The sequence below is a fragment of the Sus scrofa genome, chromosome 14, assembly GCF_000003025.6.
Source record: "Sus scrofa isolate TJ Tabasco breed Duroc chromosome 14, Sscrofa11.1, whole genome shotgun sequence".
NCBI classification, from domain to species: domain Eukaryota; kingdom Metazoa; phylum Chordata; class Mammalia; order Artiodactyla; family Suidae; genus Sus; species Sus scrofa.
The window spans coordinates 7,206,428-7,321,057 of NC_010456.5; the positions used below are offsets into that span (position 1 = coordinate 7,206,428).

At 45.9% G+C, this 114,630-nt stretch overlaps 2 protein-coding genes and 1 long non-coding RNA gene across 13 annotated transcripts; 2 read left to right on the plus strand and 1 right to left on the minus strand.

The window, feature by feature from the left end:
• On the plus strand, positions 16,782-48,386 carry RHOBTB2 (Rho related BTB domain containing 2). Of its 6 annotated transcripts, none has more exons than XM_021073203.1 (11): positions 16,782-16,912; positions 24,031-24,118; positions 32,815-33,016; positions 33,678-33,781; positions 34,289-34,474; positions 35,123-36,138; positions 36,442-36,560; positions 39,037-39,187; positions 44,334-44,422; positions 45,663-45,768; positions 47,229-48,353. In XM_021073203.1, the coding sequence occupies exons 2-11, from the start codon at positions 24,063-24,065 to the stop codon at positions 47,444-47,446; spliced, it is 2,247 nt and encodes a 748-aa protein (XP_020928862.1). In that variant the 5' UTR covers positions 16,782-16,912; positions 24,031-24,062; the 3' UTR covers positions 47,447-48,353. The 6 variants fall into 6 exon arrangements, with proteins under 6 accessions (XP_020928862.1, XP_020928861.1, XP_020928859.1 ...); XM_021073202.1 differs by lacking the exons at positions 16,782-16,912; positions 47,229-48,353 and adding exons at positions 22,826-22,845; positions 46,127-47,210; XM_021073204.1 differs by lacking the exons at positions 16,782-16,912; positions 24,031-24,118 and adding exons at positions 26,880-27,613; positions 27,838-28,785.
• LOC100624226 (tumor necrosis factor receptor superfamily member 10A-like) lies at positions 50,161-85,571 on the minus strand. Of its 5 annotated transcripts, none has more exons than XM_021073206.1 (10): positions 84,985-85,389; positions 72,502-72,604; positions 69,171-72,405; positions 68,352-68,463; positions 67,337-67,410; positions 67,154-67,249; positions 66,618-66,649; positions 65,974-66,144; positions 54,959-55,034; positions 50,161-53,916 (listed from the first exon to the last, which is right to left on the minus strand). In XM_021073206.1, exons 3-10 carry the CDS (start codon positions 69,397-69,399, stop codon positions 53,603-53,605), a joined length of 1,104 nt encoding a protein of 367 aa, XP_020928865.1. In that variant the 5' UTR covers positions 69,400-72,405; positions 72,502-72,604; positions 84,985-85,389; the 3' UTR covers positions 50,161-53,602. The 5 variants fall into 5 exon arrangements, 4 of the variants coding, with proteins under 4 accessions (XP_020928865.1, XP_005670488.1, XP_005670487.1 ...); XM_005670431.3 differs by having other exon boundaries at positions 69,171-69,284; positions 84,985-85,331; XM_005670430.3 differs by having other exon boundaries at positions 67,154-67,410; positions 69,171-69,284; positions 84,985-85,571.
• LOC106505885 lies at positions 87,798-113,610 on the plus strand. Of its 2 annotated transcripts, none has more exons than XR_001300721.2 (2): positions 87,798-88,070; positions 111,408-113,610. It is a non-coding gene; the product is annotated as an uncharacterized LOC106505885 (long non-coding RNA). The 2 variants fall into 2 exon arrangements; XR_002338637.1 differs by lacking the exon at positions 87,798-88,070 and adding an exon at positions 91,954-92,014.

Consider the following 114,630-nt stretch of genomic DNA (forward strand, 5'->3'; position numbering starts at 1 on the left):
CAAGAAACAATGGCCTGCGGAAAACAACTGCCTGCATAGATTAACCTCCTGCAAGGATTCACTGCCCTCTGTCAAGGGACTTGACGCTCGACCCCTGACCCCTCCACACACACTTTCCCCTCCTTCTTCTTCGTCATTTCTGGTCCAAGTTCCTGCCATGAACTCCATCCAGCCACAGATTCCTGCCTCGGATCCTTTATAAAGCCTGGCACCTCCTCACAGTCAGGGCTGCTGCTATCTTGAGCTCAGCCTGTGCCCCTCAGGTGCCTTAATAAATCTCTTTTGCTTTACTAACTTGGCCTAGCATGTTCCTCCCTCAGCAAACCTAACAATTCTATCTCTGGAATTTGCTAGCGTTGGTGCAGGGGTGGGATGGGGGGGGGGGCATTTCTCCAGAACAGCAAAGCTCCAGATGTCAAAACATCAGAAAACACAAAAAATCAAATGGCATGGTTAACACATGGAGTAAAGGGCCAAGCCCCCTTAACTTGACTCTGGGACAGCTGTGAAGGGGGCCCCACAGCTCCCAGAGGGCTCTTCGAGGCCTGGATCACTGCCTCACAGTCCACCCTCCCCCTCTGCTCCCTCACGTGGCCCCACCCTGGGGAGCACACCCCAAGACACTTCCCAGGCCTGCAAACCTCCATCTCAGCCTCTGTCTCCCAGGGAACCGAGTGAAGGCACTCTCCAAGCACCGCTAAGCACCACCCACCCCTCCCCTTTCCATCGCAGCCAAATTTCCTGAAAGAGCCACCTCCCCCCATTGTCGCCACTTCCCAAAGGCAACTTCCACAACTTTGGCTCAGCTATTCTCAAACTTCAGCGTGACTCAGAGTCACACGAAGGGCTCGTTCAGCCACATGTCGTAGGCAGCCGGCTCCGAGTTCCTGATTCAGTAGCTCTGAGATGAGGCCCAACAATCTGCTTTCCTTCCCCCCCCACGTTGGAGGACCCCTGCTTTCAAAAAGCCCCTTCCTGGTGGGGCCTCTGTTTCCTGTCAGTCTCCCCTTGTGCCTTCCTGAATCTTGACATCCTGTGACTCCTGCAGTCACTGAGGGTTCTCCTGGAGACAGGCCCTCCCTCTTGCCTCCCAGACTTTGTATGGATTTTGTTTGCATCTCAACACACCCCTCATGGGTTTCCCCTGCCCCACGGGTCCCCTTCCAACTTCCTGTCTCTTCTCAAGTCACTTCTTCAGGAAGTTTCCCTCCTCGGTTCGCCTCCCTTCCCAGGCAGCCCTCTGCAAGGCATCCCTGAGAGAGTGGGGGCACTGGACACCAGGGAGACGGCTCTTTTTGATTATAGAAGCCCCTCTTCCCGGCTGAGGCAAAATGGCAAAGGAAGAGGCTGCGATGGGGGTGGGGTGTGCTGGGCCCCCTGGAGGCTCTGGTGAGGACAGAGAGGAAGAGGCTGCTGTGTCTGCAGGATTCGGGGTGCTTCCTCTGGCCCTGAATGAATGCCCTCTCCTCCCCAAGGCTGGCAGTCTTGTCCTGCTCTCCTCAGCCCCTGCAGGCCCCCTGCCCTCAACCTCTCTGTCCCTCCCACACCCCACTGCATGGGCCAGATGAGACCCACATCCTGCACCAGCTCTCCCAGGGGAGTGGCCTCCCCACTCTGGGGCGTCCAGCCAGCCCTGGTGGGAGTCATGTGATCACTTTGGTATGCGTGACAAGCTCCCCAGAGTGATGCTTTGAGGGGTGACCTTGCCAGGACAGAACCAGCTCCTTGAGAATTTGCTGATGTACAGCTGGACTGCTCCCTGCGCCTGGGGGCAGGGGGCAGGAGTGGGGGATGGGAGAGGCAGAGTCAGGGGCCCACTCGCTTTTTCTCTGCAGATATTTGGCCCCAATTTTTAAGCCCAGGTTACGTAACACCTGAGGAGAAGGACGCTCCCCTGTCACCCACACCTTTCCCTTTCTGTGGAGCATTTCACAAGCTCAGCTGCTTCTCAGAGAAGGTCTATTTTGGGAGCTGTTTCCATTTGACCTATATTAAGCACAGTCACAAGGCAGAGGCAAGTTGCGGGGTGCAGGGTGGCCTGCTTGCTCTTTGTGCTTTTTTGGTGTCACGGGTGAGGAAAACAGACAAGCTGGTGCCCACAGCTTGGGAGCCAAGACCCAAGTGGCCTGTGAGCCTCCCCAGGGCATCAGGCTACAGAAAGTTCTAGACTCAGATGGTCCATCTATACCTAGGGGAGGTACAGGCCCAGGCCATGGTCCCACTTCGCGATTCTGATTTGCCTCCGCTGAGGCCTTGCTGTCGGAGAACACCTGAGTCACTGCAGCACTGGTCAGGGAGGAATTTAGGTTCCCTGCAGGCCTAGAATCTACCAGGCTAGGCCAGGATGCGTCCCAGCCTGGGCCTGTGAAACGCAGTTAGTACAGTTTTAATTGGCCTTCATGTCCCTTGGCGGGGAGTTCTCCTTTCTGAGTTAATAATTAAAATCACATGACCAGCAGGGGGAGAGAAAGGGCTGTTGGGAGCCACTGGCCCAGGCACTGTGCACAAACACGTACCGCTCAAGAATTCCCACCACTTCTCAAGTGGCCCGTGGACAAAATGACAACAGAAGTGATTCACCAACTAAACACCCCCTTTACCCCTCTTCCCTGGGGGCATGTTTTCTCACTTGAGCCCCTTCTCATAGTCCCCCCTCGGAGTCAAGGGCATCATTCCTGGGTCTAAACCTTGGCCCCATGCTGCTGACCCCAAAACCTACAGTGCCAGTGCTTCATCTTTCCTGGGAGTCAAGCCCATACCGCCACAACGTCCTCCCACTGATAGAGCACATTCAAAACCTTCAAAGCAGAACTGCACGCCTCCTCCACTCCCAGGTCAGCCCCGCTCTTAGGATGCCCCGCTCTTCCACATAGAAGCACAGAACTGAGGCTGACCTGACGGGAACTTGTCCAGCCAGCCCGGAGATGCTGGTATTACATCCCTTCGGAACTGCTGGAGGGGAGTCTGGGCTTTGTACTGTGAAGCAGACAGCAGGCTTTCTGACCCCAGCCTTTGTCATGGAGTTAGGGAAGGGCTCCCCTCCAGATGCTGGGTTTGTCCTGCACACCAAAACCATCACCCGACTCCTACCAGAGCTGGCTGGAAGCACCTGGGAAAGTGGGAGGGGGCTCCTCTGGGGGGGTTGGCGCTCGCCCTTTGTGAGGAGTGGGAGGAATGGACAGAGCTGGGCAAGGAGTGTAAGCTGAGCAGAGTGAGAGGAGATTTAAAAACTTGAGGTCAGAGGATCCCACATTGCCTTGGGCTGTGCTGTATGTCACAGACGCGGCTCGGATCTGGCGTGGCTGTGGCTCTGGCGTAGGCTGGCAGCTATAGCTCCGATTAGACCCCTAGCCTGGGAACTTTCATATGCCGTGGGTGCGGCCCTAGAAAGACAAAAGACAAAAACAAAACAAAACAAACTTGAGGTTGGATTACATTTAGAGCAGATAAGCAATGAGGTCCTACTGTCTAACTCAGGGATAGACCAGTATCTTGGGATAATGATGGAAGGTAATGTAAGAAAAGGAATACACACACACACACACACACACACACACACACACACACACACACGCACGCACGCACGCACGCAGGGCTGGGTCACTTTACTGAACAGCAGAAACTGGCACGACATTGTAAATCATGTATAACTTTTTTGTTTTGTTTTGTTTTTTAAAGGAGAGAAGTTCTTGTTGTGGCTCAGCAGTAAGGAACCTGACTGGTAACCATGAGGACGTGGGTTCCATCCTTGGCCTTGCACAGTGAGTTAAGGATCCCACGTTGCCATGAGCTGTGGTGTAGGTCGGCAGCTACAGCTCCCATTTGATCCCTAGCCTGGGAACTTCCATGTGCCACAGGAAAAAAAGAAACACACACACACACACACACACACACACACACGAGAAAAAAATTAAAACTTGAGTTTGGGGAATTCCCTGGTGGCTCAGCTGGTTAAGGATCTGGCATCGTTACTGCTGCGACCCTGGTTACACCTATGGTGAAGTGTCCAACCCTGGCCCAGGATCTTCCATATGCCATGAGAGCAGCCAAAAAAAAAGGCGAAAAGACTCCTTGAGTTTGGCCTTGAAGGGTGGCTGGAGGAAAGGGTGAGTAGTGCATTCTAGGCAGGACGACAGCCCTGAAAAGGAGCAGAGTAGGTAAGGCAAAGTACATGCACTGTATGTGGGATGCTCTGAGACAAGGGCCAAGGAGGGTAAGGAGAAAAAGATGGAAACAGTTAAGGGAAGTCCTTCCAGCTCAGCAGCCCCTTTCCTTCTCTTGTCTCCTCCCTCCCTACTCCCTGCAGTATGACAGCCCTGCTACCTGTCACCCTCAGGGGACTCCTGGGGTGGGGGTGTGGAACACTTTCTGCGGGCTGAGACTGGGACAGTGCAGACCAGGCTTCAGATGACCCAGGGGGTCTTCCTGTCTCCCAGGACCCCTGGCAGTAAATACTTTTGAAAGGCCACTTCTGCCCTAGGGGCAGGAATGCTCTGGCAGTGGGGACGCTGAGACCAAAGGGCCAAAGGAAAGGATAGAGGAAGCAGAGTCAAACAGAGGCAACGGAGGGATTTGGGAAGAAGAAAAAAAAAATCCACTTTGATCACCAAGGAATAAAGAAAAGGCCATGTTTTCTGCTCAAGGATATGCCAAAAAGAAAAATAATTTTTTAAAAAGGGAGAAATTCCAGTGGAGGGGTTATGGTCCTTTTCAACTAGGGTAAACGTCAAGAGCATTGCCTCTCTCGATAACAGAATAATGGGTAGAACACACTTAGGGGGAGGGATGATAATATTCGAATCAAGATGTCCCAGGCTCCCAGATGTCCTCCTCGGCTCTTATGTGCCCTATGAGGACCCTCAGAGAGTGGAGGTCAAAGATTTCCCTCTCTTCACCTTGACCGCTTGGCAATCTAATGTGGATGCAGATCCCGGTGTGACACCCAGCTTGAGTCCTGGCTTCAAGGAAAAAGCAGATGCTGGGCACCAAAGTGACTGCTGTCACTACCCAACTCTGAAGTCTCATCCTTGGGAAGACAAGGCTCGTCCCTGGGATGGTCAAGCAGTGGTCTGCCCTCACTACCCCTTCCCCACATCTTCTAGACCCCAGTGTTGGACAGGGCGATGCCCAGGGGTGGGGAATGGGGAGGCAGGTGTGAGAAGGGCCTTCCAACCTTAAGATCCTTTGAGTCTCTGTGAGTGCTATGAACGACTTATCTCCCTAGAACACAGATTTTATCAGGGAATGTCTCCAGCTGTCTTTTAACTCCATCTTTTGTGTCTATGTGTGTGTCTAACAGCTGCATTCTGTATTGCGGTATAACTGACATCCAATAAACTACACATATTGAAAGCATTTAAAAAAAAAAAAAGAGGCAAGCTCCCACTCTTTGACCGTTTCCCACTTTCTGCTAGTTTAGAAATGTTCCATTGAAGAAAACGGTCTCCTTGTCTACTGGCCACATGCTACACAAAGGCAGGAAAATTGATTTTCACCCCATTATTCTAGCACCAAGCACTTCACTGGAACATGGTAGGTGCTCAATAAACACTCCTTGGGAGAACACATTTGCAAAGAAAGAAGCTCCGTGATAATTGCAGCTCTAGAAGAATTGGTGAATTCCATGCAGAGATGGTAATACTAGGCAACTGTTCAAAAGGTATGAGTAAGAAAATAGCTACAGGGAGTTCCCATCGTGGTGCAGTGGAAAAGAACCTGACTAGGAACCATGAGGATGTGGGTTCACTCCCTGGTATCGCTCAGTGGGTTAAGGATCCAGCATTGCCATGAGCTGTGGAGTAGGTCAAAGATGTGGCTTGGATCCGGTGTTGCTGTGGCTGTGGCAGAGACTGGCAGCTGCAGCTCCAATTTGACCCCTAGCCTGGGAACTTCCATATGCTGCAAGTGCAGCCCTAAAAAGAAAAAAAAAAGGGGGGGGGATAGCTATAAAATATATTTAGGGACAGTTTGGGAAATATGACTATCAACTGGGTAGTAGATGATATCAGGAATTTTTGTTAATTTACTTAAGTGTGATGATGGTTTTGTGGTTATGGAGAAAAATGTCCTTTTTGAGAAAACACATGTTAAATTTTTTAGAAATGTCGTGATGTCTACCAAGTTATTTTGAAACGCTTTGGCCAAGAAAAAAAAAAAAGCGTATAGGAAAAATGTTAACAGTTGTTAAATCTAAGTAATGAGAATGAGTATTCATTGCACTAATTTTTTTCAATTTTTTGATATGTTTACAAATATTTACAATAAGAAGTTTAAAAATATAACAGACACCATACAACATGAGGCTAGAAGAAAGATAAGGAAATGTAATATCTAATGATTGATAAATAAAAAGTAAAATATGTACAAAAATATGTTATCATGGAGATTGAAGAATTGGAAATAAGTGCCAGTCTGAAGCTGAAATCATGGAAGATATCTTTTACTTAACTTTCTATTATGTTTTCTTATCTTTGAAAAGCAAGTTTAAAAGGTATTTTCAAAAAGCAATTCGCTGCCTAACTTTTTATATCTTTTGTATATTGTCATGATGCATGCATATATTTACCTTACTGGTCTTTTATGCCAAGTTATTCAACATACCAAATTGCAACCTTATGTTTCAACTTGAGTTACATACATTACCTTTTATCACTGACCTATGAGATGCAATAAAACAATTAAAATACTGAGTGTGCCTTAAGAAAAAAAATCTGCTCAAATATGTTGCTTTTGAGAAAGCAATGGAAAGAAAAGACCTGGCAAAACATTTCCTTCCTTCTTTCTTTCCTTCCTTTCTTCTTTCCCAGTTAAATCATTTTATTATTTTAGTAACTTCCTTTTGTGCTTCTCCCCAGCCCCCATCAAAAGGTATTACTTGAAAAATCTGAAAGATATTGAATTATACAGAAAAAAAATGGTAAGACCTTTAATTTCAACATCTAGGGAAAAAAGCAGTTTACATTTTGTGATATTTCTCTCATTCTTTTTTCTCACATGTGAGTTTTTCTTAATTAATTGAGCTGGTAAGGACACACAGTCACATCCTCTGTGTGTGTGTGTGTGTGTGTGTGTGAGAGAGAGAGAGAGAGCATGTCATACACATTCCATCATTTACTTAAACTTTCCACTATGGTTGGCACTTAGTGCTACAGACTGAATGTTTGTCTTCCCCCAAATTCAGATGTTGAAAGCCAGTCCCCAGTGAGATGGTATGTGTAGGTGGGGCCTTTGGGTGGTAACTAGATCATGAGGGTGCAGCCCCCAAGAATGGCATTAGTGCCCTTATTAAAGAGACCACAGAGCTCTCCCTTTCCCCTTTCACCATGTCAGGACACAGAAGACAGGTGTCTGTAAACCAGGATACTGGCTCTCACCATATTCAGTATCTCACTAAATATGCCAGCACCTGGCTCTCCCAGCCTCCAGAACTGTGAGGAATACCTTTCTGTTGTTGACAAGCCATCCAGTTTATGGTGTTCTGTTACAGCCAGCTGGATGGACTAAGACTTAGTTTATTTTTTCCCCTTCATTTCCCCCCTCACTCTTTCTAGTTTTATGAACATCCTGTATGTAAATCTTTTCCTGACCTCTATTTCCTTAGGTGAGCCGGCAAGTCACCATGACCCCCTATGGAGCTGGGAAAGAACTCTGTTTTTTTAAGGAGAATTGCTAGCATCAGAAGAAAGAAAATAAATGGACCATTATGGTTGAGCAGGCCGTCTCATCTTTGAGAAGCTCTGGTTAATGTGTAATGCAGATGCGCAGCGCACATGAGGTGGGGAGGGAGGAGGCGCAAACAAACACACAGAGAGAGTATTATGTTTAATTTTTTCTTGTTATGCCTTAAAATATACATTTTATTCCATCAGGTGTATTTCTTTTTCCTTCAGGGCCATACAAATTCCCAAGAAAAGGGATTTGGGGTAAATTTTACTTGATCTATTTGGGGAATAGGTCTACCCTGAAAAAGTGATTTATGGCAGACTTATTTCCTAGAAATTGCTCCTTTTATCTATTTTTAAAAATTTTTATTTGTCTTTTTAGGGCCGTACCCATAGCATATGGAAGTTCCCAGACTAGGGGTTGAATTGGAGTTGCAGCTGCTGGCCTACACCACAGTCACAGCAATGCCAGATCCGTACCATGTCTGCGACCTACACCACAGCCTATGGTAATGGTGGATCCTTAACCCACTGATAGAAACCGGGGATTGAACCCAAATCCTCATGGATCCTAGTTGGGTTCTTTACTGCTGAACCTCAATGGGAACTCCAGAAATTGCTGCTTTTGGTCAAATAATGGAAGCTCTGAGAGCCTTCTTTCAGCATCTGTTGCATCTCAAACATCTTCAGCTTAAAATAACCTTTATACCAACTCCTGGTTTCTGAGTGGATCCTTCCATGTATCATTTGATTATTTTCCAGAACTGCTTTACTAATTATGCTTCCACCTAGAAGGAGTTGAGTGTGACAATTTTTAAAAATATCTTTACTGATTTGATAAATTAAATTGATAATTTGATAAATTATTGGAGTATAATTGACTTACAGTATATTAGTTTCAGGTTACAGCAAAGTGAATCGGTTATACATATACATATATCCATTCTTTTTCCCTTATAGGCTATGGTTTCCCTTATGGTTTTCTCTGGATAGATGCCCAGGAGTGGGATTGCTGGATTATGCAGTAGTTCTAGTTTTTTAAGGAACCTCCATACTGTTCTCCATAGTGGTTGCACCAATTTGTATTCCCACCAACAGTGTAGGAGGGTTCCCTTGAGAAATTAAAAAATTGATCTAATTTTCAATTTGTAAAAATAACTGAGGTTAAGGCTTTGAAAAGATGTTTGCTTCCATGTTTATTTCCTTTTCTAGTGGTTTATATTTGCATGCTCTTTACCTATTTTTATTTGCTAAAAAAAATTTACCAGTAAATTAAAATCCTTCAGATTGCAACTACTCAACTGTTACATTAAAATATTTATGAGGACAGACTGAGAAAAATTGTGTATTTATCTTACCAGTGTGACGAGAAATAAGAATTCATTTAATCGTCAAATTCCTTGCTAATTTTGAAAAACAGTTGATTTGGCCCGGACAATTTTGATTGTTATCCTAGCTATCTTCAAAGTGAAAGTTTGGACTAAAGTCCAACACCAAGTTTTTTTAAAAAACAAACTCTGTGGATATTCAAAATTAGTGCTCCAAATTCCGAGGAATCATCATCTAACACCGTGTGATAGCCAAACACTTTAACAATACCATTTACAAATTTGCCTTTCAATTTGATTCCATTAAGTGCCCTTCACCCCATAGCTATGACCCCAAAACAATATTTTAAAATTTGCTCAAACCTCCTATATTTAGCTTTCTCTTTTAGCCGCAGCCAATCCAAAGAAAACACTACATTGCTCTAAGCTGCTCCTTTCATGTGTGCTCTCTTATCTGTTTGCAGAGATGAAAGCAATGGAATTTGTTCACAACTTTTCCAGTTCTAAACCACCTACCAATTGTCCTCTGAGATTGAGAAATGTGTTTTCTGGAATTCTACTGCAGTCTATATAAAAGGCCTACTTGTCAGAATATATTTTTTCCTTACAATCTCATTTCCTATCCCCAAAGCAAACTGTCAGTGCCTGGCACCGTGCCTGTCATGACTAGTTCCATAAACGTTGGATGATGTGGACTGGAGTGGATTCAATCTCTGGTCAACCTGAAAGGTCTCTGCGACGCTGGCTGTGGTGACGATTATTCTCAAACCTATGCTGAACTGTTTCGTTGATAGAAAGAGAGGGAACTGGGGCAAGTCTGGAGGAACGGCCCCCAGCTCATTTCTGCGGTGGCCGCCGCCCAAGCTGAGGTGGCCTCCCTCTCCCCGACTCTCACTTGTGTTTGCTTCAAGGAAGCCATGAGATGCTCTCCTCACCAGGGCAGGCCCCTTGGGTTTGTTCCAAGTAGGCTAGTTTGGAGAGCTGAGGCTTTCACCCACCAGATTCCTGTGAATAAGCCGCCACAGCCCTGGCGGGAACTCACAGCTGCAGCTGGGGCCGGTGGATGGGTGTGGGGGTGGGGAAGGCAGCGAGGGTAAAGGGGGACAGATGGGAGCGAGGTACTGTCTCAGTCCCTTCCTCCTCCTACCTGCCCCTGAATAACTCCATCTGCTCTGCAGGGGTTGCAGAATGAATAGTAGGCCCATCCTAGCTGGAATGCTCCAGAAGTGCTGGCTTCTCCAGAGGCATGTGGGGCTTAAGCTTGGCTAGAAGCCCGGTCAGCTGAGCTCCAGCTGCCCAGTATCTGGACCACTTCATGCTCAGGGGTGCAGCTGGCCCCTCTACCCACTCCCCCAGCCCCAGGCCTTCCCATTAGGATTGCAAAGGCCCCAACCTATAAATGGTGCCATCTCTCACTGTAGAGGCTAAAAGCACCCCGGACCTGCCCAGGAGTTTCTGGAGCAGAGCTAGAAGAGAGAACCTTCTGCTGCCCCCACCTCTGTCTTCTCACCATTCCCCCAACCCACATGCAGGAAAACTCAGAGGCTTGGGGCCATCAACTCTGTTTCCCTCGTGGAAGCCAAGGGAGGCCCTGGGCAAGAAGGCAAGGTCAGTTTGGAGCTCTTCCCTTAGTCACCTGGCCTTTCCACCTGCCAGGGGAGGGCTCTGCTCACCCTCCCAGCCAGGCTGCTGCTTCCTCCCTTTGCTCTCTCATTCTCAAGACTTTCTAGTGAACCAAGGTGGAACTACCTTGCAAACCAGACTCTAGGTGTTCCACCAACTCCAATACATCATTTCAGCTGGTCTTTCTTGTGGATTGTGAGGCGTCTTCTGGTCTCAGTTTAGAAATAATGGGTACATGGTTGATTGGCTCTGCCTGCCACATGCCTGAGTGGAAATACAACACATTTGCAGCAACGTGGACACTGCTTTTATGCCAGTCCAGAAATAGAGTTCAAACGGTTTCAGTAAAAAGGGCTGAAAAAAATTTTTAAATAAATACATAAATACATACAGAAAAGGGGCGGAAAGTCTGAGGTCAAGAGTTCAGCCATAGTGAAACATGAGTGAAAGGTGGGGGGGATACAAGGTTTTGGTGATGGTGATGTTTGGCGATATTCTTATTTTCTACTTTCAGGAAAAATGTTTTTGGTAGAGGCACGATTTATATATCATTTAAATAACTGATTTCACATAATTTGGATGGTTTCATTAAATTTTCTTTTTCCTGCTTTTTGGGCCACACCCACAGCCTATGGAAGTTCCCAGGCTAGAGGCTGAATCGGAGCTGCAGCTGCCTGCCTCCCCCACAGCCAGAGCAATGCGGGATCCAAGCCACATCTGTGAACTACATACACCACAGCTCTTGGCAACCCAGATCCTTAACCCACTGAGAGAGGCCCGAACCCACATCCTCATGGATACTAGTCAGATCCACTACGGCTGAGCCACGACAGGAACTCCTCTTTTTTTTTTTTTTTTTTTGGTTTCATTAAATATTTAACAGAACAATTTGTCTTTGTGGCATTTGAGTGGGCCCATTTCAAGTTATGCTGGGTTCCTGAGGGTCCTCCGCAGTAATGCTTATTCCAGGGAAGCACATGAGTCTCTTCCTGACCAAGGATAAGACTAGAAAATCTTTGGACTGCCAGGGTTGATGACCACAACCTGGAATCTGCTCGCTGGTGGAGGACTGCTCCTGAATAACCAAATGTTGTAAAGTACATCTTTCAAAGTAGTGTAAACACAAACTATTTTTCCTTCATTTATTTTCTACTTTCTAACTGAACCTGTATAATCAGAAAAAATAAGCTGTAAAAAAGAATACTATGTACCTAGAGTTACACTGTCTATTTTTTATAGCTATGTCTACTTATGGTGAAAATTATAATGGTTTTTAATTTTTCATATTTTCCAAGTTTTCTGCATTGATTAATATTTATTAATGAGCATTTGTTTATAGAACCAGATAAATATTTTTAAAATGAAATACTTTTTTTTTTTTTTTTTAACAGAAGCAAGCAAAAAGCTGGAGTTCCCGTTGTGGCTCAGTAGTAATGATCCCGACTAGTATCCATAAGGATGCAGGTTTGATCCCTGGCCTCGCTCAGTGGGTTAAGGATCCAGGTTTGCCACAAGCTGTGGTATAGATTGCAGATGTGGCTCGGATCTGCAATTGCTGTGGCTGTGGCATAGGCTGGCAGCGGTAGCTCTGATTCGACTCCTAACTTGGGAGCAGCCCCAAAAAGAAAAAACAAAAAGCAAGAAGGCCAATTGATAAAAATGAATTATAGGAGTTCCCATCATGGCTCAGCGGCAACGGGTCCGACTAGGAACCATGAGGTTGCGGGTTCCATCCCTGGCCTTGCTTGCGGGTTCCATCCCTGGTTGCGGGTTGGGGATCCCGCATTGCTTTGAGCTGTGGGGCGGGTTGCAGACGCGGTTTGGATCCTGAGTTGCTGTGGCTGTGGCTGTGGCATAGGCTGGTGGCTATAGCTGATTCAACCCCTAGCCTGGGAACCTCCATATGCCGCAGGTGAGGCTCTAAAAAGCCAAAAAAAAAAAAAAAAAAAGGAATTATAGGTGATCTAAAAAGGAAAGAAAGCTAAATATGTTTGAAAAATATATAGAAAATTATATTACCTTTTATTACCTTATCCTAAGGAAAAGTTTCTTTCTTTTTTTTTCTTTCTTTTAAGGGCCACATCTGCGGCATATGGAGGTTTCCAGGCTGGGGTCAAATCAGAGCTACACTGCCAGTCTACACCACAGCCACAGCAATGCAGGATCCAAGCGGAGTCTGCAACCTACACCACAGCTCAGGGCAATGCCTGATCCTTAACCCACTGAGCGAGGCCAGGGATCGAACCTGAAACCTCATGGTTCCTAGTCAGATTCATTTCCACTGCACCACAATGGGAACTCCAGGAAGTTTCTTAAGATATAACATATTAACCATGAAAAAAACTTCATAACTTCGATTGCAGCGTAATTAAGAATGCATGTTCAGAGTTCCCACTGTGGTGCAGTGGGTCAAGAGTCAGACTGCAGCAGCTCAGGTCACTGCAGAGGTTCAGGTTAGATCCCTGGCCCAGTGCAGTGGGTTAAAGGATCGGGCATTGCCCCAGGTGCAGCTCAGATTCAATCCCTAGCCTGAGAACATCCATATGCCACGCCCGTGGCAATAAAAAAAAAAAAGAATACATGTTCATTAAAAGGTACTGTAAAGAGAGTCATAGAACAAGGTACACTCTTGAAAAAAATATTTGTCACACACAACTGAAAAAGAAAACTTTTTTCTCTGTTAAAATATGTAATATTTATGTTACTAATAATATTAGCTCCAGAATATATACCTCATGTAAAGCAAGGATGATAAGAAAATGATAGTGTCTAAAAAATGCGCAAAGGACATGCATAGGAACCTCAGAGAAGAAGAAACACAAATGTACCAAAACGTAGGAAGATAACCAGTCAACCTCGTCAGTAATTAGACAAACACAGAGATACCATCATGTACCCAGGCCCCAAGTTTAAGTCTGAAAGGGCAAGTAGAGATGAGAATGTGGAGCAACTGGAACTCTCCTGCTCTGCTGGCATTTCAGCCACTTGGGAAAAACACTTTGGTGTGATCTTGTCAAGTTCAGCACGTGCAGACACAATTATGCTGCAACTCCAATTCTACAGAATTACCCAGTGAAAAATGCTTGAATGTGGGCGCCTGAAGATAAGTGCAAGAAGATTCAAAGAAACTTCAAAGTTTTGGGTTTTTTTCTTTCTTTTTCTGGCTACGCCTGTGGCATCTGGAAGTTTCCCAGCTAGGGGTCGAATTAGAGCTGCTGCCAGGGCAACATGGCAACACCCGATCTGAGCCACATCTGGGACCTATGTCTCAATTGTGTCAACACCAGATCCTTAACCCACTGCACAAAGCCAGGGATGGAACTTTCACTCTCAGAGAGACAGCGTCTGGTTCAGAGAAGTGGTTTTCATACTAGCACAAAACTGGAAGCAGAGCAGTATGCTTTAGCCCTGGAAATGACACTGCCATGAAAAGGACGGACCCCATCTATATATATCATTGTGTCTGTATCTTAGTAACATAAGGCTGAAAAAAATCACCAGTCCAGAAAGATGATGTACAGTATAACGTCATTCTGTTTGTTTGTTTGTTTTTTGTCTTTTTTAGGGCTGTACCTGCGGCATATGGAGGTTCTCAGGCTAGGTGTTGAATCAGAGCTACAGCTGCTGTCCTATACCACAGCCACAGCAACGCCAGATCCTTAACCCACTGAGCGAGGCCAGGAATCGAATCTGCGTCATCATGGATGCTAATCAGATTCATTTCATTGAGCCACAATGGGAACTCCATCATAACACCAGTTCTTAAGGCTCTGAGACAAGCAAAGCTGAAGAGCATATTATTTAGGGATGCCCATGGATACGATATAAAACTTTTTAAATCATCAAGGAAATGACAAGTACAAAATGCAGATTTAGGGTCCCTCTGTTGGAGAGGTGGGAGGTGGGAATGGGAAGGTAGATTCAACCATGCAGTATATTGGTCATGTTATGGTTTTAAAATTGAGTAAGGGCTTCACAGTTGTTTGGGTCTTTATTATGTTTTATAAATTTGATACGCATAACATTTTAATATACCACATATTACATTATTTAAAAATATAATGACAACAGGAGTCCCTTTGTGGATCCAGCATTGTCACTGCAGCAACTTGAGTTGCTGCTGTGGTGTGGGTTTGATCCCTGGCCTGGGAACTTCCACATGCTTATGAACAAGGTACCCCCTGGGGGGGAAAAAAAATTGTAATGACAACAGAACAACAGAAGGCAGTATATCTGAAGGCTGTAAGTAGAACTCTTTTGATATGAACTCTGTCAGTGTTTTGCCTTTTTTTTTTTTTAGGGCCGCACCCACGGCATATGGAGGTTCCCAGGCTAGGGGTTGAGTCAGAGCTACAGCTGCTGGCCTACACCACAGCCACAGCAATACGGGAACGAAACTGTGTCTGTGACCTACACCACAGTTCATGGGAACACCGGATCCTTAATCCACTGATCAAGGCCAGGGATCGAATACGCATCCCATGGATACTAGTGAGATTCATTTCCGCTGTGCCACAATGAGAACTCCCAGCTCTATCAGTCTTGACTCGGGGTTCCAGGCTCTTAAGCCTATCTGGTCATGATATATTGTTGTCTTATTAACAAATGCTTTTACTTTGAAAAAGATTCCTGATTATAATCATTGGTATGGCTTATGGAGGCACAGATGCATTCTTTCACTTATCCCAACTCTCTGCTCCTCTGCCTCTTCCCAGATGATTGTGGTCCCTCAAGAATAGCTAAGAGGGAGAAGGTGGGATGAGGGTCAACAGGTGCTTCTCTAGGGTCCCCCACAGATGGGACCTACTGTACCAGAGAGCAGGGCATTTCCCGGACCTCTAGGCATCATCTTCATTGACAGGCCTTGACCTGAAGCCATTCTTTGGGGCTAGACAGCTCGGTGAGGTCTTTGCTTCCCAAATACACTGTCCTGACCCTGCTCTCCTCCCCAGGGTCAGGGGGTCAGACTGACACAGAGTCCTTGACTTCTCAACAGGACTTGCTAGAAGGGACATGACTTTGCATCCTGGAGTCCTGGGCAGCTAGGGGAGACAAGAGGTCAGGGGCAGTGCAGGAAGGGGATGGGAACAGCAATTGCCTGCTGGAACAGTGGAGGGAAGGGAGACACACAAAACCAGGGAACCACGGCAAGCTCCTCCCCCACACACTGGGGACCAGTAGGAGGGGATTGTCATCAGGACTGTGGGACCATTCTCCCTCCTGAGACCCCTAATGGGGAGACGTTGGGATGATGGCTGACCTGGGAATGAACCCAGGTCCTCAATTCCCAGCCCAGTGCACTGTCATGACAACCCTTCCTTTTCTTCTCCACAGTCCCACCCACGGGCAGCCCCTTACATAATGTGCAAAACGGGGAGCTAACAGAGTTCCAGCTGATGGGGGTGATATGGACGCTCTGTCAAAGAATGAACCGGGCTGTTGTTCTTGGAATTTGCATTAAAGAACTGTCAAGACTCAGCAAAAGTATAAACTGAGACCCAGAAATCCATTGCAAGAAGCGCAGAGGTCAGTCAGTCTAGGTTTTGAACTTCCTTGCTCCCTCGTGTTGAGTTTCCCAGCTGGCCAACCGGCTGCGGCTGCCCACTACAAGTCCAGAGCTTTCCTGCTATTTGTTTTCTACCTGTGTGCCGGTGAGCAGAAGCAGGAAGAAAGCCTTCCCGTCCAGCAGCAACGTCCCCTCCCCCCAGCCCCACCCCCCAGCCCCCAGCCTTGCTTCTCCAGCCTGGCTCCCCTCACCACAACTCTAGAGAGCCTTTAGCTCGGGGAGCCAAAATTAATCACTGGTGGTGTTGGAGCAACTACGGTGTTCCTTGGCTCCGGTCCAGGCCCCCAGGATGTGCGTCAGAAAAAGCAGATGAGTGAAATTCCAAAGCCATGTGAGTCACCAGGGAGGAGGCGAGACCAGGACAGAAGTCAGAATGGGCGCCGGAGGGCAGGCCAAAGCAGGGCCCTGGGGGGTCAGCGGCTGGGCAAGGCACCAGGAATGCTCACCTGCCCAAAAGATGGGATGAGGGACTCCTACACAGGCAGCTTATCTCTGAGCTCTGCACAGCGCCTGGGCGGGGCGGGAACTGACCAGGACTCCTGCCTGCCGGTTCCACCCCTGGATACTGTAACCATGCCTCTCACCTGGCTCCCCATAGGCTGGTCTTGGATCCCAGCCCTTAAAATCCTCGTGGTTGTTTCTTCACACATTCCCTCCTGCTGGGCTGGCCCAGGACACTGCTTCTGGACAGGGAGTGGTGACGGGCCAGCCAGGCCCCAGAGGAGAAGCAGCAGGTAAGTCTACCACTCATGTCCCGCCTGTCCTGAGACCACCCTGGGTGTTTCTCTGTGCCTGGGGGAAGAGAGGAGCTTCTTCTGAGCCCTGGCTGCCCCACCTGTCCCCACCTGTCCTCACCTGGTCGCTCGGCGTACTCAGTACAACGCGGGCTTCTCAGAATGTGAGAACCCTCACAAATCTCAGAAGGAGGGACACATGAAGGCAGGACCAGGGGCCGGTGGGTTAGGAATCATGTGTCTTACCCATCAAGGCCCAGCAATTGGAGGCAGCCAGCCTCGGGACAGGAAAAGGGGGGAGCCGGTGGGGATGGGGTGTCTACAGGAGCCATGCGCCAGCAGCTGACCCCAATTCAACTCCCTCCTTGTGAACCTGTAACTGAGCAGGGCCCTGGGGGGCTTCTAGGCATGACAGTCTTTCTGGGTCCCCCATTTCTTGTTTTTAGGAAATGGGCCTCATTCAGCTTCCATGCCCTTCCCTGGGTTCCAAGGAGCAGGTTCAGACAGTTGCTGAGCCAGGAAAGATGGGCATGCAAAGACAAGGAAGGACTCTAAACTGCCCAATTTTAAAGTATTCATTTCTAAAAGAAGCCTAAGGAGTGTAAGTCTTCTCTTAGGTCTAGAAGATGCCTACATCATTATGTGTATCCCTTGAGAGGGAATCAGGATCCTGTCCCACGGCTGCACCGTTGCCTCTTGATTCTTCTTCCCTTGTCTTTGCATCCTCTCCCTTCCCCGGTCAGCAGATGCCTGAACCTGTCCCCTTGGAACTCAGGGAGGGCCATGGAGGCTGAATGAGGTGGTTACAAGCCCGGCCAGGAGGGAAGGGGAGCCAGGGGAATCCAGCTGCACGAACAGCCTGTTCCATCCTTATCAATCAAAGCTGCCGCTGGCCGGCAGGGAGCACAGTTACAGCCCATGATTTGGGGGCTACCATGCTTACTCTATCTTCTGCTTCTCCCCAACCAGAAGGGTCACTGCCTCCATTCTGCCAGTTTCCTTCCCTCTCACCTCCGGGCTCTGCACAGCCCCTTAATGGCCCCTACCCACTCCAGGAGCTCCCGATTTTTTAGGCATGAAGATCTATTTCTTCAAAAAGAAACTGACCAGCATCCCTCACCCTATTTCTCACCCTCTTGTACTTCCCACCTACCCAGTTTGAGTCCCTTTTTTCTAGTGACACCTGGCCAAGAAATCTCAGACTTGCTCTAGGAATTCCTTCCAGGGCAGCAGAGACTGTCACTTCCTTGCACAGGAGCAGAGGGAGGGAGTCCTTTTGTTTTAGGAACCAGGCTGAGATTAAGGCTTCTTGGGACCTGAGGGTATATGTCCCAGCTGGGCTTTGGTGACTCAGGCAAGGGGCCAGGCCTCACAGGTGGCTGGCCTGGGGCCTCAGCACAGGGGGAGGTGAGCATAGCTTGGCTGAGAGGGGCTGGGTGAAGTCACCGCTTAAGGATCCAGCTGATCAGGTCTAGAGTTGACCTTTGCCCCAGCCTCTAAGTTACAGTAATTTTAGGTCATCTCTTTGTTACCAGACCTCTAGGCCTCTAGGGCATACTTCATCTCCAGCAATTAAGACCTATCGGTTCCTCTGTTAGAGATACATTTTACACACACTCTCTCTCTCTCTCCCCTCTCTCTCTCCTCTCTCTCTCTCTCTCTATATATATATATATACACAAACCATCCGCTGAGTTAAAAGCCCAGGCCTTCTTGAGGCATGAAAACATTTCCACATTCTTGACTCTCTATGGGGCAGGCTAGATGTTAAGTTTGGGCTAGAGGAGGACTTTGAGACAAGTTTCAGCTGGTCCATTCCTGCTGCTCTGCTTTCTGTTTCCATAAAAACACAGTATGATAACATCACAAGTCAGAATTTCAAAACTGGGGGACATCATGCCATGGACCCGTCCAGTCTCCTGTAGGAGGTAGCTGAAACCCAGAGAATAAAGCATGGTGCAGGAGCCATAGCCTGGCGTGGCAGTGAACTCCCTGGGTGAAATTGCACAGGCCATTTTCGGCTCCGGGCCTTAGTTTTCTCATCTATAAGAGGGAGAGGGTTATTTTTAAACAAATTAAGAAAATGCTAATGCTCTAAATCAGAGCGTGAGGTTGGAAGGGGCTGAGGGGCTGTGCTGTCTCCTCTGAGAGGCTCTGAGCCAGCTCGTTCCATGCTGCCTGATTTGCAGCCCTCAAAGTCGCATAGCTTCTTGAAGCTTCAATTTCTCATCTACCAAGTAGGGATAATAATAATATCTCCTTACAGAATTATTTTGAAGTTTAAATGAATAGTACATATAGCTTAATAGTGGGCATGTAAATAAACTCTCAATAAATAACAATGATGACAATGATAATTATAGTAATAATAAAGAAGCTCCTGGATGGTATCATTATGATTTTATAATCCTCACAATCTCTAGTAGGACCTGGGACCCGTGGGTGCTTCACAGCATGTAATGATTGAAAGAAAGGCTAAATGCACAAATGAGCAAACAAGGCTCCTTTTTTCCAGAGACCCAGGGTAGGTGATGTGACTTGGGCTGCATGGGCGGGGTCCTGTGCTTTCAGCCTGGCAAGGCTATTAGTGGCCCATGCCGGCTCTTTTTGCAATTCTGCCACTGCATGGGTCCCGGGGAGGCAGAGTGCTGTCAGGGCTCTGATGATGCCTCCTGGCACTGGAGCACCTGGTCCTCAGTTCTGCATGTGGGCACGGTTGTGGAGAGGATATAAACTGTGGTCCGAAAAAGCCATTCTGCTGTCCCAGGGGTTCCCCATCAGTGTGGAGATGGTGGTATGAGGGTTTCCCTTTGGGGGCTGCCTCCAGCTCTAGGATCCCACCCATAGCTCAGGATCCCAGAGAGCTTTCAGTGGGCCTCCCCTAGGAGGAAGAAGAGGATGGGTTGGCAGAAAGGTAGGGTGACAGGGGTGCAGGGGTGAGCATTCCAGAGCTAGTGGTAAGCCCTAGGCTACCAGACTAAGTTGAGGCACGCATTCAGTGGCCTTTGAAGTGCTCCAGACCGTGGAGAAGCAACCCACCATCCTGCCACTCTGCCCAGAGGCCTGTGCCAGAGGCTGCAATGGGCTGACCTGTTCTCCGGCCCCCAGCTCCTTTACCCTCTGTGTCCCCCTGTCAGCCCTGGCATGGCCTGGTCTGCCTCCCTTCTCCCCAGCTTGTTGCCTGTCTTGCCCTGGGGTCCAGTGAGCTGGGAACAACCACACCCTGCAGAGCAATGCTCTGCCTGGGACACATCGCACTGGACTCCCCACGCTGCCCTTCCCCCTTCTCAGCCATTGATCCACTTTTCAACTATGATCTTAGGAGGGGCTGCAAGTGCCTGGGCTAGCTGGCTGCTAACTCTGGCTCATTGGAGCCTAAGAGAGGGCTTTTGGGTCCAGAGAAGCCCGGAGACAATGCAGTTACTCTCTTGATCCCTCACCACTGTCACCACTTCAGGAAACTTCTGGCCAGTATTCCCTGGTCATTTGCCCCATAGGACCGTCCAAGGTTGACTAATGCCTATTAGGGTCCCTCCAGTCCACCAGGCTTTCAGCCTTCCTCGTCTTCTACCAAGCCAGAGCCCTATGTATTTATTCTTATGGCAATCCCTGCTAGGAGGTGGGGGAAGGGAGAGGGGAGGATGGGGAGAAAAAGCTGGTGGGGGGGGGGAAGGCGAAGGAGGGGGAAAGGAGCAGAAAAGAAGGGGTCTGTAAAGGTAGATGGAGTGGGAGGTCCTTGACAGATCCCAGACTTACTGGGAACAGAGCTCTGGGGAGCTGGGGAATTCTCTGCCTCTGGTTATATAAAGGCTCAAAGTTGATCTTCCAGGTCAACACTCAATTTTTTTTTTCATTTTTGGCTGCCCCGAAGTATGTGGAGTTCCCCAGGCCAGGGATCAGGTCCGAGCCGCAGTCCTTTGCAATCTAAGCTGCAGCTGAGAGGGTGATTCTTAACCCACTGTGCTAGCCAGGATAGAGCCTGAGTCCCAGTGCTCTGGATACTGCTCATCCTATTGCGCCACAGCAGGAGCTCAACACCTGATTTTACTGAAAACCCCCAAAAGCACAGGAATCAGTCTTCAGCCTCCACTCCAGTGCCTTTCACACCCTCCTTCTTCTTGTGTTGCTGGAGTCTGAGCACCAGAAGGTGCCAAGGCAGGGGGCAAAGGGTGCAGGGTGGCTCCACAGGGAACTCGGGGCCCAGGGAAGGACCAGAGCCCTCCCTGGATACCCCTCACAATCTGTCAACCGGGGCAAGTTCAGCTCCAAACTCAGGTCTGATTACAACATGTGGCAATGCCCAAGGAGGGTCCAAGTTCAGGCTAAGCTGACCTTGTCGAGAGCACTAAGCCCTTGAAGTGTTTACTAAACAAACCCTGTCCTTCGAGTAGGGCGGCCAAATTTAACCCAGCCTCGTTGCCATGCAGTTATGTTTTTAAGATGCTCTGTTCTGTGCCGTGCATTCCTTTATCTGGAGACAGTTAACAATAATACCCGTGCATCATGGACCACTTCTGAGGGCCAGCAGGACACCTTCCCACCCCAACACCAATTATCATCCCCATGAGCTCTCGCACAGCCAGCTGCCAGAGGACAAAACTGGGTCAGAAGAGAGGAGCCTGGGGGCTCCTGGACACACTCTTCCCCTGCCCTCTCTCCCAGACTCCTCCCTACTGCCTCTCCAACACTGCAGCCACGTGGAAACCTGTGCGGAACAGTTGGAACTTTTTATAATCTTTATTTGTTAACAGTTCGGGCTATTTTTTTTTTTCATGCTGCAAGAGATGCCAATGCCTTATGAAAAAGTTGCGAAGAAAAACAAGTCTATTTTGGGGTGATCAGCCTCCTCAGATCTTCTCACTGGCAGCTCCACGGGCACTGGGAACGGGCCTGCTCTGTCTCTGAAGTTCTCCAGCTTGCCTGAAGCACAGGATCTTGGACCCCAGATGTATTAGCTAGGGGGTGTTTTAGCTAAGGGGTGCATTTTTTGTCCCCCTCTTCTAACTTTGGTGCTGAAAGCAGGGCAGAAGTAAGACCATCCAGTTTCTTCCTGTTTCTGGCTGGCCTGGTGGTGGCTTCCGGTGCACTGTTCTGAGACTCCGGCTGGATCACGCCTTTCCCCTATGGCATTTGTGGTGGTGGTACTTGCAGCTCTTCAGTGATGTAACCCAACAAGTACTCAAGTTTCTCTACTGAATGAAGAGTTGTTTTGGGAGTTCCTGTCATGGCTCAGCAGAAATGAATCTGAATAGTATCTATGAGGATGCAGGTTCAATCCCTGGCCTCGCTCAGTGGGTTAAGGGTCCAGTGCTGCCATGAGCTGTGGGGTAGATCGTAGATGTGGCTCTGATCTGGCATTGCTATGACCTGTGCTGTTGGCCAGCGGCTACAGCTCTGATTTGGCCCCTAGCCTGGACCCTCCATATGCGGCCGGTGCCATCCTAAATAGACACACACACACACACACACACACACACACTACACAAAGCTGTTTCAAAGCTGCAATATCTGTTTCATGGAGATCTCAGCCAGCTGTGGCTGCCCAGGAGGCAGGGCCAGGGTAGAGGGTCTTGGGTGGGTGGGTAGAGACCACCAAGGGCTGGGTGTAGCCTGGCCAGACCAGCTGGGGAGTGGATTCTTCAGTTCCTGCTAGGAATAGCCCTGCCAGCCCCACAGTGTGGCTGTAGGAAGGCTGCAAGGGCCAGCTGGGCTTGGAGGATCCCAAGTAGAATTCACTGCCTCACCTGGTTTGTTCATTTTCTCAGGACCCCTCCAGGTACTGGATCAAGGTGGGCCTGGGATTTTTCCAATCCTAATAGGTTAGATGGTCAGAATTCCACCCCCTATCCTCACCCCATGCCCTCTGTGCTGTCTGCCCTCCAACAGGCAGCCTGGGGAGCACGGGCACACGTGGGACTGGTCCTCCTTCCCAGGTAGGTCTGTGATGGGGAGCAGGTGGAAATGAAGGGGGAGTTTGAGGGATCACACAATCTCTGATCTCCGCCCAGGAGGATGAGATCATCTAGCCACGCCCTGACTTTGGGCAAGGAATATTGTTATCCCCAGTGGGAGACCAGAGAGATTAATTTTTTTGCTCAAAGTCACACAGCCAATTCCTGGTGGAGGAGCTACCAGATCTGCACTAACTAGTGCAATGGTTCCTCCTTTGTTTTGGTTTCTTTCACTCTGGGCTCTGGGGGCAGCTGTGGTCCACTCCTCTGCCCTCACCTGGCTCGGGGGCCCTCTTCTTCCCTTGGCTTCCTTCCGCTTTGTCACCACCCTACCCTTGGGGGGTTGTCACAGAGATGCTCATCCATTACCCTTTATTGACACATGTCAACTGCTTCCAGAAGTATACAACTGGCCTCTCCACACACTTTCTTGATCATTCCCTGTTTCTCCCTGAAGTTCTAGAATTTTCTTTGGCTGAACTGGTCCCATATTGTGACTGACCATTTAAGGAATCTGGAAGTGGGAACAACAGCAGGATGAGATTTTCTCTCTGCCTCTTACCACGTGTCTAATCCTTCTGCCCTCCCTTCTAAAATGCTTCCTCCTGTGCTCAGCCTTGGAGGCCATCAACTGATATTTTACTGAATCCCAATTTGGGTCAAGAGCTGCTCCAATGAAAAGGACAGCTGAGAAAATACAAGGCTTCCATGCTAGGAACGCATATCAGACAACGGTGCTGGAACCAGATGCATGTCAAGGGCATCTGACCCAACCCTTGTACATGAGAAAGTTGAGACCCAGAGAGGTGTGAGAATGGTCCAACGTCACACAGCTGCATGAAGACAGAATCCAGGCCTCCTGAGGGACAACAGACCATTCTGTTCAAATTACCACTAGTTCATAATGTGTAGATGCCTACAGCCTGGGATGGCCCGTGAGCCCAGTTTTGCCTCTCAAGTAGCCTCTTGAGCCCCTAGGGTGGCATTGTAGGTGCCAGGCTGAGTGTCTCAGCCCATTGAGCCCAGATAGCAGAAGCCACATTCTTGCCCTGAGTAGGGCCTCCATTTGGGCTGACAAACCCGATGGTGCCTCTTTGGGTTACTCACAGTGTGCTCATTCCTCCTCCCTCTCCCTTCCCCTGCCCTGCCCCATTCTCTTCCATGCAGCCCAACCAGGAGCCTGGAAGGAGCACAGAGCAATGGCAGCCCGAAGAAAAGGCCAGTACAGCCTGTGGAAGTCCTCTCTGGACAGCATGTGAGTAGCCACTAGGTGCTGTCAACTCCTTCCCCATCAAGTTCTACACCCCAAACATTCATCCACTCAGCAAGGATTTATTGAGCGTCTCTTGAGTGTTGCCAGAGAGCAAGACCAGCACAAGGGTACTCTTTTGAATAAGTATAGTTCCTTCCCTAAAGAATCCTCAGTACTGTGTGAGGGACAGAGTGACCGAGTGATACAGTAGTGTGATCGGTATTCTTAGGGGTGTGTAGAGGAAGGCAGAGAACCTAGACTTTGTAGGGGGTACTCATGGAAGGCTTCCTGGAGGAAGTGACATCCAGGCTGAGACTTGAAGGATGAGTAAGCATTATCCTAGTGAAAGGGTGGGAGGAGGAAGAATGTTCAGGCTGAGGGAAGTGCATGAACAAAGGCTCAGAAGATTCCTGTCTCCTCGTGGAGACCTGAGGTGCCCTCTGAGCCCTGGGCAAAGAGGCTGAGAGATTCCAGGCTTCCAGATTTGCTCCTTCACCCTGTGGGAGCTCTGCTTGAGAGGCCTCTGCTTTAGCTCTTGTGCAGGGTGGCAATGCCACATGCCCCAGACTCAGCCCACTGCTGGGGAGCAGGTCACTTCATGTTATAAGGCCTGTGGAGTGGATTTCAGAGGCTTCACAGAATGCTCCACTTTAGGAGGGAAGGGGAAAAAGGTTAACAGCCTGCAAATAGTTGAAGGGCCGAAGTTGCCTGTGAGGCAGATGGAACATGCAGGCTGGAGGAGGGCGTATCGGGAGGGGTCTGCATAGCCTGGGCTGGCATGGGGGAGGGGCCTTCAGAGCCACTTGGAGGGGAGGGCTTGGTGGCACCAGCTGAATACCTGCTGCATGGGCGCCTTCCCAGGAACCAGACGGAGAGTTCTCTCCCCAGTCTAGCCTCCTGCTCATGGGCTTCAAGAAAACAGCAGTGCTTGATGTCCTGGAGGAGGGTGGTTGTAGGCATAGAGGAAGGGGGTGACTTTGGGGGACAAGTTCATGGGATTTGTGTCACTGGGAAGGAGGAGGCACAAGAGGGCTGGGGTGAAGGAAGAGATGTTGGAGGAGGTGGGAAACTGGAATGGGACCTGCCTCCAAGCCACCAGGAACCCCTCTTCCTGCAGCCAGACACTGTGCCCCCAGGGCCACCAGCAGAAAGGCAGTGCAGACACCCAGCCAGCCAGTGATGTGGGGAATCAATAGCTCATTCTGAAGTGCTCCAAAGAGACACTGTGGATCAAAGCGGCAGGAACTGGGCAGAGGGGGCTGGGGTGTGTGTGTGTGGTGTGTGTGTGTGTGTGACCAAAGAAAAGAAGGAGCAGAGAGAGAAAGAGGCCAGGAGACTATCTGGAAAGACTTTCCAGCCAGGCCTGACTTGAGAAGTACCATTGACCCTTGAATAATTAGGGTCTGAACTATGCAAGTGCACTTATAGGCAGATTTTTTTTCAATAAATATGTACACAGTTGTTCTATATTCGTGGCTTTCTGCATCCACATGGAAATCTGAGACTAGGAAGCACCAAATGTACTCATTGCACTTTGCCATTTTATATAAAGGACTTGAGCATCTGAGGATTTTGTTCTTCTCAGGGAGTCCCCAAACCAATCCCTGGCAGATACCCAGGAATGACTATAACCTGAAGTGAGGAAAATGGACTCGTCAAGGCTGGGGTGGGAGGGATGCAAGGTGAGGGAGAAGGGGAGGCTGGGAGTGGAGGCCTGGGACTCAGAGTGGGCTGCTGACAACTCCTTGGTTGCTGGCAAGGGAGCCAGCCTCAGGGAATGGTGCTGTTTCTGGGGATTCTGGCATTGGAGGGCGGGGCAAAGAGGAAGCAAGCCTGGGAGCCAGATCCCTGGCCTGGAAGCCAAAATCTTGAAGCTGTCTCGAGTAGCTGGGAGGGGTGAATTGAGGGCCAGGTGTGGGTGGGAAGAAGGCCTGGCTTTTGCCACAACTGGGGCAGAGGCTGAGGGGTGAAGCTTGGTAGTGATCTGCCTCTCAAGTTGGGAATCTTCAGTTGCCCTGATGAGAAGAAAAAGCTGGGATCTGATGCCCCTTTCTCTAAAGAGGGAAAGGGTATTGGCTCCATCGCTGCAGACCCTGTAGCCCCATGACTTTGGGAAGAGGTCAGTTCTGTTTCCTGCTCTGTGCTACACTGGGGCTATGCCTGCTGCCGGGATGTGTGGAACATGAAGCCAACAGGCTGGTGCGCTGGAGGGAGTGAAGGGACCAGGGTGTCAGACGCCCTCACCCCCCATGGCACCCATGCAGAGATCTCATGCTGTGTTCTTCTTTGATGCGGTGACCTCTGACACACAAAAGATGGGGTAAGGCTCTTCAATGCCAAACATGTGGGGAAATCACACCTGTACACTGTTGAATTTTTTTCCTAAGCATGTATTCAAAGTAATATTCTGTTTGTGAAGAGTGAGTCCTAAATAGAAATGTGAAGTAGGGAGTTCCTGTCGTGGCTCAGCAGCAACGAACCTGATGAGTACCCATGAGGATGCAGGTTTGATCCCCGGCCTCACTCAGTGGGTTAGGGATCCAGCGTTGCTGTGAGCTGTGGGTGTAGGTTGCAGACACAGCTTGGATCCCGTGTTGCTTTGTCTGTGGTGTAGGCCCGCAGCTACAGCTCTGATTCAACTCCTAGCCTAGCAACTTCCATATGCCACAGGTGGGGCCCTAAAAAGACAAAGAGGGAAAGAGAGAAAGAAAGAGAGAGAGAGAGAGAGGGAAAGAAAGAAAGAAAGAAAGAAAGAAAGAAAGAGAGAGAGAGAGAGAGAAAGGGAGAGAGAAAGAGAGAGAGAGAAAGAGAAAGAAAGAAAAGAAATGTGAAGTAGCACCCTCAATCATCCTTAATCTCTTCTCTGGCTCTAGGCAGATTCAGAAGGAAATGGGGGAGCATTCTCCATGCACTTACCGAACGTGGGCCAGGCCAGAAACGACAGACACCTTGGTGGGCAATTTCCAATTAATTATATGCATTCAGAGATGGGAAGCCTGCTTCAGACAATATAAAATTTATTTTTTTAAGTAGCTTTATTTTTTGGCACTTATATGTCATGTAAACTAGGATTAAAGTGGATTTGCATTCTTAGGACACAAATTGGAGGTGTGACAGAGGGGGTTAAGTGGGAGGTATGTCAGTCTGGGCTTTAAAAATTGTCCAGAGGTAATTGACAAGACAGATAAAATTAGATTGAGCTGACTACGTAATTACTAGCAGTCAAAGGCATCATAATCAGCCTTGAACATGGAAACTTCCTTTGAGTATCACTCATATACAGATGTCATCCCTTGTAAAACTGCTCTATTTTATAGAATTTTCAGAGAGAAAGCTCAAAGATGCCTTAGGAAATGTCTTTGGGGGTAGTGTCTTTGTGGCATTTCTTTCAGAGATCAGAAGACACTGGTGAACTCCAGGTGGCAATAGGATGGATGTGGGATGGAAGTGGAGACGGCTGGAGAAGAGGACTGGGGAGAAGGCCTAGTTGGGAAACAGGTGCAAGTGGTACTGGGATTCACCCTGAAACTCATTAAAGGGCCGTGGAAATTGGAGAGCAACGTGGCTGTAGCTACAGGGGTGGTGATGGAGGGAGGAAGGCCCTCAAATGCCAGGAAAACGCCCATGCAGGCAGAGGAAAGGCTGTCTTCCTTTCCCCTTGGGCGATCGGTGGCCAAGGAAAAAATGTTGAGTTGTCCTTTCCTAACGCGAATCGCTTCCAGGGCTGACTAGGATGCTCTGAGAGTCCTTTCTCAGCCTCCTGGAGAGAAGGAGGAAACTCCGTGGGAGTCCAGTGAGGTTTCGAGCCTCTCCAGGTAGAAGGACATAGCCCCAGCCCAGGCGGCATCGAGCACAGACTCGGCTGGCCGCGCCCCTCCCAGAGGAGGTGAAGAGGTTGAGGGGAGGGAGCGAGGGAGCGCGGGAGCTAGCGGCGCCGCGGGGCGGGGCTTCCGGGGCACCCAATCCCCTTCTTTCCTCGCCCCTTCTCCGCCCCCCGACCCCCTTTCCACCAACGGAGCGCCACGGTGGGCGGTGCCAGTCACGGCTGCCGTCCTGGTTGTGATTTTTTTTTTCTCCCTTTTTTTCTCTCTCTCTTTTTTTTTTTTTCACCTTTCCTTTTTTGTGAATGAAAAAAGGAGGTCGCAAGCAGTCCCGGAGACTGCAGCGCTAGGCGTCTTCGTGGCCGCGCCTTTGGAGCGGGCCCGGGAGCGTAGCACCGGCGGCCTCGCCCCTCTCGCCCACTCCTGCGTGCCACCTCCATCCTCCGCAGCCAGAGGACCCGCGGCGGCGGCGCGGCCCAGCCGCGGAGGTCGGAGCGGCAGCCCGCTGCTCAGCTCCGGCGCGCCTCCATGACATTGGGCGCCGGTGGCGCGAGGAGATGCTGATCCGGAAGAGGCAATGGCTGCAGTGCCGCGCGCGCGGCCGCTCCCGGCCCACGGTCCGGCCTGGGCTGCTCTGTCAGAGTTTCTGATCTAACGCGATCCGGGCCCGGAGCCTGAGCAGCAGCGGCGGCGGCGGCAGCAGCAGCAGCAGCAGCAGCACCGCGGTGGAGTCGGCTTCGTCCTAACTTGCACGCGCGGAGTGACCCCAGACATTTCACTAAAATGAGCGTGCTTAGCAGGAAGAGATGTGTTCCTTACACTAGAAATTACCCCGTCACATGTAGCGGTGTAAGTAAATGATTAATTTCTATTATGGCCGGGTTGCAAGCAGCCTCTGGAAATGCGCCGCTCCCGGCTCCTGCGTCCTCCCCGGCCCTCTCTGCGCCCCTCCTGACTTCCCTTGGGCTTCCGCTTTTCCCTGGGCTATAGCCTCGACTGTTGGGGTCTTAGGGGGCGGGAGAACTAACCTTTTCTGGGTTTTTCTAGGGAAAGGAAGATAACTTGATTGCCGCGGCGTGGCGTAGCCTTCCCCCTTTAATTTCTTTTTTTTTTTTTTTAATTTTCTTTTGTATTGTGTGCAGAAGAGTGTGTCAGGAAAAAAGGTCCAGAGTGGTGGAAATGTTTCCGTTAAAAACCAATGGAATGTGGGTGTTTTGCTTGCAGTTCTGGAGATGTTTCTTTCAGCCCACTCCACTGCAGTCTGTACATCTGAGTTCCAGCAAACTACTGGGAGAAATCCTTAGTGTTTGTTGCTGTTTCAGAAGGCTTAGTGTGTGTTTATGCTTGCATTTTTTTTGTTCATGTGACCATTCAGGATCCCCTTGGGCTTTGTCAGATGTGTGGGGGGATTCTCTCTCCACCTTCCCCATGTTACAATGTCGACTACTAGGGTGGGAGCCTTCTTTAAGTGGAAGGCCACCCTCTCTGTTCTTCTCTTCCTGATCTCCTTTCTTATCCATCCTCCTTAATTTTTACCTTTATTTTCAGAATATTCCTCCCTTTTGTATTTTGTAAGATGCAGGATGTGGGATATTGGTTGCTAGGAAACAAGGCAGGCTCCCAGGGAGATTCTGTTGTTTCCTTGACAACCAGACTAGGGCAGCTACAGATGAACAAGCCTCCTATCAGCTGTGGGAGGGAAAGAGGGGCTTTTCTGGGCTCTGCAAAGAGTGTGTGTAGGGGTGTGGGGGTGGGACTGGGAGCTGGTGAGGGTTGTAGCTAATCTAAGCACACCTTTCATTTTGGCCTGGCCTGAGTACAAAGAGCTGGGAGAACAGTGGGCAGGAAGCTGTTTTTGGAGAAGGGAACAGAGATTGTGGGATGGGCTAGGAAAGGAGCATCTAGTGACTGACTCTGGGATCATTAAGGGAGAGGAGTGGCGTGGGGGTGGTGATAGCCAGGGCAGGGTGGCAAGGAAGCCATAGTGTATGGAGGTTAGTCAGGAGGCTCAGCAGGAATGGGAGTGAGGCAACTGTGCAGAAAAGTCTAGAGTCATTGAAGGAGAGAGTGCCAGAAGGAAACGGAAAGTTGAGAAGCTCCTTGAGTGGGTTGTACCATCATATATCAGCAATGATACAATAAGGTAGCAATATTCTCGAGCAAAAATTACATTACCGTTGGCCATGGCACGCTATTTCCAGTACAAGGTCCTCATTTAAGACAGGCCTGATTAGACTAAGAGTTCTGCTGGCTTAATTGGGCCAGTCTGTATCTTAAAGCGAGATATAATTACACATATAGATATGTCATCTGGGATTATATAATACCACATTACATAAGAAGGCAAATACCTCCTTTCAGCCCCAGTTCTCTTGGCATAGATTCACCATGATTCAGGAGACTTTCTTCCAGAGCCCTCATACCCATTTTCCAGAAGGTCAGACTGCTGCCCAGAGAAGCGAAGTGCTTTGCCCTTTCCTAGATCTGACAATGAAGTTTGCCAGGCAGGCAGTTGGGACGGGTGGACTGATCAAAATCAGGAGGAAGTCAAAGGACAGCAGGGCAAGGCCGCAGGGGCAGCTGGGGAATGAATGGGGAGGGGCTGATCAGCCTGAGTAGCACCCAGCAAGTCTGCTGTCTAAACTCAGCGCAGTGTCACTCTCATGCTTGTTGGTTGGCTGTCCCCTACTTAACCCTAGCGGTGCATAAGGTGTGTGTGAGTGTTTGAATCATAAACTCGCTGACCTGGGACCAGTGCTGAACTGCTCTGCTGGCGTTCTGACATCCTCCTTGCCATCCACATGCTCCTGGATGAAAGAGCCGATGTCCCTCCTCTGTGCCTCCTCATCCTCCTTTCTGCCTACACACCTCCGTGCCGCTGGAATCTAAATTTGAGAAAAAAAGTTCTGTGGGCTAGTAGGTTTTTATCTTTCTCCTACAGCTGTATGTATTTGAGATTCTATCCATTTTGTTCTTCAATTGATAAAACAGAAACCACCACCCAGAAGATTCCTCCCAGCGCCATCACAGCCTCCCAGCTGCCTGACTTGAGACCAGGAACTGTCAACGTGGGGTTCCTGGTCCTCAGCTCAGGAGAGAAGACAGGGAGGCAAGATGGTGGCTTGCTGGAGAGGGCGGGAGCAGGGAGGGAGGGAGAGGACTAAAGCAGCCTGTTTGCCCTGGAGACCAGGGAGGGGGCCTGTGCAGAGACCCCTTGTTGTTTGGAGTCCAGATCCTGTAAAATTCCAAGAAGGAGGAGGCGCTTGTCTCATTGAAAAGTCCTTGCTGTACTTTTTGCTTAGGTGGCTGAGATGCATCCATTCGCGCAAATCCCAGTTGCCATCGTTACTTGGATATTTCAGGTCTGCATTCCTGCATGCTGGCATCCAGTTACAGCCCGGCAGGAGCTGCTCTGTTGCCGCCCGGTGGCCTGGCTCTTGGGCTGGATGGCTCAGCAGCCAGGGCGCCTGGGCAGCCTCCAGGACTCCTCTGAGCTCAGCCTTCCTTGGCTTAGGAAGGATTCCTCCAAATTCCTCCAGCCCCCAGCTGACTTCCCATGCACAGGGAATGTGAGCAGGGGCAGGCCAATGACCCCAGGAGAAAGCAAGCTTCCTAAGATGCTGCCTTTACCCCTATCCTCTCTCCCAACCCTTCCAGAAGGGTGGATGCCAACTGGGAGGCTGCCAGCAAAAGCCCCTTCATGCTGAGGGCCCCCTCCTGGGGACAGCTTTTTAAATACTGACACAACATTTTGCCTGCAGAAGGGCCTTCTGTTGGTTAATTTGAGCCATCCCTCCCCCTGTGGGTGGACAAGCCACCTCCCCTCTTCCCAACACAGGAAGGAAGGAAACTGAGGCAAACATCTGACCAAAAATTCGGGCCCAAGTTTCTGACTCGCCGCTTCCCCATTTCCCATGCAGCCAATTTCCAGGGCCTCCTTCCAGGAGTACTGGTGCCTGGGGGCTTCCAGCCTAAGCATCCTCTCCCCAGGAAGGAGAAATGCAGAAAGGAGTGTGTATCTTATTTTCCCTGAGACTGGAAGCAGGATGCTTGGAGGGCAGGCCTGGGTAGGGAATGGGAAGGCCCCTTGGCCCCTTGGCAATGGGGTGTATTGTCCCAGGCCTGTGGTCACTGCCACCATCATCTCAAAACTGCCTTCAGCTGAGTGAGCCACAAAGGCTACAGGACAGACCAGGAGGAGGAGAGGGGAGGCCTGTGAGCTGCTCAGGTGCATCCAGGAGCCTCCTCAGCCCAGGGAGCCGGGGGCTGAAAAACTAGCATCTCCACTAAGTGGGGTGGGGTTGAGGGATAGGCACAGGCAGTCTGGGGCCTGGAAATCCACCATGGGAGAGGAAGAGCAGCAGAGGTGGAGGCCAGGAGAGCTGCTGCTCAGCTCCGACAAGTCCATTAAATTTTAAAGTGGCCCTGCCCTCGGGCGCGCTGGGAAGGGGTGGGGACCTGGCCCGGACTCTGCTTCTCTCAGCTGTTTGTGGTTCTGCTGCCACAGCCCTGCTGGCTGGAGGAGGCGATCGGATGATGAGTGAGCTTCCTAGGCAGCCTCTTCTCTTCCTGGGAGAGTGGGGCCCAGCCCTGGGCACACTCTGCCTCGGGATTGCATTCAGGCAGCCCCTAGCCAGAAGCCCCACTGGAGGACGGTGGCCACAGGAGGGAGTTCAGAGGTTCAGCGCTCGGAGCCGCGCCTCTCAGCCTGAAGGGACTCCTTGCAGAGCACTTGCCCAGAAAGCGGCTCACTCCTTTCTCTTCCTCTCTGCTAAGATGCTTGGAGAGGGGCAACCCTGGCAGAGGAGAGCTGCTGGCCTTGGTCCTCAAGGGGCTGGCATGCAAAGCCGTCTTGACCACTTCTCTCCCGTCCCTCAGGTCCCAATTAATGGATTCTGACATGGATTATGAAAGGCCAAACGTAGAGACCATCAAGTGCGTGGTGGTGGGGGACAACGCCGTGGGCAAGACCAGGCTCATTTGTGCCCGGGCCTGCAATGCCACCCTCACCCAGTACCAGCTGCTCGCCACCCACGTGCCCACGGTTTGGGCCATCGACCAGTATCGGGTGTGCCAGGAGGTAAGGCTGCAAGACCACTTGGCCGGGGGCCGGGCGGCGTCGGGAGTGGTCCACGCTGCACATCTGCGCTTTTCCCCCATAATCTCGCGATATCTCCAAACAGGGCCTGTGCTGAGCTCACGGAAGCCCCCTAGGGGTGGGGTGGGGGCTGCTGAAGAGCACGGATTCCCTGAAAGGAGGTCTGAGGGAGCCGAACTCACTGCAGGGGTCCCCAACCCTTTGAGTTTTGCATGGCTGAGTTGGTGCCTGGGGCTTAGCGTCCTCGTCCTGCGTAATCACAGCCCTGAAGCGGGCGAGGCGGGGTGGTGCTTTGGCGAGATGAGAGCTGGCGGGAGGAAAGAAGCTGCTGGCTAATGATACCAAAAGATCAGAAACTCGGCAGCTTCCGATTTGCAGGTGTAGCTGGGAGCAGCGGACAGGCTCTCCAAGAGATCCCTTTCACCCCCGTATCGATCTGCTCCCTAGAGTCCCCTCCTTCCTGGCCAGGTTGGAGGCCACTCTTATTAGTGAGTCTGCAGAGATGGCACCTGGATGTAGGTGGGAGGGAGGCACTAGCTGTCCCTCTCTCCAGTCCCCTGGAGCTGGCACCACCCTGAGCTGGCGCCCAGGGCCCCCAAGAACTGTTGCCCTCAATTCCAGCCCTGCTCCCTGCCCCCCACAGGTGCTGGAACGTTCCCGAGACGTAGTAGATGATGTCAGCGTGTCCCTCCGCCTCTGGGACACCTTCGGAGATCACCACAAAGACCGTCGCTTTGCTTATGGGAGGTAGGAAGGCCCCCGGCTGCCTTCAGGGAACCAAGTGGATGAGATTTTCCTGCTTTGCCTAGGAATGAAGCAACTGTGAGATTGAACCTAGAAGGGAGGAGTGGTGGGCCCTTGGGGGAGGCAGTTCTGGCTTCCGGGAGTCGGGGGAGGGAGCCGGGTTTGTAGTGAGGAGACCTGGTCTGAGTCCTACTCTGTTAACCAGTAGCTCTGGGACTTTAAGCAATTAAGGGAACTGTTTTGAGATGGGTTTTCTCAGATGAGATGGTAAAAGTGGTCATTTCTAACTCACGTGATAGCTGTGAGGTCAAAACAGGAGTCTTGGAAAGCTCTAAAATGCTAGACTAGAGGTACATAAATTAGTGGTACTGTTATATGTTTTGTGTCAGATCACGTGAGCAGATACTTATTGGGGGGGGTGCAGGTAGGTATGTGTGTTCTCCCTCGTTCCAGGGGCAGGTAACCTACCACTAGTTTTCTCTGCCCGTAACCTCACTCTCCCTCCCCCAGATCTGATGTGGTGGTTCTGTGCTTCTCCATTGCCAACCCCAACTCCCTCCACCATGTCAAGACCATGTGGTACCCAGAAATCAAGCACTTCTGCCCCCGAGCACCTGTCATCTTGGTGGGTTGCCAGCTGGACCTGCGTTATGCTGACCTGGAGGCTGTCAATAGGGCCAGGAGACCCTTGGCTAGGTAGGGGTGCTGGTGCTTAGGGAGGGGGAAGTGGCAGACAGAGGGAGGGGGTGCGACTGAACTCTCTGGCTCCTTGCTCAGCCCTGAGGGAATCCACTGAGCCTAGCATCTCATCCCCATTTGAATTGTGCTCACATAGGGAGCCAACTTCATTCATTTATCCATCCATCTATCCACCCATCCAACTATCCAGTTGTTACACACTGAGTGGGGGATACTGGGCATCATGCGGTAAGAAGAAGAGCAGATAGTCTTTGCATGAAAGCAGCTTATAATCTTGCTGGGAGATGAAATTAGTAGGTGAACATGCTAAAAACCAATGTGGAATGTTGCATGCTAATTGCCAGAGAGGTAGTTAGCGCTGTTGCTGCTTTGATCTGGGGAGATCACCAGGGCTTGGCACAGATATAGAAGGCTTCTTGGAAGAAGAGGGGATTGGAAGTGAGCCTTGAAGGGCTGGTGGGATTTGAACAGACAAAGAAGAAAGGGAGTGGAAATGAGCAAGGCTGGAATGAGGCCAGGGACACAGATTCTGAGCAGAGACCCTCCAGCCTGGTGAAAAACTGGCAGCCTCTGGAGAGCTGCCTCTCCCCAGCCTCCACCCTCCACCACCAACACCAGTTTGGTTTCCCTTTTTGAACCTTCCAGGCCCATCAAGCCCAATGAAATCCTTCCCCCAGAGAAGGGTCGGGAAGTGGCCAAGGAGCTGGGCATCCCCTACTATGAGACCAGTGTCGTGGCCCAGTTTGGCATCAAGGACGTCTTTGACAACGCCATCCGGGCAGCGCTCATTTCCCGCCGGCACCTGCAGTTCTGGAAGTCCCACCTCCGCAACGTGCAGCGGCCTCTGCTGCAGGCGCCCTTCCTGCCCCCCAAGCCACCTCCCCCCATCATCGTGGTGCCCGACCCCCCCTCCAGCAGCGAAGAGTGCCCCGCCCACCTCCTGGAGGACCCGCTGTGTGCGGATGTCATCCTGGTGCTGCAGGAACGGGTGCGCATCTTTGCCCACAAGATCTACCTCTCCACCTCCTCCTCCAAGTTCTATGACCTGTTCCTCATGGACCTGAGTGAGGGGGAGCTGGGGGGCCCCTCGGGGTCAGGGGGCCCCCACCCGGAGGACCACCGGGGTCACCCTGATCACCACCACCACCACCACCACCACCACGGCCGGGACTTCCTGCTCCGGGCAGCCAGCTTTGATGTGTGCGAGAGTGTGGAGGAGGGTGGGGGCTCTGGTCCCGCTGGGCTGCGGGCCTCAACCAGCGATGGGATCTTACGGGGCAACGGGACAGGGTACCTGCCCGGGAGGGGTCGAGTGCTATCTTCCTGGAGCCGAGCTTTTGTGAGCATCCAGGAAGAGATGGCAGAAGATCCACTGACTTACAAATCCCGGCTGATGGTGGTGGTGAAAATGGACAACTCCATCCAACCGGGGCCCTTCCGGGCTGTTCTCAAGTACCTGTACACAGGGGAGTTGGACGAGAATGAGCGGGACCTCATGCACATTGCCCACATTGCTGAGCTGCTCGAGGTCTTCGATCTGCGCATGATGGTGGCCAACATTCTCAACAACGAGGCCTTCATGAACCAGGAAATCACCAAGGCCTTCCATGTCCGCCGGACCAACCGGGTTAAGGAGTGCTTGGCAAAAGGCACCTTCTCAGGTATGGAACCTGCTTAGGAGCTGATGTCCAGAAGGCCGGGGAATTCCCTTCAGGAGCCTTCTAGAGTCTGGGTTGGTCCAGTTAGCATTCTGAGTCATCTCAGCTGTTCATGTCCTGGAGATGGTGGCTCTGCTCCTAAAGTCCAGTGCCCCCTGGCCTGAGGGCGTGATCACAAATGCTCCACAGCTTGGCTTGTGACTTCGGAAGGAAGTGGGTTGTCTGGGCACTGTGTCCACCCTCAGGGTTGGTTGTCCCACGTTCTTTCACACATCTTCACGTGATGCCTCTTCTCTACCTGGACAGATGTGACCTTCATCCTGGATGATGGCACCATCAGCGCCCACAAGCCCCTGTTGATTTCCAGCTGTGACTGGATGGCTGCCATGTTTGGGGGGCCATTTGTGGAGAGTTCCACCAGGGAGGTAAGGCTAGGATGGGGACATTTGGTAAGGGGAGAGACTTACCCTTTCTATCTGAGGCATCTGTCCCTTAATAGTACTTTCTTCAGCCTTGACTGTGTGCAAACCACCAAGTGATGGACCCAAGAGAAGTTTATGAGATGGTTCCCATAGCCAAGGACTTCACAATGTACCAGGATAGGGAGTTGTGGGAACATCTTACCTCTATAGTTTAAAAAGCACTTTTGATACATTATCTTATATTGTCTCACAGATGACTCTTAGACAAAGCATAGCCCTCCCACGTTACATACACAGAAAGTGAGGCCCTGAGAAATTAAGTGACTCACGCAAATCTGTGTAAGGAAAAAAGGAGAGGGTAGGGCTTGAACTCAAGTCTTCTGATTTCTGGAGTTCCCTCGTGGCTCAGCAGGTTAAGAATCCAGCATTGTCACTGCTCTGGCTCTGGTTACAGCTGTGGTGTGGGTTCAATCCCTGACCCAGGAACTCTTTGCCTGTCGAGGGTGTGGCCAAAAAAAAAAAAAAGATTTCTGATTCCTTGGCTCTATACATTATTCCTTGCTTTCTCCCTGACACATGTGAAGCAACTAGAAAAAATTCAGTATGTCCCAAACTGAATCCATCACTGTTTTAAAGTGTAGGTTTTATTATTATTGAGCTATGGTGAATCCAACGGATGAGGGAAAATATTGCCATTGGAAAGATAGACGGTTATACTCAAGGATGTTTTTTTCTTTTTCTTTTTTTTTCTTTTAGGGCCACACCCACGGCATAGGGAAGTTCCCAGGCTAGGGGACTAATTGGAGCTACAGCTGCCAGCCTATGCCACAGCCACTGCAATGCCAGATCCAAGCCACATCTGTAACCTATGCCAACTCACAGCAACGCAGGATCCTTAACCCACTGAGCGAGGCCGTGGATCGAACCCATAACCTTATGGTTACTAGTCGGATTCGTTTCCACTGCACCATAATGGGAAGTCCATTGTCACGGATCTTAATGTGAAGGGGCACACGGGGCATGTAGGGCCACTTGGGGAAGCACCAGGGTGGGTCAGGAAGCAGAGGGAATGAGGAGGACTGTGGGCAAGAGCCTTTTTATTGTCGTATCCATGGGCAGGAGCAGGTGAAGCAGGGTAAGCAGGCGTAGGTTTGAATATTTTCAGTAGGCTCAGAAGCAGAGGGGCTGTCCTGAGTCGTTGGTACCTGGTACCGGGAGTGGCCCGAAGTGTGAGAGCCTGCTAAAGGAGGTAGTTAGGGGTGTGGGCTCTGCATTGGTTGGTTTGCAGGTGAGTCCTAGCCTATCACCAGGAAATGGCCAGCCTTGGAGGGGCAAGGCTCCAAATCTCAAAGCCTTAATACAGAAACTAGAAAGAGATGCCTCATGTCCTCTTCCCTCTAATCAAGGGCACCCTAACTCCCTCTTCTCACTGATACCCCTGCTTTCTTAGACACCAAGACTGGAAACAGAGTTGGAAGTGGCACAGTCAATGTGTCCTTAGGAATATTCTCTTAGGTCTCTCCTCTCCTTTCTGTTCCTTCAGCCAGGCTGAGTAGCCCAGGTCAGGTCCTTGGTGTTCTCCTGTATCATTCATTGTCTATCACTCAGCCTTGCAGTAACTAGATCCTCCTTTGTGCAGCTGCTTAAATTCTGAGTCTCCACACCCAGTTTTCCCAGTTGGTCTGTGGTTTTTTGGACTGTAGGGACTATGTCTTTCACTTCTGCCAAGTGTCTCCCCCTCAGCGCTGGTCCGTTAGCAAGAGCTCAGCAAACACTTGAATGAAAAGCTGGACCGTGCAGTGCAACATCCTAAGATTCCTGGGAAGGAAGTCCTTCCAGGAGGCTAAGTGCAGGGGTTGAGGTTTGAGTCCTCTCCGCTCCTTGATGGGTGAGTGGGGTTGGGATGTGCGAGGTGTGAGGCTGGGAACTCTCCAAAGCCATGGGGCTTGCCAGAACCACAGAAGCAGCTGTAAAGCTCCAGCCAACTCCCAGTGCAGCCTGGAGAGACTGGCGTCTGATGAAAAAGCAGTTTTTGTTGCGGTGCTGCTCGGAAGAGATCCCAGAGGCCCAGAGCAGTGGCTTCGTGCAGCCAAGAGAGGCCAGAGGGTGTCCACTTTGCTCATTCCGTGTCTCACTTGCACTGCTCCCCACAGGGCTGGGAGTGGCTGGGTGCAGGTCTAGATCACTGGAAGGACTCCTTCACTCATTCTCTAAGCCGGAAGGGCTTCAGAAGGATGCCAGTGAGAGCCCAGCTCACAGGTGCTCAGCCAATGGGCTCAGCACAGGCTGTTGCCATGGGAGACAAGCCTTTGGGGAGGGGGGTGGTTCTGAGCTGGTCCAGGGGCAGCAGAGGGCTGGCTGCCCTTCTGAGGGAGGATCAGCTGGGTGGGCCAGAGCCTTTTGAGGTGCTTGGACCTGAGTCACTCTTTCCCTAAAGCTGGACCCCACTGCAGCCCACCCTCTTCCTTCCCACACGCAGGTGGTGTTTCCTTACACGAGCAAGAGCTGCATGAGGGCAGTGCTGGAGTACCTCTACACGGGCATGTTCACGTCCAGTCCCGACCTGGACGACATGAAGCTCATCATCCTGGCCAACCGCCTCTGCCTGCCCCACCTGGTTGCCCTCACAGGTAACTAAGCTCAGGAGCCTCCCTGCAGGAGGAGTCAGGGGACCCCCACCCCCACCCCGCCCCGGGAGCCGCTACTTCTCCTCTCACCTGTCTCCTCCTAGGGGACAGGCAGCAAGCACCAAGGGAATACGTTTACATAACGTGCAATATGTCTGTGCGTATTGGGGTTTGGATGAGGACATGGGTGTGAAGAAATGTGTGGAAGAGAAGCTCGGTGGGCTCTCTCCAGAGGGTATCTCGGCCCCACAAGGTGGGCTCCAGGAGACAAGGTGCCCAGTGTTCTGATCAGCTTGGCCACATCAGGCAAGCCTAAGAAGTCAAAAAGGATAGAACACTATTCCTCATTTCTACTCTTGCTTCTCCTCCTCCCCGCTTCCTCCTCCTTTTTTTCCTTCTTCTTCTCTTCCTCCTCCTCTTCCACCTTCACTTTCCCTTTCTGCTTCTAGAAACAGACAACAAACCTGCCACTCCTCGATTCCTCGAAGATCCCAAGACTAGAGCTCCCCTTTCAGGATGGGCCAACCCCCGAGGCTGGGATGGAGCAGGGCCTGACCTGAGGCAGTAGGGAGACTAAAGAGTGGCGGTCAAAGTGCAAGGGCTGGAGGGAAGAGGGGCCCATAGCCCACAGACAGGAGCTGCTGCTGACATTGGAGTCGGCATCCTCGTTGCATTAGTATTGGCCTTGGTACCTGCACTGTTGTTGATGCTGAGGCTAATGTTCTTGTGCAGGTCAGGAGGCAGAGAGCAGGGCCTTCGATAATGAGTTGAAGTTCAGGGAAGGACCCAGCTGCTGGGGCTCTGGGCAGATGATCAAGATTGGGTCTCAGCTAGGAGGGAAGCAGCAATCCCAAGCTAAGAAGTGAGTTGTAAGGTGGGGCTTGGTCACGGGACAAAAGTGGAAATCTTTGAGCAGAACCAAACATGACTAGCCGAGCCTGCAGAGGCAGTCCAGGGCGCCTGGAGGGCTTTAGGGCTGGGTGCAAGTGTGAGGCTTCTAAAGATAACAGCTGCAGTGGTATTGTCATTCTCGACCTTCTGTGCAAAGTGGTGCGGTCTTCCCAGAGCACAGAAAATGGTTGAAACTCCGAGACCGAGTAATTCCACTTTTGAAAGACTGTCTAAACAAGTGACCCACGTGAAAAAAATGCATTAAGATGTTTCAGTTTGTTTCATCACGGCAGGCAAAACAAGTCAAATAGGCAATACTGGTTAAGCACATGATGTAATTTTCGCAAGGTAGCCATTAAAAATGTCAAACGTGGAGTTCCCGTCATGGCGCAGTGGTTAACGAATCCAACTAGGAACCATAAGGTTGCGGGTTCGGTCCCTGACCTTGCTCAGTGGGTTAACCATCTGGCGTTGCCATGAGCTGTGGTGTAGGTTGCAGATGCAGCTCAGATTCCGTGTGGCTGTGGCTGTGGTGCAGGCGGGCGGCTACAGCTCTAATTAGACCCCTAGCCTGGAAATCTCCATATGCCTCGGGAGCGGCCCAAGAAATAGCAAAAAGACAACAACAACAAAAAAATGTCAAACGCTGGAGTTTGGGTCAATGGCGCAGCGGAAACGAATCTGACTAGGAACCATGAGGTTACAGGTTCGATCCCTGGCCTTGCTCAGTAGGTTAAGGATCTGGCGATGCTGTGAGCTGCAGTGTAGGTTGCAGATGTGGCTCGGATCTGGCGTTGCTGTGGTGGTAGTGTAGACTGGCATCTGTAGCTTCAATTGGACCCCTAGCCTGGGAACCTCCATATATCCTGGGTGCAGCCCTTAAAAAAAAAAAAAAAAAAAAAAAAAAAGTCAAACAGCACTGCTGTATGGAAGGGCTCATAGAAAATAATACTGAATGACTTTTCCCACGAAATGCTCCATACATGCGAGAAAACATATGAACAAATGTGTTGTGTAAATACCTTGTCAAGGATCAGTGGAAAATACTAAGTATGGTATAATCGGCGATACTTTGTTTTGTGATATATGCTTCCTATAAAGTGTTTAATTCAAGCTTAACAGGTGTTCCCATTGTGACACAACAGAAACGAATCTGACTAGGGACCCCAAGGTTGCAGGTTTGATCCCTGGCCCTGCTCAGTGGGTTAAAGATCCAGCATTGCCGTGAGCTGTGGTGTAGGTTGCAGACTCAACTCAGATCTGGCGTGGCTGAGGCTGTGGTGTAGGCTGGCAGCTGGAGCTCCAGTTGAACCCCTAGCCTGGGAACCTCCACATGCCAGGCATGCGGCCCTTAAAAAAGGCAAAAAAAAAAAAGCTTAACATTTTTTATTGTTCAATATAACACAAATAGAGGTGACATGGTCAGCTTAATAAATTATTACAAAGCAAAGTGACCCAGGCGTACCAGAAGCCCTCTACCTGTCCCTCCCAACCACAGGCCCTTTGCTTCTTCCCTCCCTCTGCTAACTCTTTCTTAGGATGATTTTTATGGCCTCACTTCCTTATTCTTCTTCATAGTTTTATCATTCAAGTGTACGTCCTTGTATAGAAGGATTTTATTTTTTTATTTATCTTTTAAGTGTTTTTAAAAAATCTAAGTACCCCAAAAAAAGGAGAGAGAAAAAGAAAAATCTATAAATATCTTGTCCATTAAAAAAACTTTTTGGCAGTCCCTTGGTGGCTCAGTGGTACAAATCTGACTAGTGTCCATGAGGATGTGGATTTGACCCCTGGCCTCACTCAGTGGGTTAAGGATCCGGCGTTGCTGTGAGCTGTGGTGTAGGTCAGATGCAGCTTGGATCTGGCATTGCTGTGGCTGTGGTGTGGGCAGGCAGCTACAGCTCTGATTTAACCCCTATCCTGGGAGCTTCCATATGCCACGGGTTTGGCCCTAAAAAGACCAAAAAAAAAAAAAAAAAAAAAAAATCCCTTTCAGTTTTTTCTTCTTTTTTTTTTTTAGGGCCACACCTGAGGCGTATGGAAGTTCCCAGGCTGGGGGTCAAATCAGAGCCACAGCTTCCTGCCTACACCACAGCCACAGGAACGTGGGCTCCAAGCCACGTCTGCAAACCTACACTACAGCTGACAGCAATGCCAGATCCCCGACCCACTGAGAGAGGCCAGGGATCGAACCCACATCCTCATGGATACTAGTCGGATTCGTTTCTGCTGTGCTGTAGCGGGAATTCCTTCCTTGCAGTTGGTTGGGGAAAAACCCCACTGATCTATAGACAATCTAAATTTGTATTGATTGCATTTTTATAGTACACCATATTTCCCTATAAACTAGCTGCTGCTTCTAGATCTAATGTGCATTTGGTCGTTGTAAGACCACTTCATAGGTTGTTTGTGTTTCTCATCAAGAAGCATCCTTTGTCTGCTTTTCTCTCTTTCTGTGATGTTAGCAGCCATTGAGTATCATTGCCTGCATCCATTAATTTATTAGGTGTTAGGAAATGGTAATAGTCCAGCTCTGTCATTTTTGTCTCTGTTTATCTGTTGGAATACTTCTACCAAGAGAGAAACTTGCCACCTCACCCACTGTTTGTTTACCCAGTGGTATACAGGTGGTGTAGGAAAGGCTGGCGAATGCCCTATCTTTACTTTTTTTTTTTTTTTACCAGTTACAAGATACATTTATTTTCTATCATCCTTGGAGAATGACTGAGTCATTTTTTATTTTTAATAAGTGGCTATGAACTCTTAGATTTGAATATACCTAATCAGTTTCAAATACTTGCAGTTAGCTTTAGTGAAACTCGAAGACTGCTGCTCCTTTAGCCCATAGGAGTCTCTTCAAGTTGGCTCCAGAGTCTCTAAGCTTTCTGATTATCTGCAAGGATAAGATGCTCCAGGTTCATCCTGTACATTTCCTGCTCCAGACCTGGAATCCACCATTTCTCTAAGAAGTCCTGATTTCTTGTAGTTGGAAATGGGATTGCAAGGCTACAACCTGTGCGTTAGATATGCTTGTTGCTACCGAGATGGCTGTTGTTTCTAAGTCTTTTCCATGGACTGAGGTGGGATATATATATATATAATTTACATATATATTATATATAATTTACATATATTATATATAATTTACATATATAATATATAATTTACATATATATTATATAATTTACATATGTATATATTATATATAATTTACATATGTATATATTATTTATTTATTTATTTTAGGGCTGCATCTGTGGTATATGGAGGTTCCCAGGCTAGGGGTCCAATCGGAGCTGTAGCTGCTGGCCTACGCCACAGCCACGGCAACGCCAGATCTAAGCTGCATCTTCAGCCTACACTGCAGCTCACGGCAACGGCGGATCCTTAACCTACTACGTGAGGTCAGGGATTGAACCTGCATCTTCATGTATACTCAGGCTCATTACTGCTGAGCCGCAGCAGGAACTGCAAAAGTGTATTTTCAAAGATAGAATATTTTCTTAGTTTATACTGATAACAGTTGAAAAATAGGACTAAGAGTGTTTACTTCTTCCATATAAACATTTTAACCCAAAATGCAAGGTTCGTACACAGTTTGTTACAAAATTTAAACTAGTAGGAACAACTCGGTTTAATCCATAGTTCTTAGCAAACCTGAGACTTCCTACTCTCTTCCTACTCTCTTCGCTTCACCCTAAGTATATCAGACTACTTGGTGTAACACATGTAGTTTGAACAGTCCTCTTAGGTGATTCCTTTTTTTTTTTTTTTTTTGTCTTTGCTATTTCTTTGGGTCGTTCCCGTGGCACATGGAGGTTCCCAGGCTAGGGGTCGAATCGGAGCTGTAGCCGCCCGCCTGCACCACAGCCACAGCAACACGGGATCTGAGCCGCATCTGCAACCTACACCACAGCTCACGGCAATGCCGGATCGTTAACCCACTGAGCAAGGGCAGGGACCGAACCCGCAACCTCATGGTTCCTAGTCGGATTCGTTAACCACTGCACCACGACGGGAACTCCCTCTTAGGGGATTCTAATCTGTTCCTTCACTTCCCACCCCACTCCCCTGGGAAAGACACGTTCCAATCCCAGTTTCCTCACTTAGATCTCCCGAGGCCTCTCCTGGCCGGTTGGGACTTGCCCCTGGCCCTGATCTCTCTCTGCCTTGCAACGGGCCCCTGCCGGGGGGATGAGCAAGTGTGTGTTCACTCCCGTGGTTCTTCAGCCAATTTCTGGCTGTGTGTGTGTCACAGAACAGTATACCGTGACCGGGCTGATGGAAGCGACTCAGATGATGGTGGACATCGATGGGGACGTCCTTGTGTTCCTGGAACTGGCTCAGGTATGATGACAGAGGAAGGACTCTCTCCTACATTCTCAACTCTGGGCTCTGTCTGCCCCTTGGCAGTGAGTGGGGAACTGCTGGGAGGTGGTGAGTAGGAATGGAGCCCATTGGCAGACTTGGTTCTCTGCGTGGGCAGAGCCTTTCTCATCCTCCAGGCCAGAGGCTGCACCAAGAGGAGAGACTGGCCACGGGGGAAGGGACAGAGAGAAAGGGGAGGGCGAGGGAGGGCAGCCCAGAATCCTGTATAAATATGGTTGCTGTCTGCTGAGGTCCCATAAGGGACACTGAGGACTCCATCTAAAACTAACTTCCCATGGAGCTCCTAGGTGGCCTAGAGGGTTAAGTATCTGGCACTGTCCCTGCTGTGGCTTGGGACACTGCTGTGGTGCAGGTTTGATCTCTGGCCTGGGAATTTCCAAATGCCACGGGTATGGCCAAAAAATAAAAAAAAAACTTAAAAACTAGCATTAACTTCCCACTTCAATTTTCCTGAACAAGCAGGAAGAATCTCCCACACCAGTCCTCAGGGTGCCAGAATTCTACTGCTAAAAACTAATTTAGGAAGTTCAAGCATGGCAGACACACCTGGGAAGTCAGCTCTCTAAGCCTGGTTGTCACACCTCAGTGCAGGCTGCTTGGGGCCCTGAGGGCGGGGAGGACAAGGGGTCAGATTGGAGGGGGGCAGATGCAGTAGGATGCCACCACATAGGACTCTGGATTCCCAGGGGTGCCCGGGGCAGTTCAGGGCTGAGGTCGTGATGGTGATAGTATCAAGGAGCAAATCCATTGTCCTCTTCTTACAGTTTTATGTGGCCTTGCCTCTCGAGCTCTGCTTTTTTATTTTTTTATTTTTTTTGGTCTTTTTGTCTTTTGAGGGCCGCACCTGTGGCATATGGAGGTTCCCAGGCCAGGGGTCCAATCGGAGCTGCAGCTGCCAGCCTATGCCACAGCCATGGCAACACTAGATCCAAGCCGGGTCTGCGACCTACACCACAGCTCAAGGCATGGCTGGATCCTTAACCCACTGAGCGAGGCCAGGGATTGAACCTATAACCTCATGGTTTCTAGTTAGATTCGTTTCCACTGCGCCCTGATGGGAACTCCTTGAGCTGTGCTCTTTACGACTCAGGGTGTTTGCCCACCTGCACCAAAGCTTTGGGTCTGCAGGCAACTATAGAGGTCTATGTGCAGACCCCCACCCAGGGTCCCAGCACAGATGCTTCCCATGTGTTCCCAGTTCCACTGTGCGTACCAGCTGGCCGACTGGTGTCTCCATCACATCTGTACCAACTATAACAACGTGTGTCGCAAGTTCCCCCGAGACATGAAGGCCATGTCCCCAGGTGAGCATAACGGGCTGTACCTGTGCCTCTCCCTCAGCTTGGGTCCACATACCTGACCTGACTCCAGGGCACCCCGAGGCTGCCAGAGACCCTTGGATCTAACTTGACCTTATAGGTGGGGAGCAGCCCGCAAAGATGTATCCAGCCAAGCAGAGGGGGGCTCAGGAGAAGCGCTGGCCCGGAGGGCCTCTGGGGATCTCAGGCAACTCACTCTGCCCCTTTGGTATTTTTCCAAACTTTTGGGAGCAAACTCCACTCCAGTATGCAATAAATTTTATACCATGACCCAGACCACATATAGGAAAAAATATAATTTTCCATGCTGCTCATGACCAACAACATTAATTTCATAACCTAGGAATGGGCACAAGTCACAGCTTGGACGACAGCTTGGGTATCCTCTGAGGTCCCTGCAGCTCTGCCTCGGCCTAATTGATGTCTCAGGTCCTGGGGCCCAACAGGAAGCTCATGGGCTTCAGGGAGAGGTGGGGCTGGCCTCCCGAGTTCTCACTGCCCCTTGGTCTGGAGTTCTTGGTGTGCTCCACCCTGCTGTGACCCTCTTCCCTGCTAGCAGGCTGTCCCTGTATCCTACCAATTCTCCTAGGACCCTCTCTCCTCTTCACCCTTCTTGGGTTTTCTTTTAAAGCACAGCTCCAATCTCCATCACTCCACCTGTTCAAAATTTCCATGGCGCCCACATGTTTTCCAGAATAAGTCCAAACCCCTCAGCCCAGCCTTCCCTCCCATCTGAAGTACAACCGCCCCCCCCCACACTTGCCCTCAGAACCTAAGCTCTGCCAGATACCTCTCCTGTCACCCCAGCCAGTCTGAGCATCCTTTTTTTTTTTTTTTTTTTTTTTTTTTTTTTTTTTTTTTTAAGGGCCACACCTGTGGCATATGGAGGTTCCCAGGCTAGGAGTCGAATCAGAGCTACAGCTGCCAGCCTTCACCACAGCCACAGCAACACCAGATCTGAGCCACATCTGCGACCTACATCACAGCTCACAGCAACACCGGATCCTTTACCCACTGAGCGAGGCCAGGGATTGAACCTGCAACCTCGTGGTTCCTAGTCAGATTCATTTCCTCTGCACCACATGGGAACTCCCTGAGCATCCTTTTGCAGACAGCTTTGCTCACCCTTTCTCCCTCATCCTTTGTCTAAGCCTGCTTTCTTCTCAGGACCCATTAGCCCCATTTAGATCTCTCTGGCTTTGAAGAACAACACCAGTGGAAATGCCTTTCCCCAGTGTGGACCAGCGGCCCCACTCGCTGGACACCTGACTCTCTTTAGGGGGCTCTCTGAGGGCAGAGCTTCCACTTTCAGCCCCCAGAGGCTGGGATGTGCTCCCCACAGGACTGAAAGCCACCTGCAGGCCCCGTGGGAGCAGGGCGGGGGTGGGAGTCCCTCTTCCCCTTCACCTGCCTCCGTTCTCGCCAAGCCCTGTGTTCTGCTCCAGAAAACCAGGAGTACTTTGAGAAGCACCGCTGGCCGCCCGTCTGGTACCTGAAGGAGGAGGATCACTATCAGCGGGCCCGGAAGGAGCGTGAGAAGGAGGACTATCTCCACCTGAAACGGCAGCCCAAGCGGCGCTGGCTGTTCTGGAACAGTCCCTCCTCACCGTCCTCTTCAGCTGCGTCCTCTTCGTCCCCATCTTCCTCCTCGGCTGTGGTCTGAGATGCTGCCGCCCTCTTCTGACCCTGCTGCTCTCGTCCCCACTTGTCCTTGCCCCTCTGCTCCTCTGCATCGCCCCCTCCACCTTCCAGGGACAAAGGACTCACATAACCAGGACCCCATGGGCAGAGCTGCTCTCACCAGCCAACACAGCTCAGCAAAGAGAGGAAGGAGCCAGGCCGCGTGGATCAGAACAGGGAGCCCCCCCACCTCTGCTGAGGTCCCGCTTCCAGAAACCGAGGCAGGAGACGATTCTCGGGAGGTGGGGAACAGGAGAAGAGCTGAGGGCTGTGGCACCTTGTCTCTGGGTCAGAGAACCCTAGAGTCAAAGGGAGAACTCCCCCAGCCGCGAGGCTGCGTGTCTTGGGTCCACGGAGGCAGCTCCCTCCCTGGGAGTGGTGGTGCCCAGGAAGGGCCCTTTCTCGGGGGGCCGTGTGTTTCCATCCATGGACTTGGGGGGTTGCAGATGTTTTGTGGGCATTTCCACGTGGAGCCTACTCAATTCCTCACTGGAGAAGTCAGGGTAGAAATTAAGCCTTTAGAGCCCAACTCGAGACTTCCACACCTGGGGTGCAGCTGCCAGAGGCCATGGGTGGAAGGCTTGCCCTCTGCGGGCACCCCTGCCATGGCTGTGGGCATCCAGGCCTGAGAAGGGTGGCAGAGATTGTTCAGAGCTGCAGGTCTAGAAGCAGTGCCTCTTGGTGCAGTGAGAGACTTTTCTCTCCCCCCTCCTTCACTGCTCAGATTTCCAGATAGAAACCAAACAAAACAGCTGGAACCGGGGGAGAGAAGGAGGCGGGGGATGGGGGCCTGGGCGCAGCAATCCCGTACTCCTCTGGGCCCTCCACCCCCCACCCCACCCCCCCGCCTCTGGTCAGCACAGCTTCTTATGGGATAGGGCAAAATTAGCAAAAAAAAAAAAAAAAAAAAAAAATACCCAAACAACACAAACAAAATCACCACCAACAAAAACACTGTAGCCTCTATCCCCTCAAAGAAGGAAAAACAGAAAAAGACCCTGTATGGCTTACATTGTTATGAAGCCGAACAGGGTCTCTATATGGACAAGACAAAGAGTGAGGTAGTCCATTTGACTCGGTGATTTTTCAGGAAAACTGTGTCACTGGCTGTGACCGAGGAGGCCCTGGCCCTGCTGGCTGGCTCTGGGCAGCACGTTGCACGCCTTCCGCATGCTGGGGATGAGGTTTCGGGGCGGGGAGGGTGGGCTCAGGAATCAGTGTGGCATTAGACTTGTGTGTTTGCCCATCATGAGAACCAGGCTTTCCTCACCTCCAGCAGGTGACCCTGTACCATGTGAAGGTGTTGGGAGGGGTGGGGCGGAGAGGGTCAAAGGTCAGGGAAAAGACCACTGATGTGGAGAATAGGAGTTCCTGTAATGAAGGATCACAGCACATGACCTTACCCAGTGCTGGTTAGTGCTCAAAGGGAAGGAGAAGAATGGGGAAAATGAACAGGAGCAAAGCCAAAGTCAGTCCAGGGAAGAGGAGGGAGGAGACTGGAGGAGTGTGAAGGACCAAGATGGTAGCTTTGCAGCCACACGGAAAAGCTGAGCCCCAACTGACTCTCCCCATTTAATTATCCTGATCCACATTTTACTTCCCAAGTGAAGACAGAGACAGAGTCCCTCTGATGAGGGCAGAACCTGAGAATCTGAGCTCCTGGAGCTCAAGAGTCACCTCACCTGTGAAAGATGCTTGAAGAAGAGGAACTGATTTTCGGTCCCAGGGCCCTGGGCGGGTTCCACCACCCAGTCTGGCTTCAGGTCTGGAGTAGAGCAAACCCAGAAACAAGGGCAACCTGCATCAATTTTGTGGTGCCAAGACCTAGAGGTCTGAGGTTAAGGCCTCATCAAAAAAGGTGCAGGAGGTGGCAGGTCCAGTGGTCTTAAGTGTCTGTGACCCATGTTGTCTGGGTCCCAGGCTTCTCCAAGGCCCTGGCTGCCCCCTCCGCAAGTCCTCCAGGAGGTGAGCTGGGAAACAGATGTGTGCTGCCCTCTACTGGCTGGTCAGTTCCCGTCGGCTGAGCTTGTAGTCCTTGGCTTCACAGTGGGGCTGAGGAACCATGGACAGGGGCAGGAGGGAGCCCCCTAGGGGTGTGGGGGTGCAGCTCTGCACCCAGAACCTTCGCTCTTGGAAGGGGACAGAAGAAGGGCTATGGGGCCTCCCAGGAACTCTAGGTGGGTGGGAGAAGCAGAGCCTAAGGTCCCAGATAAGGGTATTGAATCTCCATGAGGTTGCAGGGCGAGTCAACTGGCGCAATGATGAGGGGGCGGGGGCGGGGGGGGGGAAGTTGCAGGAGACCATGGATGTGAGGCCATAGGATGACCCCAGCAAGCAGGGTCCCGCCCCCCAGGGGCCCACTGCCTCTTCCCAACAGCTCTGTCAAAGCCAGTCGGCACCTCGTGGGAGCCTAACAGGCCCAGGTGTGACCCAGACACCACCTGGGGTGGCTGTGGGGGAATGGGGCCAAGCTGGGGTCCCTCTCCCAGGGGAAGGACAGGGAGGAGGACTGAATTCCTGTCCCCCAAGAACCTAGTGACAGGAAACCAGAGTCAGAGCAGGAGACACCCATGTAGGGTGAGCCTGAGGCATAAAAGGAAAGGAGTGGGTCGCAGCAAGACAACATACCCTGCACCTGTGTCACTCAGCTGCTGCAGGAGAGAAAAAGAGAATGGGGAAGAAAAACACACACGCCTCTTTTTATATAAAATTGCATATTTAATTTGGTCATGAATTCATAAACACATGAGTATTTTGTACCTAATGGCCTTTCTTGCATTGTTTGATATTTCCAACAAATTCTTCAAAGGTGGGAACGTCCAATGGAGAGAAGCATGAAAAGATACCCAGTGATACTAATGAAACACTTATTAAGTGCCTTTCGTTGGTCAGGTGCTATTTGGACTGGATATGAAACAAAAAAAGACAATCTCATGCTCTCCTTATGATTACCTGAAATAAACATGACAAACACTGACAAGGCTAATACTTTAGAAGGCACTCAAGGAAGTCCTCCGAGAAAGGGACAAGTGAACTGAACGTGATTGCCAATAATTCATTTCTCTCTCTGAAGATGAACAGTGTCCTACCAGAAGGAACAGCGAGGGCAGGAAAACACCCGACTTCCAGGAAAGGGAGGGGCAGCCGGGCAGGACCTCTGGAAAGAAGGGGGAGGGGACATGGCACCAAGGCCACTGAGGTAGGACCCCTACCAAACTCCATTAGAACACCATACCCTGAACATGCCTAAATGCTCAGCCACTTCCAGTTTGGGCCCAGCCATACCACTCTTGGAGACAGTTTTGAGAATGGAAAAACCCTAAACCCAAGAAGGACAACTTCCGTAACATTATCCTGCCATGACTGCAATACTGCAGGGAGAGGGATGGTGGAAGAAGGGCTGAAGTGGTTACAAAATATTTTTAAAAGTTAAGAAAGTGGTTTGCCACCCTTCAGCTGAGGGGAGGGAGCTGCAGTGGGACACCTCCCACTAAGGGCTGGGAGGGACAGTTAAAGAAGGAGTAAAGGTATAGGAGGAGGAGCTACGGGAAGGGAGGAGTCACAAGTGGAAGCCAGTTTTCATGCGTTTTTTGGTTGGTTGGTTTTTTTTTTTTTGTCTTTTTGTCTTTTTGCCATTTCTAGGGCCGCTTCCACAGCATATGGAGATTCCCAGGCTAGGGGTCTAATCGGAGCTGTAGCCGCCGGCCTATGCCAGAGCCACAGCAACACAGGATCCGAGCCGCGTCTGCAACCTACACCACAGCCCACGGCAATGCCAGATCCTTAACCCACTGAGCGAGGCCAGGGATCGAACCTGCAACCTCATGGTTCCTAGTCGGATTTGTTAACCACTGAGCCACAACAGGAACTCCAGTTTTCATGCTTTTATTCTCAAAATTGTAATACAGAGATCAGCCAAGATGACATAGTAGAAAGACCCTGAGCTCATGGCCTCTTGCAGGCACCCCCAAATCACAACTCTCTGCAGAAAACCACTGATGAAAAAGACTGGAACCTACCAGGATAGATCTTCTACAACTAAAGACAAAGAAGGAACCGCAATGAGTTGAGTGGGAGGGGTGGACACGCAGTATAATCAAGTCCCATTCCCCTGGTTGGATGAGCCACAAAGTGTAGAATAATCACACTGCAGAGGTTACTTCTACAGGACAGCTCTGAGTCTCACATCAGGCTCCCCAGCCCAGCACCAGCAAGATGAGCCTCTAAAGCATTTGGCTTTGAAGGCATCCCTAATTTCAGATGTCCTGAAGAACTGGAAGAAATAGAGACTTCACTCTTAAAAGGTGGACACAAAACCTCACATGCACTGGAACCTAGAGCAAAAAGCAGTAACTCTAGAGGAGCCTGGCCCGACCTACTTGCTGCTTAGTGTACCAGAGAGGAAAGGCATGGGTGCAGCGCACCCTGGGGACATATATACTGGTAGCAGCCATACTTTGGAGCTCCTACTGGTGGACACTGGTGCTGGCTGGCACCATTGTGGGATCCTCCCTCTTAACTCCCAAGACCTGCCTCCCCCCGCAACTGCTTTAGGCACCAGTGCTGGGATGCCTCAAGCCAAACAACTAACTGAACTGGGACACAGCCCCACCCATCAGCAGAGAGACTGCCTAAAGACTTTGCAGAGCCACCCAAGCCTTGGCACTACCCACCAGCAGGCCAAGACCCAGCTCTACTCCCCAGTGGGCAGGCACAGGCCCTGCCCTCCAGGAAGCCTACACCAGCCTCTGGACAGCCTCCAGAGGGCAGGGGGCAGACACTAAGTGCAAAAAACCTCACAATCCTACAGGCTGTGGCCCCAAACTGTTCTCAGACCCTCTTCTGGGACCAGCCAAAATTGAATCAGTAATAATAACAATGATAATAATAAACCCACAAACCAAATAATAAAAAAAAAACCCCAACGAGCCTTCACAGAATAATTCCACCAAACATCGTGAGAATTAACACCTATCTTTCTCAAAATATCCCAGAGAATTGTAGAGGAAGGAACACTTCTGAACTCATTCTACGAGGCCAGCATCAAACTGATACCAAATCCAGACGAAGATATCATCGAAAAGAGAAAATTGCCATCCAATATCACCGATGAACATATGTGCAAAACTCCTCAACAAAATATCAGCAAACCAAATCCAGCAATACATCAAAAGAATCTATACCATGATTACGTGGGATTTATCCCAGGAATGCAAGGATTTTTCCAATATCTGCGAATCAACCCATATAGTATAGCACATCAGCAAACTGAAGCATAAAAACCATATGATCATCAAAACAGATGCAGAAGATTGTGACAAAATTCAACATCCATTTATAATGATAATTTAAAAAGCTCTCTGCTAAATGGACATAGAAGAAACATACCTCAACATAATAAAGCCTGTGTATAACAGACCCACTCTCTGCTCATTTGTAAACATTTACCAATAAATAATATAAATAATCCCATATCTATAAAATAATCAGTTGGAAATGATGGACACTTTAAAAGTTGGTTATCTACTCCTAGACAAGTTAAACTCCCATATGAGGGAGAACTGAACTCAATGATGCCTCCTAAAGCGATGGGCTTTTTCCTCTTCCTTCTTTGGGTTTCTTTTGTTATTGTTGCTTGCTCCTATTTTAGGAACTCATGCAGGCAACCGAGTAAGTGCATTTCCAAAAAGTTTTGTGCATTTATACAAATACGTACAAAAATATAAAAATAGACAAATGTATATCATAAAATATCATAGTACAGTTAGACAATTAAGAATAAGCATATCAATCCAAATGGAACTCACATTATAAAAAGTACAAGTAAAAAGTGCAATTCTGTTAGGATAAGAGTGTCCTGAACAGAATGATATCCTAAATCAGCTCTCAGTAAATTCACGCACATATTCATAAATGTTTCCACCATCGCTTATCAATGACATTTCTCAAAAATTACTCTAGTTTAACCAAAAAGTTCTAGAACTTTACAAGTGTGGCATATATCCGAAGGTAGACTTCATTCAAGTATTTGGTCCAAGTACCTGATGTTTCTTTCAAGCTGGTATCTAATCATGCTTCCCTTTCCAGCAAAAAACATAAAGTAGGGAAGCTGTGGTTTCATAAAGAGATCCTTTTACACTCAGGACACAGCAGCACCAGCTTCACTTTCTTTGAAGACGAATTTTCCTGAGTCCACAAGCTTGTCCTCAATTTCCTCCTTTGCGGATCTTTGCCCCAGTGCTTCCAAGGCATCGAGGAGGTCGTTGACTGAGGCCTCCCGCCCTTTGCGGCGGACCCAGGTCTCCAGCATCTCATACAAGGCATCCCCGGTGTTCCGGGCGCGATCTCTGCTCTGAAGGATCTCATTTTGGTTGAGGCCCATCTTTCTCATGAGTTTGTCCCAGCAATCACAAGGCACGATGTTGGAAAAGTCATCAAAGCACTGCCTCAAGCCTAGGTTGGGGGAAAGTCACAGAGAGAAGGTTGGGACCAGCTTCAGAAAGGGCAGAGGACCCTCGGGCAGGCCTGGACCCCAGGGCGGGACCTGAAGAGCTCCCCCTGCTGAGGCAGCTGCTGCTCTGCATCCCTGACCTGCTTCCCAGCCACAGAGAAATCAGGCCACACGCTGCCTGGGCCCCCTATGTCCCCAGGACACCGTAGGGAGTCAAGGTCACCAGAGAATCCTGTCCTAAGTGAGGGAGAAGGGCCCACCGGGGAGGGGAAACGGACGTCATGGAGGGAGAAGGCAGTAGTGGCAGGAGGCAGAGGGGGCCACCTGCCCCTCTCAGGAGACTCAGGGTGGCACCTGCCCCTCTCGTGAGACTCAGGGCCCCCAGCTGCACTGGGGCCCCAGCAAGGCCTGGAGCTTGGAAGGTCTCTGGCTTCACACTCAGCTCGGCCTTCCTGAGCTGGATGGGGACAAACAGACGCTAACATGTGAGGTGGAGCCGAGGCCGCCCGCCTCGTGGGACTGTACTGGGGATGCAGGGCAAGCGTGTGCAACGCAGTGCACACCACTGTGCATAGGTACCTAAGGTGGCCGCTGAAGGAAGTTCATATTCTCTCACAGCTACGCTGGAAAACGTAAAATGTTAACAAGTTATACTAATTTCCATAAAATATGGCACGGACTCAATACATTCCAAAACGTTCATCTCAAAATGTAATAATGGTCAAAAATTGTTGATGGGACCTATTACATTCCTGTTTTCTACCAATTCTTTGAGATACGGGATCGAGTTCTAACACAGCTCATCAAATGCGGCCACAGGTCAGCTGCCCCACAGCCTCCTGGGACCAGTGGGTGCCCTGCTGGACCGCACAGCCCCTGAGGTGCCTCAGAGTGGGCAGACCTGGCTCTGAGGCCTTTAGAGTCTGGATGGCCCAGGCACAAGCCATCCCCGGTCTCAGCTGCCCTCACAGCTGTGGGGACGCAGTGAAGACACTGTCGCGCTTCCCTCCACTCCTAGTCCATGGTCCAGGGAAAAACACTCACATACTGTGGGGTCTCCACCGTCCGCAGGAACCAGGAGCCGTCTTCGCACCTGAGACCCTTCAGCTGCTGCCGGTTCCTGTAACACGCAGTGGAGAAAGGTCTCGGTCTTCGTCAGGGGTCCCGGATTCGCTGTGTGACCCGGGCAGCCACCCGTCCTCCCGGTCTCTACAGAGACGGAGAGCAACCTGCCACCCTGAGCAGCTCCCAGGCTCGTGTGCTCGTGGAGGGACAGGCTCCTCAGGCTCACGTCCTACATGTCTGCTCCAGCTTCGACGACCTTATGCAGCCGAGCCGCCGTCCCTCAATCAAGACAGGGACCGTTCCCACCGCCACGCAGTCCCTTCTGCCCCTTCTAGTCCTTTCCCACCCACCGCCTCGGGAGACAGGCACTCCCTCCCCGCTTGACGTGACTCAGATGAAGACTGTTTACAAGGGCACTTGGGAAAGTCTAAGGTAGAGGGTTACTCCATGCGTATGCGACTGCTCTGATCAACAATACTGTACCATATCGGTAGTCTAAAAAGGGAATAAAAGCATCTGATAGTCTCCATGGAGACTGGAAAGGCATTTGGTAGAAATAAATATGAATTCTGACTTTTTCAAAATAAGAGGCTGCATCTAAAAGTTCTACAATATGAACACAAGAGTCAACATCATTCCTGATGATGAAATATTGGAGGCATTCCCAATGAAATGAAAACAACACCAAAATATCTGCCTTTTCTAAGCATCTTTGCACACTGTATGTTCTGGACTATGCAGCAAGCAAGAGATGAAACAAAAATGAGGTAGGACTAGCGGAAGGGGACAGAAACAATAATTATTATTTTAATATGACTGTATATTTTTAAAACCTTAAGGTTTAAGCCATCGTACTTAAAAATGAATGTAGGTCTTGAGGAATGTTAAAAACAGCAGAAACAACAAATGGGATTATAAAAGTATCCAACCAATAAGAGTAATAAAACATGATATAAAAAACAGCTTTGACAGGAAATACACATAATTTATCTGAAGAACTCAAATCTTGGAGTTCCCGTCGTGGCGCAGTGGTTAACGAATCCGACTAGGAACCATGAGGTCGCGGGTTCGGTCCCTGCCCTTGCTCAGTGGGTTAACGATCCGGCGTTGCCGTGAACTGTGGTGTAGGTTGCAGACGCGGCTCGGATCCCGAGTTGCTGTGGCTCTGGCGTAGGCCAGGGCTACAGCTCCAATTCGACCCCTAGCCTGGGAACCTCCATATGCCGCGGGAGCGGCCCAAAGAAATAGCAAAAAGACAAAAAAAAAAAAAAAAAAGAACTCAAATCTTAATTGAGTCATAATTAAACACCCTTGACTTGAAATGTTATCTCCTTTTTAAAATTATTGTTACTGACTTATAGTATTATATTATTGTTATTAAGTTATAATATATTAATTTCAAGTATACAATATAGTGATTCAAAATTTTTATAGATTACACTCCATTTAAGATTATTATAAATAGTGGCTAGATTCCTGTGCTACACCTTCTATTTTTGAAGCTATTTGTTTTGTACAGTAGTTTGTTCTTAATCCTTTACCCCTGTTTTGGCCCTAGCACCTTTCCTTTCCCAATTGATAACCACGAATTTGTTCTCTATTAGTCTGTTTCTGTTTTATTCTTTTATTTATATAAACGAAATATTATATTCATTTGTATTTTTAATTTTTTAATTTTTAAAATTTATTTATTTATTTTTGTCTCTTGTCCTTTTAGGGCCGCGCCCGCAGCATATGGAGCTTCCCAGACTAGGGGCTGAATCAGAGCTGTTGCTGCAGGCCTACGCCACAGCCACAGTAACGCAGTATCTGAGCCATGTCTGCAACCTGCACCACAGCTCACCGCAATGCCAAATCATTAACCCACGTAGCGAGGCCAGGGATATGGATCCTAGCTGGGTTTGTTACCACTGAGCAATGACGGGAACTCCTGTTTTTTATTTTTTAGATGCCACATACAAGTGATAACATACAGTATCTGTCTGTCTCTGACTTGTTTCACTAAGCATACTACCCTCCAGATCCATTCATACTGCTGCTGATTGCAAAATTCCAGTCTTTTTATGACTGAGTAGTATTCCATTGTATACATATATCACATCGTCTTTATCCATTCATCTGTTGATGGACACTAAGGTTATTTCGTATCTCAGCAATTGTAAACAATACTGCTATGAACAATGTGGTGCATGTATCTTTTGGAATTAGTGTTTTCATTTTCTTTGGCTATTTACCCAGTAGTGGAATTGCTGGATCACGTGGTAGTTCTATTTTTAGTTTTTTTAGACAGTGGCTGCACCAATATACATTCCCATTAATAGTGTGTAAGAGTTCCTTTTTCTCCATATCCTCTTTTTTAAATTTTTTTTTTTTTTGCTTTTTAGGGCTGCACTTGCGGCATATGGAAGTTCCCAGGCTAGGGGTTGAATCAGAGCTGTAGCTGCTTGCCTCTGCCACAGCCATAGCCACAGCAACACAGAATCCAAGCTACATCTTTGACCTACACCACAGCTTGAGGCAACACCGTATCCTTAACCCACTGAGCAGGGCCAGGGATCGAACTCCTGGATACTAGTTGGGTTTGTAACCTGCTGAGCTACAACAGGAACTCCCTCTCCACATCCTCTTCAACACTTGTTCTTTATGGTCTATTTGATGATAGCCATTCCGATAGGTGTGAAGTGATATCACATTGTGGTTTTGATTTGCATTTCTCTGATGATTGGTGATGTCCAGCATCTTTTAATGTACTTGTTGGCCATTTACACTTCCTCTTTAGAAAAATGTCTTTTCAGGTCTTCTGTCCCCGAGGCATATGGAGTTCCCGGGGCAGGGATCAGATCCCAGCCACAGCCACGTCTGAAGCAAGGCCAGATCCTTTAACACTCTGTGCAGGGGCTGGGGATTCAACCTGCATCCTGGTACTGCAGAGACACCATCAATCACATTGCACCACAGTGGGAACTCCTTCTGTCCATTTTTGTTGTTGTTGTTACTTTTTAGGGCTGCACCTGAGGCACATGGAAGTTCCCAGGCCAGAGGATTGAATTGGACCAGTAGCTGCCTGCCTACACCACAGCCATAGCAACATGGGATCCAAGCCACATCCGTGACCTACACCACAGCTCATGGCAATGCCAGATCCTTAACCCACTGAGCGAGGCCAGGGATAGAACCTGCATCCTCATGGATACTAGTTGGATTCGTTTCCCCTGAGCCACAACTGGAACTCCCCTTCTGTCCATGAAGTTGTCTGGGGTATTTTGACATTGAGTTGTAGGAGCTATTTATTCTGCTGGATATTAACCTTTTACGGTCATATTATTTGCAAATACTTTCTATCATTTAGTGGGGTGTCTTTTTGTTTTTCCAGTGGTTTTTCTTTAATGTGCAAAAGCTTTTACTTAAAAAAATTTTGGGGGGAGTTCCCATTGTGGTGCAGCAGAAATAAATCCAGTTAGGAACCATGAGGTTTCAGGTTCGATCCCTAGCCTGGCTCAGTGGGTTAAGGATCTGGCATTGCTGTAAGCTGTGGTGTAGGTAGCAGACCCGGCTCGACACCTGGCGTTGCTGTGGCTCTGGCATAAGCCAGTGGCTACAGCTCCGATTAGACCCCTAGCCTGGGAACCTCCACATGCCGCGAGTATGGCCCTAAAAAGGACAAAAGACAAAAAAAAAAAAAAAAAAAAAAAAAAAATTTTTTTTTGACTATACCCACAGTATGCAGAAATTCCTAAACCAGGGACTGAACCTGCACCCCAGCAGCAACTTAAGCCACTGAAGTAACAACTCTGGATCTTTAACCTGCTGAGCCACATGGGAACTCCATGTAAATGCTTTTAAGGTTAATTAAGTCCATTTATTTATTTTGTTTCTGTTGCCTTAGGCAACAGATCCAAAAAACATTGCTACAATGTATGTCAAAGAGTGTTCTGCATATGTTTTCTTCTAGGATTTTTATGGTTTCTGGCTTTATACTTAGGTATTTAATCCATTTTGAGGTATTTTTGTATATGGTGTAAGAAAATGTTCTAATTTCCTTCTTTTACATGTAGCTGTCCAGTTTTTTAGCATCATTTACTGAACAGAATATCTTTTCTACATTGTATATTCTTGCCTCCTTTGTCAGAGATTAATTGACCTTAAGTGCATGGGTTTCTTTCCAGGCTCTCTAGTCTGTCCTATTATCTGTGTATCTGTTGTTGCAGCTTTGTAGTATAGTATGAAATCAAGGAGCATTATACTTCCAATTTTGTTTTTTCTCAAGATTGTTTTGGCTATTCAGCGTCTTTTGCGTTTCCACACAAATTTAAAAATTATTTATTCTTGGCGTTCCCACTGTGGTGCAGAGGGTTAAGGATCTGGCATTGTCTCTGTGGTGGTGCGGGTTTGATCCCTGGCCCAGTGAAGTGGGATAAGGATCCAGTGTTGCTGCAGATATGGCATAGTTCTCAGCTGTGGCTTAAATTCACTCCCTGGGCCAGGAACTTCCATATATAGTGAGTTCATCCCAAAAAATTATTTATTCTATTTCTATTTTGATAGGGATTGCATTGAATCCGTAGATTGCCTTGGATAGAGTGAGCATTTTAACAATATTGTCTTCCAATCCATGAACACAGTAAATCTTTCCACTTGTTTAGGTTGCTTTCCATTTCTTTTCATCAGTATTTTAGTTTTCTAAGTATAGGTCTTTTACCTCCTTAGATTTATTCCTAAGTATTTTATTCTTTTTGATGTGATGGTAAATGAAATTCTTTTAATTTCTCTTTCTGATGGTTTGTTCTTAGTGTATAGAGATGCAACAGGTTTCTGTATATTAATTTTATAATCTACAACTTTAACAAATTCATTGAGGAGATCTAGTAGTTTTCTAGCGGTATCTTTAGTATTTTCTATGTGTATTATTCCATTTGTAAGCAGTAACAGTTTTACTTCTTCCCTTCCTTATTTCTTGTCTGATTGCTGTGGCTAGGACTTCCAATACCATGTTGAATAAAAATGGTGAGAGTGGGCATCCTTATCTTGTTCCTCATCTTAGAGGAAGTGTTTTCAACTTTTCATCATTGAGTATGATGTTAGCTGTTTGTCATATATGGCCTTTATTATGTTGAGGTACATTCCCTCTATCTCCACTTGCAGAGAATTTTTATCATAAATAGATGTTGAATTTTGTCAAAATCTTCTGCATCTATTGAGATGATCATATGGTTTTTTTTGTTTTTGGTCTTTTTTTTGGTCTTTTTTTAACTTTGTTGTTGTTGTTGCTATTTCTTGGGCCGCTCCCGCGGCATATGGAGGTTCCCAGGCTAGGGGTCGAATCAGAGCTGTAGCCACTGGCCTACGCCTGAGCCACAGCAACGCGGATCCAGCCGAGTCTGCAACCTACACCACAGCTCACGGCAACGCCGGATCTTAACCCACTGAGCAAGGGCAGGGACCGAACCCGCAACCTCATGGTTCCTAGTCAGATTCGTTAACCACTGTGCCACAACAGGAACTCCTGGTTTTTATTCTTCAGTTTGTTGATGTGGTATATCACATGGCTTGATTTTAAGTTATTGAGAAATCCTTGCTTCACTGGGATAAATCCCATTTAATTACAGTATAGATCCTTTTGCTGTATTGTTGGATTTGCTTTGCTAATATTTTGTTGAGGGTTTTTGCATATATATTCATCAGTGACATTGGATTGTAATTTTTTGGTGTGTGATATTTTTGTCTGGTTTTGGTATCAGGATGATGCTGGCCTCATAGAATGAATTCAGAACTGTTCCTTCCTCTGCATTTTTTTTAATAGCTGCACCTGTGATATATGGAAGTTCTTAGGACAGGGGTTGAATTGGAGCTGCAACCTACCCCACAGCCACAGCAACAAGGGATCTGGGATTGAGCCGTGTCTGCAACCTACACCACAGCTCACAACAGTGCCAGACCCTTAACCCACCAAGTGAGGCCAGGGATAGAAACTGCATCCTTGTGGATACTAGTTGGGTTTATAACATGCTGAGCCACAATAGAAACTCCTGTCTTCTGCAATTTTCTGGAAGAGTCTGGGAAGGACAGGTGTTAATTCTTCTCTCAATGTTTGGTGGAATTACCCTGTGAGGCATCTGTTCCTAGACTTTGGTTTGTTGGAAGTTTTTTTGATTTATGATTTGATTTCATTACTGGCAACTGGTGTGTTCCTATTTTCTATTTCTTCCTGGTTCATCTTCAAAGATTATAGCTTTAAGAATTTGTCCATTTCTTCTTTGTTGTCCATTTTACTGGCATTAAGTTTTCCATAGTACTCTCTTATAATTATTTGTATTTCTGTGGTGTTGGCTGTAACTTCTTTACTCATTTCTGATTTATTGATTTGGGCCCTCTTTTTTTCCTTTATGAGCCTTTCTAAGAGTCTGTCAATTTTGTTTATCTTTTCAAAGAACCAGCTTTTAGTTTCTTTGATTTTTTCTCTTGATTTCTTTCCTACTACTTGAGATTTTGTTTATTCTTCTTTTTCTAGTTCCTTGCGGTGTAAGGTTAGATTTTTTTTTATTTGAGTTTTTTTTTATTTCCTGAAGTAAGCTTGTATCACTATAAACTCTTTTAGAATTGCTTTTGCTATGTCCCATAGCTTTTGGATCATTGTATTTTCATTTTCATTTGACTCCTTGTATTTTTAAAAATTTCTTCCTTGACTTTTTCAGTGATCCATTGGTTGTTCAGTAACATACTGTTTAGTCTCCACATGCCTGTGGGTTTTGCGTTTTTTTCTTGTAGTTGATTGCTAGGTTTATAGCGTTGTGGCCAGAGAAGATGCTTGATATGAGTTCAATTTTCTTAAATTAATGAGGCTTGTTTTGTGGCCTAGCATGTGCTCTATCCTGGAGAAATATTCTGTGCGCAACTGTGTACAGCAAAATGTGTATTTTGCAGCTTTTGGATGGTATGTTCTATATGTATGTTGACATATACATCAATTAATTATATATATATATATATCTCAATTAAGTATATCTGCTCTAATGTGCCTTTTAAGGCCAATGCTTCCTTATTGATTTTGTCTGGATGAATTGTCCATTGATGTAAGTGGAGTGTTAAAGTCTCCTACCATAGTTTTGCTGTCCATTTCTCCCTTTATGTCTATTCATATTTGCTTTAAGTATTTAGGTGCTCCTATACTGACAGCATATATATTTACAATTGTTGTATCTTTTTCTTGGGTTAAACCCTTGATCTTTAAGTCATGTCTTTCTTTGTCTCTTGTTACATTCTTGGTTTTAAAGTTCATTTGGTCTGATATAAGTATTGCTCCCCTGGACTTCATTTGCATAGGATACTTTTTCCATCACCTCATTTTCAGTCTGTATGTGTTTAGAGCTTAAGAGGGTCTCTTGAGGTAGCATATATATGGATCTTGTTTGTGTATCCATTTAGCCACTCAATGTCTTTTGATTGGAGCATTTAGTCTTAATATATTTAAAGTAGTTATTGATAAGTATGTGCTTATTGCTATTTTGTTAGTTGTTTTCAGGGGTCTTTTTTTGTTAGTTCTTTTTCTTTTTCCTTTTTCTTCTTTTGTTCTTTTCCCTGTGACTATCTTTATGGTTATGGTTGTATTCCTTTCACTATTGTGTGTTTACATTTTGGTTTGTGGTTACTCTAAGGTTTATCTATATTGATGTGATTATTTTAAGTTGCTGATCTCTTAATTTCAAAAGTATTTTAAAAACTCTGCTTTTTGGTTCTTTTGCCCCTCATTTTCTATTTCTGACACATTTCATATCTTGTTTTGTATATTTCATCACTACTTATTGTGGATAGACATAATTTTACTACGTCTGTCTTTTATCTTCCTACTCTCTTTGTATGTGGTTGATTTGCTACCTTTGCTATATATTTGCCTTTATCAGTTAGCTTTTTAGTTTTGTAATGTTCATGTTTCTAGCTGTGCCCTTTTCTTTTCCACTGAGAGAAGTCTCATTAAAATTTCTTGTAAAGCTGGTTTAATGGTGCCGAACCTTTCAGTGTTTTGGGTCTGTAAAACTTTTGATCTGTTCATCAAATATGAATTAGAGACTTGGTGGGTATTCTTGTTTGCGAGTTTTTCCTTTTCGACACTTTAAATATATCATTCCACTCTTTCTGGCCTGCACAGTTTCTGCTGAAAAGTCAGCTTATGGCCTTAAGGGACTTCCCTTGTATGTTACTTGTTGTTTTTCCCTTGCTGCTTTTAATAATCTCTCTTTATCTTTAATTTTTGCCATTTTAATTGCAGTGTGTGTTGAGGTGTTACTCCTCAGGGGATCTGAGCTAGTGCCAGTCACTGGTGTGCAGAACCAGGTCCCATGGGTCCTGGGAATCCTGAGGCTGGTGTCAGTGCACTGGTGGGTGGGATTGGATCTTGGGGCTTCTGGCTGGGAGGGCTAAATGTGTCTCAGAGCTATAGTTAGCCTGCTATTGGCCATGGCTTGGGCTTGGGGCATTCCAGGAGCTGATGCCAGCCTGTCGATGTGTTGGCTGGGACTTGGTAAGGCAGGCTGTGGGGCTGTGGTGGTTCTAGTGCTGGGGCCCAGTGGGTCCTGGGGCTGGTGCCTTCCCATGGATGGATGGAGCTGAGTCTCTGGCTGCAGAGCCCTAGGGGTTCCGGGTCTAGCACATGCACACTGGTGTATGGGTCCAGGTGCAAGTCCTCTGGTGGACAGGGTTGTCCAGAGGCAGCTGTGACTTCAGGGAGCTTTAAGTCAGCCTGCCTGCTGGTGGGTGGGGTTATGTCCCTACCCAGCTAGGTGCTTGGCCTGAGGCATCCCAGTGTTGGTGCCTGTATGTTGGTGGGTAGGGCCAGGGCTGGGTCCTGAAGCTAATAAGCTAAAGAGAGGACTCCAAAATATGCCTCCCTGACAGAGCCAGTGCCCACATGGTAGAACAAACTCCCCAAAATTGCTGCTAGCAGAGTCTGCGATCCCAGGATGAGTTCCAGTTGCCTCTTGCCTCTGCAGGACTCTCCAAGATTAGCAGGGAGGTCTGAGCAAGACCTCTTTCAAATTATTGACATGCCCTGGGTCCCAGGGGCTGCGAGGTTTTCTATGCACTCTTCAAGATGCAGTCTTTATTTCCCACAGCCCTATGGGTCCCCTGAAAGTAAGTGCCACCGGCCTTAAAGTCAAACATTCTTGGGGCTTATCTTCCTGGTATAGGACTCCAGAGTGGGGGAGCCTGATGTAGGACTCAGACTCCTTGCTCCTTGGGAAAAACCTCTGCAAATGTAATTAGCCTCCCATTCTGGGCTGCCCACCCAGAGATATGGGTCTCAACTATACTTTGACTCTGCTCCTCCTACCCATCTTGTCATGGTTTCTTCTTTATATCTTTGGTTGTAGTAGATTCTGGTATTTCTTACCAATACTTGCTCTGTAAATAATTACAATTTTGGTTTTCTGTGACAGAAGGTGAGCTCAGGGCCTTCCTACTCCACTATTATGTTTAATCAATACTGTCATCTTTGACAGTAATATTACTGAATATTAATAAGATCTTAATCCTTCTAAATAAATTTATTAATTTAAGGTAATACAAAAATTATTTTTTAGGGGTGGAGGAAATCTTATAAAATAATCTAAATTTTATCTGGATAAACAATAAATTTTGAAAAAGTAAGAGGTATTGCTCTCAGATATTAAAACGTATTAGAAAATTTCATTGGTGAACATATTAGAAAATGCATAGATGCCATATGCATAAAGATTTCAGCAAAGAATCACAGAAAATTATCTCTGATAGTTACTGAAATAAAAAGGACTAAGAGGCTGGAAAAAGATTACAGTTGGAGGTTTTTAAGACTCAATGAGAAACTTTCTATACTACTTAAATTTTCTCACTCTGGATATGTATTAACTGCTGTGAAAAAATGTGGAAAGTGATCATCAAGATGGAGGGATTATTGGCCTTGTTTGTTTGTTTCCCTTTATACCTTTGCTTTTAAAAGAATATAGTATATAGTTGGCCCTTGAATGGCATGAGTTCATTTGTGGATTTTTTTCATGAAATATATACTATAGCACTAGAAAATACACAGGTGGTTGAACTGGAGGATGCAGGGCCATGAATATGTGAATTTTGGAGGGTCCACGTCCCTAATCTCAGCTTTGTTCAAGCATCAACTGTCAACGTGGAAGAAAAACCAGAAAGAAATACTCTAGATGGAAAGAGATCATTGTCCAATAAACATTTCACCTGTGATAAAGGAGAGATCAAAAGCAGAGGGAAATGGGAGACCTGACTGCCAAATTGGGTTGGAGGAAGGAGACTGTGCCTTGGAATTCAGGAGCTCCCTGCATCATATCATATCACCAAATAAATTCCAGTTAGATAATGTTGTTATGCGCTAAAATCATTAAATTTGAAAATTCTAAGAAAGGAAAGAATTCCGTCTCAAGCTGGGGGGACTTTCTAAGCTTATGAGGAATAAAAAATGTTTCTACAGATTGACTACTCAAGTCAAAACTGATGAACTGATATGAACCCAAACTGCATGTGCATGTGTGTGTACACGGTAAAAAGGCACTTCTACACAATAACCTCAAACTTCTAAGAAGTGACCACATAAATATGATCAGCTACCTAGACTGAAATTTATTTTTATATATGTTCAGCATAATAATAATTTTGTAACATATCTGATACTTCTATTATTATGAAGAATTGCTTACTATATTATTTTAGAGCTTATGCAGTGGAATATTATGCAGCCCTCATTCAATCATTCAGCAAATAAGGGAGTACCTACCCTGTGTCTGCCTGTTCTAGACTAAGGATATGGTGAGAACTGTACAGATAACAAGTACTGTAACATTGCATACAGCTGATAGCCTACCGTATCAGAGTAGTGACTTCCCCTTCAGGACCCTGATCTTCCTCCCACAGGATAGGAGGTCTGATCAGCATTGGCCTTTCCCTATTTCTACCACCACAGTCCTGGGCAAGTAGAGGGGCCAGGGCGTCACACTCACCAGCAGATGTTCTGCTTCCCGTGAGGACTGTACTGTGACATCTGCCGGCTTCTCCTGCTCCTGGTCTTCTTGTTCCTTCTTGGTGAGCAGAGTGGACAGTGAATCTCCACACATCAGCTTGTTATCCTGAGCTCCAGGCCCTCTTGAGGGATGTGATCGCCAGAAAAGGACCTTGGGAGGGCAAAGAGCTGACTCAGGAGTCCATACCTACAGATCCTCGCAGCAGCTGGGGGACACGGCGGGTTCTGCCTCCCTACATACTCCCATGCTGTGCCCCCCAGGTGGGTGCAGACTCAGCACATCCATGGCTCTGCCGATGGCCCCAGGACCCTGGTGCTGTGCTAAGGGGGGGCTCAGCACCCCTGCTGGACAACCCCAAGCCCCAGGGTCCATCTAGGGTTAGGAGGTGAGGGTGTCTTGCAAGCACTAAGAAGCACAGCAGCAGCCCTGCCAACCCGCCTTAGGGCTGCTCTCAACAGACCAATGGCGCCCCTACAGTCAGCCCAGAGCCCCCACCCCACTTGACAGAGCCAGGGACCATAGCACAGGACAAACTGGGCACTGTGTCCACCCGGGGCCCTGGGGTGGGTGGGAAGCCGTTGCTGAGGGCCTGAGGCCACCAGGTCCTGGAGAAACCAACTCACTTTGTCCATGAATTTGCGGTGCAGTCCACAACCTGGAAGAGAAGCAGCAGCCGCTTGAGCAGGGGGGAGAGTCCCCTTACAGCACCTCCCTCCCCAGGGACAGGACAGATACTGAACAAGGAGCCCCAGGCCTGGGGACAAGGACGGGCCCATTCCAACTCTGGGGAACCCTCAGGGACGGAGAAGAGAGATGGGGGGGAATGAAGTAAAAGGAAACATACATAAAATCTCTGCTGGGTTCTGCTGTATAAACCCTCCTGACTCTTGTCACCCAAGCGAGGTGCTGACCACCTCTCTGCCGCGGCTGGGGGCCCTGAAGGCATGAAGAGCTGACCTGGCCCCTTTCTCGTGGCCATGGGGACCAGGGGACCATCAGCTGAGATGTGGGACTGAGGTGATCCTGGCCCTCCAGGAGCAGGGAGGTGGGAGGTGCAGAGGGATCCTGGGGACCAAGATCAGAGCCAGGCCAGGGCACCAGGAAGACTGGGGAGACGGAGGAGGGGCCCGTGCCTCCCCCTTCCGTCCTGGTACCTCACCTTGAACTTTGCACTTGCAGACCAAGCATGCGATCACCACCGCTAAAAGTAGAATTGAACAAGGAACTGCAATTCCGACCACCAGTTCTGAATTGCCTGAGGAGGGAGAGGAAGCGGTGGGCGGTTGCAGGTTCGTGGTCACTGGCTCTCCAAGATCCGGGGCCTCCCCACTGCCCCGGGTACCTGACTCTTGATCCATACACTTGAGGTCACTCGAGGGGGTACACGGCGTGGCCATGACCATCCCATCAGGGCACCTGGGTACAGACACAGGGGATCCATCAGGGAAAGCTGGCCAGATGAGGAGAAAGAGGGAAGCACCTCCCACCCAGCGTCCCTGACAGGCCAGTGGTGGAGGAACAGGCTCTCCTGTCTGCAGGGCCGGGTCCCCTCACCCGCCTTGTTGGCTGCGAGAAGGATCAGAGCTTGGGCACTTCAGCCCCCAGGGCTCCTGCTGAGTGTTCAGAGCTGCCCCTTCTTCAGGAGCTGGGCCTTCTCTGCAAGGCCTGCCCTGGGCCTCCCTGGCTGCAGCGGAAGCCCGGGGGAGGGGCAACCTCATCCAGGTCAAGGGTCAGAAGGGCTCGGGCACAAGCTGAGCCTCCCCCGCCAGTCGCCCTTTCACACAAGGACCCTCTTGTCCTCCACCTGCTGACCCTTCCTACCAGCCACAGCCCACACTGGAGCGCCAGAGAAGAGCACAGGACTGCTGGCCCCTGAGTCCCCAGAGAGGGAAGATTCGGGTCTTCTTGGGGAACCAGGGCTGGGTGTGAGGCCCGCTGGGCTGGCTCAGGCTTTACAGGAAGGAACCTCGAAGGAGCTGGTGCCCCATCTCATTAGGACTCGCCTGTGGACACCTTTGTGTTCATGGGCCCTTTCCTGCCCCAAAATGAGGAAAATTCCCTTTTTACGACGGCATTGTCACAGATGAATGTAAGCTTGGCTGCATTCTACTCATTTTCTTCCCTCTGCTATCAGAAGAAGCTACAGCTTCTCCTGGGCCACGGACAGTGTCGGGAACCTTAAGCAGTGAGCCGGCTGAAGGGGAACGGTGCTGAGGAGGTTTGGGAAGGTGCGGGGGGCAGGGAGGGGCTGCTTGCAGGCTGGGCGGCCCCCGGGCCCAGGGAAGGCCTGGGGCAGGAGGGGGCTCTGGGACAGTTCCCTTGAGCTGCTGGAAACCGCCTGGGCTCCTGCGTCTCACCTGGTGTGGCACTTCTGGCAGAACTCGGGGGAGTTTTCTTCACGGAAAGTTCCAGGTTTGCACTCACACCGTGTGTCCGCAGTTGCTGTGCAAGGGGTCTTCTCTTCTTCACCTGAAGACAAAGGATCAGGGTTGGGATGTGCGTCCCTCGAGTGACTCTCAACCCTTCTTCACCACCCAAACACCCACACACGCAACTCTCTTGAGTTCATTGTACTTTTGAGGGTCAAATTCCGCAGCAACACATATGGAGTGCATAAAGGACAGCCCCCGTTACCTTTCAGCAATACCCCGATGTATTAATAAAGGAGCATGATTCACTATGGAATGCGTTAGGATAGATAAGGAAATCTTTTAGCCCACAGAGTCAGTAGGAAGGGTAGGGTATAATCTGAGAGACCCTGTGTGGAAAGGAGCTCTTGGGTGACTTCCCAAAACTTAGCCCTGCTCGAAGGGTGGAGAGACCCTAAGTTGTGAAGGCTGAGAGAAGCCCAGTAACACCCCTGGCCTCAGAGCCCAAGGCTAAGATGGGCCTAGCCCAGGACCAGACCCAGCACTAGCTCAAACCTGGCACTTTTCCAGGCCTTTGCTTATGTTATTCCAATTCCACCCCCTGCCCCATTAAAGGACAGATTATTTCCCCACCATTTTCATCTGACGTTTTAAAAGATTTACTTACTGTGTGGCATTTCTAATTTTATTTGATTGACCTAAGACAGAGTCTTCAAACAGGGTATGGTGAAGATCTAGGAGAAGTGGAATTGGAAGCCCGGTATCACTCATCACACCCACCTCGTTACTGGTCCCTATGCTCTGTACCTGATTTGCAGGTTGTACACGGTAAGCAGGAAGGTAGCACATTCCAGTAAATGGTAAAGTCCACTCCATGTATACAGGATGTACAATTTTTTCCATCTTCTGATACATGGTATCCTGGGAAGGGAGATAAAATCTGGTGAGTGAATCCCCACAGGATTCCCAGAGGCTGGCTGTAGTGATGGGGCACTCCTCTTTTGGCCTTCAGTGGAATTCCCACAGGGAAATTCATTCTGCCTGATGTCAACCATTAGTTATCAATTCTGAGTCTACTGTGAATTTTCCAGTGTTCTTTCTATTACCAATCTCAAACCTTACCCCATTTTGATCAATGAGGAAACTTTGTTTGATTTCAATCTTTTAAAATTTATTAAAGGTTGTTTTGTAGCCTAGCCTGTTGAACTAGTTCTCTCTTCAAGTCTGTGCATTTTTACTTCATATTTTTGAGGCTCTATTAGATGAATATGTTTACAGTTATTACATGATTTTATGTAATACATTTGTACAGTGGCAGATGGCAACTAGACTTGTTGTGGTGATCCTTTTGAAATTTATAGAAATATCAAATCACTAGGCTGTGTAGCAGGAACAACAAACATAGTATTGCTGGAGGTTAATTATACTTCAAAAACAAACAAACTTATAGAAAAGACCAGATTTGTGGTTACTGGAGGGCACTGGTGAGGAGAGAAGGAACTGGATGAATGCAGTCAAAAGGTATAAACTTCTAGTTAATACGTTAAATAAGTACTAGGGGTATAATGTACAGCATGATAAATATAATTAACACTGTGGCACGTTGCATGAAAGCTGTAAGGAGAGTAAATCCTAAGAGTTCTCATCACAAGGAAAAATTTTTTTTCTACTCCCTTAAATCTTATCTGTGTGAGATGATGGATGTTCACTATAGTTACTGCGGTAATCTCGTGATGTTAAGTCAAACCATTCTGCTGCTGCTTAAACTTATTTAGAGTGCTATGTGTCAATTTTGTCTCAAAAATACCGAAAGAAAAAAGTATATAACGTATCCCAAAAAGAATGATTTCTTCAAAATAACAGAAAAAATCTGGAAAGTTTGAAAAGATAATGTTCTTCTTTCTCTTATAAAACTATCATGACTTTAAATCTATTTTGTTTGTTCATGGTATAGCCACCCCAGCTCTTTTGGTTGCAACACCTTTTTCACCATTTACTTTCAACCTCTTTGTGTCTTTGCGTCGCTAGAGGGGTTAAATGGCAAATCAGCGCAGGCAGAACAACAACAAGAAAATCTGTGATCATGGCGATAAGGTTATTAAAATTATCCAGTCTCAGGAGCAGAAACAGAAAGAAGGAAAAAAAGAGCAGGGCCTGAGGAGCCTGTGGGGCACCATAAAATGCACCAGTATACACATTACAGTAGTTCTAGCAGGAGAAAAGAAAGAGAAGCAGAAAACACAAATTTTGATGAAGTAATGGGCAAATTTTTCTTAAATTTGATATAAAGTTTGCCTACTTATCCAAAAAGCCCTCGGGTGCCCAAGACCGCGTTGCAGCTTCGTTTCCAATTCCCAGCGAGCCCCTGGCCTCCCCACAGCGGTGGTGCGTCCCAAGAGCCTCCTTCTTGGAGGTCGAAAAGGTAGGGGAGACACGCCCGTCCCCTCTGGGGGGGGGGGGGGCAGGTGCCTAGGCATAGTCGTCCTCACTGCGCGTGGAGGGGGACTGACGTGGCGCGGCGTGCGCGGTGTATCCCCTGCTTCCCCTGGCTCGTGAGTGATCGCTGTGGGTCGTGCGAGGCGAGGCGGCCTCTCAGACTTTTCAGAAAAGCCCCCTGGTGAGGCACACCCACCAGCCTTGAGGCAGCACAGGCCTTTCCCGGCCGTGACCGCGTCTCGTGCCGAAATGCTGGGGGACATTCCCTCCCGACTCCCTAGTCCCCTCCTCTGAGCAGCTGTCCTGCCCGCTCTCGAATGGAGTGGCAGCGGTGGCGGCGCGCGGGACAGGTCGGATGGCCTCGCCGGGGAGTGTTTCCCTGGACGTGAGGCCCCCCGGGCGGACCAGATGAAAATGGATGGATGCATGTTTGGGTAGACAGACCCTCCGTGGTGATGGTCGTGGTGGTGCTGCTGCTGCTGGTGGTGGAGGAGGGGACTGTCGCGCGCAGGCCCCGGAGGTGGGGCGGCGTCGCGGGAGGTTCTAAGGTGGCTGCGGAGGGCCGGTGTCCCAGGCGTCGTGGGACCGCCCTCATGCCTGTGGCGGTGGGATCCGTGTTTGTTTTCCAAGTGGCCCTGAAGGCGTCGGGGTCCTTCCTTCCCTAGGCAGCACCCGTGCCCCTGCCTTTCGGCCTAGCCCTGCCTGCGCGCCCGCCCCTCTCCATCGCTGCGACCGAAACTGCCTGGCCTCGAGTAGGTGTCGTCCCTGGGGAAGTGCTCTCGGATCAGATGGGGAGGGGGGGTGTTGGAGCGGCGGGCGTGTGTGCGGTCGTCAGGACGCGTGCAGGAGAGCATTCTGGCGGGCCGCCTCTGCCGTTTGGCGGTGGTGGTCACGAGCCCCGCGAGGGTGCCCCGGGGACGGAGAAGGCCGGTTGATGTCCTGGTGCCACGGGACCTCCCCTGGGCTGGAGGCCTCATTGGTGAGACTCCCTGTCGTGTCCCTGCAGCCAGTTTGCCTCCGGGTAGTTTTAGCAGCCCGAACCTCCTATCCCGCCACTGCTTCTCTGGCGCCTCTCCTCAAGGCCAGCATGCCTTGTTCCCCTCTCTGCATCCCTCTTTCCCACCTGTCTGCCAACGGGCTACGCTGCTATGGAGTATGTAAATATCTGTTTTAGATCCTACTTTAAATTCTTTTGGATGGATATAAACCTGGAGGGGGAACTGGTGGATCATATGGTAACTCTATTTTAATTTTTTTGAGGAATCTTCACACTGTTTTCCATAAAGACTGCATCATTCTACATTCCTACCAACAGAGCCCAAGGATTCCAGTCTTTCTGCAGTCTCACCAACACATCGTTGTCTGGTTTTTTTAGTGGTGGTCATCTACATGTATGTGAGGTGGTATCTTATTGTGGTTTTGCTCTGCATTTCTCATCTTTTCATAATGATTTCTTAACCATTTGTTTGTATTTTTTATCCTCATGGTTCCTATCTTATCTCTCTATCACATTCATCCCTCTCTCTGGGTACCATCCCAGGAGGGGAGGGGCCTCATGCCCTCCACTAACACAGTGGCTGGCACACACAAGACTCCCAGTAAACACCTGTGAAATAAGAACAAGGAACTATAAGAATCAGAAGACCAGAAGAACATGGAGATAAGGCTGGGGTAAGGGTTGGAGATTATTCTTAGACTTTACCTGGTGGGCACAACTCCCAGAAGTTGCGTCTCCATCCCTGTGGGACATTGAATTGCTGGTGAACTCTTTCTTGCCTTGTGGGCATGGCTGAGGCAGCTGTGACCTATGGGGACAAAGCAGGGATAGGCATGAATGGCTTCCAGACTCTCAGGCCTCCCAGAATCCATCCCACATTCCTTTCACCTCACCTCCAAAACTAAGCAGAACTTCCACCTTTCTCCCATCTTCAAACTCTTAAATATTCTTTTGAATATATGTTTATCTTTTCATAATTTGGGGCTAGCCTAGTTGAAAAACGCTTTTTTATCCTTTTCTTCTTAAAAAAGAAAACATATTAATTCTAGAAAATTAAGAACAGGTAAAATTTTTGTTTTGTTTTGTTTTTGGCTGCCCCGATAGCATATCCAAGTTCCTGGGCCAGAGATTGACTCCAGGCTGCAGCTGCAACGTATACCACAGCTGTGGCAACACTGGATCCCTAATCCGTTGTGCCTGGCCGGGGATGGAACCTGAACCACCGCAGAGACAACTCTGGATCCTTAAAGCGCTGCACCACAACAGGAACTCCCAAGTTTTCATAAGAATACAAAAACCACATGTAATCCCCTCATCTTAGAAATGGCATCCTGGAGTTCCCGTCGTGGCGCAGTGGTTGGCGAATCCGACTAGGAACCATGAGGTTGCGGGTTCGATCCCTGCCCTTGCTCAGTGGGTTGGGGATCGGGCGTTGCCGTGAGCTGTGGTGTAGGTTGCAGACGCGGCTCGGATCCCGCGTTGCTGTGGCTCTGGCATAGGCTGGTGGCTACAGCTCCGGTTCAACCCCTGGCCTGGGAACCTCCATATGCCATGGGAGCGGCCCTAGAAAAGACAAAAAGACCAAAAAAAAAAAAAAAAAGAAAAGAAAAAAAAAAGAAATGGCATCCATTAATACTTTGCCTCATTTAGTTCCACTATTTCAACATATGTGTAAATATTTTCTTTCTCTTACACACACACACACACACACACACACACACATACACACAGACACCTATAAATGAGGGTTATATAACATGCAAATTAAAAAATCAGGATACAGGATCAAATGTTAATTAAAGTTTTTGTTCACCAAATGTTGATTAAATAATGAATTTCTGGTTTAAAAAGGGGCCTCAGACATGTAGACCAATGGAATAGAACAGATAGTCCAGAAATAGACTGTTGCATGTATGGTGAAATGACTGTTGGCAAAGGATACCAAAACCATTTAATGGAGAGAGGACAGTCCTTTCAATAAATGATATTGGGAAATGTATACCCATGTGCAAAAACATGAACTTGGACCCTTTATACTACATACAGAAATTAACTCAAAATAAATCAAAGATCTAAACATAAGAGTGAAAACTATAAAACAGGGGAAAACAGAGGGGCAATTCATGACCTGGAATTTTGCAGGGCCTTGAATATGACACCAAAAGCACAGACGACACAAAAAAAAAAAATAGAAAAATTGTGATAATACCAAAGTTTTGTTGTTGCTGCTGTTGTTGTTTGTCTTTTTAGGGCCACACTAGAACATATGGAGGTTCCCAGGCTAGGGGTTGAATGGGAGCTATAGCTGCCGCCCTACACCACAGCCACAGCAATGTGGGGTCCGAGACACATCTGCGACCTACACCACAGCTCATGGCAATGCTGGATCTTTAACCCACTGAACAAAGCTGGGGACTGAACCTGCATCATGGATACTAATCAGGTTCGTTAACTGCTGAGCCACGATGGGAACTCCAATAGTATCAAACTTTAAAGCTTCTGTGCATCAAAAAAAAACACAGTTAACAGAGTGAAAGGGCAACCCACAGAATGGGAGAAATATTTGCAAATCATACATCTGATAAGGAATTAATATCTATAATATATAAATATAACAACAACCCAATTTTTAAAATGGGCAAAAAATTTGAATAGACATTTTTCCAAGGAAGAAATATAAATGGCTATGAGGTATGTGAAGAGATGCTCAATATCACTTGAGCAAATCAAAACCACAAAGACAGAACCCTGCACACCCATTAGGATAGCCACTATTTTTAAAAAAAGAAGAGTTCCCTCTGTGGTTCAGTGGGATCAATGGCAGCATCTCTGGAGCACTGGGGTGCAGGCTGAGCCCTGGCACAGCGGGTTAAGGATTTAGCGTTGTCACAGCTGTGGCATAGGTCACAACTGCGGTCCGGATCTGACTGCTGGCTGAGGAACTCCATATGCCGCAGGCAGCCAAACAAACAAACAAACAAACAAAAACCAAACAACTATAATGGAAAAAATAAAAATCATTAATTAAAAAAATTTCTTTAAAGAAAGGAAGCTTTGTGCACCATTGGTAAGAATGTAAAATGATGTAATCCCTATGGAAAACAGTTTGCATATAGTTGGGGGGGTTCTCAAAAAATTAAAAATAGAATTACTAAATGATTTAGCAAATTCGTTTCTGGGTATATAGCCAAAAGAATTGAAAGCAAGGTCTCCAAGGGATATTTGTACACTTATGTTCATAGCAACATTATTCACAATAACCAAAAGGTAGAAGTAACCCAAATGTCCACCAGTGGATACATGGATAAACAAAATGTGGTATATACATAAAAATGGAATATTATTCACCTTAAAAAGAAGGAAATGCTGGCACATGTTACAACATGGATGAATCCTTGAGGACATTATGCTAAGTGAAATAAGCTAATCACACAAATACTGTATGAGTCCACTTATGTGAGGTCCCTATCGTACTCAAATTCATGGAGAAAGGAGAATGGCTATTGGGAGGGCTGAGCAGAGGGGGGAGCTTGGAGGTGGTTGTTTAACGGGTAGAGAGTTTCAGTTCTGCAAAATGAAAATAGTATTAGAGATTGACTGCACAACAGTGAGAATGTAGTTACACTACTGAACTGTACACAGAGAAATGGTTAAGGTGGTAAATTTTTTGTGGTGGATATTACACCACAAGTTTTTTAAAAATTTAAGGTGTCAGAAAAGCTGTGTGTAGTGGAACCTGTCAGTGTTCTACTAAATACCAGAGAGTCACAGAAAAGTGACAATTTCTGTCACAGTCTCTGAGATATAAATGACCTGAGAACAAATGGAAAAATTGGAGTGGGGTCTGAGAATTAGATAGTAGTAATGTGTCAGTGTTAATGTTGTGATTTGTAGGTTGTATTGTGTCTGTAGGAGAGAATGTTCTTACTTGTAGCGAGTACACACTAAACTGTTCAGGAATGATGTTTATCACGTTAGTATCTAGTTTCAGATGGTCAGGAAAAGGGGTTTTGTATATTATATGCGACATTTCTGTGATTTTGAGAGTGTTTTAAAATAAAAATAAAATTTCTGTGATTTGAGAGTGTTTCTTAAAGTTAAATTAAGAAAATGTCAGAATAAAAATGCTTTGCTGAGCTCAGTTCAACTGATCTTAACCAAATAAAATGTAACCCTCTTCCACCTAAAAGCCTGTCAAGTATTTGGGAACCACTAAACTCACATGTATCCCTCAAGTTGTCCCTTTTCCAGGGCTGGGCCTCCTCTGAGACTCCTTTCTCTGCTCTCACAATGCTGTTCCCTCCTGTCTTCCCAGGTGTTCCTCTCATGGACTCTGCTTCTCATCATTTTATTACAAAAAACTTTAGACACCCAGTATGATGTACAGACTCATACCCCAAATATCCACACATAGTGAAATGCATATTTAAGTGTGCCACTCAGTGAGTTGATCAGTTTGTACATGTGTGTAACCCAAGTCCTCTATCTAGATCATAGACTATAGTATTACCACAGAACATTCTCTGATGCCCTTTCTTACCTAAGCCTAATCTGCAACATCATCCCAAAAGGCAGTTACCTTTTCCAAAACAATGTCTTCAGCAGATGTTGCACGTTTGCTCTATAAATGTCAAATTAAGTCAAAGTGGTTGACAGTATTCAGAGCTCTCATGATTTTACTGAGTTGTATTCATCTAATCATTTTATCAATTGCTAAGAAAGATGGGCTATCATCTCCATTTAATCCTGTAGATTTTTGCTTCATGAGTTATGAAATTCTATTATTTGGTACATATACATTGATGATTATCATGACTTCCTAATAAATTAATCAATCAACACTACAAAAGTTTCTCTTTATCGCTGCAATATTCTTTGTCCTAAATCAGCTTCGATACTAACATAGCTGCAGAAGTTAGGCTTACTATTTAAGTGTTATATCTGTTATCCATCCTTATTTTCAATATGTCTTTGTCTCCTTTAAATTCATTCTACTTTTGAATTATAGTGATTTGGAGTTAATATGATCAGTGATAATGTTGAAGTAGTCTACAGGTTTAATACTTATTTTCTGTTTGTCAAGTCTACTGTTTTTCCTGTTACTCCTTCCCTGTGCACGTTAATATGCGCTAAATATTTTTTAGAATTCTCTTTTAATTGTGTTGGCATTTTGTCTAACGCGTTTACATTCTTTCTTTAGCAGTTCCTATCAGGAGTACATTATATGCTTTTAAACTGTTTACAGCCTATTTAAAGTTTTTTAAAGTAGACTGATTAAGGTATAATTGACTTATGATAAACTACACATCACTAAGGAGTAGATAAAATTTGACGAATCTATTCATCTATGAAAATTTCACCACAATCAAGGTAATAACCATGTCATCATCCTAGTGGTTTCCTTTTGCCTCTTGGCACTCCTCCCTCCTACCCTGACTCTTCTGGCCTCTGGTAACTATTGATCTGCTTTCTGACCCTTGAGGTTAGTTTGAATTTTCTAGAATTTCATATAAATAGAATCAGATAGTATGCACTCTTTTCTGTCTGGCTTCTTTCCTTCAAGATAATTATTTGGAAATTCATTCGTGTTGTCATGTGCCTCATACTTTGTGCCTTTTCATTACTGAGTTGTACTGCTTGATTAAGAGTGTAATTTAATATAAAATATTAAAGACTTGCAACAACTGAAGTCCATTCATCACCACCCTCCCGTTCTAGTTGCTCTAGTCATCCTGGGAATTAGACGAGTGTCCTTAATAAAGTCCACAAACAATGTGAGATTTTTTGACTGTATAGGTTCAGGAAACCAAGGGGAAATAACAATCCTTTACATTTGACCACATTTGTTATATTTCTTGTGATCTTTCTTCCTCTTGAAGAAAATCCATGTTTCCATTTGATTTCATTTATTTTCATTTTGAAATCTCCATTTAGCATTTTGTGTGGTGCAGGTCTGCTGGCAATAAAGTATCAACACTGCCTCCAAAACCACATTCCTGTTCCTAATTCTTAAGCCCTTTTCTTCCATTTATGTCATGATTTTTGTAATGACCTCGGCCAGCTCTCAGGTTAGGAAACTTGGAATCCCTTTCTCTCCTCTTACAAAACCCATCTCATGACTTGCCGGTGTTATCATGATCACCTGCCTCAGATCCTGACCAGCCTCCACTTTCCTCTTTCACGCTGATGCAACCTAACCACAAGGACCTAGGCCAAATACTGCTTGGGCCAAGTCTGACTTCACACATCTAGTCCATTATCCACTGGAGAAATAATTTTGTCATTATAAACAATTATCTTTAAAAGTACTGACTGACCAATGCCCACCCAGTTAAACTGGATGTCTGGCTCCTGGAGCCTATGGACCTGGGAAACCCTAGCATGACATTCAGTCACCTCCGTCCTGACCCCAACCTGCAGGTCGTATTTCCCACCACTCACATAAATACCCTCTAGAATGGGACAAGGACATTACTTATACCAATGTTAGTGCAGGCATCTTAGAACCCACACTACCCACAAGTTCAGGGGAGGCTCCTCTGGAGTCTGCTGAGCAGCCCTGTGTGGGGCTACGGGGCATCAGGGATACAGCAGGGCCCCTCCTTTCCTCAGGACAGTTCCAGCCACAGGGAGCTGAGGTGGAGACACAGAGATCCCCAAGGCCACCAAGGTGGAAAGAACCTAGAGGGACTGTGAGGCAGAGCTGACATTGCCAGGGGCGGCAAGGACACTGGTGGACACGGAGGAGAAAGTCAACAAGGACAGGACCACAGACCCAAATGCAGTGGAAGTAATGGGGGGACCAGGTGGGAGAGAGGCACAGGCTTCCTATTGTGTTCCTACTGAGTCATCTTCCCGTTGAAACACCCAGGAGGTGTGTCCATCTTCAGACGCACACATGCACGCACGCATGTACACACAACACACGTTTGTGTGTGTGTGTGTGTGTGTGTGTGTGAGAGAGAGAGAGAGAGAGAGAGAGAGAGAGCGAGAAACCAAACGCCAGAGGCAGGGTAAAGGAAAGAAGGATGAGAAGGGAGGAGGCGCTGTGTTCCAGTTCTTGTCCCACATCAGACCTAAGGACCTTGCTCCTTCCCAGAGGTGAGTCATCAGCTGAGAACTTCCCCTTCAGCAGGAGTGCGAGCTTTGGACTCTCCTAGAAGCAAGTTTGATCCTCGCTCCAGCTAGTTTTCCTGGATCAAGAATCAACTCAAGCGATCTCCTTTGTCCCCTCTGGAGCATACAAACCCTTACATCTGCCTTGCTTCTCTGACATTAAAATGAAATTTGGTAAACTCTGACATCAGCTTCAGATCTGTCCTCCACATCTTCTTGTGGCCGGAGATCTGATTCTATGATTTATGGTTTCTTTTTAACTCTGTAAAAAAAACCGCAGGGTAAATGACCAGCCATCGGCCTTCTCATCTAGGACCAGACATTGAACAGCTGCATGATCCCGGGAAGTCACTTCCCTTCCTCTCAAACCTCACATTTATCATTCCTGAAATGAGGGGTCCCACTGCAGGGACCCTCCAGCCGTGACCCTGTGCTGCCTGAGCGCAGGCCTCAGAGACCAAATGCTCACCTGGGCAGTGGTCAGCAGGGGACCCAGCGTTTCAACCTTGGGGCTGCTCACCTGCCTGCCCACCTCTCCACCAAAGAGTGGGTGACCTCCAGCAAGCCCCATCTACCTATCTGCATCTCTCCTTGCTCATCAGACAAGGGTGATCAGAGTTCCTCCTCACAGGGGTGTGTGAGAATTCAGCGAATGCAGAGGTGTAGAAAGAGCTTGGCCCTTGGAAGAGCTGTATTTCAGCACAATCTCTCTTTAGTGTAGTTATGACTCACAAAGCTGATTTTAATTAAAAACAAACAAAGCCACTTATTCTGTCTGTCACCCATGGGAGGGACCCAACCCAGGCTGAGAAGGGACTGTCAGAAATCCGCAGGCTGACAAGGATGGAAGCATTTTTCGAGGCCATGTTACCACAGACTGCATACTAGGGGTGCTGGCTAGTTATCAGAAATTAGCTACCAGGTTCTTGGTAGTTAATGAATTTGGTCTCCAAATAAGGCATATGTAGCCCAGGCATTGAACTTTAAGCAAATACTGGAAGATGAAACTGTTATATAACCTTATCTTTGCTATGACAGGAACAATACCCAGCCCTCTTTGAAAGAACACAAGAGAAATGAATACCTAAGATAGCAAATTCACAATGTCTGTCACTTAAAAAAAATTAGAAGGCATGAAAGAAACAGAAAAACATCACCATAAATAGAAAAAAATCAATCAGTGGAAACTGTGGGTAAAAAAGTGACAGATCATTGAAATAATGCACAAAGACTAGGAAAGAGCTATTTGAATCTTATAAATGTACTCAGGGACATAAAAGAAAAAAGTAAACACAATCAGGAGAGAGGTGGGTAATATTTTAAAAGTAAATAAATAAAACTTTAGAGATTTTTAAAAATGCCACATTTGTAATACTGATTTATATACTGATGGGTCTTTTTAGCATATGGGATTGGAATAACTAGATGTCCACATGCAAAACAAACAAGCAAACAAATCTAGATATAGACCTTATGCTCTTTACAAAATTAACTCAAACTTACCAAAACATTTACCAAAACTAAATGTAAAACACAAAACTATAAAACTCAGCATAGGAAGATAACATAGGAAAAAACCTAAATTAATTTAATTCTGGTGATGACTTTCTAGAGTAACACTAAAGGCATGATCCATGAAAGAAATAACTAATAAAAAACCAGATCCTAAGTTAAGTCTGAATCAATATCAAGCGTTCTAATGTAGGTGTAATTGGAGACATGGGGATAGGAAGAAACAAATATTGGAGAAGCAGTGGTCAGAAGTCCTCCAGGTTGGATATAAACTGTAACACCAAGCCCTCAGGTGAAAGAAACATTTTTAAAAAAACCACACAAATCATAATCAAATTTCTGAAAACCAGTATTAAGGAAAATTTTAAAGGCGGCCAAGGAAGAAAGTCACACCACCGACCCACAGAGAAGCAGGTGGGAGAGGCAGCCAATGTCTGGTAGACACCAAAGCAAGACAAGGCACAGAGCCAGAGGTCCCACCCCGAGGACCTTTCCAGCCCTCCCTTAGCAAAATGTTGGGACCGAGAGCAAACTCAGGGATGCAAACAGTTAACTCAATCAAAGCCATTCTAACTTATCACCAAAAGCCTCCAATGATGAAACACTAAAAAGCTTCCGATTTAATACTGAAATTGTCCCTGTATCTTTTCTTTTCTCTTCTTTTTTGCGTGAACATAGTATCTATTTTTATTACGAAAACATTAAATTTTGACACAATGCTTCACTGCTTTTTAAAAATCTATTACCTGACTTAAACCTATTCAGCAAAAATGCCAATAAATTATATAAACCATAGTTTGGGTCTTTTTAAAACTAGGAACATAATGTGTTTTATAATAATCAAACAATAATACTACATCTGTGTTGCATGAGCTGTTAAGTTATAATTTGTTTTCATGTTTAGCTTTAAATAAACCCCAAACCAAACACATGCTAATACACTGTTGCAAATATTTCTCAGAAATGCCTGCCTCCTCACTGTGGGCCAGCATCCTTCGTTCTTTCACTGAGGTACCAAATGCAGCCATATCTAGGGTCAAGGCACTCATCCTACACTGTCCTATGCTGCTCTTGCAGGAGTCACACTGTGTGAAGGATATACTACCCCGAGACTCTTCCTCTCTTGCCTTTAAAGAAATCCGTTTCTTTAAAAGGAAATCATTAGCTAAGAACTCCAATATTGAATTTAGAAACAATGATTCCAACACACATTAAACCAAATGTGTTAATATTTAAAGACACAAATTCTGAAAAGTAAAAATAGCAGACAAATACAGAGCTTCTATACACAACCAATGAACTAAGGCAAATAGCATTGCCACCAAGTGCCTTAAACTGTTACATTTTCAGTGTCTGTAGCTCTTTGCAAATTATATTTTGGGACAGTTCAGATAAATTTCAACAAGAGATATGTGTTCTACATAAAGTTAGATTAAAAGAATTAGCAACATGGGTGGCATCATTTAAAAAATACATCAATAGTCTTATCAGGGAATGTTTTCCACCTGGTTTCTAAATCTTTATTTTCTGTGGAGGCAAACCAAAGCACTGTCTTAAGACTCCATCGTCAAAGATACAATATAATCTCTTATCATCCCCAGAGATTTTAAAGCTAGCTATGACCCTGTTCCTTGCCATCACCTTCATCTTCATCATCCTCATCATCTTGGTCTCCGGGTTCAAGTTCATCCTCTTCTTCAACTGGATGACCAAGTTCCTTGAGTTTATTCTTTAATGAAAATATTTTCTGATCCTGATCAGCCAACAGCACCAAAAGATCATCTTGTTCTTTTTTTAGAATCTGTAATGTCCACCTCTGAGCTTGTTTTTCTCATTTTGTAAAATGGCAATGGTGCTGTTAGATTCATCCAGCTGCTCTTTAATAGCAGTTCTTTCTTTAGACAGAGCTTTAATTTCATTCTTTAATTCTTTAGTCTCTTGCAATAATGCTGACAGTCTTCCTTCTACATCAGTAGTTTTTGCAGCTGTTAACAGTTTCACTCCGTTCTGGTTCAGGAAGTGATTTTGCAAATGCTTCTGTTTCCTGTAACAGCTCCTGCTTTTCTGTCTGTAGTTTAGTGATTTCTATAGACTGTGAATTTAACTGAGACTTTAATGTTGCCAGTTCCTGTTTCAAGTCTGCTATTTGTTCAGAATCTCTTGCTGAATCTGTTGCTGAAGACTCTTCATTTGTGCCAGGTGATGGTTGGGAAGATTTCAAATTTTCAATCAAAGAGTCCTTTTCAGCCAGCTGGTTTTGTAAGTTCCTGATTACTTTTTAATTCTTCTATCTCTTCTCGCAACCTACCAATTTCTTCTGGTTGAATGCCATTCATTTGAGACCCATCATTGTAAGAACCTTGAGGCTGATTGTCTTGTCCCTGTATCTTTTAAAAGTTGTCATTTCTCTTTCCCACTCATTTCTTTTCTATAGATTTGGGTTAAGTCAAAGCCTAGACACTTTTCCTTTCCGAGCTATATTTTCTCATCCATAAACTGTAATTATCTCACCTCCTCTAAATGTCCAAGGTGGTTGTGTGAAGTGTTAGAGCCCTTCTCCCTTCCCCCACTTCTCATACATCCTGAAGAGCAATGGCAGGAGATGCTATTCCCAGGTCAAAGTACACTTGCCATTAGAAGCAGTTCCCATCATGGCGCAGTGGAAACAAATCTAACTAGGAACCATGAGGTTGTGGGTTCGATCCCTGGCCTGGCTCAGTGGATTAAGGATCTGGCATTACCATGAGCTGTGGTGTAGGGTGCAGATTCTGCTGGGTCAGTCCAAAAATATCAGAAATTTATTCCTCTGAAACTCATGTTCTCCACAGTACACACAGCTTAAAGATCATTCCCATCTTCCCAAGTTGTTAGGAAAATTATAGTGAATAATGGATGCCCAGTCCCTGGCTGAGTGCAGGACATAGCTGCCGAGGAGCACATGCTTCAGGCATGTCACTGGCCCCACTCCCCCAGCCCTGACTCAGAAGGTGGAGCCACACTTCTCTCCATCCCTGGTTGAGGGAAAGTGGTCCAAGGACAGGGACCGAGGCCTTCTGAGCAGGGGCCAGGGGGAGACTGGCCACCGGCAGCCTCATGGATGAAAACCTTTCCTGCTCACTATTCAAACTGCACTTGTGCAAGATGCTAACCAGAGGGACAACTGTAAGCATGTGGACACACCTGGCCCGTGGCTCTGCACTGCCATCACTGTTGTCACCTGCTTTTTGGGCTCTTCTGTGTTCCTTCATGACCCTCTCCAGCACAGCCTTCCACCCTGGCCTTCAGAAGCTCCTGAGTCCACCTCAGGCAGCTGATACCACGTAGCCAGTACAGACTGGTGGAAGCCACTGCAGGAGTGGGGAGGAGACCACTTACCCTGTGGCCCTCCCAGCACCGGAGTGATGGACACCTGAGAATGTGATTCATCCTCCCACACAGCCTCACACAGCCCTGCGCCATTTACAGAGGCCCCTGCAGACTTTTACTTCCTCCCATTTCACATGAAGAAGTGGGGACTCAGGGCCCCAGAGCCGGAAGAAACAGAGCAGGCCTGCCCTCTTCAGCTGCAGTCCCAGGACTCATAGGGCCTGAATGAGCTTCTGAACCTCTGGACCTCTCAGTTCCCACTTGGAAGGAGAGAAAAACCTAGGGTGGATGGCATAGACCAAAATGGGGCCACATCACACACACACAGGGCAAGGACCTGAGTGAGGGCTGAGCTCAGATTAGTCCTGGATACTCATCTTCCTGGATACTAATCGGGTTCATTACCACTGAGCCATAAAGGAACTCCTAGATTAATTAAAAAAAATAAATTCTGTAATCCCTTTCTGATTATAAATATTATTCTCTGAATTTTGAATTAATTTGTTCAATGAAAACATTTAAAACTTCATGACACCTGTAATATTGATTTGACCTTTATTTATTATTATTATTATTTTTTAATATAAGGAGCCTGGAAAGTACAGGGGCAGAGCCTTTCCATTGAGAGGGGTTTCAGGATGTGCATCACCATGTATTTTCCTGTTTGCTTCACCAGCTTCTGGAAAGGAAGTAGCAGATCCCCTCCCAGGCTGGATGATGCAAGGTTCCTAGCCGCAAGGCAACGTGAATAGAAGGAACTGGGAACCTGCCTCCAACTCAGGGGTTAGATCAAAAAGAGTTGCAGGCAGCAGAGTGATTCTTCTTCTCAGGCTGCTGTTTTGATTTGCCATGAGTGTGTTTTAGAATTTAGGCATAAGTTAAAACAGTAAAGAAAGAAAAGACAGCCAGTCTCTGCCACTCCGGGCAGCTTGCCAGGGAGTTTCCACCTCAGCCTTGATCCCTGGAATTTACCCCTGAGAGAGCTCACGAGGCCAGAGGGCTTTTCTCTATCTGGGTCCCGGTCGGTCTCACCGGCTATGATGCTGCTCCATCCCCCCACTCTGTCCGCTACTGATCCAGCTCCAACACAACCCAAGAGGGCACCTCGCCTTGTCCCTAACCCTATTCCCACTCCCTCCCAACCACCAGGCGCGCCTTCCCCTCCCCGAGCCAGGACCCCCAATGGGGACTCACCAACCACAAGACACCAAAGACGACGAAGATGAGAGCCCGGGGGTCCTGGAGCCAAGACTGGCGGCTGGGGGCGCACCCCGCCTGGGCACCTGAGGTGGTGGGTGCACTCTGTCCCCACTGCCCAGTGCGGTTGAGGGGTGCTCGCTGTCCTGGCCACCGCATAGTGATAGTCAGCAGAGCCACCGAGAATGCTCTGGAAATTCTGGGAATGTCTTTCTCTGGGTGCTGGATCACCCCTGCCACTAGAGGAATGCACGGCAGTACTCAGTCTCTTCTCTCTCGCACTCCGGCTAGTTCTCCGGCTAGTTCTCTCAACGCTTTGGTGGGTAGACGGTGCTGACTTTTGTACCCTCGCGTTGAGTCACCTGGTTGGGCAGCGACGAATGGGAGCCAACATGCAAATAAGGTACATTGTTTGTTGAAACATATGACTTAGTCATCTCCTGCTCGAGCGCCGGGGTGGGGGGGTGGGTGCGGGGAAGAAGAAGAAGAAAGGCCTGACGTAGAACTCACCCCCTCGCTCAGGCGGGGCAGTGCTGTACTTTGGATCACCAGGCGCAGAGAAATATGTCCAGATCACTCTGGACTGCCTTCTCTAGTTTGTCAGGGCCAAGTAATTACCAAACCTCCACCCAACTCCTCAAGTTCCCTGCATCTTCCTCTACTCTCCATCTGGATTTGACTTCTGACATCTGTAGGCTGTTGCCAAGAACTCCATGTGCTGTTCCCAAGCCTATGTCCTCCCTCCCTTCCTCCCCAAGCCAAGGAGGAAGTGGGATACAGGTGGCTTCAGTGAAAGGGATTTGTCAATTGGCAGTGGGAGGAAAAACAAGCTTTCACATTGTGATTTGCTGGTGCTAGACTCTATTTTACAGGGGGGTGTGAGCATTTGATAACCCAGCACAGGTACAAATATTTTGTTAAGAAGCTCTATTGAAAGTCTGTTACAGCACATTTCAAATTTGATACAAAACAAAAAGAAAGATAAAAGAACTCTTATTGCCAAGCCCTTCTCCATTGAAAGGAAGAATCTATAAGAAGGTGCCTAGTTCAGAGCAGGGTCAGTAGTTGTCCAGCTGTGGTCCCCAGCTGGTGGCGCCAAAACACTAAATGAGTGGGTCTTGTGTCCTGGGTTCACCGTGTAGAGGAGAGGGATGACTGTCCAATGGCAGACCCTTGACAAATGATTCAGCAGGGAAAGGACAAAGTGCACCCACAGGAGTAGAGAAGAGGAAACTCGAGAAACCACAGACAAGTGATGGGAGACAATAAAACTTGAACATATACAGTCAAGGAAAACGGCAAAGGTGACTCAGGATTCAGGAATGGCATGGGTGAAAATACGCTTTTGTAGTAATGGATTCAGAAAACATGTTAGAAATACCATTATTTCTCCGATCTCAAGATACTTTGGGTTTTCAATAAAACTAAAAAAAACCCAGTATAAACCTTTCAATGAAATTTCATGTAGTGAGCATGTTGCATCCAGGAAGTGAAGTGGTGTTCATCCATCCTGTCTTCTTTACTCCCTAAGACTAATTTTTGGCCTCTTTGATCCTCCGTTTTCCTGTTTAAATGGACATAGTTGTATCTTTCACACTTGCTTCCTGTTTTAGAGTTAGAGGAGGAGTAGCTCCTGGCATGATGCAACACAGGACTGCTGAGAGTTCTAGCAGACTTTTCTGCTAGACTTTTCTACAATGCCCACGTTTCCATAGAGAGTCTCGACGGCCATTCCATAGCATATTCTCTTAGCAACTTTCAAAATACACAATACAGTATTATTAATCATAGTCACCATACTGTACATGACATCTCCAGGACTGACTTACTTTACAACTGGAACTTCATACCTCATAAAGGGAGTTTTTTTATCTTCTCTACCATCCTGATGGCAATTACCTTAAGGTTTATTCTTTACTCCATCTCATTCAAAAGATTTCTTCTTTCTTGGAAATATAGTAGCTATTATCTCTCCTACTTACTTGACACAAACATATGTTACCTTCTGTTTTATTTTCCTTTTGCAAACTGCATATCTTCTGACCAAACAATTCTATTAGTATAATTACTTTCTTATTCCCCCTCCCTGTTTTTTACTTTGTAAGTCTTTCTTTTCTACATTGTGTCTTAACATATGTTTACTTCAACATGCTGAAGAGTCACCAGGGGAGGGAGCAGAACACACAGGGCCCTGGCAGGAGCATGGGTTTTATTTTGTGAGTGAGGGACATCTCCAAAAAGTTTCAGGCAGAACTAAAGGGACTAGTTTGTTTTAGGCAGAGAACCAGTGGGATAAGGGCACGCTCTTGGATTGAAAGTGAGCAAGACTACAAGCAGATAGAGGGCCTTCCAGGGCATGTCTGTGAAGTGTACTGTTGGTTGTTCTACCTGGTTTAGTGTCTGCATTCCTGTGGTTCTGTGAACCCCAGGAAAAGCAGCAGGAACCATGCCTAGCAGGGTGGTTGACTGGGGTTTTTGGTTTGCATGTGTTTCTTCTCCCTGACTTGGGTGAGTTAGGAATTGATCTTCTGCACAAGGGCATCCAGAGCTGGCAAGAGTAGCACTGGGCTTAAAATCCCTTTAAGACTTTTACATTTCCCCTTCCCCCTCCCCCCTTTCCCTCCCCTTCCCCTCCCCACTTCTCCTTCCCCTTCTTTTTTTTTTTTTTTTTTTTTTTTTTTTTTTTTAGGGCCACACACGTGGCATATGAAAGTTCCCAGGCTAGGGGTGAATCAGAGCTGTAGCTGCCAGCCTCCACCACAGCCACAGCAACAGAGGATCTAAGCCGCATCTTCGACCTACACCACAGCTCACAGCAACAATGGATCTCTAACCCACTGCGCAAGGTCAGGGATTGAACCAGCGTCTTCATGGATACTAGTCAGATTCCTTACCTCTGAGCCACAGCAGGAATTCCTGCGTTTCTTCTTTCTACCGTGAGCATCACAGGAAAACTTCCTGTGCCCTTCTATTAAGGCAAGCCCAGGTAGTACACGGGTACATCAAGGTGTCAGGACAAGGAGAGGAAAGAGCCCAGCCTCAAAGAAACACATAATGAAACTGTAAACGCAGGAGAGGTTCAGGTATGTGTTGCTGTGATCCAGGGACAAAATGGGTGGGCTTGAACAGAATGGTGAGCAGACCTGTACGCAAAATCAGAAAGATTCAGGACACTGTTGGGGTGAGTGGTTAGCAGTTTTTGAAGGGTTGTATGTGGGGAGTGAAGATGAGCGTGGTACCAGACTGAACTGCTTAGTGAGAATTGAGTCTCTGAGGACATGGTGTGTGAGCTGGATTAGCCATATGTATCTGGGGACATCAGCATGTAGGTGGTACTTGACCCTGACTCCTAGGTCCCACCAAAGGGAAGAGGAGTACTGAAGAGGACAGAGGGCACAACCGATGCCAAACGACTGCGACATGCAGAAGTCAGTCTAGGGAGATGTGTCAGCAAAGGGACTGAAGAGGAATGGCCCGAGAGATGGGAGAGCGGACTCAGTTCCTGGAAGGGGAGACAGTCCTATTCATGAGGTGTGGCCACTTAGCAAATGCCTGGGAATGAAAACAAGAAATCTCTAAATTTACATTTCTCTTATTGTGAGTGAGGATGTTTTTAAGAGTTACAGGTAATTTGTAGTTTATTTTCTGTGAGCTTCTCTACAGGTTTTCTTAAGCATTTGTATTATTATTATTGTGTCTGTGTCATAAGAAATTTACATTAGGGAAATCGTGCTTTTAAGTGTGATTTATATTTCAAGTATTTTCTTCTAGTTTGCTTTTTATCTTTGTTGTGATATTTGCCAGTTAGAGTTTTCGTCTTAATCTTTATATAGTTGACTTTAATCTCATTTTGAGTTTCTTAGAGACAGTTCTTTTCCTGTACAAACTTGTGAGAGAAATTTCTCACATTTATTTGCAATAGTTTGTGGCTTCCTGTTTTACAGTTTTAGGTGATTGATCCATCTGACTTTATTTCCTCAAAAGTAGAGAGTAAAAAAGATACATTTTTGTTTGTTTGGTTTTGGGTTTTGGGGGGGGTTTTGGGCCACACCCATGTCATTCGGAAGTTCCCAGGCCAGGGACTTAACCGCTGCTACAGCAATGGCCTGAGCAGCTGCAGTGACAAGCCAGATCCTTAACCAGCTGTGCCCAAGGGGAACTCCCAAGAAAGATACTTTTAAAAAACTCTTCATTGATTATTAGGTTGTTTTTTTTTGACATACAAAATGCTGTGCATAATTAATGAGTACAACCTGATGAGTTTAGAAATAAGTAATACCCCACCATAATGTATGCTTAAACCTACCCAACATCTCCAAAATGTCTCCCCCGTTATTTAATATTATTTGTGGTAAGAACACTAAACATAAAATCTTACCTTCTTATCAAAATTTTAAATATATAATACAGTAATGTTAGCTGTAGACGCTATGCTGTGCAGTAGAGCTCTAGGACTTTTTCATTTTCTATAGCTGAAACTCTGTATCCTTTGACACACGCCTCCTCCACTTCTCCCTCCCTCCAGCCCCCCCAAAACCACTCATCTACTGTCTCCTTCTATGACTTAGATTATTTTAGATTCCTCACATGATGGTAACATGCAGTATTTGTTCTTCTGTGTCTGGCTTATTTCCTTCAGCATAGTATACTCCAGATTCATTTGTGTTGTCATAAATGGCAAGATTGCCTTCTTGTTAAGCCTGAACAATATTCCATTCTATGTATATGCAACGTTTTCTTTCTTTTTTGGGTGTGGTGGTACATCTGCTGCATGCAGAAGTTCCCAAGCCAGGGATTGAGATCACTAATTATTAGAGAAATGCAAATCAAAACTACGATGAGGTACCACCTCACATCAATCAGAATGGCCATTACTAACAAGTCAACAAATAACAAATGCTGGAGAGGGTGTGGAGAAAGAATGGCAAGAGTGACAGCAGTGACAATGCTGGATCTTAACCTGCTGAGCCACCCAGGAACTCTCTATAATACATTTTCTGTATTCATTCAATTATAAATGGACATTTAGGTGGCTTCCATTTCTTGGCTATTATGGATAATGCTACAGTGAACATGGGAGTGCAAATATCTTTATTTTTTTATTTTTTATTTTTTATTTTTTTTGTCTTTTTGCCTTTTCTTGAGCTGCTCCCGCAGCATATGGAGGTTCCCAGGCTAGGGGTCGAACCGGAGCTGTAGCCGCCGGCCTACGCCAGAGCCATAGCAACGCAGGATCTGAGCCGCGTGTGTGACCCACACCACAGCTCACAGCAACACCAGATCCTTAACCCACTGAGCAAGGCCAGGGATTGAACCCGCAACCTCCTGGTTCCTAGTCGGATTTGTTAACCACTGTGCCACGAGGGGAACTCCAAATATCTTTCTTTTTAAGATCCTGATTTGAATTCTTTTGAATATGTCCCTAGAAGTGGGACTGCTAGATCATATGGTAGTTCTATTTTCAGTATTTCTAGGAACCTCCATACAGTTTTCCATAGTGGTTGCACAGCTTACATTTCCCAACAATATGCAAGAGTTCCCTTTTCTCTATGTCCTTATTAACATTTGTTACCTCTGGCTGTTTTGATAAAGTCATTCTAACAAGTGTGGGATGATACCTCTTTGTGGTTTTGGTTTGCATTTCCCTGATTATTAGTCATGTTGAGCACTTTGTCATATATGTGTTGGATATTTGTATATATTCTTTGGAGAAATGTTTATTTAAGTTCTTTTCCCATTAAAAAATCAGTTTGTTTTTCACCCTTTGAGTTGTAAGAATTCCTTGTATATTCTGAATATGTCCTTTATCAGATTTGTGGTCTGAAAATGCTTTCTCACATTCTATAGGTTTTTTTTTTTTTTTCTTTCATTTAAAAAAAATTTTTTTTTGAAACACAGTCAATTTACACTGTTATGTTAGGTTCAGGTATACAACACAGTGTTTCAATATTTTTATAGATTATGCCCTGTTTAAAGTTATGGCAAAATAATGACTTTATTTCCCTGTGCTCTGCAATATATCCTTGTTGCTTACTTATTTTATACACAGTACTTGTGTCTCTCAATCCCACCCATACCTTTATCTTGATCCTCCCTTCTTCCTTCTCCCCATGGGTAAACCACTAGTTTGTTCTCTATATATCTGTCAGTCTGTTTCTATTTTGTTATATACATTAATTTTTGTTATTTTTAGATTCCACATATAAGTGATAACAGAGTATGTGTCTTTGTCTAACTTATTTCACTAAGTATACATACCGTGTAGATCTATCCATGTTGTTGCAAATAGAAGTTGCTTTTTCATTTTGTTTGTTGTTTCTTTTGCTGAAGAGAAGCTTTTTAGTTTGATGTAATTCAACTTGTCTATTTTTTACTTTTGTTTCCTTTGCTTTTAATATCACATACAAGAAATCATTGTCAGTCTCCAATATATACAAACAACTCATGCAACTCAACAACAATAACAAAAACCAATTGAAAAATGGGCAGAAGACCTAAATAGACATTCCCCAAATAAGACATATGGATGGCCAACAGGCATATGAAAACATGCTCAATATCACAATTATTAGAGAAATGCAAGTCAAAACTACAGTGAGGTACCACCTCACGCCAGTCAGAATGGCCATTATTAACAAGTCAACAAATAACAAATGCTGGAGAGGGTGTGGAGAAAACGTACCCTCCTCCACTGTTGGTGGGAATGTAAATTGGTACCACTATGGAAAACAGTATGGAAGTACCTGAGAAAACTCAGTCTATAGCTACCATATGATTCAGCAATTCCACTGCTTGGCATATATCTGAACAAAACTTTCACTGAAAAAGATGCATCCACCCCTATGTTTATAGCACCACTATTCACAATAGCCAAGACATGGAAACCACTTAAAAGTCAATCAGCAGATGAATGGATTAAGAAGATGTGGTACATATATACGATAGAATATTACTAACCATAAAAAAGGACAAACTAATGCCATTTGCAGCGACATGGATGAATCTAGAGACTCTCATACTAAGTGAGGTAAGCCAGAAAGTAAAAGACAAAGCCATATGATATCACTTATGCAGAATCTAAAATATGGAACAGATGATCCTATCTGAAAAAACAAAAACAAAAAACAAAAACAATAGAAATAGGTCATGGCCAAGGAGAGCAAATTTCAGGTTCCTAAGGGGGAAGGAGAGGGAGTGGGATGGATAGGCATTTTGGGGAGTTTCTGGATGCAAACCACTGTATTTGGAATGGATGGGCAATAGGACCCTACTCTACAGCCCAGGGAAATATGTATGATTGGGTCACTTTGCTTGACAAAACATTGACAAAACATTGAAAATCAACTATGCTTTAATAATAATAATAATAATAAAAAGAAATCATTGCCAGGGCCACTGTCCAAAAGGTTTTTCCCTATGTTTTCTTTTAAGAGTTTTCCAGTTTCTGGCATTCCTGTCATGGCACAGCGGAAACGAATCTGACTAGGAACCATGAAGTTGCAGGTTCTATCCCTGGCCTCTCTCAGTGCGTTGGGGATCTGGCATTGCCATGAGCTGTGGTGTAGGTTGCAGACATGGCTCAGATCTGGTGTTGCTGTGGCTCTGGTATAGGCCAGCAGCTGTAGCTCTGGTTAGACCCCTAGCATGGAACCTCCATATGCCGCAGGTATGGCCCTAAAAAAACAAAAGACAAAAAGCAAAACAAAACAAAAAAACAAGAGTTTTCCAGTTTCTAGTCTTATATTTAAATCTTTAACCCATTTGGGGTTGATTTTTGTGTATGATGTAAGATATGAATATCCAGTATTCCCAAAGTCATTTGTGGACAAGACTATCCATCCTCCATTGTGTAGCCTTTTTTTAAACCATTTTTAATTGAAATATAGTTAACTTACAGTGTTGTGTTAGCTTCAAGTGTATAGCAAAGTGATTCAGATCTACATATATATATATATTATTTTAAAATATTCTTTTCCATCATGTTTATCATAGGACATTGAATATAGTTCTCTGTGCTACACAGTAGGACTTTGTTGTTGAAATTTGGTTCTTAATTTCCTTTTTGGGTTGTTCATTGTTCGTATATAGAAATACAACTGATTTTGCATATTGATTTTGTATCCCACAATTTTACTGAGTTTGTTTATGAGTTCTAACAGATTTTTTTGTGTAGTCTTTATAGTTTTCTACTTATAAAATTATGTCATTTGCAAAGAGAATTTTTCTTTTCCTTTCTGATTTTTATGCTTTTATTTCCTTTTCTTGCCTAATCACTGTGGCTAAGACATCCAATACTATGTTAAATAGAAGTGGAAAGAGTGGGCATCCTTGCCTTTTCTAAATTTTTTTTTTTTTTTGTCTTTTTGCCATTTCTTGGGCCGCTCCCATGGCATATGGAGGTTCCCAGGCTAGGGGTTGAATCGGAGCTGTAGCTGCCAGCCTACGCCAGAGCCACAGCAACGCGGGATCCGAGCCGCGTCTGCGACGTACACCACAGCTCACGGCAACGCCGGATCGTTAACCCACTGAGCAAGGCCAGGGATCGAACCTGCAACCTCATGGTTCCTAGTCGATTCGTTAACCACTGCGCCACGACGGGAACTCCTGCCTTTTCTAAATTTTAATGGAAAGCTTTCAGCTTTTTACCATGGAGTATGAGATTATCTGTGAATTTTTCATAGATGCTCTTTATTGTATTCAGGTGCATTCCTTGTATACCTGATTTGTTGTGTTTTCATCATGAAAGGGTGTTGGATTTGTCAAATGCTTTTTCTGCATCTATTGAGGTGAACATTGATTGTAACCCTTCATTCCGTTAATTTGGTGTAGCACATTGATTTGCGTATTTTGAACCATCCATATATCCCAGGGATAAATCCCACTTGTTCACGGTATATGATCCTTTTAACATGCTGTTGAATTTGGTTTGAAAATATTTTATTGAAGATTTTTCTTTTCATGCTTATCAAGGATGTTGACTGTAGTTTTCTTATGTCTTTGTCCAGCTTTAGTGTTAGAGTGATGCATGCCTTATACAAAGTGTTTGGAAATGTTTCCACCTCTGTTTTGGGGAAGAGAGTTTAAGAAAGATTGGTGTTCATTCTTCTTTAAATATTTGGTAGAATTCACCTAGTAGCCATCTATGCCTGGGCTTTTATTTGTTAGAAAGTTTTTTGATTACTGATTTTGTTATTTGGTCTGCTCAGGAATTCTATTTTTTCCTTTCTTTCTTTCTTTCTTTTTTTTTTTTTTTTTTTTTTTTTTTTTTGTCTTTTTAGAGCACCTGCAGCATATAGAAGTTCCTAGGCTAGGGGTCAATTCAGAGGTGCCCTGAGGGCCTACACCACAGCCACAGCAACGTGGTATCGGAGCCGTGTCTGAGCCCTATGCCACAGGTCACAGCAATGCCAGATCCTTAACCCACTGAGCAAGGCAGGGATTGAACCCACATCCTCATGGATACTAGTCAGGTTCATTACCACCGAGCCATGATGGGAACTCCAGGAAGTCTATTTTTTCTTGGTAGTGTTGGTAGATTTTATGTTTTTAGGAATTTATCCATCTTCTAGGTTATCCAGTTTGTTGTCATATACTTGTTGATGATGGTCCATTTTGATCTTTTTTATTTCTGTTGCTTCAGTTGTAATATCGCCTCTTGTATTTATGATTTTATTAATTTGAGTATTCTTTTTTTCTGAATTAGTGTAGCTGAGTTGATTTTTTAAAAAATCTTTTCACTTTTTTCCTGCTTTTTTTTCTATTTAATTTTTAAATGATTTTTATTTTTTCCATTATAGTTGGTTTACAATGTTCTGTCACATTTTCTACTGTACAGCAAAGTGGCCCAGTCACACATACATATACACATATTTTTTTCTCACATTATCCTCCATCATGCTCCATCATAAATGACTAGATATAGTTCCCATTGCTATACAGCAGGATCTCATTGCTTATCCATTCCAAAAGCAATAACTTGCATCTATTAACCCCGCATTCCCAGTCCATCCCACTCCCTCACCTTCCCTCTTGGCAACCACAAGGCAGTTCTCCAAGTCCATGAGTTTCTTTTCTGTGGAAAGGTTCATTTGTGCCATATATTAGATTCCAGATATAAGTGATATCATATGGTATTTGTTTTTCTTTTTCTGACTTAATTTCATTTAGTATCAGAGTCTCTAGTTCAGTCTATGTTGCTGCAAATGGCATTATTTTGTTCTTTTCTATGGCTGAGTCGTATTCCATTGTGTGTGTATATATATATACTATATCTTCCTAGTCCATTAGTCTGTTGGTGGATGTTTAGGTTATTTCCATGTCTTGGTTATTGTGAATAGTGCTGCAATGAACATGTGGGTGCATGTGTCTTTTTCAAGGCAAGTTTTGTCTGGATAAATGCCCAAGAGTGGGATTGCTGGGTCATATGGTAGTTCTATATTTAGTTTTCTGAGGTACCTCCATACTGTTTTCCATAGTGGTTGTATCAATTTACATTCCCACCAACAGTGTAGGAGAGTTCCCTTTTCTCCAACACTTTCCATCATTTGTTTTTTGTGGACTTATTAATGATGGCCATTCTGACTGGTGTGAGGTGGTATCACATAGTATTTTTGACTTGCATTTCTCTAATAATCAGTGCTGTTGAGAATTTTTTCATGTGCTTGTTGGTCATCTGTATATCATCCTTCGAGAAATATCTCTTCAGGTCTTTTGCCCATTTTTCAATTGGGTTGTTGGCTTTTTTGCTGTAAGTTGTTTGTATATTTTAGAGATTAAGCCCTCTTGATTGCATTGTTTGAAACTATTTTCCCCCATTATGTAGATTGTCTTTTGGGGTTTTTTTATGGTTTCCTTTGCTTTGCAAAAGCTGGTCAGTTTGATTAGGTCCCATTGGTTTATTTTTGCTTTTATTTTTGTTGCTTTGGGAGCCTGACCTGAGAAAACATTTGTAAGGTTGATATCAGAGAATCCTTTGCCCTTGTTCTCTTCTAGGAGTTTGATGGTTTCTTGTTTTATGTTTAAGTCTTTAAGCCATTTTGAGTTTATTTTTGTGCATGGTGTGAGGGTGTGTTCCAGTTTCATTATTTACATGCAGCTGTCCAGTTTTCCCAGCACCTCTTACTTAAAAGACTGTCTTTTTCCCATTTTATATTCTTGCCTCCATTGTTGAAGATTAACTGACCATAGGTGTCTGGGTTTATTTCTGGGTTCTCTGTTCTGTTCCATTGGTCTGTATGTCTGTTTTGGTACCAGTACCACACTGTCTTGATTACTGTGGCTTTGTAATATTGCCTGAAGTCTGGGAGAATTATGCCGCCTGCTTGGTTTTTGTTCCTCAGATTGCTTTGGCAATTCTGGGTCTTTTATGGTTCTGTATACATTTTTGGATTGTTTGTTCTCTGTGAAAAAAATGTCATGGTTAATTTAATAGGATTGAATTGAATCCATAGATTGCTTTGGGTAGTATGGCCATTTTATGATATTAATTTTTCCGACCCAGGAGCATGGAATAAATTTCCATTTCTTTCAATCTTCTTTAATTTCCTTCATTAATTTTTTTTTTGTCTTTTTGCCTTTTCTAGGGCCACTCCCGTGGCATATGGAGATTCCCAGGCTAGGGGTCTAATTGGAGCCGTAGCCACCAGCCTACGCCAGAGCCATAGCAACGTGGGATCCGAGCCACGTCTGCAAACTACACCACAGCTCACGGCAACGCCAGATCCTCGACCCATTGAGCAAGGCCAGGGATTGAACCCGCAACCTCATGGTTCCTAGTTGGATTCGTTTACCACTGCACTACAATGGGAACTCCTCCTTCATTAATGTTTTATAGTTCTCATTATATAAGTCTCCCACCTCCTTGGTCAGGTTTATTTAATTTTCTGGGGTGTGACTTTAAAAGGTATTGTATTTTTGTATTCCTTTTCTAATATTTCATTGTTAATATACAGAAATGTGACTGATTTCTGAATGTTAATCTTGTATCCTGCTACTTTGCTGAATTCATTGATCAGTTAGAGTAGTTTTATGTGGAGTCCTTAGGCTTTTCTGTATATAGTACCATGCCATCTCCATACCATGACAATTTTACCTCTTTTCTTCCACTTTGGATCCTTTTATGTTTTTTGTTTGTCTGATTGCTGTGGCTACGACTTCCAATATCTTGCTTTTTTTTTTTCTTTTTTTTTGTCTTTTTGCCATTTCTTAGGCTACTTCCATGTGATATGGAGGTTCCCAGGCTAGGGGTCAAATTGGAGCTGTAGCCACCAGCCTATGCCAGAGCCATAGCAACACGGGATCCGAGCCGCGTCTGCAACCTACACCACAGCTCACAGCAACGCCGGATCCTTAACCCACTGAGCAAGGCCAGGGATTGAACCCGCAACCTCATGGTTCCTAGTCGGATTCATTAACCACTGAGCCACTACAGGAACTCCTCCAATACCTTGTTAAATAAAAGTGATGAGAGTGAGAGCATCCTTGTCTTGTTCCACATTTTAGTGGGAAGGCTTTCAGCTTTTCTCCATTGAGTATTATATTTGCGGTGGGTTTGTCATAAATGGATTTTATTAGCTAAGGTATGTTCCCTCTATACCCACTTTGGTAAGCATTTTTATCATGAAGGGATGTTGGACTTTGTCAAATGCTTTTTCCGCATTTGCTGAGATGATCATGTGATTTTTGACTTTTCTTTTGTTAATTTGGTATATGACGTTGATTGATTTGCATGTGTTGAACCATCCTTGTGAACCTGGGATGTATCCCACTTGGTCGTGGCATATGATCTTTTTTTATATGTTGTTGGATTCAATTGGCTAAAATTTTGTTGAGAATTTTTGCCTGTGTATTTATCAAAGATTTTGGCCTATACTTTTCTTTTTTGGTAGTATTTTTCGTTTTGGTATTAGGGTGATGGTGGCTTCATAGAATGTATTTGGCAGTGTTCCTTCTTCTTCAACCTTTTGGAAAAGTTTAAGGAGGATGGATATAAGTTCCTCTTTGTATGTTTGGCAGAATTTGCCTATGAAGCCATCTGGTCCTGGACTTTTTTTTGTAGGGAGTGTTTTTATTACATACTCAATTTCATTTCTAGTGATCAGTCTGTTCAGTCGATCTATTTCTTTAGTTTTGGCAGGCTGTAAGTCTCTAGAAAGTTGTCCATTTCTTCTAGGTTGTCAAATTTGTTGGCATATAATTGTTCATAGTATTCTCTTATGATTTTTTGTATTTCTGCAGTATCCATTGGATTTCTCCTTTTTCACGTCTTATTTTGTTTATTTGGGGTTTTTCTCTCCTCTTCTTGGTGAGTCTGGCCAGAGGTTTGTCAGTTTTATTTACCTTTTCAAAGAACCAGCTCTTGGTTTTATCGATTTTTTTTCTGTTGTTTTTTGAATCTCTATTTTATTGATTTCCTCTCTGATCTTTATGATTTTCTTCCTTCTGCTAACTTAGGTTTTATTTGTTCTTTTTTTTTTAACTCATTTAGGTTGTGGGTTAAGTTGTCAATTTGAGATTTTTTTTCTTTTTTGAGGAAGGCCTGTATTGCTATGAATTTCCCTCTAAGCACTGCTTTTGTGGCATCCTATAGGTTTTGAATGGTTGTGTCTTTGTTATCATTTGTCTCAAGGTATTTTTTAATTTCCTTTTTGATTTCCTCATTGACCCATTTTTTTAACATTTAAAATTCAATTTAATAAAAATTGTTTATGACATCTCTTCTGACAATTATAAAATACTTTTAAGGGAAATTAAAGAAAGATAAAAATATGTCATTATTCATGAAATTAGTCTCAACCTTTAAAAATATCAATTCTTACCAAATTAATCTATAGATTCAGCACAATTATAACAAAATTTTATAGACATTTACAGTCTAATCACAAAATTTTATGGAAATGCAAATAATTTAGAAGAGCCAGTAAAATTATAGATTTTAAGACTCACTTAAAAACTGCAGTAAATTAAATAGCATGGAAATGGCATAAAGAATGTCAGTTATATTAACATAAAGAAATAAAATTATATCCATACAACAGAATAATCAAATATAGATCCAGCCATATCCTATCTTGACTTATGACAGAGGTCTCAAAGAAATACTATTAAATATTTTATATAGCATAGTAAAAAGAATAACTGGTAAGAATAACAAAAATAATACACCCTCTGAAAATAAGTAAAGTATAAAATGCATAAATTATTATTATTATTTTTTTTGTGTCTTTTTGCCATTTCTTGGGCTGCTCCGCGGCATATGGAGGTTCCCAGGCTAGGGGTCGAATCGGAGCTGTAGCCGCCAGCCTACACCAGAGCCACAGCAACTCGGGATCCAAGCCGTGTCTGCAACCTACACCACAGCCCACGGCAACGCCAGATCCTTTAACCCACTGAGCAAGGCCAGGGATCGAACCCGCAACCTCATGGTTCCTAGTGGGATTCGTTAACCACTGCGCCACGACGGGAACTCCGCATAAATTTTTTAAAAAACAGTGCAACTATATAAATATGTCCTCACAATTTGTTACATCTTACTGATTCTTCAATATAGGCATTACACCATTCTAGGTGATGTGATAAACAAGACATTATAGACCTTACATTGTACCATGGAGAGAAATGGTTATTAATAATGCAATTGTAGAACTGTATTATTTAATTGTACAGTTGCATTATTTAATTATAATTATCATAAATTCTTTAATGGAGAGGAAATCAGAATCAGATCTAAGGAGACTTCAGCACTCCAAGAATGATGTCAAATGACGCCCTTCATGGTGGACTATGCACTTATTTCCTATGAGATATATTTCTTCTCCAGAGATTCCTTGTTTGTGTATCAATTGTAGATTTTTGGTTTGCAGTTATTCTGAAGTTTTGATATGAGTCTGTATGTATATGAGAGTGTTTTAAGTTGTTGTTCTCTTAATTGCAAGCACATCTCCGGTGTCCTGCATTTGTACCCACCTCTTCTCATGAGTTCTGATTTTGGTGGTATAATTGTGCATGGATGATTTCATATCTTTACTGTATATATACCTTTACTGGTGAGCCTTGTCATTTGTGGAATTTTTGTTTCCTGTTGCTGTGTTTTCTTTTCTGCCTAGAGAAGTTCCTTTAGTATTTATTGTAAGACTGGTTTAGTGTTGCTGAATTGTCTCAACTTTTGCTTCTCTGTGAAGGTTTTGATTTCTCCTTCAAATCTGAATGAGAGCCTTGCTGGGTAGAGTCATCTCGATTGGAGGTTTTTTTCCTTTCATCATGTTAAGTATATCATGCCACTCCCTTCTGGCCTGCAGAGTTTCTGCTGAAAAATCTGCCGATAACCTTATTGGGGTTCCCTTGTATGTTATTTGTTTCTTTTCCCTAGCTGCTTTCAAGATTTTCTCTTTGTCTTTAATTTTGGTCAGTTTGATTAATATGTGTCTTGGTGTATTCCTCCTTGGGTTTATTTTATATGGTACTCGTTATGCTTCCTGGATTTGAATGAGTGGTTCCTTTCCCATGTTAGGGAAGTTTTTGGCTATTATCTCTTGGAATATTTTTTTCTATCCCCTTCTCTCTCTTTTCTCCTTCTGGCACCCCATAATATGGATGTTGGTGCGTTTCATGTTGTCCCAGAGGTCTCTGAGATTCTCTTCATTTCTTTTCAATCTTTTTTCTATTTTCTGTTCTGCACCCGTAATTTCCACTAATAGGTCCTCCACCTCGTTTATTTGTTCTTCTGCCTCCTGTGTTCTGCTGTTAGCTGCTTCTAGTGAATTTTTTATTTCAGTTATTGTATTTTGCATCTCTTCTTGCTTAAGTTTGATATCTTGTATCTCTTTGGTCAGTGTTTCCTGTAAGTTATCCATGTTTGCCTCCAGTTTATTTCCAATGTCTTGTATCATCTTCGGCATCAACATTCTAAAGTCTTTTTCCTGGAGGCTAAGAATCTCCTCCTCGCTTAGCTGTTTTTCTGGGTTTTTCCTTCCTCCCTCATCTGAGTTACAGTTCTCTGTCTTTTCATTTTTATAGGTTTTTGGTGTGGTGACCTTTTTACAGATAACAGAGTTATAGACTCTCTTACTTCTGGTGTCTGCCCCCCTTGTGGCTGAAGTCAGTATGGGGGCTTGCTGTAGGCTTCCTGATGGGAGGGGCTGATGCCTGCCCACTGGTAGGTGGAGCTGATTCTAATCCCTCTGGTGGGTGTGGCTTAGTCTCTGGATGGGATTAGAGGTAGCTGTGTTCCTGAGGGGTCTTTAGGTAGCTTGTTTATTGAGGGGCAGGGCTGTGATCCCACCTGGATTGTTGTTTGCCCTGGGCTTCTCAGCACTGTCTGAAAGGTGGGGCCAGATTTTCCCCAAATGGCCACCTCCAGAGAAAGGCCGCTGCTGAATATTCCTGAGAGCTTTGCCTTCAATGTTCTTCCCTCACAAGCCACATTCACACCTGTTTTCCCAGGATGTCCTCCAAGAACTATGGTCAGGTTTGACCCAGATTCCTATGGAGACCTCACTCTGCCCTGGGACCCAATGCATGTGAACGTCTGTGTGCGCCTTTTAAGAATGGGGTCTCCATTTCCCCCAGTCCTGTGGAGCTCCTGCGCACAAGCCCCACTGGCCTTCAATGTCAGATGCTCCAGGGGCTCTTTCTCCCAGTGTCGGATCCCCGCACGTGAGGATTTGATGTGGGGCTCAGAACTCTTACTCCTGTAGGTGAGTCTCTGTGAACCAATTAGTTTTCAGTCTGTGGGGATTCCCACCCTGGAGGTATGGGGTTGTTTATATCATGAAATTGCCTCTCCTACCTCTTGATGTGGCTTCCTCTTTTTCTTCTGGAGTAGGGTATCTTTTTTAAGGTTTCTGGTCCACTTTAGTGGAGATTACTCAGCCTTTAGTTGTGCATGTTGTTGTTTTTAGAAGAGAAGTTGAGCTCCAGTCCTTCTATTCTGCCGTCTTAATCCGGAATCCCACATTGGTTTTTCAGTAGCATGTATTTAGTCTCCATGTAGTTAATTTTTTCTCATTTATTTTCCTGTGGTTGATGTCTAGTTTCATGCCCTTGTGGTCAGAGAATATACTTGAAATAGTTTCCATACTCTTAAATTTGTTGAGGTTAGTTTTGTGCCCCAGTATGTGGTCAGTCCTTGAGAATGTTCCATGTGCACTTGAGAAGAATGTATATTCTGATTTTTTTTGATGTACTGTTCTGAAAGTGTCAGTTAAGTCTAACTTTTTTACTGTCATTTAGTATCTCTGTTACCTTATTGATTTTCTGTCTAGAGGATCTGTCCATGGATGTGAGTGGTGTGTTAAAGTCTCCTATTATTATTGTATTCCTATCAATTCCTCCTTTTATGTCTGTAAGTATTTGTTGTATGTATGTATTTAGTATTGCAATACTCATTCTAAAAGAAATACTGAAAGGGCTTCTCTAAATAAAAAAGAAGAAGAAATAGGATGTAGGAAATCACAATTGGAAAGCAAGCACTTAAATAAGCCACTGTAAGAGTTCCCATCAGTGGTTGACAAATCCCACTAGGAACAATGAGGTTACGGGTTCGACCCCTGGCCTTGCTCAGTGGGTTAAGGATCCAGCATTGCTGTGAGCTGTGGTGTAGGTTGCAGACGTGGCTCAGATCCCGAGTTGCTGTGACTCTGTCATAGGCCGGTACTACAGCTCCGATTGGACCCCTAGACTGGGAACCTACATGTGCCATGGGTACGGCCCTGAAAAGACAAAAAATAAAAAAAAAAAATAAATAAGCCAGTATATAGACTAAAAGGGGTAGGGACTGTAAAAGTGACAATAAACACAAGGAACAACAAAAGGACAAACATGAAGTTACTAAAAAAGACTTCAAAATCATAGAAAGTGGGGAAGGAAATTAAGAAAATCTAGGCTTTTTTTTAAAAATGTGTTTGAGCCTAAATGACTCTCAGGCTAAAGCAAGCAGGTATAGGAAGGGGTTAACATACTTAAAAAACAGTGCAACCACAAATCAAAACCAAACATTATATTCACAAAAATTAAAAAAAGTACACATGCATAAAATAAATGGAAATCATCCAACAAAAACAAAAGGAACAAAGGAGAAACATAGAATCAGTTGGAAAACAAGGTTTAAAATGGCAATAAATACATAGCTATCAATAATTGCCTTAAATGTAAATGCACTGAATGCTCCAATCGAAAGACACAGAGTAGCAGATTGAATAAAAAAGCAAAAACCTACAATTTGCTCTCTATGAGAGAGTCACCTTAGGGCAAAGGACATATAAGTTGCAAGTGAGGGGGTGGGAAAAGATATTTCATGCCAATGGACAATACAGGAAAGCAGGAGTTGTAATACTCATATCAGAAAATAATAGAATTTAAAATGAAGGCCATGTATGAGACAAGATACCATCAAACTCCTGGAAGAGAACATAGGCAAAACATTCTCTGACATCAACCTTACAAATGATTTCTCAGGTCAGTCTCCCAAAGCAACAAAAATAAAAGCAAAAATAAACCAATGGGACCTAATCAAACTGACAAGCTTTTGCACAGCAAAGAAAACCAAAAAGAAAACAAAAATATAACTTACAGAATGGGAGAAAATAGTTTCAAACAATGCAACTGACAAGGGCTTAATCTCTAAAATATACAAATAATTTATACAACTCAACAGCAAAAAAGCCAACAACCCAATTGAGAAATGGGCAAAAGACCTGAAGAGACATTTCTCAAAGGAAGATATACAGATGACCAACAAGCACATGAAAAAATTCTCAACATCACTAATTATTAGAGAAATGCAAATCTACCATGAGATACCACCTCACACCAGTCAGAATGACCATCATTAATAAGTCCACAAATAATAAATGCTGGAGGGAGTGTGGAGAAAAGGGAACCCTCTTGCACTATTGGCGAGAATATAAGATGGTACAACCACTATGGAGAACAGTATACTAGGGTTAGGGTTTGGGTTTGGGTTTGGGTTTAGGGTTAGGGTTAGGAAAACTATAAACTATACATAGAAATATACATAGAACTACCATATGACCCAGCAATCCCACTCTTGGGCATTTATCCAGACAAAACTTGCCTTGAAAAAGACACATGCACCCACATGTTCATTGCAACACTATTCACAATAGCCAAGACATGGAAATAACTTAAAGGTCCATCGATAGACTAATGGATTAGGAAGATGTAGTGTATATATATATATACAATGGAATATGACTCAGCCATAGAAAAGAACAAAATAATGCCATTTGCAGCAACATGGATGGAACTAGAGACTCTCACACTGAGTGAAGTAAGTCAGAAAAGGAAAGACAAATACCATATGATATCACTTATATCTGGAATCTAATATATGGCACAAATGAACCTTTCCACAGAAAAGAAACTCATGGACTTGGAGAACTGCCTTGTGGTTGCCAAGGGGGAGGGGGAGGGAGTGGGATGGATGGGGTGCTTGGGGGTAATAGATGCAGACTATTGCCTTTGGAATGGATTAGCAATGAGATTCTGTTGTGTAGCACTGGGAACTATTCTGGCCACTTATAATGGAGCATAATATGAGAAAAAAAGAATGTGTGCATGTATGTGTAACTGGGTCACCATGCTGTACAGTAGAAAATTGACAGAACACTGTAAACCAGCTATAATGGGAAAAAAAAATAAAAATCATTATATAGAAGGAAAAAATAAAATAAATAAAATAAAATGAAGTCCATAAAGAAAGGCAAAGGATACTATTTAATGATAAAAGGATCCATTCAAGAAGAGGACATTACATTAATCAATATATATGCCCCTAATATAGGAGCAACCAGGTACATACAACAAATACTAACAGACATAAAAGGAGAAATTGATGGGAATACACTAATAGTAGGAGGCTTTAACACGCCACTCGCATCCATGGACAGATCCTCTAGATTTATATGTTGTTGGATTCAATTGGCTATAATTTTGTTGAGAATTTTTGCCTCTATAGTCATCAAAGATTTTGGCCTATAATTTTCTTTTTTGATAATATCTTTGGTTTTGGTATTAGAGTGGTAAGTCCACCAGTTTATAGTGTAGTTCAAGTCTGCTGTTTCCTTATTGATTTTCTGAGCAAATGGTCTTCCCATTATTGTACATGAGATAAGAAAGTCATTTACTATATTGTACTGCTGTCTGTCAATGTTTGCTTTATATATTTTGGTGCTCCACTAATGGGTGCATATTTATTTATAATGTTATATCTTTCCGTTATAGTGATCCTTTTGTCATTATGTAATGACCTTCTTTGTCTGTTTGACTGCTTTCCAACTGAAAGTCTGTTTTGTCTGATATAAGTATAACCACTCCCACTCTCTTTTGGTTTCAATTTGTGTGGAGTATCTTTTCCATCCCTTCATTTTCAGCCTGTATTTATCCTTAACTCTAAAGTGGATCTCTTGTAAAACATATAACTAACATATAATTAGATCATGTTTTTTGGCCCATTTCTCTACTCTGTCTTTTTATCAGTGAGTTTAATCTATTTTCATTTGAAGTAATTATTGATAAGTAAGAGCATAACACTGCTATTTTGTTAATTGTTTTCTATTTGTAGTTCTTTTGCTCTTCTCTTTCTTTCATGCTGTCTTCCTTTGTGGTTTGATGATTTTTTTGTTAGTGATAGGCTTTGATTGTTTTTCTCTTTATCTTTTTTTGTATCTACTATCAGTTTTTTTTTTAATTGTAATTACCATGAGGCTTTCCATCAATATTAGTGGAGGGTACATTTAAGATTTTATTTTTGCTTTATATATAACCTTAGTGGAATCGGAAACTAAAATTTGAATGAGGAACTGAGAAGACAGCAGTGGGTGTCTCCAAAGCACATTTAAGTAGAAAAAAAATGTTCAATTTGTTTCCAGTTAGCCCCATTTCTTTTCTAGTCTCACATGGTTGTTTTGAGCATCTCTGAGCCTCTTTACAGCCCCCAGTGTTGGGGGGAATGAGACTAATGTTTGCGTGACTTCTGCTTTTCAACTTTATTAGGGAAGTAATTTAGTATGGCCCTCATACTATTTGTGTGTTTGTGTGTGTGTGTATGTTTTCCTAATTTGCTCCTTCCAAAAGTACCAATAAGACAAAAACACTAGAAATCCTCTTAAATATAAATGCTTTTCTAAATCAAAGGATCCACCCTCTGGCCAAAGTGGCTCCCAAAGGTAGCCTGAAAGAAAAGTTAAGATGCTATAAGACAGTAAAAAAAGAAGCTGTAATCCCTCCACAAACAGGAGATGATTTCAGTCGAGGACTCACTAATCTCTAATGTTGGGTGGATGATACTGACATTGGAATTCTCAGCATGACAGATGCAATGAAATAGAAAATAATTTAGATTTAGACAATCCATGAGAGCTGGCAACTCTCAGTAAGAATATAGCTCATGTGGGTCTCTTGTCTCAGGTCCCCAGCCTGAAGCTTGGCCACTTCTAGGCACAGACACAATAAATCTGCACCTGTTGGGTGGAAAACTTGAAAGAATGCCAACTTCCAAAAGCCCTAAGGATATGACATCAAGAAAAGGAAAAACTCATCCGGTTTTATCGGTGATCCAGAGCAAAGTTTGCCCAAGAGGATGCCTATCTTGTGAGAAGCACAAACTCACTTCTCTGTGAGGTCAGTTTGAGCAACTGGCTTATAAAACTGTGTTAGTCTGCTGAGGACAACAAAATATCGTAGACTACATGACTTTAATAACGAATCTATGTCTCAATTCTGGAGGCTAAGTCAGGAGTAAAGTGCTAAAAGATTGATTTCCTAGTGAGAGTTCTCTTCCTGCAGCCAAGTTTGCACCTCCCTGCTGTAAGAGTGTTCTCCCAAACAGGAAATTCCCTTGCAGAGGAGTTTTGGCCACTGTTATTTTCTAGGGCTCTGCTTTAGTCAAATAAGGATATTCAGATAAGAGTTCTTTCTGCATCTGCTGTGACAGATATTTTCAGTCTAAAGTGGTCTTTATGCTGTGCTTGTGGACTGTTGGTCCCTTTACCTCTTTCTTCCCCATCCCATGGCACATCTTATTCTCTGCGAAGGGGTTTGGACCTCAATTACAATGTTGGGGAGTTTCCCCATACCATCAAGCAATAATCTGATGGTTTGGTAGATAGTGTCAGAATTGAGTTAAATGGTAGGCCACCCGGCTGGTGCTCAGGTTATCTATCACCTGTGCTTCTCACTGAATGGCTACAAATCAGAGGTTCCCATGACCCTTCTCCTGGATTTGATTAATTTTCTAGAGCAGCTCACAGAACTCAGAGAAACATTTTACTTAGTAGATTACCAGTTTACTATAAAGGCATATGACTCAGGAATGGCCAGATCGAAGAGTTGCATTGGGCAAGGTACGTGGAAAGGGGTGCAGAGCTTCTGTGCCCTCTCCAGGCTCACTTCCACGTGTTCACCAGCCTGAAAGCTCTACGTAACCTCTCCTTTGGGGTTTGTTTGGAGGCTTCATTACTTAGTCATGATTGATAAAAATCATTGGCCCTGGGTGATTAAACTCAATCTATAACCCTTCCCCCTCCCCGGAGGTGGTGGGAGATTGGTTGGTTTCCCTGGCAACCAGTCTTCCTCTTTAGTTGGCCTTGGAGTTTTCCAAAAGTCGCCTCTTTAACATAACAAAAGACACCTGTTTGGCTCTCTTCACTAAGGAAGTTCAGCACTTAGGGCTTTAGGAGCTCTATGCCAGAAACAGAGATGAAGATCGAACATATATTTCTTACTATAACTTACAATATTAAACTCTCCCAGCTAAATCACTGCAAAAAAGCCTTCCCTTTTGACAGCTGTCCCTCTTCACTCACTCTGATAATTCTGTAGGTGCTCTGAAATCTGTCCAATTCATATCACTTCCCAGGGTTTCTAACCCTTCCCATGCCTCCTGGAGAGCATTCAAGCAATGTCTTGTCGAATGGCTTTTGCTTCATTTCTCTGGGTCGCTGAAACCTTTCTTTACCTTTTAGCCTAAAGAATTAACCTAAGAAAGTAATCATGGATTATAAACACATTTATGTACAAAAATGTTTCTTGAAGCATTATGTAAAATATCAAGCATATTGCAAGAATTCCTATAGGGTTCTAGTTGAGTAAATGATGGTATACCCATTAGTGTAATATCATAGAGTTATTAAAATAATATTCTAGCAAGATAATTAATGATATGGAGCATGATAAAAATATGGCAGGAGGAAAATATAAGATGATTAAATAGAGTATATATTTTATGGTTTTAAGAGAATTCCAAAGCTTTTTGACCGTTCTCTCTTCTTCTTTTTTTTTCTTTTTGATGGTTTTAGGGCTGCACCCACAGCATATGGAGGTTCCCAGGCTAGGGGTTGAATTGGAGCTGTAGCCGCCAGCCTATACCACAGCCACAGCCACAGCAACACCAGATCCGAGTCTGCCACTTACACCACAACTCATAGCAATGTCGGATCCCTAACCCACTAAGTGAGGCCAGGGATCGAACCCATGTCCTCATGGATACTAGTCAGATTCATTTCCGCTGAGCCACGATGGGAACTCCTGGCTGGTCTCGCTAAAGGACTCCACTGAGCACAAGCTAAAATCAGTGACTCGTCTATGATGAATAAGACACAGCAGAATTGACAGTATGTAACTCCTAAGATTAAATCATAAAACCCATTGTGGTTTCCTCCTTCCCTCTCTTGAATCGTTCTCTCTGGAGAGTCCAACTGCCCTGACATGAGGACATTCAAGCAGTTCTCTGGAGAAGTCCCTGAGGCAAGTGACTGAGCCTTCCCGCTAAGAGCCAGCAAAACGGAGGCTTTTCAGTCGCCATGTGATGAGCCATCTGAGCAGTGAACCCTCCTCCCCAGTCACTCTTACAGATGAGCACAGCCTAGTGACACTTGACCACAACCCAAGAGAAACTCTGAGCTGGAACAACCCAACTAAGTTGTTTTCAATCCCTAACCCAAACAAGCAGTCAGATCATGAATGCTTGTGGTTTTAAGCTTCAGCATTTTCAGGAGATGTGCAGGCAGGAATAGATAACTATTACAATACACACGATGCAGCAAGGACCACCCTAACTCTTCCCTTCCCACCTCAGTCCCTCCCTTCTCTCCATTCATCTGTTTCTACTGAAATGTGCTAATATTCTAAGCTTGATATATCTAGATGATGGAAAAACAGCAAGATTTCTGTATATATGTATCATTTTAACTTCCACAGCAAACAAATCTAACTTAAAATGTATAGTAAATATTATTTTAGGAGTTACCATTGTGGTGCAATGGAAACGAATCCGACTAGTATCCATGAGGATGCAGGTTCGATCCCTGGCCTTGCTCAGTGGGTCAGGGATCCGGCATTTCCATGAGCTGCAGTGCAGGTTGCAGATGCAGCTCAGATCCCATGTTGCTGTGGCTGTGAGGTAGGCTGGCAGCTGTAGCTCTGATTCGCCCCTAGCCTGGGAATTTACATATGCCACGGGTGTGGCCCTAAAAAACGAAATAATAATAAGTAAGTAAATAAATAAATAGACATTATTTTTAAATATACAGTGCTCTATCTTGTTCATAAGAGAAGCCATTTTAGTTTACTAAAAAGTTTACTTTTATGTAATTATTTCTCCCAACAAACCAAAGGCTTATAAGCAAATACTACCTTGAACAATACTAAATTTTTTTAGGCATTAAACAGAATTTTTGAAAGGGGAATTCCAGCTAATTCCCTGAAGGGGCAACCACTTACCCACATTTTTACAGTAACTGCTATGATTCAGCAGTAACAGAATGAATTTATTCAATGGTACCATGTACTAGGTTTTAGTCCTCATATCATGGTCTAGAAGAAGTGATTAGTATGAACTACTGCCGTTTTAACCATCCCCTGGGTGTTTTGCTTGCTTTAGAATGCCTTGCTTTGCTTTAGAAAAAAAGAAAAATCATTTCCAGATTTTCTGCTTTTGCTTGTAAGAAGATAAGAATTAATCATCCATCTGGAACAGGCTGACCAAGAAATGAGGCCTGGCCTAGGTCGTCAGCTTGGATCTGGGCTTTGTGAGAGGTGGAGCTCTGCAGAATCCCTGCATAACTATGGCTTTATAGAGTAAGGTCACAAAATTTGAGCAAGTCTGGCTTTAGGCCAAGGCACCTTGTGATATTTTCAACTATTAAAAGGAAGTAAAAGGGTAGTGTTCATTATACATCCTGAATTTAAAGCAGGAAGTCCCTGATCATGCAGGGTATTTGAAGACAAAGGGTTTTTCTTTTTTTTTTTTTTTTTTTTTCTTTTCCGTCTGATGTCTAGCCAAGAACAAAACAAATACTTGGAAGATCTAGGTAAGGGACTGGAATTGATAATTAGTGCGTGTTAAAACCAAGCGGATGGAGGAGTCCATGAAGATTGAAGAGGAGGGGGTATTGGGCCGCAATCGATAAAATCAGCGCCATTCTCTTGCATAGCACCCCTCTGAAGTGTAATCCATGGAACTTCGTCTTCAATCTGTGCCTCCCACTAGCCCCATGAGGACAGGAGAGTGGGTCAGCCCCGCCCACTGAGCACAGATGTGGTTGGCCCATGAGAGCTGCCCTGTACTATGTTTTCTTTGTCTTTCTTTTTTTTTTTTTTTTTTTTGGTCTTTTTACCTTTTCTAGGGCCACTTCCTGCAGCATATGGAGGTTCCCAGGCTAGGGGTCCAATCAGAACTGATGCCACCGGCCTACACCAGAGCCACAGCAACGCCGGATCCTTAACCCACTGAGCAAGGCCAGGGATCGAACCTGCAACCTCATGGTTCCTTGTCAGATTCGTTAACCCATGCGCCATGATGGGAACCCCATGTTTTCTTTTTCTTTCTTTTTTTTTTTGGTCTTTTTGTCTCTTAGGACTGCACCCTCGGCATATGGAGGTTCCCAGGCTAGGGGTCCAGTCAGAGTTACAACTGCTGGCCTGGACCACAGCCACAGCAACATGGGATGCGAGCCCCGTCTGTGACCTACACAGCTCACAGATCCTTAACCCACCAAGCAAGATCAGGCATCAAACCCTTGTCCTCATGGATGCTAGACGGGTTGGGTTCGTTAACCACTGAGCCACGACGGGAACTCCTGCCCTATATTATGGAACCAGCTCCAGAGCTGAGCGTGGTCCTCACCCAGGTCCTTGTCCTGCATGTGTGATGTGGCCTCATCTCTGGTCTAGGCCATCCACTCCAGGTTTCTCTCTCTTTCCAAGTGGGAAAGAGGGGGCGAAATGAGAGTTTTTGCTAAGAGACAGCTCCCCACCCCCAGCCGAAAAAGCAGCTCATACCTTCCTTCTTATAATTATGTAGCACCTGTGTACCCTATGTCCAAGCCAGGAGCCCTGATGATCTTGTTCCAAGCATTGCTTATCACTTTCACTTTCGTAACCTTGCTTGCTCATTTCCTTAGGAGGAACACTGTCTGCTCAGGGAGGGAGGAAGTCCGAGGCTGCTTTCATGGAAAAACAAGGTCTTGTATAAAAGTTGCTGAGAACAAAGACCTCGTGCTTAAGACTGTGGAGGTGACTCCTCTGAGCTGGCATGGGTGCTGAATAAACCTTGCTTTTCCTCATCTCTGAGCGCCGTTTGTCTCCTTCCGCTGCCACAGTTTCTGAACCAAAACTAAGACAGGATGGTGAGTCACCCGGGACCACCAGGTGTGCATTCCAGAACAGCTAGCCTGCAAACTAATCAACCAACAATACGAGTTAACCCACATGGGCAAAAACAGCCTTGGAGACCTTACTGGGCCGGTACTATCTCATTGCACATATCCCCGCACTCTGCTCCTCTGTCTCCCAATGGTGCATAACTTGTTTGCAGAATAATGCTCGCCAAGGGCCTAGCAGACCAGGTGGGGCACAGCACTGTGGACTGCCCCCATTTGAGGATATGGAATTGGACTTTACCGAAGTCACCCCAAGCAAGGGCTACAAATACCTACTAGTTTTTACCTGCACCTTTTCAGGATGGATAGAAGCCTTCCCTGCCTGAACTGAAAAGGCAAGGGAAATAACCAAGGCACTCCTGAGAGACATCATTCCAAGGTACTGAATGCCTCTGACCATCGGGTCAGACAACGGACCGGCATTTGTGGCCGAGACAGTGCAACAGGTGGCAAAAGCCTTACAGATCTGGTGGAAATTACATTCTGCTTATCCCCCTCAGAGTTCAGGGAAAGTAGAACACATGAATCAGACCCATAAACAGACACTGGCAAAGTTATGTTAGGAAACTGGCTTGCCCTGGGTAGGCCCTCCTAAAAGTGAGATGCTCACCCCGAGTGGGAATAGGATTCTCACCATTTGAAATCTTATATGGGAAGCCACCTCCACTGATCAATTTGAGAGGAAACACCAGGGAGTTGGGAGACTTGGAGTTACATAAGCAATTGCAGGGACTGGGGCTCACCATCTCGCAAATACATAGATGGGTCACAGATAGAATACCTGTGTCTTTAGCATAACAGTACACCCCCACAAGCCGGGGGGACCAAGTGTCGATAAAGGACTGGAAAAAAAAAGCCTTGAAGGACGGTATGGAAGGGCCCCTATACTGTAATTCTAACCACCGCCACTGCTCTCAAAGTAACAGGAATAGATGCTTGGATCCATCATTCCAGGGTTAAACCGGCTGGCCCAGCTGATGACTGAGAGGAATGGGAAACTGCCCTGGATCCGGAGAGACCTCTGTGCCTGACAATACAGAGGAAGAGACAACGATCTCAAAGCCCAGCTCTGACCACATCAGAAGCTAGTCAGTCAACGCATGGCTGAAGCTTGAGCAATTGGCTGCCCAGTAAATAAACTGCCTTATCTTCCACAAGAGATATACCTGCTTCTGAAAGAGGGGTTTGTGGAAAGTTTAACTTGAATAATTGTTGTCCACAAATAGATGACACCGGAAAGATGATAGAAGAAATTGCTGACCGCATGACTAAAATTGTCTACGTGCCTGTACAGACTTGGAAGGGATGGGACACGGACAGTCTCTTTGGTGGATGTTTCTCCTGGCTGGAGGAATTAAGCCAATAGTCGGAATAATCATGGTCATACTCTCGGCGTGCCTACCTCTTCCCTGCTTTATACCTCTTCTGAGAAACATTATAAAAGGTTTTATAGAAACCATGGTTGAAAGAAAAACAGCCTCCGACCTGCTACTTATAAAAGGTTACCAACAGGTAATGACCCATGACGATCTCTGACGGGCACAGACGCATCCTGAACATCAAGAGGGGGGAATGAAGTAAGAGACAACCCCCCCCCCCCCCCCCCGCCGCCTTGGCTGAAAAGGCAGTTGCAAGCCTTTCAACTCTGCTCCCCTCATACCATCCTTCTTATAATTATATAGCAACTATGTACCCTATACCTAAACCAGCAGCCCTGCTAAACTTGTTCCAAGCAGTGCTTATCAGTTTCACTTTGGTAGGTTTCACTTGCTCAGTTTCGTAGGGAAAACACTGTCTCCTAGGGGAGGGGGGAAGTCCCAGGCTGCTTACATGGGAAAAACAAGGTCTTGTGTAAAAGTTGCTGAGAACAAAGACCTGGTGCTCAAGCTCTGGAGGTGACTCCTTTGAACCGGCACCGGTACTGAATAAAGCTTGTTTTTGCGCATCTCTGAGTGCCCTTTGTCTCCTTCCGCTGCCACGGTTTTTGCAGTTTATGCAACAGGGTAAGTAGGAATTATGACTTTTTCTTTCTTAGTTATAGTTGATTTACAGTGTTATGTTAATTTCAGGGGTACAGCAGAGTGATTCAGTTTTACACACACATTATACTCTTTTTCAGACTCTTTTCCATTATAGGCTATTACAAAATATTGAACATAGTTCCCTGTATTACACAGTAGGTCCTTGTTGCTTATCTATTTTATATATAGTAGTATGTATCTGTTAATCCCAAATTCCTAGTTTATCTCTCCCTCCCTTTCCCCTTTGGCTAAGCATTTGTTTTTCAGTCTGTGAGTCTGTTTTTGTTTTGTAAATAAGTTCATTTATATCATTTCGTTAGATTCCACATATAAGTGATATCATATGATATTTGTCTTTCTCTCTCTGATTTACTTCACTTGATATGATAATCTCTAGATCCATCCATGTTGCTGCAAATGGCATTATTTCATTCTTTCTTCTGGCCAAAGGAATGGCAACTTTCAAAAGTATAGTATAAAGACAATTTCAGTGTTCAGCTGTAAGCACTTCATTATTAAGTAATTGGGGGTTTAGTTAAGTATTCAGAGTTAGTTAATGGTTAACCTCTGAAAACTACTTGGCACTGGGATTATGCAATGTGTCCATTTTGGTTAATGGGCTCATGAACAGTTCCCAGCCCTTGGGCGAGCCTTGAGCTTTTGTCAGCTAATTCACCATAACCTCTTTGCAGCCTGGGGTGGGTGCCTCCCATGGGTGCACAGAACACCAGTCACCCAGACACTGAATGGGCCCTTCTATACATTTCCAGAGCTCTCCCAGTGCATCTTCTCCAGTTCTCTGCCCTGCATTCAGCCTCCTGGAACTCTTCTCTGTCCCCTCAACAGAGGCCACAGTGCTCCTGTTGGGTCCCTTCCTGAGCTGCAGCCTGGAGACTGTCCTAAGGCGGGACACTGAAGCCAACCCTAGGCTCACCTCCTTTGTG

What these genes read in the sequence shown, in the direction of transcription:
- RHOBTB2 (XM_021073203.1), top strand. Translation starts at nt 24,063, where the DNA reads ATGGCAGCCCGAAGAAAAGGCCAGTACAGCCTGTGGAAGTCCTCTCTG. An exon ending in AAGTCCTCTCTGGACAGCAT is followed by an intron (nt 24,119 to 32,814) that starts GTGAGTAGCCAC and finishes CCCGTCCCTCAG; the next exon opens with GTCCCAATTAATGGATTCTG. An exon ending in CATGAAGGCCATGTCCCCAG is followed by an intron (nt 45,769 to 47,228) that starts GTGAGCATAACG and finishes GTTCTGCTCCAG; the next exon opens with AAAACCAGGAGTACTTTGAG.
- LOC100624226 (XM_005670430.3), bottom strand. Translation starts at nt 85,146, where the DNA reads ATGCGGTGGCCAGGACAGCGAGCACCCCTCAACCGCACTGGGCAGTGG. An exon ending in TGCCAGAAGTGCCACACCAG is followed by an intron (nt 67,411 to 68,351) that starts GTGAGACGCAGG and finishes GTCTGTACCCAG; the next exon opens with GTGCCCTGATGGGATGGTCA. An exon ending in GGGAAGCAGAACATCTGCTG is followed by an intron (nt 55,035 to 65,973) that starts GTGAGTGTGACG and finishes TGCGTGTTACAG; the next exon opens with GAACCGGCAGCAGCTGAAGG.